This window comes from Scyliorhinus torazame, chromosome 7 (assembly GCF_047496885.1).
Source record: "Scyliorhinus torazame isolate Kashiwa2021f chromosome 7, sScyTor2.1, whole genome shotgun sequence".
Classification (NCBI taxonomy): Eukaryota; Metazoa; Chordata; class Chondrichthyes; order Carcharhiniformes; family Scyliorhinidae; genus Scyliorhinus; species Scyliorhinus torazame.
In genome coordinates, this window is record NC_092713.1 from 163,918,966 (window position 1) to 164,063,144 (window position 144,179).

A 144,179-nucleotide genomic window follows, 5' to 3' on the forward strand; every position below is an offset into this window, starting at 1 on the left:
CCCCTCGGGAGTTTCTACCTCCACCTGCTGTACTGGAGCACGTGTGTGGTGCGCACCAGAGAGTCTCCCAGGAGCCTCTTCACTAAAGTGCCCACCGAGGTGATAGTCTTTGAGATGGTGGAGGGTGTTGGAGACAGCTGTGACGGGAAGTCAGTGTCGTCCCCGGACTCGAGCTCCAGGGTGTCTCGGGCTGTGGTTTGGGGCTCTCGTTGCTGTCCATTGCTCTTCCTCACTGCTATCCGCTTGGGGGTGGGGGACACCAGAAGGGCCCGCCTCGTCGCCAGATAATATTGCAAGACACAAAGCATGATGCATGATTGGATCGCGGGTTTAGGGTGGGGGAGGGGGTGGGGAGAGATGGTGGGGGGTGGTGCAGGTGGTGTGGGGGGGGGTGGGTGGTTGTGGAGTTTGGTGGGTGGTGGTGGGGGGTGGTGGGGGGGTGGTGGGGGGTCGTGCCATGGGAAACCGCAAGTCAGCGGGTCTCATTTGGTCGCCTGATACCGACGTCTGCCACGGTGACTGCCCTCTCTCTCTGCCCATCAACCAGGTCCAGTGCCCGCTGTTCCGCTGCGGTGAGGTGCTGCAGACCTGGCAGTCACCCTCCGGTATCTACCCTCTCCTGGGTGGTTGTGCGTCACCTTCTCCTGGGGTGGAGGATGGGGTGGAGGAGACAGAAAGCGACAGTGTTAGTCAGTCGGATACATGCAGCACAGAGGGTGGGTAGGTGGTGGCCTTGGTGGGCAGGGCACTCGACCATGGCGACTGGTATGGGCACATGCATGTGGTGCAGGGTGGGGTGCGCGCACACTGCTGGTGGATGCCGTCCAGTTGCCCTCCGGGTGGGAGGGTTACGGGTGTGTGGGACGGGGGCTAGTGCCAGGGGCACAGTGCTGCCTCCTCACCCTGGCCGCCCTGAGGAGAACGTGTAGCTTTTTGTAGCACTTCTGGCCGGTCCTGATGCTTGAGCCCACGGCGCTCATGGTCTGTGCCACCTGCGCCTGACCCGGTGTACGGCTGTGGGTGGCACCCTTCTTCCCATCCCGGGGAACAGGGTAGCCCGCCTTTCCTCCATGACGTCCAGCAAGGGCTCCATCTCCGCATCTGTGAACCGGGGTGCCACTCTGCGTGCTGCCATCTTTTTGATGTGATGAGTGTGAGTGGGGAGTGGAGTGCTGACATGTGGGGGCAGCTTGTCAGCTTCTCCAGTTGCAATCCCGACCCCGGCAAATCAGATTCCGTTTTTCATTGGAATCGCTTGTGTTCTGTGAGGTGCCGATGCTAGCCCACTAACGGTTCCAGAATTGCTCCGCGACCAGCGGCAGGTTTGCTGTTGTAGATCATAGATCATAGAATTTACAGTGCAGAAGGAGACCACGGGCAGCCCATGGAAAAATCACCCTGAGCCCACACCGCCACACGATCCCCGTAACCCCGTAACCCCATCTCACCTTTTTGGACACTAAGGGCAATTTAACGTGGCTGATCCACCTAACCTGCACATCGTTGGACTATGGGAGGAAACCGGAGCACCCGGAGGAAACCCACCCACACACGGGGAGAACGTGCAGACTCCGCACAGACCGTGACCCAAGCCGGAATCGAACCTGGGCCCCTGGAGCTGTGAAGCAACTGTGCTAACCACTGTGCTAGCGTGCCGCCCGAAGTCCACCAATTCTGCCGCGGCGTCAACACTTCACTTCTGAGACAGAGAATCCTGCCCAGAGTGTTAAGGGCTCAGGTGGAGTGGATTTCTTAAAATGTAAACAGAAGCAATCTTTAGGTCAATATGCACAGGGTCCAACAAGGGATGGTGCAGCACTCGGTCTAATTGTGGGGAATGAAGCTGGGCAGGTGGTTGAGGTGGTGTTGAGGGAGCATTTTAATGATAGCGGCCACAACATGGTCCAATTTAAGTTTGTTATAGGCAATGAAATAGACAAGTTTCCAAAAAAAGTTTTGGATTGGGGGAGAGCGGGATTTATTAAAATAAGGCAGGATCTGGCCAAGGTAGACTGGGAGGAGTTACTTGTGGGGAAATCTACGGAAGAGCAGTGTTCAAAAAGGTAATGAGGAGGGTGTAGGCCCAACATGATCCCTCTCGATGACAGGAAGGAGTAACAAGCCCAGAGAACCATAGGTGAGCAGAGATATTCAGGATAAGATGAGAAGGAAAAGAGAGGCTTCTAGCAGGTACAGAGGAGCATATCAGCGCAGGCATTAGTGGGGTACAGAAAGTGTAGGGTGCAGAATTAGAAAGCAATTAGGAGTGCAAAGAGGGGACATGAGAAGGCTCTGGCTGGTAAAGATAGGAAAAATCCCAAGATATTCTGTAAGCATATCAATGGGAAAAGGATAACCAGGGAAAGAGTAGGGCGTTAGGGACCAAGGGTCAATCTGTGGGTGGAGCCAGAGGACATTGGTCGGGTATAGAACAAATACTTCACATCCGTCTTCACCCAAGAGAATGCGGATGTAGGTATGGAACTCAGGGAGAGAGACTGTGAGGTTCTTGAGCAAATTGACAGTGGGAGTGATAAGGTAGTGGTGGGCTGAAAAGTGTACAAATCTCCAGCTCCGGATGAATTGTGCCCCAGGATTCTATGGGAGGGGAGGGAGGAGATTGCAGGGGCTCTGACTCAAATTTTTAATTCCTCTCTGGCCACGGGGAGGTGCCAGAGGACTGGAGAACAGCTAATGTGGTCCCACTATTTCAGAGAGGCTGGAGAGATAAGCGAGGGAACTACAGTCCAGTGAGTCTCATGTCAGTGGTCGGAAAACTCCTGCAGAAAATTCTGAAAGAGAGAATCTACCCCCACTTGGAGAGGCAAGGTTTGATCAGGGATAGTCAGCATGGCTTTGTCAGAGGGAGGTCCTGCCTGACAAATTTGATTGAAATGTTTGAGGACATGACCAGGTGTGTAGCTGAGGGCCGTATAGTTGACCTTGTTCACAGGGATTTCAGCAAAGCCTTTGACAAAGTCCCAAATGTGAGACTTATAAAGAAGGCAAATGCGCATGAGTTACAGGTTAATTTGATAAGGTGGATTTAAAATTGGCTCAGTTGTAGGAGATAGAGGTGATGACAGACAGCTGCTTTCGTGCCTGGAAGCCAGTGTCCAGTGGCGTACCACAGGGATCTGTGCTGGGTCCCCTATTCTCCTATTATTCGTCATTGATATGAACGACATACATGACTATATGGGGGAAGGATCAGTAACTTTGCGGATGACACAAAGATCGGGCGGGTGGTGAGCAGTGAGGTTGAGTGTCGTGGGTTACAGGAAGTTATAGATGGGATGATCAAATGAGCCGATAAGTGGCAGAAGGAATTTAACGCTGAAAAGTGTGAGCTGATACACTTTGGAAGGAGTAATTTGACAAGGAAGTATTCAATGAACGACCCGACACTGGGAAGTTCTGAGGAACAAAGGGACCTTGGCGTGTTTGTCCACAGATCTCTGAAGGCAGAAGGGCAGCTTAATAGGGTGGTGAAAAAGACATATGGTACACTTGCCTTTATCAATCGAGGCATAGATTACAAAAGCAGGGAGGTCATGTTGGATTTGTATAGAGCTTTGGTGAGGCCACAGCTGGAGTACTGTGTTCAATTCTGGTCGCCACACTATAGGAAGGATGTGATTGCACCGGAGGGAGGAGGTGCAGAGGAGTTTCACCAGGATGTTCCCTGGGATGAACATTTAAGTTATGAAGAGAGGTTGGATTGACTTTGGTTGTTTCAGAGAAGGCTGAGGGGTGACCTAATCAAGTTCAACAAGATTATGAGGGGCATGGACAGGGTGGATTGAGATCAGCTGACCACCCAGGACAAAGCAACCCGCTTGACTGCTATCCCATTCACAAAACCTCAATCCCTCCACCACCGACAAACAGTGGGAGTCATGTGTGCCATCTACAAGATGCACTGCAGGAACTCACGAAGATTCCGGAGACAACACCTTCCAAACCCATGACCGCTACCATCTAGAAGGTCAAGAGCAGCAGATACATAGGGGACATCACCACCTGGGAGTTACTCTCCAAGTCACTCATCATCCTGACTTGGAAATAGATCACTGTTCCTCCACTGTCACTGGGTCAAAATCCTGGTACTTTCTCCGTAACAGCACGGTAGATGTACCTACACCACATGGACTGCAGCGGTTCAAGAAGACAGCTCTGCACCACCTTCTGAAGGGCAATTAGGGATGGGCTATGAATGCTGGCCTGGTCAGCGAAGCCCACATCCTGCAAATTAATTTAAATAAAGGGGGGGCTGCCTTCTGCACAGGTTGTGTCACCGCTCTCCGAGGATTCCTGCACTGAGCCAGTTCTCCCACTCCCTCCATCAGAGATTTGACCAGAAAACTGGATCAAATAAATGGGTATTTTTCTGTTCGATCTAGGATTGGAAACTCCATCAACTGGAAACCCAAACAGGATTTCTCCAGGAAATATGCTTTGGTATTTTCAATAATATTTAGTAATGAAAAGGCCAAGACAGTCAGGTCTGGCACTGCAGTCACCAGGGAGAGTCAGGAAGGGTCAATGTGATCCATGGCCTACAGCTCGCACTGGAACGACCAACTGTGCAGGGAGCTGTATCAGCCAGATCCGGGGGAGATTGGATAGTTAAGGATAGTTTAAAGGTAGCAAGTAAATCCTGAGGGGATTTGAGCTGAGATTTAGGCAGAAACACTGGGCGGGATTCTCCGAAATGGAGGTGGAGTGTTTGCGCCGTCTTGAACGCCATCGAGGTTCACGACGGCGCGAAACGGCCCCTATCCCGACCGATTCAGGGCCCGATAATGGGCTAGGAGTGGGGCCGCGTCATTTACACACGCCAGGCCTTGTTGCCATGTAAAGGCGGCGCCGCATACATGACGCGGCTGGCGCCGCATAACTGGCATCACCCGCGCATGCACGGGTTGGCCGGCGCCAACCCGTGCATGCGTGGTTGCCGTCCTCTCCGAGTCCGTTCCGCAAGAAGATGTCAGACGGATCTTGCGGGGCTGCGGAAGAAAGGAGGTCCTCCTTCAGAGGCACCCCATTTGAGGCCCCCCCCCGGTGCAGGATCCCTCCTCCCCTCCCCGCAGGCAGCCCCCCCAGCGTTCCCGCGCTGTTCCGGCCGGCAGCGATCAGGTGTTGACGGCGCCAGGGGGAACCCGCCGTTTTGGGCTGGCCGCTCGGCCCATCCGGGCCTCAGAATAGCAGGGGTGCCGGAGAATTGCCATTTTGGGTGTCTCGGGCGATTCTCCGGCCTGCGCCGCGCGGAACTTGACGGGGCCGTTCTAGCCGCTTGGGAGAATCGCGGGAGGGCGTTGGACCGGCGTTGCGGGAAATTTTTTACGACCCAGGCGATTCTCCCAACCGGCGGGGGGGCGGAGAATCGCGCCCAGGGTTTTGTCTGCGGTTTTTCAATGGAGAGTTTTATCAGTGAGCCATTGTTTGGAGTGTTCTGCGATGCCATTACACCAGTTAAAGCTCATGTATTAGGAATTACGAGCATTTCGTAATTGCTCGGCCGGCCCACGCATCCACCTGCAGGGGATGCGGCAAAAAGGGCCATTTTGTGGGTGTATGGCAGGCCCGAGCGGTGGTCGCGGTCTCCAGCGGCGAATCCGGACCGCCACCACAAACCTCTCCACGGGCCCCGTGTGGCCAGCGGTCGCCGCCACCCCCATATCCAAGGGCCACGTGCGGACCCCGGGCGCCAGCATCTTGTTCCACGGACGCCACGCTTGAGGGATGGGCGCCGTCATTTTGTGCACCCCCGGCCATGTGCGACCAATGGGAGACGCCATCTTGGATGAACCCCCAGGACCTCAGCTCAGCCGACCACACACTGCCTGAACAGAATTCCCAACTACTGCGATTGGCCTCGGTGACTCTGGATCAGTCTCGACCTCGAACACTCTCAACCGCTACGACGACCGTTTTCATCAACGGGCACGAGACGTCCTGCTTAATTGACTCTGGGAGCACGGAGAGCTTCATACACCCCGACAAGTAAGGCGCTGTTTCCTCCTCATCCACCCTGTTAATCAAAAAATCACACTGGCCTCCGGTTCCCACTCAGTGGAGATAAAGGGGTTTTGTTTAGCAAACCTCACAGTCCAGGGAAGGGAGTTCAAAAATATCCGTCTCTACGTCCTTCCCCACCTTTGCGCAGCTACACTCCTAGGTTTAGACTTCCAGTGTAACCTTCAAAGTCTGACCTTCCAATTCGGCGGCCCTATACCCCCCCTTACTGTCCGCGGCCTCGCGACCCTTAAGGTCAACCCGCCTTCCCTGTTTGCGAACCTCACCCCGGATTGCAAACCCGTCGCCACCAGGAGCAGACGGTACAGTGCCCAGGACCGGATCTTTATTAGGTCTGAGGTCCAAAGGCTACTGAGGGAAGGGGTCATTGAAGCCAGTAACAGCCCCTGGAGAGCTCATGTAGTGGTGGTAAAGACCGGGGAGAAGCATAGGATGGTCATCGACTACAGTCAGACCATCAACAGGTTTACGCAGCTGGACGCGTACACCTCCCCCGCATATCTGACCTGGTAAACAGGATCGCGCATTACAAGGTCTTCTCCACGGTGGATCTTAAGTCCGATTACCACCAGCTCCCCATCCACACTAGTGACCGCAAATACACTGCCTTCGAGGCAGATGGGCGGCTCTATCACTTCTTAAAGGTTCCCTTCGGTGTCACTAACGGGGTCTCGGTCTTCCAGCGCGAGATGGACCGAATGGTTGACCGGTACGGTTTACGGACAACATTCCCGTATCTTGATAATGTCATCATCTGCGGCCACGACCAGCAGGACCACGACACCAACCTCCGAAAATTCCTCCAGACCGCAAAGACCCTTAACCTTACATATAACAAGGATAAATGCGTGTTTAGCACCGACCGCCTAGCCATCCTCGGCTATGTAGTGCAAAATGGAGTTATAGGCCCCGACCCTGAACGCATGCGCCCCCTTATGTAGTTGCCCCTCCCTCACTGCTCCAAGGCCCTGAAGCGCTGCCTAGGGTTTTTCTCTTACTATGCCCAGTGGGTCCCCAATTATGCGGACAAGGCCTGTCCCCTGATCCAATCCACAGCTTTTCCCCTGTCGATAGAGGCCCGCCAAGCCTTCACCGGAGTCACCACCGAGGCTCCGACGATCACAAAGGACGACCAGGGCCCCCGATCGACTGATTGTTTCATTTTAACTGTGATCTGTAAATATAAAGCACCAAATGTACATAGCTACCAGACTTGTAAATAGTTACTAATCACTGTACGGCGGTATTACGGTACCTCCATAACTAATTATACCATGTTGTTATGTTTTGTAGTTGCTGGCCACCACTCCCGCCGGACTTTTTGTTAACAGGGGGTGAATGTGGTATTATAAGTATTACGGTACCTGAGAGGCTGAAGTACCATTGGTAGAACCTGTATGCTTGCTATTAGCTAGAGTGTGTAATAGCTCTGCCCTGGTAGGTGGGGTGTAAGAGCCCGTGCCACCCCAGCTGCCCTCATTCTGTACCTGAGCTGCTGGGGGAAACATCTAGCTTATTAAAGCCTTCAGTTGGACTACAACCTCATTTTAGTGGTCATTAATCGTGCATCATGTGTCAAAGCTGAAACCCAGAGGAGACACTTCTGTCCACTTCGCCAGTTAGAACAGAGAGGGGGAATGAACAATTGTGATGAGGACGAGCTGAAAAAGCTGATCTTGTTCACTCTGGACGGGAATTTATTCCAGAGTTTAGCAGCAGCTACTAAGCTGCGGGGTGGGAATGGGAGCGGTTTGAAGGATGGGATTTTAATTGTCTTGGGACATGGTCAGGGCAGCTCGTTTTTACAGCGCAAACTGACCCAGCAGCCAATGGGAGAGGCACTGGAACCATTTGCTGAGTCTCTGTTCCTGAGACTAAGTGTTGATGCCAGGGCAGGTTTCGTGGACGTCCACAACAGTAAAACCTGCAGCGAGCGTGGACCGATTCAACGGCCATTAAGGGCCCAGCACCGGCGCCACGTGGAATACAATCGATTCCGATGGGAAACGGTGCGGGATTCGCCAGAGTCGCGAATGACACTCGGGAGGCTGACAAGCTGCAGCCCCATATACACAGTTCACTCCCCACACACACCATCCCAGCCAACAAGATGACAGCAGGGAGAGAGGCACTCCATTTTACAAATGCTGAGCTCGAGGCCCTGCTGACCGCCCTGGAGGAGAGGTGGACGGCCTTGTACCCCGGTCATTCGCCATGCCTGGGCACCGATGGCAGAGGCAGTAAGTGCCACGAGCAACACCATCCACACCGGCCAGCAGTGCCGGAAGAAATTGCACAATCTCCTGTGGGCGGCCAGAGTGGGTAGGCAGCACTGTGCCCCTGGCACTGACCACCATCCCACACACCCGTAACCTTACCCCCCTCCAACCCGGAGGGCGGCCAGACCACCACCCTGCAACACACACCGGCACCAATACTGGCCGCCATAGCTGGGTGCCCGTGCCACTGAGGCCACCAGCTACCCACCCTCTGCACTGCATGCGTCGGACTGCCTGACGCTGTGCATTTTCTGACTCCCCCCCACCCCCCCCCCCCCAACACCCCCACACACAGGAGAAGGCTGACCATAACTGCTGGGTGAAGACAGGAGGGGTGGCGAGAATTCAGCATTTAAGCCCCATTTCCATACAATTAATGAGAGCCACACGCCATCCAATGACCTCCTGTCATTCACCGGTCTCCCCAGCAAGTGCTCACGCTGGCGCCAATTATTACTCCTTCTGAAAAACGTGAACCTGACGGAAGGGCTCCCGTGGGGAGTCGAGGAGGTGAGGGGCCATCTTTGCTCACAGGCAAAGAGGCTGTGGGCGCTGGGCTTGCTGCCTCTGCGCTCGGTGGGGATGGGGGGCCCTCGGATGGGAGTGGCGGGATCCTCCGCAGGAGTGGCTGCCATGGGAGGGTGGGGTGGGAGCACTGGGGGGCAACTAGGGGGGCGATCACTCGCGGCACCAGCATGCCAACTGTTGGATCCCAACCCCATTCCGGTGTCAACCCCTGTCCCTGCCCGTCTGCCTCACCCATCACCCATAACCCCTACCTGCTGCTGAGGACTCTGGCTAAGCGGCTGAAGGCAATCGCTAATAGGAAACTGGCAATCGTGGTTAAGTGAGCACTTGACACATGCCAAGTGGGTTCCAGTGGGTAGGCGGGCCATGTAGCATGTGGGAGTTATTGCCGAGCATTCCGAGCACACCTTGATGCCTGGACACTGTGTGGGAGTGAACACCACACACGCAGAAGCCAACATCTGAACACCCAGGAGATGGGACACAGCTCCCGGGACACCCACTCCCCGGGGTGGGCGGGTGGCCCTGGGAGGGGGGGTTGCCTGGAAAGATAGGCAAAGAGTCCGGGGGCCAGCCCTTATGGCGGACGAAAGTGACAGGGGCTTCGTAATGTTTGTGCAAAGAGTTATTTAATGTGCTGTATAATACGCCATTTCCCACAATGCCATGCACCCAAACCCCCCCGTCCCCAACCCCACCGCTACCTAACCCTTCTCCCCTACCCCACCCCAATGCCCGCAGTGATCCTCGAGGTGGCGGGCCCTCCAAGTTCTACCACTACATCTAGGTGTGTCCCTAGAATGCACATCTGAGGTGGGGGCAGCCAGCTGCTTACCTCATCCCATGGCCTTTGATGCCCCTGGCAAGCGCCCTCTGGTGGCTCTGGGACCAGAGGGCACCGGCTCACTCGTCGGCAGCACATGCACAGCCGTGCCGCCCTGTCCCGTGGTTTTCCTCTGGGGGCTCCATTTCCTCCCACAATTCCCGAAAGACGTGCTGTTAGGTGAATTGGAGATTCTGAATTCTCCCTCTGTGTACCCGAACAGGCATCGGAGTGTGGCGACTAGGGGCTTTTCACAGTAGCTTCATTACATTAATGAAAACCTACTGACAATAAAAACAATTATTATTATTAGGACCTGTCAAACGGGAGTAGTGATTGTCTTACTGACTGACCCATCCCTCCCACTGACCACATGTCCATTCTCCCCCAGATCCAGCAGCCGACAGCGCCGGCTCATCCTGGGCGGCCCCATCTCCTGACTCCGAGGAGAACACCTCGGAGGAGAGCTCCGAGGATCCAACTGTTATAGTTGCACAGCTGTCATCCCTACCCTCTAGGATACCATCTCGGAGAAGACCTCCGAGGATGCCATGATCGAGGTGTCACAGCTGCCATCCCCACCCTCCGTCAGCACCGATACTCGCACCTCGGTGGGACATGTTAGTGGTCAGACTCCTGGGGCACAATCTGGTGAGCACCACACTGCTGCTGATGTACATCAGGTGGAGGCAGGAACCCCCAGGCGAGACAGCAGTCGGAGGGCTGCTGGTCCCAGGATCCAGCTGGGTCCCAGCCAGATGCTGAGCCTGTGGTACAGAGTTAGCCGGAGCTGATGGGGATGATAGGACCAACTTGAACGTTCACAGGGAGATGTCATTATCGCTCCAGCTGATCCATCACTGATTGGTGGAGTCTCAGAGGCTGCGGGCACAGGAGATCGCGCCGCCAATGAGTGGCACCGAGATCAACACGGCTCGGGTGACGACCGCAGTGGAGAACCTGGTGCACGATATTGGCACCATGAGTGATGGTGTCCAAGCTGTTGTGCAGTCAGTGACGGCCGTGGTTGAGGGCCTCGACAGTATGTCTGCCTCACCCAGTACCAGGCTGACCTTGATGAGGTTCTGTGGGACATTTCCCGCTCTCATATGGGAATGGCCGAGGTGCTGCGGAGCTTGTCCCAGTCGCAGGTGGGCATGGCTGAGGCGTTGTAGAGCATGGCCCGGTCACTGGGGAATGTCCCAATCACTGATGAGCGTCGCCGAGGGCGTCGACACGACCATGGGAAACCATCAGGCTGGCAGAGCCAGATGATGCAGGGGTAGCTGGGGCTCGAACCAGCTGCCCCTCCATCCCAAGGTGAACCCCAGGGTCCTGTGGGCGCCGACCGGGAGGAGGGGCACTGAGTGCCATCCCGGACCCGTCCCATGGGGCGGCGACGGTGGCCACCAGCACTCCCAAGTTCCACCCCTCTGATGAGGCCGCGTCTTGGGGTCAGCACATGGGCATGAGGGGAGATTGGAGAGTGATGCACAATCAATGACCACTAAAGCGAGGTTGTAGTCCAACTGAAGGCTTTAATAAGCTAGATGTTTCCCCCAGCAGCTCAGATACAGAATGAAGGCTGCTGGGGCAGCATGGGGCTCTTATACCCCGCCTAGCAAGGCGGAGCTACCATACAGCTTGACCAATAGGAAGCATACAATATCTACCAATGGTGTTCCAGCATTACCAGGTACCGTAATACCTCTACACAGACTACCACATTCACCCCCTGTTAAAAAAGTGTCCGGCAGATGTGGTGGCCTGATACTATAATCATGGCAACGTGGTAGAATTAGTTATGGAGGTACCATAATACCTCCGTACAGCGTTTTGTAACTTTTACAATTCTATTAACTATTTACAATTTATGATTTAAATTTACAATTTAAAATGAAGCAATCAGTCGATCGGGGACCCTGGTTATTCTCTGTGATCATCGGAGCTTCAGTGGTGACTCCGGTGGAAGCTCGGGCGTCTGTGACTCCGGGAGCGTGGCCTCGATCTCTGTGGCAGCTTCGACACCCCTAGACGGCGCTGGTGGGGAAAACGGTTGACCTGGGAAGCGAGCGCCTGCGGGGTGCATCGGTGAGTGGGGGGGCCTAGACGGGGTCGGCGGAAGGACCGATCCTCCTGTAAGGTGCCCTGGTGGAGTGGAGGGTGGGACTGGTGGCTGGGGTGTGCGTGGGGCTCCAGCGGGCGCCAGGTCTCGTTGGAGACCGTATCTTGTCAGCCGTCGGGGAGGCGTACTGGGCTTTCCCCCAGCAGCTCAGGTGCAGAATGAAGGCTGCTGGGGCGGCACGGGGTCTTATGCCCCACCTAGCAGGGCGGAGCTACCATACAGCTTGACCAATAGGAAGCATACCATATCTACCAATGGTGTTCCAGCATTACCAGGTACCGTAATACCTCTACACAGACTACCACAGAGAGAAACTGGAGAAATATGTGAATTCAGGGCTCGGCCAGGGGGATAATTAGAGGAAACTCGCGCAGACGCGGGGAGAACATGCACACACCGCACAGACAACGAACCAAGCCATGAATCGAACCAGTGACCCTGATGCTGTGAAGCAACAGTGCTAACCACTATGCTATCGTGCTGTCCTCCAGGTGGAACCTGGTGGTTCCTCACCTCTGCGGCGTCCGCCAGTATCCGCGTTGGTGACCGCCCTGTACTTGGCCACACTAGTCACCTCTGATGTGTTGGATGTTCTGGATCACAAACAGGTCACCAACACTTGAAGTAGTGCAACTCTATTTTATTATAAGGTTAACTATTTAAACATACTTGAACAGTGGGTAAATACGATACCAGCTTTAACTGTAGACCTTTGCCTAGTCCTAACCAGTTGATGCACTCAGGTGAATGTCTGTGTTGCAGGCTGCAAGCTCTGTGCTCCTTGTTGGCTGCTACTCCCAAGAGCGGGAACTCTGATGTCCCCTGTCTTTATAGTGCGTGTGCTCTCACTGGTGATTGGCTGCAGTGTTGTGTATGTTGATTGGTCCCACTGTGTGTCCATCAGTGTGTGTCTGCACCATGATATACTGGTGTATATTATGACAACCTCCAGAGCCCGCTCCTCGAAGGAGGTGAGGATTCTCACCGCAAGTCTGGGCCCTCTCCTGCTTATTATGGGAGAGCTTTTCCTGAGGGGACACAGAGAGGGTATTGTTAGCCAAACATGTGATCCACTGTTATGGGGGTGGATGTCAAGGAGGGTTGGGGATCGCCTGGGGGATGTTCCCTTGGCAGGAGAGGGAGTGAGGGGTTTGTGTCTACTCACTCTGGCTGGCCGGTGTAGGTCGTTGACCTGCTTCCGACACCGGAGACCAGTCCTTCTGGTCACACTACTGTGACTAGCTGACTACTCCCAGACAGCACTGGCTGTCTTGTGGCTCACCCTCCGGGACCCTCTGGGAACAGGACACCCCTCCTGGCCTCCACCGTGTCCAGGAGCCTCCCCAGGTCAGCGTCTCCAAATCTTGGGGCCGGTCTCCTCGGTGCCATTATTGTGAGCTGCCTGGGATTGGTTGAGCAGGTGCTGCTCGACATTGTTATCGGAGGGCTGGCGAGAGCGGTCCTTGCCAATCAGCTGGCGAGCCGGCATTCGGGGAAGGCAACCCGTGAGGCCTCATTAAGTGGGCCAATTAACGTTGAATATTGTTGCCGGCCTCGCTGGGCCGAGCGGCGGGAACACGTGGCAATTCCCGCTCGCTAAGCACTTGGACATTTTTCCGGACAATTGCGCTCTTGGAGTAGTTCCAGTAGAATTCATTGAATTCATACAGTAGTTATTGTCTGTATAGTTATCTGTTAGTTATCTTTCCATATGTTTGTCACTAAATCATCATTCTAGTTAAACAACTAGATGTTCTGTGTATCTCATGACAACGGCCATATCACAGAAAAGAACAGGTTGTTAGGGGTGTGACCACCCAGAGATCAGTGGGTCTGGGCCAATCGCTCAGACAAAACAAAGATCGGACAAAGAGATGGACAATAAGGAGAGTGTGAAAGGAGGAATTTGAGGTAGAGAGATGGAGAGGTTTAGGGAGAGAATTCCAGTGCTTGGGGCACAGGCAGCTGAAGGCACGGCCACCAATGGGGGAGTGATTATGATCAGGAATGTACAAGAGGCCAGAATTAGAGGAGCGCAGATATCTCGGAGGGTTGTGGGGCTGGAGGAGATTCCCGAGATAGGGAGGGCGAGGACATGGAGGGATTGGAAAACAAGGATGAGAATTTTCAAATCGAGACATTGCTTGACCAGGAGCCAATGTGGGTGAGTGAGCACAGGGGGTGATAGTGGAACGGGACTTGGTGTGAGTTCAGGCTGGGACAGCAGAGTTTTGGATGAGCTCATGTTTCCGGAGGGTAGGATGTGGGAGAGCAGCCAGGAGTGTATTGGAATAGTCACGTCTAGAGGTAACGGAGACATGGATGAAGATTTCTGCAGCTGATAAGCTGAGAGAAGGAGGTTGCTCTCATGGATAAGATGAGCTCAGAGAGGGCATGAGGGGAGATAGGAGAGAAACTAGAGAAAGATGTGAGTTCAGGGCCCGGGCAGGGGGGGAGAATTAGAGGAAGTTTGTCCAGACGGGCTAGTGGAAGGGAGGGACGTGGCAGGGGCAGCTGATTGGATCGTCTCAATCTTAGTGACAAAGACGTCCATGAGCTCCTCCCACTTGTTGTTGGAGGTGAGGGTGGAGGGGACAGGGGAGAGGGGGTTAAGAATATGGTCTGCAATGGAGAAAAGAAGCCGGGGATTATCTTTACATTCCAGGATGATCCTGGAATGGTGAGCAGTTTTAGCAGATGGGAGTAGGAGCCGGGAGTGTTTGAAGTGGTCCAGCCGGATCTGGCAGTGGATGGATAAACCAGTTCTCCCCCATATCCTTTCAAGTCTGCGTCACTTGGATTAAGTGAGTGGAGATGAGGCCGTAGAGGGGAATGGCCAGGGTGAGAGAGAGGAATGGTTTTACTGGGACGAGGATATCAAAGGTGGAGGTGAGGGTGAGGTTGAGTAAATCAGTCGCTGCAGAAATGTTGTGGTGATTGGAGGGCCAGAGACAGAGAGTTGGGATTTTGAAAGTACCGTTTAAGTGAATTGGGGAATAGGTTTTTCCAGGGATGGATAAAGAAGGGGGTAGGGTTGGGGTGTGGAAGGGGGATGTGGGTGGGGAGTGATACAAGGAAGTGATCAGAGATGGTCTTATCTGTGATTGAAACTCTGGGAGTACTGAGACCACGTGAGATGGTAAGGTCACGGGGGAATATGGGTTGGAGAATTGTGATTGTGATGATTTAATCCCAGCAACTTTCAGTCTCTTTTCTGATTTGAATCTTGTAAACTCAGAGATTCCAGATAAAACTGATTATTTAAAAATGATTGATAATTGTCTTTGAATCCAATCTTCTGCTGATGTGCCATTGATTGACAGGCGAACCAGCCAATCATGACAATCACTACATGAAATGCAGCCAATCAGCTGATGGGGAGGAGGGTCATTTCCAAAGCACACACGAGACACATACTGAATATTCTTAATGTTTATTACCTTTTACAGATTTACATTGTCAGAAAAAAGACTTGAATAAACAGCCCAGCCAGAGGAAGCTGGAGAAATTTACAGGGAGAATGAAGGTTCATTAAAACACTTGTGGAGATTTTCTCAATAACACGAGAATCATGTCCCTTTAAACAGCGATTAAACCTTAAACTGTAACTGCAGGGTGAGCAGGAAGGAGGTCTGGTTTCCTGGAGCAGAGACTTCAGAGGGTCACATTATTTTGGTACAGCTGACAGTCTTCAGCATCTTAGAGAGGTTTTACTTGGCATCACGAGTCTGCACTGTCCCATCAAACATTCCCAGGACAGGTACAGCACGGGGTTAGATACCGAGTAAAGATCCCTCTACACTGTCCCATCAAACACTCCCAGGATAGGTACAGCACGAGGTTAGATACGGAGCGAAGATCCCTCTACACATTCCCAAAATCCTGTCTTAACCTCTGACCCTCAGAAGTGTCTCAGACTCAGTCCCGAGAAGGAAGAGAGTTGTAATTCAGTGCTGACAATGACCATTGTCCTCCCAGCTCACCCCTGTTCTATGTAAAGTTGTGTCTCCTCTGTGGACTGTCTCTAACACTCTACGCACATTCTGACCTCCTGATGCTCTTGCTGAGGGCAGAGGAGAGGCTCACGTGGGTGAGGGCACAGGAGAAGCGGGCGTTGGACTCCCAGGCAGAGCCAGAGAGGGTCAGCAGGCTGCTGACACTGTAGGTGTTGTCCGAAGCTCGCAGGTAGTTGCTGGTCTGAACCCCGTCCGCAATGACTGCCCCGTCCTTCTTCCACTCCACCACCACCTCATCAGGATAGAAGTGATTGGCAAGGCACACCAGGGTGGCAGTGCCCTTGGTCTTGACCTCCTCCAGGGAGGGGGGAAGCAGGGTCAGCGTGGGTTGTGAATTCTCACGGCCTGAAAGAGAAGAGAAGGAATTTTAATCGCTGCCTTTTTCAAGGATTTCAACTTCCCGAATATTAACTTGGATCAAATGAGTGTCAATGTGTAGATGATGCAGAATTCTGACAATCCATTCCGGGGACCACGTTTTAAAATAAATTTAGAATACCCAATTTATTTTTTCCAATTAAGGGGCAATTTAGCGTGGCCAATCCACCGATCCTGCACATCTTTCGGTTGTGGGGGCGAAACCCACGCAATCACAGGGAGAGAATGTGCAAGCTCCACACGGACAGTGTCTCAGGACTGGGATTGAACCTGGGACCTCGGCACCGTGAGGCAGCAGTGCTAGCCACTGTGCCACCGTGCTGCCCACTATTTTTTAACCAGTCGGGAACAATCCCTCCTGGGGGCGGCACAGTGGCACACTGGTTAGCACTGTTGTTCCACAGCTCCAAGGTCCCAGGTTCGATTCCCAGCTTCGGTCACTGTCTGTGCGGAGTCTGCACGTTCTCCCCATGTCTGCGAGAATTTCCTCCGGGTGGTCTCGTTTCCTCCCACAAGTCACGAAAGACGTGCTGTTAATTAATTTGGACATTCTTAATATCTGATTCAGCACGCCGGCGGGATGATCTGTTTCGCCAGCTGGTCAATGGGGTTTCCCATTGTGGGGCAGCCCCACACCGTCGGGAACCCCCGGGCTGCCGGCAAAACGGAGCACCCCGCCCGCGGAGAATCCAGACCGTTGGATTTCAAATAATTCAGTGTCAGGAGGTAAAGGTTTGATGTTGAGCTGGTTGAACCATTTTGGAATGGCACTTAAACATTTGTAAAGAAGGTTATGACAAATTCAGCACTGAAATGGTTAATAGTGAGAGTATTTAAAGACACAGTGTCCCTTTAAGAGACTGTTAACCGGTCAGGAAGCTCGAACTATTGATCAGTCTGTCTGGGGGAAACCTTGGGAGAACTTTATCCCAGAACATTGGAGCAGACTTGGAGAAACACACTACACAAAGGATTCTGATTGGCTGTCAGTGTAGAAGGTTCTAGATTTCATTTCAAACCTTGCTGCCCAGCACTGGGCTGAGGTCAAGGGTGAAGCCACAACGTTGCGACTCAGAGGCGAGAGTGCTCCCCACTGAGGCACGGCTGACACCTCATGCTCCAATAGGCTGCCATGTTCATCCTCCTGCCTCACACTTGGAGGAATGAGGCCACTTGGGGAGGGTGGAACTGTTCCCCAGCCAGAGAGAGTGTCTTCAGGAGAGAGATGGAGAGCAGATTATGGGAGGCCTGGAGTCTAGAGGGGGGACATTTAACCAGTCGATGGCAGGAGCTGAGCCCTTTCCCCGTAAGGATTTTTAAAGTGGATGGGTGTGATGAATGGTTACTGTACTCTTAACACCATGTAGGTGATGCCCCTTTAAGACGATGTTTGAAACCCTGGGGGACTCCGCCTCTGGCTCCGCCCACCAGGGAGCCGTATATAAGGTGACGCCCTGTAGGCGGCACTCAGTAAGCACACGTCTCTGTAACTGGCTAGTTCTCTGCTTATTAAAGCCTTCATTTACCATTCCACACTCCTGTGTCATTATTGAGGGTACTACAATGGGGAAAGTGGGAGGTGAACCAGAGAAGCATCTTTGTTGTTGCTGAAACTCCTGCTATCTGCTCAGTCACATCTAATAAACACACAGACAAATCAGACACACATGGGTCTGTGTGGATTTTCTGCTGGTTTCAGTTCAATGAAGAGTGCAGGAGGACACGCCAGGAGCAGCACCAGACAGGCTGAAAAATGAGGTGTCAACCTGGTGACGATACAACACAGGACTGTGTGTCAAACAGCAGAAGCAGCATGTGCCAGACAGAGCTAAACGATCCCACAACCCACGGATCAGATCTAAGCTCCGCAGTCCTGTCGTATCCAGACGTGAATGCTGATGGACAATTAAACAACTCACTGGAGGAGGAGGCTCCACAAATATCTCCATCCTCAATGATGGAGGAACCCAACGAAAAGTGTCGAGTGGATGATCCATCCCGGCCTCCTCCTGAGATCCCAGCATCACAGATGTCAGTCTTCAGCCAGTTTGATTCACTCCGCGTGATATCAAGAAACACTGACGGCCCTGGATACTGCGAAAGCTCTGGGCCCTGACATCATCCCCCCACTCACATCCCCCCCATCCCGTACCAGCTTCCCCGGACAGGTGCTGGAATGTGGCGACTAGGGGCTTTTCACAGTAACTTCATTTGAAGTCTACTTGTGACAATAAGCGATTTTTATTTCATTTTTTAATTTCACTAGCACTGAAGACTTGTGTTCCAGACTTGTGTGGACGCTGAGAGTTTGTCTCCCCTGGTCAGGGAATCAGAAACACAGGGTCGCCGTCTCAGGATAAGGAGCTGATCGTTTAGGACTGAGATGGGGAGAAATCTCTTCACTCAAAGTGTTGTGAATCTTTGGTATTCTCGACCCAGAGGGTCTGGATGCTCCATCGTTGAATATATTCCAGACTGGGATTGACAGATTTTTTAGGTCTTTCGGGAAAATTAAGAGGTACGGGGAGTGGGCGGGAAAATGGAGTTGAAAACCAAGGTCCGGCATGATCGCTGGAGATTGGGGGTAGACGACTAGATTATTGAGGATTGGCTGACTGGCAGAAAGCAGAGGGCCGGGATAAGTGGGTCCTTCTCTGGCTGGTGAACTGTAACTAGCGGAGTGCCGCAGGGGTCAGTCCTCGAACCTCAACTGTTCACAACTTCTATCAATGACCTGCAAGCAGGGACAGAGTGTAACACAGCAAAATATGTGGATGATACTAAAATAGGTGGGAAAGCAGGCAATGAAGAGGAGATAAAGATTTTACAGAGGGATACAGGTAGGCTAGGAGATTGGACCAAAATGTGGCCAATGGAGTTTAATGTAGATTAGGGTGAGGTTATCCATTTTGGCTGAAAAAATAGAAAGACAAATTCTTATCTAAATGGAAAACAGGTTCAAAATGTATCTGGGCAGAGGGATCTGAGTATCTTTGTTCATGAATCACAGGAAGTGGATGGGCAGGTACAGCATGGAATTAAAAAGGCAAATGGGATGTTAGTGTTTATTGCAAAAGGACTGGAGTTTAAAAATAGAGAAGTTTTCTACCAATTGTCTAGGGTGTTGGTGAGACCACATCTGGAGCAGTGTGTCCAGTTTTGATCTCCTTATTGGAGGAAGGATGTGGTGGCATTGGAGCCGTTCAGACGAGGTTCACCAGATTAATTTCGAGGGTGAAAGAGTTAAAGATTAAACAGTTTGGGTTTATACTCGCTGGAGTTTAGAAGGATGAGAGGGGATCTGATCGAGGTATATAAAATACTGAAAGGGATTGATAAAGTAAATGTCGGCCAAATGGTCCCCCTTGTGGAGGAATCTAGAATAAGAGTTCACAGGTTTGGGCACGATACTCCGGAAAGATTTCTAAGTGTGGTAGCGAGCGGGAACTACCGCGAGCTTCCCGGCGCTCGGCCCGGCGAGGCCAGCAACGTTAATTGGTCCACTTAAAGAGGCCCCACGGGCTTCTGCTCTCCAGCTGATTTACCGGCACCGTGCTTGCCAGCCCCCCACTAACAAGGCCGAGCAGCACTTAAACAGCAGCCAACCTCAGCCAGCTCGGAACCCTGGCACCACGACGACTGGCCCTAAGATTCGGGGATGCAGACCTGGGGAGGCTCCTCGGCGTGAAGGCCAGGAGGGATGTCCTGTTACCCCGAGGATCCCGGAGGGTGAGCCACAAGACAGCCAGTGCCGCCTGGGACGAGGTGGCAGCAGCATTGAGCTCGGGGAGTGTGGCCAGGAGAACTGGCCTCCTGTTTCGGAAGAAGGTCAACAAACTACATCGGGCAAAATGGGTGAGTTGACACCAACGCCCATCCCCCCCTCCCCCGAGACCATTCTACCCCCACACAACAATCCACCCCCCCCAACCCTCCATGCGGCCCCCAACCCTCCTTTCACCCCCCCCTCCCTTCAATGCCCCCCACCCACATCCCTTCCTTGGGGTGGCAAGGTAGCACAGTGGTTAGCGCAATTGATTCACAGCTCCAGTGTCCCAGGTTCGATTCCCGGCTTGGGTCACTGTCTGTGGGGAATCTGCACGTTCTCCCCGTGTGTGCGTGGGTTTCCTCCGGGTGCTCCATTTCCTCCCACAGTCCAAAGATGTGCGGGTTAGGTGGAATGGCCATGATAAATTGCCCTCAGTGTCCAAAAAGGTTAGGTGAGGCTATTGGGTTGGGGGGGGGTAGGGTGGAGGTGTGAGCTTAGGTAGGGTGCTCTTTCCAAGGGCCGGTGCAGACTCAATGGGCTGAATGGCCTCCTTCTACACTGTATATTCTATGATTCAATGATTCACACACCCTTCCCAACATTGTGAACCACGCATGTGTAAAACAGCTCCCTCTCTGGGTCTCGGCAGGAGAAGCTCTCCCACAATCTCTGGGAGATGGCCCAGACTGGCAGAGGAGGGCTGGACATAAGAATCCTCACCTCCTTCAAGGAGTGGGCCCTGAAAGTGACTGGTGTGGCTGAGGACAGAGCAGTCACCAATGCGGAGGTTGGCGTATGCCGCAGAGGTGAGAATCCACCGGGCCCCACCCAGAGGACCTGTCACATGTGAGTTGTTAATGTCATACACACTGACCAATTTCCCCCCCCCCCCACTGACCACATGTCCATTCTTCCTCAGGTCCTTCAGCCGATGGTGCCGGCTCATCCCGGCCCATCGACTCTCCTGTCTCCCAGGAGACCACCTCGGAGGGGAGCTCCAAGGAAGACACGATCGAGGCGTAACTGCTGTCATCCCCACCCGCCGTCAGCACAGAAACTCGCACCTCGGTGGGAAACGTTAGTGGTCAGGCTTCTGGGGCACAATCTGGTGAGCATCACACAGCTGCTGATGCACATCAGGTGGAGGCAGGAACCCCCAGGCGAGGCAGCAGTCGGAGGGCTGCTGGATCCCAGGTCCCAGCCTGACGCTAAGCCTCTGGAACAGGTTTTACCCGGAGCCGATATAGACGTTAGGGAGCGGCCGGGATGTTCAGAGGGAGATGTCAGTGTCACTCCAGCAGATCCATAGCCAATTGGAGGAGTCCCAGAGGCTACGGTCACAGGAGATGTCGCCGGCTATGTGTGGCACCGAGGCCAACACTGCTAGCGTGGCGACCGCAGTGGAGAGCCTGGTGCTCGACGTCGGCACCATTAGTGAAGGTGCCCCATGCGTCGCACAGTCGGTGACGGCCATGACTGAGGGTCCTGACAGAATGTCAGACTCTCTGGGGGATGTCACCCAGTACCAGGCTGACCTTGATGAGGTTCTGCGGGGTATGTCCTGCTCTCAGATGGGAATGGCTGAGGCTCTGCTGACCTTATCCCAGTCACAGGTGGGCATTGCCGAGACTCTGCAGACCATGGCCTGGTCACTGAGGGGCATCGCCGAGGCGTTGACACCTTGGTGCAGGTATCAGGGAGTTGCCAGGGCTGGCAGAGACAGGTGATGCAGGGGTAATGGGGGCTCGAACCAGCTGCCCCTCCATCCTGAGGTGAACCCCAGGGTCCTATGGGCACCGAGCGGGAGGAGAGGGCACTGTCCCATGGAATGGGGAAGGTGGCCACCTGCTCCCCTGTGTTCCACCCCACTGATGAAGCCCCATCTCTCAGTCAGCACTTAGGAATAGGGAGGCATGGCTGTGCATGTGCTGAATGACAGGAAGCTGTTGGATATGTGGCGGCTCCTGTTAATTGTTTGGAATTTGGCCTTAAGTGGTGATAATTGGTTTCTTGCCACATAGGTTGAGAGGAGGTAGATTTAAAACTGAGAAGAGGAGGAACTATTTCTCGCAGAGGGTGGTGAATTTGTGGAACTCGCTGCCCCATAGTGGGGTGGGGTCCGATTCATTAAATGGTTTCAAGAAGGAATTATTTCTGATAAAAGCCGGGTTAAAGGGATATGGGGAACAGTAGGGAGGTGGATTTGAGACCAGGAAGAGATCAGCCATGATCTGATTGACTGGCGAAGCAGGCTCGAAGGGTTGAATTACCTACTCCTGCTCCTAATTCCTACGTTCCTCTGATTATATTAAATGGTGCAGGCTCGATGGGCCAAATGGTTTACTCCTGCTCCTATTTCTTGCGTTCATCTGTTCTAGAACACACCCCTAGCCAAGCTGTTCCAGTTTAGCTTCGAAACTGACATTGACTCAATAATGTGGAAAATTACACAGCTATGTCACGTCCACAAGAAGCTGGACAAATCCAATCCGGACATTTACTGCCTCATCAGTCAACTCTCAAACATCAGGTAGCATGGTTAGCACTGCTGCCTCACGGCGCCGGGGTCCCAGGCTCAATCTCGGCCCTGGGTCACTGTCCGTGTGGAGTTTGCACATTCTCCCCGAGTTTGCGTCGGTTTCGCCCCCACAACGCAAACATGTGCAGGGTAGGTGGATTGGCCACGCTAAAATTGTCCCTTAATTGGAAAAAATGAATTGGGTACTCAAAATGTTTTTAAAATTCTCAATCATCAGCAAAGTAACGGGCGCAATTCAGTGGCCGCATTGCGCTTGAGTGAGAGTACAGCACGGTCGGTAGATCCAGGGTGAAGCCAAGTCCTGCGCGGCATTGGATTCGGAACTCTGCCTAAAAGAGTCCCGGGCCACCCGGGCCCTTGGAGACCTCTGGTTGGTCAGGGATCGTGCAGGGTTGTCCCTTGGCCCCTCCCCTGGAATGTGGGAACCTTGACACTGCAACCCTGACACTGCCCCGGTGCCTGGGTGGCACTGCCAAACTGGCAGGAGCACTGCCAGGGTGCCAGGGTGGCAGTGTAAATGTGTCCAGGTGTCAGAGTGGCACTGCCAAGATCAGGGCCCAAGGGGGGCCATGCCCATGAAAGCAGGGTGGAGCGGTGGTGCACAGGGCAGGTAAGCAGGGGCCTCTGGGACATTGTGGGGGTGACGGGTATGTGTCCTGGAGGGAGGGGGTGCTGTAAGGGGGTTGTGGTGGCCTGAAGAGGGGTCCGCCAGGGACCCCATAGCGGGATGTCTTCACTTGAGGGGTTGTGGGTCGTGCCCATTTGTGTGGTGGGTGACATTGCCCATGGGTGGGGGCTGGGGGAGACCCACAAGCCCACTTTGAGATTGGGGCACCCTTTCAAAATGACAGCCCGATCTCTGAGTTCAGCTCCCCATGACGACATAAATTCTGGGTGTGATTCATTTTCCACGTTGCACTCAAACAAGGGCACAACACGGCCGGAGAATCCCGGGGGAGCCCTCTCGCGGAGTTCCCGGCTGCCTCTGTGCCTCACGGGATTCACCCAAGTCACGCAAGATGCCAGATTCGTAACACCGCCCAAAAGGGGAGGGACCAAACAACATTCGCAGATACTAAGTTTGTAAACCTACTTAAGGCCTACCCACCCAGAATACTGCGGTCTCTCTCGATGCTCCAGCCTGCCCAGGAAGCCTGCAGCCAGGTGCCAATCTGTGCTGGTCCACAAGAACATGAACCAGGCAGAACGGCACCCGGGGAGTCATCCGGGCGATCGGAGATTCCTGGGTGTTCATGGTCAGTGCAGGATGGTCCCTTGGCCCTCCCCCCGGAATGTGGGCACCTTGGCACTGCCACCCTAGCACTGCCAAGGTGCCTGGGTGGCATTGCCAAGCTGGCAGGAGCACTATCAGGGTGCCAGTGCAAGGGTGCCAGTGTGGCACTGCCAAGGGTCAGGACCCAAGGGGGCCATACCCATGAAAGGAGAGTGGAGAGGGCGGCATGGTGGCACAGTGGTTAGCACTGCTACCTTTCGGCACTGAGGACCCAGGTTCGATCCTGGCCCCGGGTCACTGTCCGTGTGGAGTTTGCACATTCTCCCCGTGTCTGCATGGGTCTCATGTGCAGGGTAGGTGAATTGGTCACGCTAAACTGCCACTTAATTGAAACAAAAAGAATTGGATACTCTAAATGTATTTTTAAAAAAGAAAGGAGAGGGCGGTTTGAAAGGTAGGGGTGCTCAGGGCAGGTAAGCAAGGGCCTCTGGGAGCTTGGGGCATGGTAGGTGGGGTTCCTGGAAGAGAACTTGTGGCGCTTGAAGAGAGGGGACCCCAAGGAACCCCATAGCGGGGTGTCCTCTCTTGGGGGGTATGGGATAGTGCCCATGAGTGTGGGGTGTGACATTGCCAGTGGGTGGGGGATCTGGGGGACCCGGAAGCTCACTTAGAGATTGGGGCACCCTTTCAAAATGGTGGCCCGATATCTGAGTTCAGCTTCAAAGTGGTAAAAAAAAAGTAAGGGTGCGATCCTCTGGAAAAATTTGTTTGTGGCGGGTTCTTCAGGGAGCTTCCCGCCGGGTCTGCCGGTGAGACCCCACCGCTATTCAATAGCACTTAGTCATTGGGAGCTAATCTCCAGCCGCGTTGTGCTCTCGCTTGACGCAACACAGCCGGAGAATGCCGGGAGAGGCCTGTAGCGAGCTTTCCGACAGGCTCCGTGCCTCCTGGGATTCTCCGACGCCCCGCGAGATGGCAGAGTCGGAACCCCGCCCCAAACGGGCAGGAACGAATGACGCTCATGGAAGTAGGTCGTAAACCTACCTACGACCTACCTGCGCAGGATCCACCAGCTTCCCGTAATTTCCTTGGCTTCCCCCGGGAGGCTGCAGCCGGGCGCCAAACGTAGACCAGGCAGAACGACACCGGGGGGAGGTGGGGGGGGGGGGTCTCCCAGGCCACCAGAGACACCAGGATGGTCAGGGTAAGTGCAAGTTGGCTCCCCGGCCGTCCCTCTGGAATGCAGGCACCTTGGCACTGCCACCCCGGCACTGCCAACGTGCCAGAATAGCACTGCCAAGCCAGCAGGAGCACTGCTTGGGTGCCAGGATGACAGTGCCAGGGTGGCACTGCCAAGGGTCAGGGGACAAGTGGGGCAGACCCATGAAATGAGGGTGGAGGGGGGGGTTTGCAGAGTGGTGGAGTGACAGGCAGGTAAGTAGGGGCATCCGGGAGGTTGGGTGGGTGATGGGTAGGGGTCCTAAAAGGAAGGGGGTGCTGTAAGGAGGCTTGGGGGCCTTGAAGATTGGGGGAACGCAGTCGCGTTCCAAGACGGCGCAAAACGGGCGAGGGCACTACCGATTCTGGCCCACAGGGGGCCAGCACGGCGCTGGAGAGGTTCACGCCTCTCCACTGCTCCCTTCCCGATCATGGGCCAGACCCCATCGGAGGCCCCCCGCAGTGAAGGTGCCTCCCCTCCCCACCCCCCACTGCCCCCCCCCCGACCATACGCGCAGAGTTCCCACCGGCTGCGAGTAGGTGTGACGGCGCCGGCGGGACTCTCCCGTTTCCGCGCGGCCGCTCGGCCCATCAAGGCCGGAGAATCGGCGGCCCGGCCGCGGATAGCGGCCCGCAACCGGCGCCGCGACAAACGCGCCGGGGCGAATGGCGCCGATTCTCCGCTCCTTGGAGAATCGCGTGCAGGCGTCGGGGCGGCGTGGCGTGGTTGCGGCGATTCTCCGGCCCGGTGCGGGGCTCGGAGAATCCCGCCCCTGAATTCCAGAGGTGAGGCCAGAGTGACTGCCCTTGACATCGCGGCAGCATTTGACTGAGTTTAATATCATGGAGCCCAAACAAAACTGGAGTCAGTGGGAATCAGGGGGAAAACTCTCCGCTGGTCGGGTCATACCCAGCACAAAGGAAGATGGCTGTTGTTTGGGGTTTTAACTCTACAATCTATATCAATGAGCTGGATGAAGGAAATGACAGTATTGTAGCTAAATGTGCTGATGATAAAATGATAGGTAGGAAAGCAAGTTGTGAGGAGGATACAGAGTCTGAAAAGGGAAATCTAGAATTAGTGGACACAGTTTAAAAATAAGGGATTTCCATTTAAGGCGGAGATGAGGAGGAATTTCTTCTCTCAGAGGGTCGTTAGTTTTTGGAAATCTCTTTCCCAGAAAGCAGTGCATGCTGGGACATTGAATATATTAAAGGCAGAGTTAGACAGATTTTTGATTGACGAGGGGGTCAAGGGTTCTGGGGACCGGCAGGAAAGTGGAGTTCAGGCCATTTTTACAAGTTAGTTTATGGGATGTGTGGATCTGAAGTGGGAATCTGCCATCCTGACCTTGTCCGGCCGACAAGTGACTCCAGATCTGCAGTAACGTGATGACTCTGAAAAGTCCTCTGGAATGGCCGAGCAAGACACTCAGTTCAAGGGCAATTAGGGATGGGCAATAAATGCTGGTCCCGTCAGAGATCACACATCACAACAAACAATAAAAATATCTCCAGGGATTTTCAGTAATATTGGATCAGGAATAAATATCGGACTGAACTCGACCCAAAGAGAAAGTAACTGAGAGTCTCCCCAAAAGCCTGGAACACTGAAGCCACTGGACTGTGAGCCCTGCTGGACCTGTTTGTCATCAGAACTTTGCTAAGAGATATGCAGGGAGTGGAGAGAGCAGAGTTAAAGCTGGGGGAAGTGGGACCTCGCTGTCTCACTGTGCTGCTGCTGCTGTGATCAGTTATATCAGAGAGTGTGACAGGGAGCCAGAGCTCACATCAAACTCTGCCCGTGTCTGTCACACGGAGACTGACAGGAGTCTAGTGAGTGATTTCACTCCGTGGTCCAGGAATGTGAACACAGTCTGCAAACGTCCAGATCTCCTCGACACGGTGGGTAAAAGCTGCTTACTTATATCTTGCTGCTTAAAGGGGGGAATGGAACTAAAGAAATACAGCTGGGCACCCTGTTCTACACAGTGTTCTTCAATGAACCATTTCATTCACTGCAGCTCCCCACTAACACCTTCAACTACTCAGCATTTGTGTTTGAGAACGTTTCAGTATTGAAAGGGTTAATAACGGAGGATTGGAATTTACTTACTCAGTCTGAGCTTGGTTCCTTTACCGAACGTGAGCCACACTGGCAGCTTCCAGTACAGGGGCTGTACAAAAACCTCTGTCTCTGCTTCACTCACTCACTCTCACCCTCTCTCTGTCTTTCTCTGTCTCTCACTCACTCACTCTCACCCTCTCTCTGTCTCTCACTCACTCACTCTCACCCTCTCTCTGTCTCTCACTCACTCACTCTCACCCTCTCTCTGTCTGTCTCTGTCTCTCACTCACTCACTCTCACCCTCTCTCTGTCTCTCTCTGTCTCTCACTCACTCACTCTCACCCTCTCTCGGTCTCTCACTCACTCACTCTCACCCTCTCTCTGTCTCTCACTCACTCTCACCCTATCTGTGTTTCTCTCTGTCTCTCACTCACTCATGTCTTTCTCTCTCACTCTCACTTTCTGTTTCTCTCAATGTCTCTGTTTTTTTGGGAGAGTTGAGAATTCTAATTTTGGATGATAAATCTTTCAGCTGCTCTTCATACGTGGACATGGAGAGTCAGATGGAAACTTGAGGCCTTCAGTGAGCTGTGGACACCACAGGGACTGGACTGTGTAGTGGACACTGAGAATCATTTGTTCAGTTTCCTTGCTTGTGTTTATTAGATATTGTATAAAACTGGGAAGTGTGAGGAGCAGAGGTGGTGCTGTGTGTATTGAGGTTTTTGTAAGGCTCTGTATCACTGTGTAGGGCCAGCTGTTATACTGCTGACAGTAATAGTCAGCGACATCCTCATTCTGCACATTGCTGATTGTCAGGGTGAATCGTGTTCCAGATCCACTGCCGGTGAATCGGTCGGATATTCCTGTGAATCGAGTTGTTGCATCGTAGATCAGCAGAGCCGGTTTCTGACCTTCTCGCTGTTGATACCAAGCAACATAACTGCTAGCAGATTGACTGGCCGTACAGGTGATGGTTGCGGTCTGGCCCAGGCTCAATGACAACACCGGGGGAGACTGGGTCATGGTGATGTCTCCACTGATACCTGAGGAGTAATAGAGAAACAGAGTGAAGTAAAAACTGTCACAGAAAGAGCCTATACAATGAGATATTGTTGGACGCACTGACTGTTCCTCTGCTTTCCGCATTTTCCCTTCAATCACAAGTCAGTAGAATTGGATTGAAATGGAGAGCAGGAAAATATTCCAGGTGGAAAGAGAGAGATTTGTACCTGCGATGCAGAATGCCAGAGGCCAGATCAGCTGGATGGCTGAAATCATGGTGTCTGCTCCTGTCCCTGTGCCTGGTTACTGATAAACTCTCCCTTCACTGGGCTCTGCTTTATAAAGCTGCAGCCTGTGAGAGTCTCACTGCCCGTTCCTCAGTATGTAAATGGTATGAGGCAGAAACACCACGTCAGCACCTTCACTTCCTCTTCTCTCTCACTCCGTCCCTCCCTCCGTCCCCTTCTCTTACTCAGTATCTGTCCCTTTGTCTTTGCTCTCTCTCCCTCTCTCTCTCTTTCCCCTTCTCTCGCAATCTCTCCCTCTCTCTCTCTCACTCACTGCCTCTCGCTCTCTCCCACTCTCCATTGTTCTGTAATTCTCTAACTGATCTCTATAACAGGTGTTATAACTGGAGATTGGAACATTTTGAGTGCTGGTGCAGAGGTTAAATGCGTCCCCCCTCTCCCTGTCATAGTCTTCCCCTTGTTCCCCCTTTGGGTTATGGGGAGAAGGCAGGAGAATAGGGATGAGAAAATATCAGCCATGATTGAATGGTGGAGCAGGCTCGATGGGCCGAGTGACCTAATTCTGCTCCTAGGTCTTGTGGTCTTATGGTCTTTCCCTCACTCTCCCAGGTCGATCACATGTAAATGCTTCCGTTTTGCTCACTCTCTCTCTTTCGCTCTCTCTCTTTTCCATGCTGTCCCAGGTGGCACGGTAGCACAGTAGTTAGCACAGTTGCTTCACAGCGCCAGAGTCCCAGGATCGATCTCTGCTTGGGTCACTGTCTGTGTGGAGTTTGCCTGTCTCCGTGCCTGCGTGGGTTTCCTCCGGGTGCTCCGGTTTCCTCCCACAGTCCAAAGATGTGCTGATTAAGTGGATTGACCATACTAAACTGCCCTTAGTGTCCAAGAAAAACGTAGATTGGGTTATGGGGTACATTGGAGATATAGGCTTAGGTCGGGTGCTCATTTCAAGGGCCGGTTCAGATTCGCAGGGCCGAATGGCCTCCTTCATCACTGTAAATTCTATTCTTCTATGATCACAGTGAAATGAAGGATAATTCTCCCTCTGCTCAGCTCCACCAATGGATGTTGCCCTTGACCCCAGGAGCACGTCTTCTCCTGGAGTAAAGCCATATTTCCCATATTGTCCCTCCAATAGGGACCAGTAAACATGGGCCTCCTTCCCATTGGACCCTCCAAGAGGGACCAATAACATGGGCCTCCTTCCCACTGGATCCTCCAAGAGGGACCAATAACATGGGCCTCCTTCCCACTGGATACTCCAATCAGGACCAGTAAACATGGTCTCCTTCACACTGGACCCTCCAATAGGGACCAGTAAACATGGGCCGCCTTCCCACTGGACCCTGCAATTGGGACCAATAAACATGGGCCTCCTTCCCACTGACCCTCCAATGTGGACCAGTAAACATGGGCCTCCTTCCCACTGGATCCTCCAATTGGGACCAACAAACATGGGCCTCCTTCCCACTGGACCCTCCAATAGGAACCAGTAAACATGGGCCTCCTTCCCACTGGACCCTCTAATAGGGACCAGTAAACATGGGCCTCCTTCCCACTGGACCCTCCAATAGGAACCAGTAAACATGGGCCTCCTTCCCACTGGACCCTCCAATAGGAACCAGTAAACATGGGCCTCCTTCCCACTGGACCCTCTAATAGGGACCAGTAAACATGGGCCTCCTTCCCACTGGACCCTCCAATAGGAACCAGTAAACATGGGCCTCCTTCCCACAGGACCTTCCGATAGGAACCAGTAAACATGGGCCTCCTTCCCACTGGACCTTCCAATGTGGACCAGTAAACATGGGCCACCTTCCCACTCCACCCTGCAATAGGGACCAGGAAACATGGACCTCCTTCCCACTGGACCCTCCAGTAGGGACCATTAAACATGGGCTTGTTTTCACTGGATCCACCAATTGGGACCAGTAAAGATGGGCCTCCTTCCCACTGGACCCTCCAATCCTCACCAGAAACCCTTACCCCTGTGATTATTGCGATGACCTCTCCCAACTTGAGTCATCCACGTTCCATAATCCCCAACTTGTCCCAAAAGCATTGGGTTCGGACCCTGTCTCACACTATCCCTGACGTCACTGACCAGTTGCCCTGACCTCACTGACCCACAACCCCTGAGGTCACTGACCTCTAGTTCCCTCCATTGCCTCACTCCTCCCTACCTCTGCATCCTGCTGCAGGGTCACATTCCCACCCTCATCATTCTATCTTCTGACTCTGGTGTCTTGTCCCTCGCTGCTTCCTTCATCCCACCATTGATGGCAGAGCCTTCAGACACTGAGGCCCTGCTCTCTGAACTCTCACCGTTACTCCCCCTCCCTCTCCAGGTCACTCCACTCCATCAAATTCCATCCTTTCACCTGAGCCTTTGATCAGTCTTCCTAAAGTCCCCCATCCCCTCCCCCGTTCCTCCTACTGTCGCTCTGTGAAACATCCTGGGATGTTTAGTACATTAAGGTGCTATTTAAATTCAGATTGCTTGGGGATTTCAGGTGGGGGCAGAATTGAGCTAAGTGGTGATGGCTCCTACAGTCAGATATCCTGCTGAGAGGTTCCAGATTTCCACACAGAGAATAGGAAGCATTGAGGTTGCATTTTAAAAAGATGATCTATTCCTGGCATGGGGGCGTCGCTGTTTGGACCAGCATTTATTGCCCATCGCTAATTGCCCTTTAGAAGGAGGTGGTGAGCTGTCTTCTTGAACCGCTGCAGTCCATTTGGTGTAGGTACATCCACCGTGCTGATAGGGAGTGAATTCTACAATGTTTACCCAGTGACAGTGAAGGAGCGGCCGATATATTTCCAAGTCCGGATGGTATGTATCTTGGAGGGGATTTTCCAGGTGGTGGTGTTCCCATGTACCTGCTGCCTTTGCCCTTCTGGATGTTAATGGTCATGACTTTGGGGAGGATGTTGAAGGAACCTTGGCGAGTTGCTGCAGTGCATCAGTGGTGGAGGGAGTGAATACCGAGGGTGGTGGGTGGGGAGCCAATCAAGTGGCTGCTTTGTCCTGGATGGTGTTGAGCTTCTTGAGTGTTGTTGGAGCTGCTCTCATCCAGGGAAGTGGAGAGTATTCCATCACACTCCTGACTTGTGCCTTATAGATGGTGGACAGGCCTTGGGGAGTCAGGAGGGGAGTTACTCACCACAGGATTCCCAGCCTCTGAGCATCTTGTAGCCATAGTATTTATATGGCTGGTCCAGTTCAGTTTCTGGTCAATGGTAACCCCCAGGATGTTGATAGTGGGGGATCCAGTGATGGTAATGCCAGTGATGTCTAGGGGCAATGGTTAGAACAAAGAACAAAAAAATGTACAGCACAGGAACAGGCCCTTCGGCCCTCCAAGCCCGTGCCGACCATGCTGCCCGACTAAACTACAATCTTCTACACTTCCTGGGTCCGTATACTTCTATTCCCATCCTATTCATGTATTTGTCAAGATGCCCCTTAAATGTCACTATCGTCCCTGCTTCCACCACCTCCTCCGGTAGCGAGTTCCAGGCACCCACTACCCTCTGCGTAAAAAACTTGCCTCGTACATCTACTCTAAACCTTGCCCCTCTCACCTTAAACCTATGCCTCCTAGTAATTGACCCCTCTACCCTGGGGAAAAGCCTCTGACTATCCACTCTGTCTATGCCCCTCATAATTTTGTATACCTCTATCAGGTCTCCCCTCAACCTCCTTCGTTCCAGTGAGAACAAACCGAGTTTATTCTACCGCTCCTCATAGCTAATGCCCTCCATACCAGGCAACATTCTGGTAAATCTCTTCTGCACCCTCTCTAAAGCCTTCACATCCTTCTGGTAGTGTGGCGACCAGAATTGAACACTATACTCCAAGTGTGGCCTAACTAAGGTTCTATACAGCTGCAACATGACTTGCCAATTCTTATACTCAATGCCCCGGCCAATGAAGGCAAGCATGCCGTATGCCTTCTTGACTACCTTCTCCATCTGTGTTGCTCCTTTCAGTGACCTGTGGACCTGTACACCTAGATCTCTCTGACTGTCAATACCCTTGAGGGTTCTACCATTCACTGTATCTACATCTGTAGACACATGTCGTCTACTTCGGCTTCAGTAAGGCTTTCAATAAAGTCCCACTATGGAGACTGATAGAGCAGGTAAGAGCACGTGTGAGCCAAGAAAATTTGACAAATTGGATCCAGAATTAGCTGAGAGGCAGGAAGCAGAGGGTGATGGTCGAGGGTTTTATTTCTGACTGGAAGCCTGTGTCCAGTGGGGTCCCGCAGGGATCAGTGTTGGGGTCTACCATTCACTGTATATTCCCTACCTGCATTAGACCTTCCAAAATGCATTACCTCACATTTGTCCTGATTAAACTCCATCTGCCATCTCTCCGCCCAAGACTCCAGACAATCTAAATCCTGCTGTATCCTCCGACAGTCCTCATCGCTATCCGCAATTCCACCAACCTTTGTGTTGTCTGCAAACTTACTAATCAGACCAGTTACATTTTCCTCCAAATCATTTATATATACTACAAAGAGCAAAGATCCCAGCACTGATCCCTGTGGAACACCACTGGTCACAGCCCTCCAATGAGAAAAGCATCCTTCCATTGCTACTCTCTGCCTTCTATGGCCTAGCCAGTTCTGTATCCACCTTGCCAGCTCACCCCTGATCCCGTGTGACTTCACCTTTTGTACTAGTCTACCATGAGGGACCTTGTCAAAGGCCTTACTGAAGTCCATATAGACAACATCCACTGCCCTACCTGCATCAATCATCTTAGTGACTTCCTCGAAAAACTCTATCAAGTTAGTGAGACACGACCTCCCCTTCACAAAACCGTGCTGCCTCTCACTAATACATCCATTTGCTTCCAAATGGGAGTAGATCCTGTCTCGAAAAATTCTCACCAGTAATTTACAGGAGCAGCCCTTTGGATTTCGGCGGCAGCGGTGCGCAGGGGCCTTCTTGGAGGTGAGTACTTACTTTAAAAAGCCTTACCTTTACAGGAGCAGCCCTTTGGATTTCGGCGGCAGCGGTGCGCAGGGGCCTTCTTGGAGGTGAGTAGTGTATTTAAAAGCCTTACCTTTACAGGAGCAGCCCTTTGGATTTCGGCGGCAGCGGTGCGCATGGGCCTTCTTGGAGGTGAGTAGTGTATTTAAAAAGCCTTGCCTGGTCCCGTGTCTGTTCTTCTTTTCTGGTTTATTTGTTTTTATATAAGACGGGAACCGGAAGTTCGACCTCTGGCAAGTGTCCCCCCCCCCCCAACCAATAAATTCTGGTGGAGAGGAAACCCGAGACACTACACGTGTAGTGTCTCCCACCCGCCCTCCTCCTCTAACCTAATAATAAGACCCATTGGTGTAAGGTAAGTGCCATATTATATTATTATATTATTAGCATTGTGCAGGTCAAGGATCGGAGGTGGAGGAGCAGTCTCTGTCAGCGAGAGAACCTGAGAACATCTCAGACACTCAGAAGGTAAGTAAGTGATTTTTACTTTTATACCTTTTTTCAAATTGTGTGTGTCGGGGGGAAACTGAAGTGACATCACAGAAAAGCTGTGGCCTGAGTGGCTGGTTGGGATTCTAACCTAAATTTCAAAAAAAAATTTGAGTATTTGGGAACTAATTAAACATAATAACTTAATTATAATTTAGAGGATATCGAAGCCAGAGATCGGAGAGTATTATAGTTAGCTATCGCATTTCTATTAGAAAACTAGTGCTAGGAAACAGATAGTTGACAGTAACTTTGCAATTTTAAAAAAAAGTATTAAAAAAAAAAGACAAATTTTAATTTTAATTAATTGACGCAATGTCAGTTAGAGGGGTGCTGTGCTCTGACTGTGAGATGTGGCAGGTCCGGGAGGCTTCCAGCGTCCCGGATGGCTTCATCTGCAGAAAGTGCACCCAACTGCAGCTCCTCACAGACCGCATGGTTCGGTTGGAGCAGCAATTGGATGCACTTAGGAGCATGCAGGTGGCGGAAAGCGTCATAGATCGCAGTTATGTAAATGTGGTCACACCCAAGGTGCAGGCAGAGAAATGGGTGACCACCAGAAAGGGCAGGCAGTCAGTGCAGGAATCCCCTGTGGTTGTCCCCCTCTCGAACAGATATACCCCTTTGGATACTGTCGGGGGGGATAGCCTATCAGGGGAAAACAGCAGCAGCCAGAGCAGTGGCACCACGGCTGGCTCTGATGTTCAGAAGGGAGGGTCAAAGCGCAGAAGAGTAATAGTAATAGGGGACTCTATAGTCAGGGGCACAGATAGGCGCTTCTGTGGACGTGAAAGAGACTCCAGGATGGTATGTTGCCTCCCTGGTGCCAGGGTCCAGGATGTCTCCGAACGGGTAGAGGGAATCCTGAAGGGGGAGGGCAAACAGGCAGAGGTCGTTGTACATATTGGTACTAACGACATAGGCAGGAAGGGGCATGAGGTCCTGCAGCAGGAGTTCAGGGAGCTAGGCAGAAAGTTAAAAGACAGGACCTCGAGGGTTGTAATCTCGGGATTACTCCCTGTGCCACGTGCCAGTGAGGCTAGAAATAGGAAGATAGAGCAGACAAACACGTGGCTAAACAGCTGGTGTAGGAGGGAGGGTTTCCGTTATCTGGAGCACTGGGAGCTCTTCCGGGGCAGGTGTGACCTGTATAAGATGGACGGGTTGCATCTAAACCGGAGAGGCATAAATATCCTGGCCGCGAGGTTTGCTAGTGTCACACGGGAGGGTTTAAACTAGTATGGCAGGGGGGTGGGCACGGGAGCAATAGGTCAGAAGGTGAGAGCATTGAGGAAGAACTAGGGAATAGGGACAGTGTGGCTCTGAGGCAGAGCAGACGGGGAGAAGTTGCTGAACACAGCGGGTCTGGTGGCCTGAAGTGCATATGTTTTAATGCAAGGAGCATTACGGGTAAGGCAGATGAACTTAGAGCTTGGATTACTACTTGGGACTATGATGTTGTTGCCATTACAGAGACCTGGTTGAGGGAAGGGCAGGATTGGCAGCTAAACGTTCCAGGATTTAGATGTTTCAGGCGGGATAGAGGGGGATGTAAAAGGGGAGGCGGAGTTGCGCTACTTGTTCGGGAGAATATCACAGCTATACTGCGAGAGGACACCTCAGAGGGCAGTGAGGCTATATGGGTAGAGATCAGGAATAAGAAGGGTGCAGTCACAATGTTGGGGGTATACTACAGGCCTCCCAAGAGCCAGCGGGAGATAGAGGAGCAGATAGGTAGACAGATTTTGGAAAAGAGTAAAAACAACAGGGTTGTGGTGATGGGAGACTTCAACTTCCCCAATATTGACTGGGACTCACTTAGTGCCAGGGGCTTAGACGGGGCGGAGTTTGTAAGGAGCATCCAGGAGGGCTTCTTAAAACAATATGTAAACAGTCCAACTAGGGAAGGGGCGGTACTGGACCTGGTATTGGGGAATGAGCCCGGCCAGGTGGTAGATGTTTCAGTAGGGGAGCATTTCGGTAACAGTGACCACAATTCAGTAAGTTTTAAAGTACTGGTGGACAAGGATAAGATTGGTCCGAGGATGAATGTGCTAAATTGGGGGAAGGCTAATTATAACAATATTAGGCGGGAACTGAAGAACATAGATTGGGGGCGGATGTTTGAGGGCAAATCAACATCTGACATGTGGGAGGCTTTCAAGTGTCAGTTGAAAGGAATACAGGACAGGCATGTTCCTGTGAGGAAGAAAGATAAATACGGCAATTTTCGGGAACCTTGGATGACGAGTGATATTGTAGGCCTCGTCAAAAAGAAAAAGGAGGCATTTGTCAGGGCTAAAAGGCTGGGAACAGACGAAGCCTGTGTGGCATATAAGGAAAGTAGGAAGGAACTTAAGCAAGGAGTCAGGAGGGCTAGAAGGGGTCATGAAAAGTCATTGGCAAATAGGGTTAAGGAACATCCCAAGGCTTTTTACACGTACATAAAAAGCAAGAGGGTAGCCAGGGAAAGGGTTGGCCCACTGAAGGATAGGCAAGGGAATCTATGTGTGGAGCCAGAGGAAATGGGCGAGGTACTAAATGAATACTTTGCATCAGTATTCACCAAAGAGAAGGAATTGGTAGATGTTGAGTCTGGAGAAGGGGATGTAGATAGCCTGGGTCTCATTGTGATCCAAAAAGACGAGGTGTTGGTTGTCTTAAAAAATATTAAGGTAGATAAGTCCCCAGGGCCTGATGGGATCTACCCCAGAATACTGAAGGAGGCTGGAGAGGAAATTGCTGAGGCCTTGACAGAAATCTTTGGATCCTCGCTGTCTTCAGGGGATGTCCCGGAGGACTGGAGAATAGCCAATGTTGTTCCTCTGTTTAAGAAGGGTAGCAAGGATAATCCCGGGAACTACAGGCCGGTGAGCCTTACTTCAGTGGTAGGGAAATTACTGGAGAGAATTCTTCGAGACAGGATCTACTCCCATTTGGAAGCAAATGGACGTATTAGTGAGAGGCAGCACGGTTTTGTGAAGGGGAGGTCGTGTCTCACTAACTTGATAGAGTTTTTCGAGGAGGTCACTAAGATGATTGATGCAGGTAGGGCAGTAGATGTTGTCTATATGGACTTCAGTAAGGCCTTTGACAAGGTCCCTCATGGTAGACTAGTACAAAAGGTGAAGTCACACGGGATCAGGGGTGAACTGGCAAGGTGGATACAGAACTGGCTAGGCCATAGAAGGCAGAGGGTAGCAATGGAGGGATGCTTTTCTAATTGGAGGGCTGTGACCAGTGGTGTTCCACAGGGATCAGTGCTGGGACCTTTGCTCTTTGTAGTATATATAAATGATTTGGAGGAAAATGTAACTGGTCTGATTAGTAAGTTTGCAGACGACACAAAGGTTGGTGGAATTGCGGATAGCGATGAGGACTGTCTGAGGATACAGCAGGATTTAGATTGTCTGGAGACTTGGGCGGAGAGATGGCAGATGGAGTTTAATCCGGACAAATGTGAGATAATGCATTTTGGAAGGTCTAATGCAGGTAGGGAATATACAGTGAATGGTAGAACCCTCAAGAGTATTGAAAGTCAAAGAGATCTAGGAGTACAGGTCCACAGGTCATTGAAAGGGGCAACACAGGTGGAGAAGGTAGTCAAGAAGGCATACAGCATGCTTGCCTTCATTGGCCGGGGCATTGAGTATAAGAATTGGCAAGTCATGTTGCAGCTGTATAGAACCTTAGTTAGGCCACACTTGGAGTATAGTGTTCAATTCTGGTCGCCACACTACCAGAAGGATGTGGAGGCTTTAGAGAGGGTGCAGAAGAGATTTACCAGAATGTTGCCTGGTATGGAGGGCATAAGCTATGAGGAGCGATTGAATAAACTCGGTTTGTTCTCACTGGAACGAAGGAGGTTGAGGGGCGACCTGATAGAGGTATACAAAATTATGAGGGGCATAGACAGAGTGGTTAGTCAGAGGCTTTTCCCCAGGGTAGAGGGGTCAATTACTAGGGGGCATAGGTTTAAGGTGAGAGGGGCAAAGTTTAGAGTAGATGTACGAGGCAAGTTTTTTACGCAGAGGGTAGTGGGTGCCTGGAACTCACTACCGGAGGAGGTAGTGGAAGCAGGGACGATAGGGACATTTAAGGGGCATCTTGACAAATATATGAATAGGATGGGAGTAGAAGGATACGGACCCAGGAAGTGTAGAAGATTGTAGTTTAGTCGGGCAGTATGGTCGGCACGGGCTTGGAGGGCCGAAGGGCCTGTTCCTGTGCTGTACATTTCTTTGTTCTTTGTTCTTTGTAATTTCCCTACCACTGAAGTAAGGCTCACCGGCCTGTAGTTCCCGGGATTATCCTTGCTACCCTTCTTAAACAGTGGAACAACATTGGTTATTCTCCAGTCCTCCAGGAAATCCCCTGAAGACAGCGAGGATGCAAAGATTTCTGTCAAGGCCTCAGCAATTTCCTCTCCAGCCTCCTTCAATATTCTGGGGTAGATCCCATCAGGCCCTGGGGACTTATCTACCTTAATATTTTTTAAGACACCCAACACCTCGTCTTTTTGGATATCAATGTGACCCAGGTTATTTACACCCCCTTCTCCAGACTCAACATCTACCAATTCCTTCTCTTTGGTGAATACTGATGCAAAGTATTCATTTAGTACCTCGCCCATTTCCTCTGGTTCCACACATAGATTCCCTTGCCTATCCTTCAGTGGGCCAACCCTTTCCCTGGCTACCCTCTTGCTTTTTATGTACGTGTAAAAAGCCTTGGGATTTTCCTTAACCCTATTTGCCAATGACTTTTCGTGACCCCTTCTAGCCCTCCTGACTCCTTGCTTAAGTTCCTTCCTACTTTCCTTATATTCCACGCAGGCTTCGTCTGTTCCCAGCCTTTTAGCCCTGACAAATGCCTCCTTTTTCTTTTTGACGAGGCCTACAATATCACTCGTCATCCAAGGTTCCCGAAAATTGCCGTATTTATCCATCTTCCTCACAGAAACATGCCGGTCCTGTATTCCTTTCAACTGCCACTTGAAAGCCTCCCACATGTCAGATGTTGATTTGCCCTCAAACATCCGCCCCCAATCTATGTTCTTCAGTTCCCGCCTAATATTGTTATAATTAGCCTTCCCCCAATTTAGCACATTCATCCTAGGACCACTCTTATCCTTGTCCACCAGTACTTTAAAACTTACTGAATTGTGGTCACTGTTACCGAAATGCTCCCCTACTGAAACATCTACCACCTGGCCGGGCTCATTCCCCAATACCAGGTCCAGTACCGCCCCTTCCCTAGTTGGACTGTCTACATATTGTTTTAAGAAGCCCTCCTGGATGCTCCTTACAAACTCCACCCCGTCTAAGCCCCTGGCACTAAGTGAGTCCCAGTCAATATTGGGGAAGTTGAAGTCTCCCATCACCACAACCCTGTTGTTTTTACTCTTTTCCAAAATCTGTCTACCTATCTGCTCCTCTATCTCCCGCTGGCTCTTGGGAGGCCTGTAGTATACCCCCAACATTGTGACTGCACCCTTCTTATTCCTGATCTCTACCCATATAGCCTCACTGCCCTCTGAGGTGTCCTCCCGCAGTACAGCTGTAATATTCTCCCAAACCAGTAGCGCAACTCCGCCTCCCCTTTTACATCCCCCTCTATCCCGCCTGAAACATCTAAATCCTGGAACGTTTAGCTGCCAATCCTGCCCTTCCCTCAACTAGGTCTCTGTAATGGCAACAACATCATAGTTCCAAGTACTAATCCAAGCTCTAAGTTCATCTGCCTTACCCGTAATACTTCTTGCATTAAAACATATGCACTTCAGGCCACCAGACCCGCTGTGTTCAGCAACTTCTCCCTGTCTGCTCTGCCTCAGAGCCACACTGTCCCTATTCCCTAGTTCTTCCTCAATGCTCTCACCTTCTGACCTATTGCTCCCGTGCCCACCCCCCTGCCATACTAGTTTAAACCCTCCCGTGTGACACTAGCAAACCTCGCGGCCAGGATATTTATGCCTCTCCGGTTTAGATGCAACCCGTCCTTCTTATACAGGTCACACCTGCCCCGGAAGAGCTCCCAGTGCTCCAGATAATGGAAACCCTCCCTCCTACACCAGCTATTTAGCCACCTGTTTAGCTGCTCTATCGTCCTATTTCTAGCCTCACTGGCACGTGGCACAGGGAGTAATCCCGAGATTACAACCCTCGAGGTCCTGTCTTTTAACTTTCTGCCTAGCTCCCTGAACTCCTGCTGCAGGACCTCATGCTCCTTCCTGCCTATGTCGTTAGTACCAATATGTACAACGACCTCTGCCTGTTTGCCCTCCCCCTTCAGGATGCCCTCTACCCGTTCGGAGACATCCTGGACCCTGGCACCAGGGAGGCAACATACCATCCTGGAGTCTCTTTCACGTCCACAGAAGCGCCTATCTGTGCCCCTGACTGTAGAGTCCCCTATTACTATTACTCTTCTGCGCTTTGACCCTCCCTTCTGAACATCAGAGCCAGCCGTGATGCCACTGCTCTGGCTGCTGCTGTTTTCCCCTGGTAGGCTATCCCCCACGATAGTATCCAAAGGGGTATATCTGTTCGAGAGGGGGACAACCACAAGGGATTCCTGCACTGACTACCTGCCCTTTCTGGTGGTCACCCATTTCTCTGCCTGCCCCTTGGGTGTGACCACATTTACATAACTGCGATCTATGACGCTTTCCGCCACCTGCATGCTCCTAAGTGCATCCAATTGCTGCTCCAACCGAACCATGCGGTCTGTGAGGAGCTCCAGTTGGGTGCACTTTCTGCAGATGAAGCCATCCGGGACGCTGGAAGCCTCCTGGACCTGCCACATCTCACAGTCAGAGAACAGCACCCCTCTAACTGACATTGCGTCAATTAATTAAAATTAAAATTAATTTTTTTTTTTTTTTTGAATTTTTTTTTTCAATTTCAAAGTTACTGTTCACTATCTGTTTCCTAGCACTAGATTTCTAATAGAAATGCGGAAGGTAAATATAGTACTCTCCGATCTCTGGCTTAGATATCCCTCTAAATTATAATTAAGTTATTATGTTTAATTAGTTACCAATGCTCAATTTGTTTTAATTTAGTGTAGAATCCCAACCAGCCACTCAGGCCACAGCTTTTCTGTGATGTCACTTCAGTTTCCCCCCGACACACACAATTTGAAAAAGGTATAAAAGTAAAAATGAGTAAAAATCACTTACTTACCTTCTTACCTTCTGAGTGTCTTAGATGTTCTCAGGTTCTCTCCCTGACAGAGACTGCTCCTCCACCTCCGAACCTTGACCTGCACAATGCTAATAATATAATATAATAATAATATAACATGGCACTTACCTCACCCCAATGGGTCTTATTATTAGGTTAGAGGAGGAGGGCGGGTGGGAGACACTACAGGTGTCGTGTCTCGGGTTTCCTCTCCACCAGAATTTATTGGTTGGGGGGGGGGGGGGGGGGGGGGGGGCCTTCCCAGAGGTCCGCGGGTCGAACTTCCGGTTCCCGCCTTCTATATAAAAAAAACAGAAAAGGAGAACAGACACGGGACCAGGTAAGGGTTTTTAAAGTAACTACTCACCTCCCAGAAGGCCCCTGCGCACCGCTCCTGCCGAAATCCAAAGGGCTGCTCCTGCAAAGGTAAGCGTTTTTATAGTGACTACTCACCTCCCAGAAGGCCCCTGCGCACCGCTCCCGCCGAAATCCAAAGGGCTGCTCCTGCAAAGGTAAGGGTTTTTAAAGTGACTACTCACCTCCCAGAAGGCCCCTGCGCACCGCTCCCGCCGAAATCCAAAGGGCTGCTCCTGTAAAGGTAAGCGTTTTTAAAGTGACTACTCACCTCCCAGAAGGCCCCTGCGCACCGCTCCTGCCGAAATCCAAAGGGCTGCTCCTGCAAAGGTAAGCGTTTTTAAAGTGACTACTCACCTCCCAGAAGGCCCCTGCGCACCGCTCCCGACGAAATCCAAAGGGCTGCTCCTGCAAAGGTAAGGGTTTTTAAAGTGACTACTTACCTCCCAGAAGGCCCCTGCGCACCGTCGCGTTTTACGACACGTGAACGGCCCGCTGCCAGGACTAATTCTGGCCCCTACAGGGGGCCAGCACGGCATGCGCAGTGGCCCCCTTCAACACGCCTGCCCCGCTGACGCAACATGGCGCAGGACTACGGAGGCCGGCGCGTAGGAAAGGAGGACCCCAGCCTGAGAGGCCGTCCCACCGATCGGTGGGCTCCGATCGCGGGCCAGGCCGCATCGGAGGCCCCCCCCCGGGGTCGGCGCCCGCCTCCACATGCACAGGCCACCACCCGACCCTTCCACGCTATGGTCCCACCGGCTGAGAGCAGGTTAGAACGGCGTCGGTGGGACTCAGCAATTCTACGATAACAAACATCCAGCTGCTCTGAGCCCTTCTTTCACTTCCTCTGTTGGTTATGTTTCAATCTTCCGATCTGACAGTCTTTGCAGTTATTTTTTACACTGGGGGTTTCTGCTGTGGTCTGAAGCTCTAACAATAACTGTCCAATCAGTGACAAGAACATCAGCTAAGAGCAGTTACGACTGAGGAGCCGGGCTCACTGGGAAACACATTGGGAAGATCAAAGCCATCGTCTTCAGCTCCCGATACAAACTCCATCCCTCTCCCTGAGCAACTGTCTGCTGCCCAACCAGACTCTTTACAACATTGGCCTCATCTCTCTGTTCCTCCACAATTCCCAGCTTCCCACCATTTAGAAATGACTCTGATTTATTTTTCTTTGGTCCAAAGTGGATGATTTCACATCCCCACATTGAACACCATCTGCCATTGTCTTCAGTCCCCATCACAATCTCTGTTCCCCAGACACTGATTCCATCCCTCTCCCTGGGCCTGTCTGACTCTGAACCACGCAGTTCACAGCCATGGTGTCCTATTTGACCCTGAGATGAGCTTCCCACCACATCATCCGCTCCATCACTAAGACGGCCTATTTCCCCCTCGGTAACATCGCCCGAATCCATCCTGCCTCACATCATCTGCTGCTGAGAATCTCCTCCATGTCTTTGTTCCCTCTAAACGTGACTATTCCAATGCTGTCCTGGCCGGCCTCACACCTACCACCCTCCGTAAACATCAGCTGATCCAAAACTTTGCTGCCCGGATCTGAACTCACACCAAATCCCGTTCACCCATCACCCCCTCTGCTCACTGACCCACATTGACTCCCGGTCCAGCAATGCCTCGATTTTAAAATTCCCATCCTTGTTCTCAAACCCCTTCCTGACCTCCAGCCTCCCTATCTCTGTAACCTCCTCCAAGCTGCCTAACTTAGTGTGGTCAGTAATCTTGGTTATATGTCTCTCTAGTCCTTCATCCAAGTCATTGATAAATACAGTGAAAATCTGAGCCTCAAGCTCAGATTCCTGGGGACATCACTATTCACATCTTGCTGATTGGAGTCACACACATTATCCCTACTCCCTGTCTCCTACCACCTAACGAATTCCTCATCCACGGCATAAGCTTTCCTCAAATTCCATATGCTTCCAATTTTATTAAGAGCCTCTTGTTTGGAACCTTCTAGAATGTCTTCTGGAAATCCATAAAAATAACATCCACAGACTGTGGCGGTATCCACCTCTATTAAAGGCTGATCAGAACTGATTATATATTAAATCATATATTCACTTTATATTACAAGCTGATCAGACCTGATGCTATATTAAATCATGTATTTAACCAGATATTAAAAACTGATGACTGATGAGTCCATTATCAATGTAAACCATTACTTATCGCAATAATGTTTTTTAATATGTATTATCTTTGTAAGAGTCCAGGTGCAGTGAACTCATTAAGTCTTGTGGCCTTGTCTGGAAATAAGCTTTGCCAACTAAGGGAGGATATCATTTGTAGAGTGGCCTTGCTACTATGGGGGCTACTGCTTGGCAAGAGACCCTGCCAAGAAGGGAGGCTTGGCTTTTTCTGGAGATAGCTACCGGAGGTATCAACCTCCTATCTTTAGAAACAGGTGCCCTGTTAGGCCTCTCTGAAACTAAGGCCTTGCCAACCAAGAGAGAGACTGTTCTTTGTCTCGAAATAACTGTGGGGAGTTAACTTGTTTTTCAGAAGCAGGGGCGATGCTAAAACCCCACCTCGAACTCCCTAGCTCTCCCTGAGTGTAAAAACAATATAAATATTCAAGCAAATTGCTGTGAAAGTTAGAGTTTTGCTTGGAGAGCTGTTGAGGAGATTACTGGGTTTTTATTGGAGTAAACTGACATATCGCGACTCGTTGAGTTCTACTCCTGATTGAGTATGGAACTCCGAGACAACCAGTCGATGTGAGTCTGAGATGTTAGTAGGTTAAGCAAATATGTAGTTAAAGAAGCTCAGAGGATAACTCATCACATATCCTGGGCGAAATTCTCCGTTATCGGCGAAAAGTCCGCCGATCGGCGCAAAAAAACGGAGCAAATCCGACTTGCGTTCCCGTCGGAAAAAATGGTTCGAAAGTCTGCGGCCCGAATGGGCTAGCAGCAACGTAACGGGATCCGCGCTTGTGCAGTGGTTCACGCCGTGCAGCGTCACACGCGCCCGCACGGCGTGACGGCTCATAAGGCCGCGCTGCTCCCCGACACCCGACCGGAACACCCGACCGGAACACCCGGCTGGATGGCTGGCCGCCGCTCAGCCCCGAGGTTCGAGTCACGGGATGTGGAGGCGCTCCTGGACGCGTTGGAGCAGAGGAGGGACGCCCTGTATCCCGGGCACGGCCGCAGGGTTGCCCCACGCCACAGCCGGCGTCTGTGGAGGGAAGTGGCAGAGGCCGTCACCGCTGCGGCCCTGACATCACGGACAGGCACCCAGTGCCACAGGAAGGAGAACGACCTCGTCAGAGCAGGCAGGGTGAGCCTCCCATATCCCCCATATCCCGCCTCCCCCATATCCCCCCTCCCCCATATCCCCCTCCCCCCATATCCCCCCCATATCCCCCCTCCCCATAACCCCTCCCCCATATCCCCCTCCCCCATATCCCCCCTTCCCCCATATCCCCCCTCCCCATATCCCCCAGATCCCCCCTCCCCATATCCCCCCTCCCCCATATCCCCCTCCCCCCATATCCCCCCTCCCCATATCCCCCCTCCCCATATCCCCCCTCCCCATATCCCCCCTTCCCCCATATCACCCCCCTCCCCCATATCCCCCCTCCCCCATATCCCCCTCCCCCATAGCCTCCTCCCCATATCCCCCCTTCCCCCATATCACCCCCTCCCCCATATCCCCCATAGACCCCCTCCCCCATATCCCCCTCCCCATATCCCCCTCCCCCTATCCCCCCTCCCCCATATCCCCCCTCCCCCATATCCCCCTCCCCATATCCCCCCACCCCCCATATCCCCCCTTCGCCATTATACCCATCCCCCCATATCCCCCCTCCACATATCCCCCCTCCCCCATATCTCCCATATCCCCCCTCCCCCATACCCCCCCTCCCCCATATCCCCCCACCCCAATATCCCCCCTCCCCATAACCCCCCTTCCCCCATATCCCCCTCCCCCATATCCCACATATCCCCCTCCCCATATCTCCCCTCCCCCCATACCGCCCTCCCCCCCATATCCCCCCATATCTCCCCTCCCCCATACCGCCCTCCCCCATATCCCCCTCCCCATATCCCCCTCCCCATATCCCCCTCCCCCATATCCCCCCCTTCTCCATATCCCCCTCCCCCCATATCCCCCTCCCACCATATCCACCCTCCCCATATCCCCCATATCCCCCCCTCCCTCATATCCACCCTCCCCCTATCCCCCCTCCCCGATATCCCCCCTCCCCATATCCCCCCTCCTCCATATCCCCCCCTCCCCCATATCCCCCTCCCCCATATCCCCCCCTCCTCCATATCCCCCATATCCCCCCTCCCCCATATCCCCCATATCCTCAAGTGAATCCCAGCCCTCACCTTAACCTCTGCAATGCACGCGCAACCGATGGCGTGCATTCATATACCTGCCTAACAATGTTGCCTTTTACCCCTGCCCCCCCACCCCCCCCCACAGGATAAGCGCGCACACAACAATAGGGAGCATGTGAGGACTGGAGGAGGCCCCGCTGATGAGAGGCCACTGACCGAACACAAGGAAAGGGCCCCTGGAACTGGCTGGCGGACCTGAGGACCGGGAGGTTGCTGATGCAGAGGTCGGGGGCGTAGTAGCAAGTGAGCCACCGACAGACCGTCCCCATATATCCCCCCTCCCCTATATCCCCCTCCCCCATATCACCTGATTACTGCCTGATGTCTAACCATGCATGCTTCATTGTGTATCGCAGGACCAAACGTCCAGGCACCCATCCCCGCAGATGCAGACCGCCCGCAGGATGCCCCTCGGAGGCCACGGGAGATGGAGAGACACGGACCCTCCAGCATGCGACGCCCGCAGGATGCCCCTCGGAGGCCATGGGAGACGGAGAGACCCGGACTCTCCAGCATGCGACACCCGCAGGATGCCCCTTGCACACCACGGGAGACGGAGAGACCCACACCCTCCAGCATGCGACGCCCGCAGGATGCCCTTCGGAGGCCACGGGAGACGGAGAGACCCGGACCCTCCAGCATGTGACGCCCGCAGGATGCCCCTCGCACACCACGGGAGACGGAGAGACCTGGAGCAACAGGGAGATGACACCCCCGTCACGTGCGGGAGCGACCACCCAGCGACGAGGGGGGCAGCCACAGGCCCCCGTCACATCCGAGCCAGGGCACCACTACCCAGGACACCACTACCCAGGACACCACTACCCGGGACACCACTACCCGGGACACCACTACCCGGGACACCACTACCCCGGGACACCACTACCCAGGACACCACGACCCGGGACACCCCTACCCGGGACAGCACTACCCAGGAAGACGAAATACCGGACAGTGACTCCGAGTGGATGGGTGGAGACGAACCCCCACCCCAAAGTGCCATGGACTCAGAGTTGTGACGAAGAGCACGACACAACGCCACTGCTGTCACCAACACCTCCACCATCGCAGAAACACTCACCTCGGTTGGGCACTTTAGTGGTGAGGCGTCTGGTACACTCACTGGTGCGCACAACACAGCCGTCCCGGTACAGCAGGTGGAGGTAGGAGCAGCAGAGGGGCCGGGCGGTCGGAGGGCAGCCCAGCCCAAGCGAACATCTGCCGCCCAGATGGATCCCTGGGTTCCTGGAGTTACCACACCCACACATAGATCCGATGCAACCACCGACCCGGAGACGAGCGAAGTGGGTGACGGGCGGCTTGCGGCGGCTGCAGTCGCAGGTGGAGGAGTCCACCCGCGTCCAGGAGCTGGGGAGTGGTCCCGGTCATGCGTGCCACCCAGGCCGACACCGCACGGGTGGCGTCCGCGGTGGAGGCAATGGGTGTGACGGTGTCAGACATGGGGAACGGTTTGCGAGGCCTGGGGCGTTCCGTGCAGGCGGCGTCTGTGGCCCAGGACATGGCTGCCCTCTCACAGGAGCCATGAGCCAGTGCCAGCGCCAGATGGCACAGGCGCTCAAACGCCATAGCCCAGTCTTTGCAGGCCATGTCCCAGTCTCAGCAGGCCATGGCCCAGTCTCTGCAGGCCCATCGCTGAGGGCATCGGCGCCAGTGGCCATGTGCGAGCCGGCGTCGCACTGTCACAGACAGGGTTTGCCAACACCCTGGGCTCCATGGCTGCAAACCTGCAGACCCCTGTACGATACCAGCACGGGCCTCCAGAACTGGCAGCGCCAGATGTCGGGGGGGCGTCGGATGGCAAGTCCGTTCACATCCCCCACCCATGTAGAGGCCTGGTGGGCCATCGGGCACCCCGAGGGAGGAGGAGGTGGTGTGGTCCGTCCCGGCTCCCCCTGTAGGGTAGGTCCCGGTACAACCGCGACACCTCGGACTCCCCCCCTTCCGTCCCAGGTGCATCGGGTGGGCAACGGGCAGGACAGGCTGGCAGCTCGCCATCCCAGTCGCCCGGGCCGCAGCCTGGCCCATCTAGGCCAGGACGCCCCCAGGAAACGGCCGCCAAAGGGATCCAGTGTCAGAGGGCAGGAATCACAGGAGTCCACCTCCCAGTTCTGCTGTACCGTCTGGGGGAACCACGTAGACGTAGTCAAAGGGCCCATAAGGCCAAACAATTAGACACTGAGTAAGTTGGCACGGGTGCAGGGCACAGATGAGTTTTAGGGGCTAGGGCACGTGCATGAACTCCGTTCGTTATTAAAGTCAATGTTACACCTACCGAAGCTGCCTTTGTGCTCTGTCCAAAGCGTGCGGGGGTGTCATGTACGTTGAGCGCAAGTGTGTGTGTGAGGGGTGGTCTTATCTCAGCCCAGGTGAGTCTGCCCCCTTCCCCCTGGGCCGCCATCAACATCCCCCGGGCAGAGGACGGGGCAGTGTCACAGCCGCATGCAGGGATGGTCCGGGTGGATGGTGGTACTGTGGCCATGGGGTCAGACATAGTCCAACGATGTGGAGCCAGGAGCTCACCGCAGGGCGGGTTGTCATCATCCTCCATGGCCTGCGATAGACACGCGTCCACCCGCAACTGTGTGAGCCCATCTCGTTGTGCCGCAGGTGATCGGCAATGGGGGGGGGGGGGGGGGGGTTGGTGTGCATGCGGGTGGGGTGGGTGGGGGTTGGGGAGGGGGGTGAGGGTGGCTGGGTGGGTGGATGGGTGGGGGGTGTGGGTGGTCGGCTGTTGCCATGGTGTGCGGTCTGTGGCCATACTACCCGATTCCCACGCCCATCTAGTCAGTGAAGCGGGCGGCTATCAGTCTGTCCCGAGCCCGCTGGGCCAGCCGGTAACGGTGGGACAGCCACCCCCCCTGTGTCTACCCCGTCTGCCTGACCATTACCCCCATCCCCCTCATCTGGGGAGGACTGCGCCTCTTCCTGATGCTCCTCCACTCCGCCCTCCTCTGCCTGCGGCACATCGCCCATCTGCTGGGCTATGTTGTGCAGGACGCAGCACACCACAATGATGCGGCCGACCCTATCTGACCGATACTGGAGGGGCGCCCCCCAGAGAGGTCCAGGCACATGAAACGCATCTTCAGCACGCCAAAGCACCTCTCTATCACTCCCCTTGTCGCTCCATGGGCATCATTGTAGCGGTTCTCTGCCTCATTGCGTGGCCTCCGTATAGGCGTCATCAGCCACGATCGCAATGGGTAGCCCCTGTCGCTCAGCAACCAGCCCTCTCAGCCGGGGATGGCGTCCCTCGTATATGCCGGGGATGGATGACCACGACAACACGTATGAGTCGTGTACACTGCCTGGGTAACGGGCGCATGACGTGCAGGATCGTCATGCGGTGGTCGCAGACCACCTGTATGTTCACCGAATAGGTCCCCTTCCTATTGGTGAACACAGCCCTGTTATCTGCAGGTGGCCGCACGGCGACGTGCATCCCATCGATCGCGCGCCCTGGACCATGGGGAACCCGGCCACAGCAGAGAAGCCCACGGCCCGGGCATCTTGGCTGGCCCGGTCCACGGGGAAGCGGATGTAGCGGTGCGCCATGGCAATATAGGGCATCTGTCACTGCCCGGATGCACCGATGTCTGCGTCCCTACTCGGTGCCTGGAATGACCCCGTTGCATAAAAGTTCAGGGCCACCGTAACCTTGACGGACACGGGGAGAGGGTGCCCCCCGCCAGTGCCACGCGGTGACAGGTGCGCCAGCAGGTGGCAGATGTGTGCCACGGTTTCCCGCCTCATCCGGAGTCTCCTCCTGCATTCCCGGTCCGTGAGGTCCTGGTATGACTGCCGGGGCCGGTACACACGGGGCGCCCTCGGGTGCCTCCGTTGCCGTGGGGTCGCGACGTCCTCCTCCCCCTCCTCGTCCTGTCGGTCAGGTGTCCCTCCAGCCTGGGCGGCTGCCGCCTGTCCCTCTGCGGCAGCCTGTCTCTGGCACGCTCCTCCTCCTCCTCATCCAGGGCAACATAGACATTAGCGGCTGCCGCCACGGCGGCCAACATCGCTGGATGATCGAAAAACATGACGGCCTGGTGGGGGGGAGGGGAACGACGACATGTCATCATTGCCCATATCCCCTCCTCCCCCCAGCCAGGTAGCATGGACCGCATGGGTCCAACTGTTGGAGGCAGTCACCTGGCCAGGTGGACCAACTCACTTGCCCTCGCACCCCCTCCCCGGCACGGACCACCCCCCAACCTCCACCCCGGCACGGACCCCCCCCAACCTCCACCCCGGCACGGACACCCCCCATCCCCCACTCCGGCACCGACCCCCCCCCCACCACCCTCCACCCCGGCACGGACCCCCCCCCAACCTCCACCCCGGCATGGACCCCCCATCCGCCACTCCGGCACGGACCCCCCCAACCTCCACCCCGGCACGGACCCCCCCCAACCTCCACCCCGGCACGGACCCCCCCAACCTCCACCCCGGCACGGACCCCCCCCCAACCTCCACCCCGGCACGGACCCCCCCCCAACCTCCACCCCGGCACGGACCCCCCATCCCCCTCCCCGGCACGGACCCCCCCCAACCTCCACCCCGGCACGGACCCCCCCCAACCTCCACCCGGCACGGACCCCCACCCAACCTCCACCCCGGCACGGACCCCCCCCCAACCTCCACCCCGTCACGGGCTCCCCATCCCCCTCCCCGGCACGGACCCCCCCAACCTCCACCCCGGCACAGACCCCCCCCAACCTCCACCACAGCACGGACCCCAACCTCCACTCCGGCATGGACCCCCCATCCCCCTCCCCGGCACGGACCCCCCCCAACCTCCACCCCGGCACGGACCCCCCCCAACCTCCACCCCGGCATGGACCCCAACCTCCACCCCGGCATGGAACCCCATCCCCCTCCCCGGCACGGACCCCCCCAACCTCCACCCCGGCACGGACCCCCCCCCAACCTCCACCCCGGCACGGACCCCAACCTCCACCCCTGCATGGACCCTCCATCCCCCTCCCCGGCTTGGACCCCCCCCCAACCTCCACCCCGGCACGGACCCCCCTAACATCCACCCCGGCACGGACCCCCCCCAACCTCCACCCCAGCGCGGACCCCAACCTCCACCCCGGCACGGACCCCCCCCAACCTCCACCCCAGCGCGGACCCCAACCTCCACCCCGGCATGGAACCCCCCAACCTCCACCCCGGCACGGACCCCCCCCAACCTCCACCCCGGCACGGACACCCCCCATCCCCCACTCCGGCACGGATCCCCCCCCCACCCTCCACCCCGGAACGGACCCCCCCCCCAACCTCCACCCCGGCACGGACCCCCCCAACCTCCACCCCGGCACGGACCCCCCCAACCTCCACCCTGGCACGGACCCCCCCCCCCAACCTCCACCCCGGCACGGACCCCACATCCCCCTCCCCGGCACGGATCCCCCCCAACCTCCACCCCGGCACGGAATCCCCCCAACTTCCACCCGGCACGGACCCCCCCCAACCTCCACCCCGGCACGGACCCCCCCAACCTCCACCCCGGCACGGACACCCCCCAACCTCCACCCTGGCAAGGACCCCCCCCCCCAACCTCCACCCCGGCACGGACCCCCCCCCAACCTCCACCCCGTTACGGACTCCCCATCCCCCTCCCCGGCACGGACCCCCCCAACCCCCACCCCGGCACAGGCCCCCCCCCAACCTCCACCCCGGCACAGACCACAACCTCCACCCCGGCATGGACCACAACCTCCACCCCGGCATGGACCACCCATCCCCCTCCCCGGCATGGACCCCCCCCCAACCTCCACCCCGGCACGGACCACAACCTCCACCCCGGCATGGACCACCCATCCCCCTCCCCGGCATGGACCCCCCCACCCAACCTCCACCCCGGCACGGACCCCCCCCAACCTCCATCCCGGCATGGACCCCAACCTCCACCCCGGCATGGAACCCCATCCCCCTCCCCGGCACGGACCCCCCCAACCTCCACCCCGGCACGGACCCCCCCCCAACCTCCACCCCGGCACGGACCCCAACCTCCACCCCTGCATGGACCCTCCATCCCCCTCCCCGGCTTGGACCCCCCCCCAACCTCCACCCCGGCACGGACCCCCCTAACATCCACCCCGGCACGGACCCCCCCCAACCTCCACCCCAGCGCGGACCCCAACCTCCACCCCGGCACGGACCCCCCCCAACCTCCACCCCAGCGCGGACCCCAACCTCCACCCCGGCATGGAACCCCCCAACCTCCACCCCGGCACGGACCCCCCCCCAACCTCCACCCCGGCACGGACACCCCCCATCCCCCACTCCGGCACGGATCCCCCCCCCACCCTCCACCCCGGAACGGACCCCCCCCCAACCTCCACCCCGGCACGGACCCCCCCAACCTCCACCCCGGCACGGATCCCCCCAACCTCCACCCTGGCACGGACCCCCCCCCCCACAACCTCCACCCCGGCACGGACCCCACATCCCCCTCCCCGGCACGGATCCCCCCCAACCTCCACCCCGGCACGGAATCCCCCCAACCTCCACCCGGCACGGACCCCCCCCAACCTCCACCCCGGCACGGACCCCCCCAACCTCCACCCCGGCACGGACACCCCCCAACCTCCACCCTGGCAAGGACCCCCCCCCCCAACCTCCACCCCGGCACGGACCCCCCCCCAACCTCCACCCCGTTACGGACTCCCCATCCCCCTCCCCGGCACGGACCCCCCCAACCCCCACCCCGGCACAGGCCCCCCCCCAACCTCCACCCCGGCACAGACCACAACCTCCACCCCGGCATGGACCACAACCTCCACCCCGGCATGGACCACCCATCCCCCTCCCCGGCATGGACCCCCCCCCAACCTCCACCCCGGCACGGACCACAACCTCCACCCCGGCATGGACCACCCATCCCCCTCCCCGGCATGGACCCCCCCCCCCAACCTCCACCCCGGCACGGACCCCCCCCAACCTCCACCCCGGCATGGACCCCAACCTCCACCCCGGCATGGAACCCCATTCCCCTCCCCGGCACGGACCCCCCCAACCTCCACCCCGGCTCGGACCCCCCCCCCAACCTCCACCCCGGCACGGACCCCAACCTCCACCCCTGCATGGACCCACCATCCCCCTGCCCGGCACGGACCCCCCCCCAACCTCCACCCCGGCGCGGACCCCAACCTCCACCCCGGCATGGTCCCCCCATCCCCCTCCCCGGCACGGACCCCCCCCAACCTCCACCCCGGCACGGACCCCCCCAACCTCCACCCCGGCACGGACCCCAACCTCCACCCCTGCATGGACCCACCATCCCCCTCCCCGGCTTGGACCCCCCCCCAACCTCCACCCCGGCACGGACCCCCCTAACCTCCACCCCGGCACGGACCCCCCCCAACCTCCACCCCAGCGCGGACCCCAACCTCCACCCCGGCATGGACCCCCCCCAACCTCCACCCCGGCACGGACCCCCCCAACCTCCACCCCGGCACGGACACCCCCCATCCCCCACTCCGGCACGGATCCCCCCCCCACCCTCCACCACGGCACGGAACCCCCAACCTCCACCCCAGCACGGACCCCCCCCAACCTCCACCCTGGCACGGACCCCACCCCCAACCTCCACCCCGGCACGGACCCCACATCCCCCTCCCCGGCACGGACCCCCCCCAACCTCCACCCCGGCACGGAATCCCCCCAACCTCCACCCGGCACGGACCCCCCCCCAACCTCCACCCCGGCACGGACCCCCCCCCAACCTCCACCCCGTCACGGACTCCCCATCCCTCTCCCCGGCACGGACCCCCCCAACCTCCACCCCGGCACAGACCCCCCCCAACCTCCACCCCAGCACGGACCCCAACCTCCACCCCGGCATGGACCACCCATCCCCCTCCCCGGCATGGACCCCCCCCAACCTCCACCCCGGCACGGACCCCCCCCAACCTCCACCCCGGCACAGACCCCCCCCAACCTCCACCCCAGCACGGACCCCAACCTCCACCCCGGCATGGACCACCCATCCCCCTCCCCGGCATGGACCCCCCCCAACCTCCACCCAGGCACGGACCCCCCCCATCCTCCACCCCGGCACGGAGCCCAACCTCCACCCCGGCATGGACCCCCCATCCCCCTCCCCGGCACGGACCCCCACCCAAACTCCACCCCAGCACGGACCCCCCCCCCAACCCCCACCCCGGCACGGACCCCCCCCCTAACCGACCCCCCCTTCAACCTCCACCCCAGCACGGACCCCAACCTCCACCCGGCATGGAGCCCCCAACCTCCACTGCGGCACGGACCCCCCCCCCCCCCCAACCTCCACCCCGGCACGGACCCCAACCTGCACCCCTGTATGGACCCACCATCCCCCTCCCCGGCTTGGACCCCCCCCAACCTCCACCCCGGCACGGACCCCGCTAACCTCCACCCCGGCACGGACCCCCCCAACCTCCACCCCGGCACGGACCCCAACCTCCACCCCGGCATGGACCCCCCATACCCCTCCCCGGCACGGACCCCCCCAACCTCCACCCCGGCACGGACCCCCCCCAACCTCCACCCCGGCACGGACCCCCCATCCCCCTCCCCGGCACGGACCCCCCCCCAACCTCCACCCCGGCATGGACCCCCCATCCCCCTCCCCGGCACGGACCCCCCCCCAACCTCCACCACGGCACGGACCCCCCATCCCCCTCCCCGGCACGGACCCCCCCAACCTCCACCCCGGTACGGACCACCCCCCAACCTCCACCCCGGCACGGACCCCAACCTCCACCCCTGCATGGACCCACCATCCCCCTCCCCGGCTTGGACCCCCCCCCAACCTCCACCCCGGCACGGACCCCGGTAACCTCCACCCCGGCACGGACCACCCCAACCTCCACCCCGGCGCGGACCCCAACCTCCACCCCGGCATGGACCCCCCATCCCCCTCCCCGGCACGGACCCCCCCCAACCTCCACCCCGGCACGGACCCCCCCCAACCTCCACCCCGGCACGGACCCCCCATTCCCCTGCCCGGCACGGCCCCCCCCCAAGCTCCACCCCGGCATGGACCCCCCATCCCCCACCCCGGCACGGACCCCCCCAACTTCCACCCAGGCACGGACCCCCCCCAACCTCCACCCCGGCACGGACCCCCCCAACCTCCACCCCGGCACGGACCCCCCCCAACCTCCACCCCGGCATGGACCCCCCATCCCCCTCCCCTGCACGGACCCCCCCCAACCTCCACCCCGGCACGGACCCCCCCCCCAACCTCCACCACGGCACGGACCCCCCATCCCCCTCCCCGGCACGGACCCCCCCCAACCTCCACCCCGGCATGGACCCCCCATCCCCCACCCCGGCACGGACCGGCCCAACCTCCACCCAGGCACGGACCCCCCCCAACCTCCACCCCGGCACGGAGCCCAACCTCCACCCCGGCATGGACCCCCCATCCCCCTCCCCGGCACGGACCCCCCCCCCCAAACTCCACCCCAGCACGGACCCCCCCCCCCCAACCTCCACCCTGGCACGGACCCCCCCCTAACCGACCCCCCCCCCCTCAACCTCGACCCCAGCACGGACCCCAACCTCCACCCGGCATGGAGCCCCCAACCTCCACCCCGGCACGGACTTCCCCCCCAACCTCCACCCCGGCACGGACCCCAACCTCCACCCCGGCATGGACCACCCATCCCCCTCCCCGCACGGACCCCCTCCCGGCACTCCACCGGAGCCCAGCCCAGTCTAACCACCGCCTCCCCCCCCCCCCCCTCCGCCGCACACACACACACACAACCCGAGACACACCTCTCCTCACGCATTCAGACTGGGGCCACCCCATCGCCTGGCCAGAGCCAACCCCCCAGGCCGTCACTCACCTCCACGCTGGTCGGCGTGAGCCTGGAGCACAGGGTCACGCCGATGAAAAGTAGGTTTAATTTACGTCGACGTGAACGGTCATCACGTCGACGGGACTTCGGCCCATCCGGAAGGGAGAATATCGGCAGGCCGAAAATCGGCTGCCTTGCGTAGACCCGTGCCATTCTCCGACGGCAGCGGCGACATTAACGCCCCGCCGACTTTTCTCCCTTCGGAGACTTCGGCAACCGGCGGGGGCGGGATTCACGGCGGCCAACGGCCATTCTCCAACCCTCTGGGGGGGTCGGAGAATGACGCCCCCTGTGTCTGTCAAACTGTATCATTTATCAAAACACTTGTATTACCCTTTTTTCTTTAAATAAATTATGTATATATTTTACCATACAGATCTGTGTCTATTTTAATAAATAAGAGTGACATTTAACTAAGACTCATCATATTCTCACCCTTTGAGGCTATCTGGAGAGTCACTTGCCCATGCCCAGCCCAGCTCTCAAGAATTAGAACTATTAATCACGTTAAGGACCGCAAAAAGATTTACGGCCATGCCATGCAAGGGGGTTTCCGAAACATTCTTTTTAATGCCCTTAAAGTAGGGAGCATTAGAGAAACTTTCCAGCTTCCCTTACAATTACAATTCGATTTTGCTCAAGTCAAGTCTGGGAGGTGAGTAGTGAGTTTAAAAGCACTTACCTTTACAGGAGCAGCCCTTTGGATTTCGGCGGCAGCGGTGCGCAGGGGCCTTCTTGGAGGTGAGTAGTGAGTTTAAAAACCACTTACCTTTACAGGAGCAGCCCTTTGGATTTCGGCGGCAGCGGTGCGCAGGGGCCTTCTGGGAGGTGAGTAGTGAGTTTAAAAGCACTTACCTTTACAGGAGCAGCCCTTTGGATTTCGGCGGCAGCGGTGCGCAGGGGCCTTCTGGGAGGTGAGTAGTGAGTTTAAAAGCACTTACCTTTACAGGAGCAGCCCTTTGGATTTCGGCGGCAGCGGTGCGCAGGGGCCTTCTTGGAGGTGAGTAGTGAGTTTATAAACCTTACCTTTACAGGAGCAGCCCTTTGGATTTCGGCGGCAGCGGTGCGCAGGGGCCTTCTGGGAGGTGAGTAGTGAGTTTAAAAGCACTTACCTTTACAGGAGCAGCCCTTTGGATTTCGGCGGGAACCGGAAGTTCGACCTCTGGCAAGTCCCCCCCCCCCCCAACCAATAAATTCTGGTGGAGAGGAAACCCGAGACACTACACGTGTAGTGTCTCCCACCCACCCTCCTCCTCTAACCTAATAATAAGACCCATTGGTGTCAGGTAAGTGCCATATTATATTATATTATTAGCATTGTGCAGGTCAAGGATTGGAGGTGGAGGAGCAGTCTCTGTCAGCGAGAGAACCTGAGAACATCTCAGAAGGTAAGCAAGTGATTTTTACTTTTATACCTGTTTTTCAAATTGTGTGTGTCGGGGGGAAACTGAAGTGACATCACAGAAAAGCTGTGACCTGAGTGGCTGGTTGGGATTCTAACCTAAATTTTTTTGAGTATTTGGGAACTAATTAAACATAATAACTTAATTATAATTTAGAGGATATCTAAGCCAGAGATCGGAGAATATTATAGTTAGCTATCGCATTTCTATTAGAAATCTAGTGCTAGGAAACAGATAGTTGACAGTAACTTTGAAATTTAAAAAAAAGTATTTATAAAAAAAAAAAAAGACAAATTTTAATTTTAATTAATTGACGCAATGTCAGTTAGAGGGGTGCTGTGCTCTGACTGTGAGATGTGGCAGGTCCGGGAGGCTTCCAGCGTCCCGGATGGCTTCATCTGCAGAAAGTGCACCCAACTGCAGCTCCTCACAGACCGCATGGTTCGGTTGGAGCAGCAATTGGATGCACTTAGGAGCATGCAGGTGGCGGAAAGCGTCATAGATCGCAGTTATGTAAGTGTGGTCACACCCAAGGTGCAGGCAGAGAAATGGGTGACCACCAGAAAGGGCAGGCAGTCAGTGCAGGAATCCCCTGTGGTTGTCCCCCTCTCGAACAGATATACCCCTTTGGATACTGTCGGGGGGGATAGCCTATCAGGGGAAAACAGCAGCAGCCAGAGCAGTGGCACCACGGCTGGCTCTGATGTTCAGAAGGGAGGGTCAAAGCGCAGAAGAGTAATAGTTATAGGGGACTCTATAGTCAGGGGCACAGATAGGCGCTTCTGTGGACGTGAAAGAGACTCCAGGATGGTATGTTGCCTCCCTGGTGCCAGGGTCCAGGATGTCTCCGAACGGGTAGAGGGAATCCTGAAGGGGGAGGGCAAACAGGCAGAGGTCGTTGTACATATTGGTACTAACGACATAGGCAGGAAGGGGCATGAGGTCCTGCAGCAGGAGTTCAGGGAGCTAGGCAGAAAGTTAAAAGACAGGACCTCGAGGGTTGTAATCTCGGGATTACTCCCTGTGCCACGTGCCAGTGAGGCTAGAAATAGGAAGATAGAGCAGACAAACACGTGGCTAAACAGCTGGTGTAGGAGGGAGGGTTTCTGTTATCTGGACCACTGGGAGCTCTTCCGGGGCAGGTGTGACCTGTATAAGATGGACGGGTTGCATCTAAACCGGAGAGGCATAAATATCCTGGCCGCGAGGTTTGCTAGTGTCACACGGGAGGGTTTAAACTAGTATGGCAGGGGGGTGGGCACGGGAGCAATAGGTCAGAAGGTGAGAGCATTGAGGGAGAACTAGGGAATAGGGACAGTGTGGCTCTGAGGCAGCGCAGACGGGGAGAAGTTGCTGAACACAGCGGGTCTGGTGGCCTGAAGTGCATATGTTTTAATGCAAGGAGCATTACGGGTAAGGCAGATGAACTTAGAGCTTGGATTACTACTTGGAACTATGATGTTGTTGCCATTACAGAGACCTGGTTGAGGGAAGGGCAGGATTGGCAGCTAAACGTTCCAGGATTTAGATGTTTCAGGCGGGATAGAGGGGGATGTAAAAGGGGAGGCGGAGTTGCGCTACTTGTTCAGGAGAGTATCGCAGCTATACAGCGAGAGGACACCTCAGAGGGCAGTGAGGCTATATGGGTAGAGATCAGGAATAAGAAGGGTGCAGTCACAATGTTGGGGGTATACTACAGGCCTCCCAACAGCCAGCGGGAGATAGAGGAGCAGATAGGTAGACAGATTTTGGAAAAGAGTAAAAACAACAGGGTTGTGGTGATGGGAGACTTCAACTTCCCCAATATTGACTGGGACTCACTTAGTGCCAGGGGCTTAGACGGGGCAGAGTTTGTAAGGAGCATCCAGGAGGGCTTCTTAAAACAATATGTAAACAGTCCAACTAGGGAAGGGGCGGTACTGGACCTGGTATTGGGGAATGAGCCCGGCCAGGTGGTAGATGTTTCAGTAGGGGAGCATTTCGGTAACAGTGACCACAATTCAGTAAGTTTTAAAGTACTGGTGGACAAGGATAAGAGTGGTCCGAGGATGAATGTGCTAAATTGGGGGAAGGCTAATTATAACAATATTAGGCGGGAACTGAAGAACATAGATTGGGGGCGGATGTTTGAGGGCAAATCAACATCTGACATGTGGGAGGCTTTCAAGTGTCAGTTGAAAGGAATACAGGACAGGCATGTTCCTGTGAGGAAGAAAGATAAATACGGCAATTTTCGGGAACCTTGGATGACGAGTGATATTGTAGGCCTCGTCAAAAAGAAAAAGGAGGCATTTGTCAGGGCTAAAAGGCTGGGAACAGACGAAGCCTGTGTGGCATATAAGGAAAGTAGGAAGGAACTTAAGCAAGGAGTCAGGAGGGCTAGAAGGGGTCATGAAAAGTCATTGGCAAATAGGGTTAAGGAAAATCCCAAGGCTTTTTATACTTACATAAAAAGCAAGAGGGTAGCCAGGGAAAGGGTTGGCCCACTGAAGGATAGGCAAGGGAATCTATGTGTGGAGCCAGAGGAAATGGGCGAGGTACTAAATGAATACTTTGCATCAGTATTCACCAAAGAGAAGGAATTGGTAGATGTTGAGTCTGGAGAAGGGGGTGTAGATAGCCTGGGTCACATTGTGATCCAAAAAGACGAGGTGTTGGGTGTCTTAAAAAATATTAAGGTAGATAAGTCCCCAGGGCCGGATGGGATCTACCCCAGAATACTGAAGGAGGCTGGAGAGGAAATTGCTGAGGCCTTGACAGAAATCTTTGGATCCTCGCTGTCTTCAGGGGATGTCCCGGAGGACTGGAGAATAGCCAATGTTGTTCCTCTGTTTAAGAAGGGTGGCAGGGATAATCCCGGGAACTACAGGCCGGTGAGCCTTACTTCAGTGGTAGGGAAATTACTGGAGAGAATTCTTCGAGACAGGATCTACTCCCATTTGGAAGCAAATGGACGTATTAGTGAGAGGCAGCACGGTTTTGTGAAGGGGAGGTCGTGTCTCACTAACTTGATAGAGTTTTTCGAGGAGGTCACTAAGATGATTGATGCAGGTAGGGCAGTAGATGTTGTCTATATGGACTTCAGTAAGGCCTTTGACAAGGTCCCTCATGGTAGACTAGTACAAAAGGTGAAGTCACACGGGATCAGGGGTGAGCTGGCAAGGTGGATACAGAACTGGCTAGGTCATAGAAGGCAGAGAGTAGCAATGGAAGGATGCTTTTCTAATTGGAGGGCTGTGACCAGTGGTGTTCCACAGGGATCAGTGCTGGGACCTTTGCTGTTTGTAGTATATATAAATGATTTGGAGGAAAATGTAACTGGTCTGATTAGTAAGTTTGCAGACGACACAAAGGTTGGTGGAATTGCGGATAGCGATGAGGACTGTCTGAGGATACAGCAGGATTTAGATTGTCTGGAGACTTGGGCGGAGAGATGGCAGATGGAGTTTAACCTGGACAAATGTGAGGTAATGCATTTTGGAAGGGCTAATGCAGGTAGGGAATATACAGTGAATGGTAGAACCCTCAAGAGTATTGAAAGTCAAAGAGATCTAGGAGTACAGGTCCACAGATCACTGAAAGGGGCTACACAGGTGGAGAAGGTAGTCAAGAAGGCATACGGCATGCTTGCCTTCATTGGCCGGGGCATTGAGTATAAGAATTGGCAAGTCATGTTGCAGCTGTATAGAACCTTAGTTAGGCCACACTTGGAGTATAGTGTTCAATTCTGGTCGCCACACTACCAGAAGGATGTGGAGGCTTTAGAGAGGGTGCAGAAGAGATTTACCAGAATGTTGCCTGGTATGGAGGGCATAAGCTATGAGGAGCGATTGAATAAACTCGGTTTGTTCTCACTGGAACGAAGGAGGTTGAGGGGCGACCTGATAGAGGTATACAAAATTATGAGGGGCATAGACAGAGTGGATAGTCAGAGGCTTTTCCCCAGGGTAGAGGGGTCAATTACTAAGGGGCATAGGTTTAAGGTGAGAGGGGCAAAGTTTAGAGTAGATGTACGAGGCAAGTTTTTTACGCAGAGGGTAGTGGGTGCCTGGAACTCACTACCGGAGGAGGTAGTGGAGGCAGGGACGATAGGGACATTTAAGGGGCATCTTGACAAATATATGAATAGGATGGGAATAGAAGGATATGGACCCAGGAAGTGTAGAAGATTGTAGTTTAGTCGGGCAGTATGGTCGGCACGGGCTTGGAGGGCCGAAGGGCCTGTTCCTGTGCTGTACATTTCTTTGTTCTTTGTTCTTTGTTCTTTGTTAGTAGGCTGCTATTAAAATCAGTCACTGACTCAGCTCACCGTCTGCGTTTGCAGGACGCAGCACACAGTCAACAAAATCAAACTGCTAAATACCATGCAGTTATTCAGGCTTGCAGAGACTTTGAGGAACTTTGCCAGCTGTCGGCTACTGAACTAGGAAGACATAGGGACGTCCCCTCCACCTCTGGGACACAACCCAGGGGGGGGAACAGGAGCGCCAGTTGCCCCTCGTACCCCAGGCAGGAGACAAACTTATGCCGGAAGGTCCCCAGGAACTCCTGCACGAGCTCCAGCCTGAGGTTCCATATAGCAGCCTTTTAGACAAACCCCCAGGCAGGCACCACCGGGACCCTCTAGTGACCCACAACAGGCAGTACCCCGTCGCCTATTTGCGGACAGAGGTCCGCGACACCCCCAGTACTCTCCCCAACAAGGACGGTATGCGTTCCGAGATAGAGCTAATATCCGCCCCCCTGGAAGATACCAGGACGATAGAAATCCACAAAAGCAACAGCAGCAATACCAGGATCAGCCTCGAACTAATGGCAGTACTGGACAAAACAGAAGCCAAGGTAGAAATTCTAAAGGTGGCCGCATTCCGGCCAACATCCGAGTGTATACCGCCTCTAAGAATCACTATTGACTAACAGGCAGGTCCGCTCCCAAATTCTCCCAAATTGCTCCCGCTCAATTCCCATACATAAATGCCACCCTGTATCTTAATCCAAAATTACTAACCGCTACAATAGGGGTAATTTTACTCCTAGATACTGGGGCGGAAATGCCCCTCATGGATAAAGGAATTGCCCGCTACCATTCCTTAAACAGACCCATAATAGGGAACAGGAGTGTAAAAGGCATAACTTCAGAAGTAAAACAAATACCATTGGTACAGATCACCCTTCTAGCTAATGATCAAGTAATTAGATGTCAAGCCAGACTCTGGCCAAATTTAGACAAAGATCAAGATTGTGACATTATCCTATCCCAGGACATAATTCAAAAGTATGACTTACTTCAATTAGCCCCTCAGGATAATAGGAAAAAACAGTTTGAGGAAATCCTTAAGGATAGCACAGGCAAGTAGGCAAAAGCACAAATTAAAAACTTAGTTCTCAGACACTGGGACTTATTCCAAAAACATCAGAATCACTGCGGACTGCTAAAAATCAATCCAGTCACAACCGGAGTCAACGACTTCCCGGTTCAGAAACAATGGTTCATCCGAGATCCGGAGTGCAGAGCCGTGCTCCAAAAAACAATTGACTCCCTATGCCAATAAGGCGTTATGATTAAAAGATCATCTCCTTATAATTCCCCTATGTTTGGAATTCCCAAAGCTAAAGGCGGAATCAGACTTTTAGTTGACTACCGAGAACTAAAGATTCCAAACGCAGCCCAATCCGCTAGCATACAAGTTACACAACAAATTAGCAGAAAAAAGTACAAATCCACTTTAGACTTATCCAATGGCTTCTGGTCACACCCAATCCTCCCCGAGGAGTATGATTACACAGCATTCACTGGTCCTAATGGCCACCAGTACCTCTGGACCCGACTACCGCAGGGCTTCCGCAATTCGCCTCAGCTCTTCGCGGCAGGCGTCATTTCAGCATTAGTGCCCATAAGTACGATATTGACGTCTATGTAGACGAGGTGTACGTGACAACTGACACCCGTGAACAACACTTAGAAGTCCTGGACAAAATCTTTACCCTTTTAAAAATCCATGGATACATAGTCGGCCTTAAGAAATGCCAATTGCTTAAAAAATCAGTTGAATACCTCGGTATCAATGTCACAGACACTGGCCGAGGCCTTACTGACTCCTTTTCTGAGAAACTCTCGGATATTAAAAATCCTACTTCCCTTAAACAGCTACAATCTATACTGGGACTGCTTAATTTTGCACGGACAGATGTACCAGCACTCGCTCCACTTTCAGCTCCCTTGTATGAGTACTGTACCCCGACAAATAAACCTTTCTGCTTCCCGGAGCATGCAATGGAAGATCTTACACAGCTAATTCTTGCAGTACAAAATGCCACTGACCTGAGCTCAAGAGACCCATCCAGGGATATCTGTCTTATCCGTTGGATCGCTTCCCGAGCAGTCGGTGCAGCCTGCTTCGATGAGGGGGCCACGACGCCATTCCAATACCTCTCCCTTAACTACTCCCCCTGTAAACAGAGATTGACCGCTTTAGAACGCTGCATGATCCTCATACTACATGCCGTAAGATCCTTGCGGAAGGTTCAGGCCAATGCACGCATTATAATCAAAACGGGTTTTCCCCAACTAAGATCACAGGAAGGAATGCCAGGAAATGAACGCAAGGCAACCCAGGCCAGATACACTAAGTGGCACCATCTTTTATATGATACCTTCCTGAGCTTTGAATATAATGAAAAATACTCGCAGGATATACTCCATTTTCCCAGTTTTGAAAAACTGGACAAAGAAGAGGACCCGGATATTCCGAGTCTCAAACTTACTGTAACTCCCCGAGAGGACTTTGACCTTGTCATTTACTGCGATGGATCGGCAATGCCCATCCCTGATAGACAAGGCAGCATGCGCACAATAGCTGGTAGTGGGATAATTCCCGGTTCTTATTTAAATGTAACCTTTAACGCCACCAAATCTATTTCAAGGACCCTGGGTCCCCATAATGCCCAATATGCAGAAGCACAGGCATTATTATTAGCCTTACAAGAAATACCTTCTAATGATACTAAAACATTAATCTGCACTGATAGCGCCTATTGCCAGAAGGCTGCTAATACTTTCTTACCAGTATGGAGAAAGAATACCTTTAAGACAGATAAAGGAAAACCAATAGCTCATATATCTTTATGGCAAAACATTGCCAGCAATTAGACAACCAGCGTCATGTTACCATTATGCATGTCCCAGGCCATACAAAAGGAGGCCCCCACAGCATCGGTAACCAAATGACAGACAACGCTGCAAAACAAGCAGTGACCCGAGAAGAAGTAGGGACAGAACATGTAAAGGTCCTGGTAATTACAAGACAAATGTACAGTGACAATCAGGATGATGAGTTACGCCTACTTATTTCCGGGAAAACCCCGCGCGGGTACCTATCCAACTATAACTATCATTGCGACGACATGGGAAGAGTCTTGGTTACTATTCCAGGAAAGGAGGCTAAGGTTATCCCACGGACAAAGAAACGCCTAAGTTTAATACACGAGGCCCACGTTAGCCATGGTTCCGGTCATCCTGGAACCAAGGCAACAATGGCTAAACTACTGCTCACCTATTGGTGGCCTTGTATATTAACTGATTGCAAAAAATTAGTGGCAAATTGTCCTCAGTGCCTCCAGACCTCGAAAGGAGGAGGAGTCACCAGATCTAAATTCATCTCAAGAGCAAAACCAGACGCCCCCCACCGTGTGTGGCAGGCTGATTATGTGGGACCCTTTACGCCCTCTACTGGGCACCCTCCTGATACAGGACAAACCAGTACATCTTAGTAGTTGTTGACACCTGTACCTCCTACACGTGGTTGGTGCCCACAACCCGCTGTACGGAAAGCGCATCTGCCAATGCATTCGAAAACATCATTTTTCCCAGCGCTGGTTCCCCCTCCGTCTCCGCACAGATCGTGGATCTGCCTTTGTTGGAAAGGCGTTCCAGAAAATGTGTATCAACAGAGGTATTAGATGGGAACACAGCACTCCTTTGCACCCGCAATCAAGTGGGTCGGTGGAGCGGCACAACCAAGATGTACAGCTTTGCATGACCAAACTGCTAATGACACGAGGACGCAGTTGAGACAAATTGGTGGCGGAGGTACAGCTGGCATCAACAACCTACCCCTGAGTCACGTAGGACCTGGAAAACACATCACACCTTACTTTTTACTGTTTAAGGTACAAATGAATACCGCCCAGCAGGCATCTGAAGGAGTAATTCCTCAGTACAACCCAGAATTAGCCCAAGAAATGATTGGCTTATTGTCTCAAATGCAGCCTCCTAAACTGCCAGGACCCAATGAGTGGTCACCACAAGAAGGTGACTGGGTACAAGAAAAGAAAAGTCCTAAGAATACCTCACTAAAACCTAAATGGAAACCCTCCGTTTGTGTCAAACAGATCCAAGGTCAGACGCTTCTAGTTGACCACGGGACGAACGTTACCAAACTAATATCCATTGATAACTGTCGACCAGTCCCCCAAAGCCTTTCAACCACAGGTAACAGCAAAATGACAAGTTGGTAAGCGGAATATGAGGTTAGATCCCATAACGAGCCAGAATTAGATGAACCTCCAGAGGAAATACCTCTGACTCAAATTATTACTACACCTGGGAGGACCTGTCTCAAAGGTCACCCTCAACTTTTAAAGTTTAAGGCCAAAGTACAAAAGATCATACGTTCCCAAAAGAGATGGTCCAAAAAGCAGAAATGCCAGTGCTGCTGCCTTACCGCACTCAGCATTACTTTTCACTGATCCTTTTTAGCCTCACACTTGGTACTAATACCGTCTCCCTCACTGCAACGCAAACCTTTGACCTAAAATCTAATATTGGCCAAGACCTTAACTATACAGAACTGAATTATAATGACAATAATAACAGGCAAAACCCACACCTTCTATCATTGGAAGAACCGAACTCCACGGTCTCCGTACCTTCAGAGACACCGGTTCAACGATCATGGGTCAAAGATGGTATTATTGCCGATACTGCCCTCCATCCCACAGTAAGGGCGGCAGGAACTATCATGGTTCCACACACCTTCGTCCGAGATACAAATGTCTTCTCAGCCCAACTCCTGCTAAAAGAATATAGACATAAACCTGACCTCCAAAAAACAATGGCACCCGCTGTCAGACAGCTGAAATTGATCTCTCCCCAGCTGAAGCTTGCTCAATTCACTGAGCCAGAAGAAGACATCCTTCAGTATGCACACTGTTATATCGTCACGCAGCCCGAAGCCCGGCCACCGGTCACTCTAAAAGCGGACCAATGTACTCCGCTACTACCCTTAGATGAATATGCATTTTCGGACAATGGACGACGATCAGTCATAAATTTCTTCTCTCTCCACACAGAGAAGGTGCGGTGCCAAATGGCATATTTACGCAATTTCGGAATCGAGTCCTACTGTTCCTTTCCAGGCTCTAACAGGGCCCACATTCAGAATTTCATCAATCACTCGACCCCTGACTACCATATGCCTCAACTCATGGCTGCGAACATATTATTTGTTCCACTTCTTTCTACGGGCCCTGGTACAAAGAATCCAGAGACCCCGTTAATGATTCTATTAATTTCCTCAAGTCACTATCACGAAATTCGTCCAACAACAACCTGCCCGATACGTGCCTACATATCCTCCAAGGCACCAACCACTCGGGTTCATATCAAGATTTCTTTCAACCTATCACTGTTCGTGACATTTGCAGGCACCCCCGATGGATTGCCCTCCTCAATCAATCCTTATCAACCATACAATTGGCATGAGATTGAACGATCACTAAAGATTATATGCAACTACTTAGAATTATTAACGCTATCCAGACGGGCCATGTCCCCTGGAAAGAGTTAGAACAATAAATCGATGAATATATGTCTTCAGACAAATATCTGGCTGGTTTACAAAGAGGAGGAACAACTGTAAAACTTTATAATGTCATTACTTCTAATCCTGAAGATCCTGCTGGGGATATATTAGGTGGCATGGTAACTAGATATTACCAAAGACGTCGGTATAAGATTCAGCTTGTATTCTCAATACCTGTGTTTCATGAAAATGGAGTGTCATTATTTACCTACTTTTTGGCCATCATCGGCATTCCCCGCTGTAGGGCCAAACACTGCACCCTGATACAGATAAAACCCGACTATAATGTTGGTATAAGTGAGCTGCCCCTTGAAAACCAGACGGCCTTATTACACGCCTCAACTAACATTACCTGGCCCACGGCTAAATTACGCCCTCAGGGATCCTTCTACATCGCTGATGACTGGACACCAGTTAACCTCTGCGATACCAGTGCACATGGTTGCCCTGTAATAGCCACGCCCATCACACAGGCATTCCGCTCCTACTTCTCCATGGCCAACGGCTCAACCATTATAGCCACAGCAAACTTTTGCGAGGATTGCTCACTTCCAGTCGGCACCTGGCTGATTACCCCGATGGTTAACCATACCAGGTGTTGTGGCTATTTATTACCACCAGTCACACAACAGAAGCAGTTTACCTTCTGCTCCCCAGCAGGTAGATCCATTCCAAAGGCTTCTTATCTCACAAATACTGGATGCCGCAATGATCATCATACAGGAGCTATTAGTCCTTCCATATACTGATTGGGACATCGAGAAACAGATAAAATATCTCCAGGCCCACTTGGAGGCAATAGACAATTCCTATATGGGAGCCATGAGAGAATTCTTTACTGTATTCGGTGAGACCATGAAAAACGCCTTCCCGAGACTAGCAGATGCATTCTCCTCTATTATTGACTTCGCCGTCAACACGGCCTCCAGAATGCTTGTCTGGTTTGGTGATATGTTAGGACTGGGAAAATACCTAAAATATGGTTCAATTGGGGTTGGAGGCATAGTACTAATACATTTCCTTCGCCCCAATCGATAATTGACAGTTATGGATCAATACCAAAAAAGAGATGAGGACATAATTCAAGAATTCACTTTCCAATCTTTCTTCTCTTCCCCGTCATTACCGGAATTATATGAAGAAGCTCTTGTCAAGCTTTCACTAAGTACTAACGCCGGCACAGGAGACCGCGCGATGTGGTTTCTGCTTCTGCGTTATTGACAGATAATCGTGCCTCTTCGCTGAGGGAAGAGCCTGGAGTTGGGCTTGGTCTGCATGTAATTCCGGGATTAGAAGACATTGATGTTGTTGTTCTCTCTCTGACAAAAAAAAGAAAGATATAAGACGAAAGAACAGTTTTTACGACCCTTCCACTTCTCCTTTTTCTTTTTGTTCCCTGGACACTAGTATTTCCACCGGTCTGCTCAGCAGCCCAGGTGGTCAAGGGGAGGACATTGCCAGCAACTTGCAGATTTGACCTGCGGATTATGTCCCCCTAGTCTGCCTCACCTTCCTGTAACACTTTCCCAATATATAATATTGACCGAACTTAACACTTTCCCAATCTTGTATTCTCCATTGCCTAATAAACAAAGAACTTAGATATTATTGAAGGAGGATATATTGTGGCATTTGCCTTTATCATTCTTCCCCTGATTATATTGCACCTTAACAATACTAGATTGGCCCAGATCACGTTGGAGCTCCAACTGCCAAAGCCAAAACTTGAACCAAAGTACAAGACCAACCGAAAACAAATCTACAAACCATCATGTCTGACAATCCAACCTTCTGCTCCCCCTACTGCACCGTCCCCCAACAATGGGGCTCAGCAAATCAATACTACTCAATCCAAACCGATCAACAAAGACAGGAGACCCTCTATACTCTGTGAAAGCTGCAACAATTATTGCTTGAGCATCGCACCCCCTTATGCGGAGAATTGATATACCAATTCCTATACCCACGCTGGACCGAAGACTGGACCTCTTGCCTCACCTTGATGACCATGCCAATGGACAATCATCTAAATTTCAACTTCTATACACACCACCTGGAAAACCTGGATAACGACCCTGGACAAAGAGACACATTAACCTTTTGTAGATCTAACAATGGCACCTTTCTTGCAACAAAGTGCGGTTCCGTGTTGGAGTAACTAAAGGAGAAACTTCTCATTCCTATACTTTCCCTTTCATCCCAGGGCGACTAGAAGAAACCCTTTTGCAAGGACTTATGAGTAAGGCCTTCCTGAAAGCCCAAACTAGCCATTGTAATCTAACCACAGAAATGCCTATCTTTGCCCACAATCATCCCGTGAAGCAAAGGCACCTTACACAATTCCAGTGTGGAACCTGTTCCAATCAGAATATTTACTGGAAGTACTCTCCCATTTGTCTGCACTGTTTGATCCAAGCATGGGAATTTAATATGGAAATAGAAATCTGTTTTAACTATGACCCAAGGTCCTCCGACCCAATAATCTCAGATCCCCAAACACCTGACAACTATGAAGCCGACTCTAGGCTGGCAGAAAAGATAATCCTGAAATTAACTTCTTATAAAATAGCACCTCAAATAGGGTGTACCCCTGAACAAGTCCTCAAAATACTGACCATGGAAAAAGAAACAGGTCAGCAAACTCCATTCAATCCAATATGTACACTCTGGGCAGGAGGATATGCCAACTGCCTCCAAACCAGGCATAACTACCCAAATACCATGACACTAGCAGAGCTCCTACAGGCAGACACCTTCCGTATGACCTACCCAGATGATGGTAGATGGATGGTCTGCCTAGAAAGGATAGTGTCCCTCAGAGGACAGAAAGATGTCCATAAAGTAACAAGACAAGCTGATACCCAAAACTCCCAAGAGATATTTTCAGTTCTCTCAGAATGGGAAAATGTCCTCTACGCCAAGGACGCCCGAGAAGACAACAGATTAATTGATCAATTTAAGAAAGGATTCAAGAAATTCTCCCTCTGTCATGGATGGGTACAAAACCAGACCCCATGCCCCCCCGGCCGATGAGCACACGGAAGCCAAATTTTCCAACCAACCACTGAAAATGGTCTGTGACGAAGTAAGTCACAAAATTGGATTTGGTCCATGGCAATTGGATGCCCCAAAAATACGGCAGATGGAAATAGCCAAATTAACCATGTATGGTCATTCTCCACTCCATGTGAGTACCAAACCTTCCTGAACGACCCCAGGTCATCAAACCAGACTTTTGCTGATTGGGTAAAAAACAAAGAAAACCTGCTGCCAGGAACTGGCCGAATGGATTTAGAGCGCTGCAGAAAGCCGCACTAAGATAAGCAAGCAGTGATGTCCCCCAGATATAGGATAGATGGGGCTTACCCCACCTAGGCACTAACTCTAACTGACTAGACCTGCCTTATCTTTCCAGATTGACCAACCCGGCTATGTCTCCATTACTTGGAGGATACTCAGCCGATGGAGAAAGACAATGCTCACTACTCTTGTATAATCTGCAATTTTAATTCTAATTAGCATTAGAAAACCTAAGGAATAGCTTGCCTTACAACAGGAAACTGTAACATTGTTATTGAATGCATTAACCTTAGATTACTGTACCTCCGAATCAGAAACCGATTTCCTGGACAAAATACCCACAGTCCATATTTTGCTAAAAGAAAACTGCCCGTAACACTAATCCCAGAATCACACTCAACATGAGGACAAATTACAAAGTAAAACTCCTCTTGGGATTCTGTTGTTATCTCCTCTTATTATGGACCCTCAAAAGATGGACTGAACCGCCTATTCGGAAATCAGAAGCATATATCATGGGAAAAACACCCATGAAGGACTGGTGGCAGAATCAACCCTTTTCCAAACAGTTAGAAGGAAAAGGGGAATGCAACAAAGATGGACATTCATTCAATATGAACCATGACCATAAAAAGCAAAACTCAAGGACATTCATCAAGAAAACTATCCGAAGAAAATATTAGCCACCAGACTTACTTCGTTCAAGAGGAGGATGTGGCGGCATCCACCTCTATTAAAGGCTGATCAGAACTGATTTTATATTAAATCATATATTCATTTTATATTAAAAGCTGATCGGAGCTGATGCTATATTAAATCATGTATTTAACCCTATATTAAAAACTGATGACTGATGAGTCCATTATCAATGTAAACCATTACTTATCACAATAATGTTTTTTAATATGTATTATCTTTGTAAGAGTCCAGGTGCAGTGAACTCATTCAGTCTTGTGGCCTTGTCTGGAAATAAGCTTTGCCAACTAAGGGAGGATATCATTTGTAGAGTGGCCTTGCTACTATGGGGGCTACTGCTTGGCAAGAGACCCTGCCAAGAAGCGAGGTTTGTGTTTTTCTGGAGATAGCTACCGGAGGTATCAACCTCCTATCTTTAGAAACAGGTGCCCTGTTAGGCCTCTCTGAAACTAAGGCCTTGCCAACCAAGAGAGAGACTGTTCTTTGTTTTGAAATAACTGTGGGGAGTTAACTTGTTTTTCAGAAGCAGGGGCGATGCTAAAACCCCACCTCGAACTCCCTAGCTCTCCCTGAGTGTAAAAACAATATAAATATTCAAGCAAATTGCTGTGAAAGTTAGAGTTTTGCTTGGAGAGCTGTTGAGGAGATTACTGGGTGTTTATTGGAGTAAACTGACATATCGCGACTCGTTGAGTTCTACTCCTGATTGAGTATGGAGCTCCGAGACAACCAGTCGATGTGAGTCTGAGATGTTAATAGTTTAAGCAAATATGTAGCTAAAGAAGCTCAGAGGCTAACTCATCACGTATGCTGTATCTGTCAAACTGTATCATTTATCAAAACACTTGTATTACCCTTTTTTCTTTAAATAAATTGTGTGTATATTTTACCATACAGATCCGTGTCTGTTTTAATAAATAAGAGTGACATTTAACTAAGACTCATCATATTCTCACCCTTTGAGGCTATCTGGAGGGTCACTTGCCCATGCCTCGCTCTCAAGAATTAGAACTATTTAGTCACGTTACGGATAAGATAGTCATCTAAGGCACAGTCTCTCCTGTACACTGAAGGTAGTGAACTCAAGGCACATTGTGTATACTATAATTAGATCTCCCATATAGCGAGTCTTACTTTAGATATTCACAAGACCTTGTCTAGTAGCTTACAACCTCAACTAATCAGGCAGATCTTAGATAAATACTCCTCAACTGTCATAAGACATTCCCTTATCTGCCACATTAGTGACCTAGTTAAACAGATTAGTTAAACATGTCTGACCCTTTTTAAATCCATGCTGACTCTCTCGGATCAGTTCATATTTCTCACTTATTTTGTGTTTAATCACAGATTCCAGTCACTTCCCCACAACAGACATTAAACTGAGATGTTAGTTGTGAATGACTCGTGTATATGGTTAGCACAGACACGAGGGGCTGAATGGCCTCCTCCTATACTGTAGTCTTATCTGGCTCCTTGACTGAAACATATGGATAGGAACAGGAGGTGGGCTGGAGCTTAAACAATGAGTTGAATGTCGGCGGAGTGTCATTAGTGGGTAATGTAGAATGGACATTGTGTACATGAGCTTCTCGAAAAGATGTCTTTCTCTGTTTCCCTTTCCAGCCCCAGGGCTCTCATTAAGGAGCTGAAAGAATATTTAGTGAAGAAGTTTCCGGACTGTGCGGGCTGTGTGAGGGTTTTGGGCCGTGACTGATGATTGCAGCTCCTTGTTCTGTCTGTTCCTCCCTCCCCACTGATCAAGCCGTTAACCTCCTGTCACAGTGAGTGAAATGAGAATGGATTTCATAGCGTCAGTCACAGAAAACAACAGCGTCACTGTCTGAGACATTGGGACACACATCACTGTCTCACCTCAAAGTACAAAGTCTTACAACACCAGGTTAAAGTCCAACAGGTTTGTTTCGATGTCACTAGCTTTCAGAGCGCTGCTCCTTCCTCAGGTGAATGAAGAGGTATGTTCCAGAAACACATATATAGACAAATTCAAAGATGCCAAACAATGCTTAGAATGCGACCATTAGCAGGTGATTAAATCTTTACAGATCCAGAGATGGGGTAACCCCAGGTTAAAGAGGTGTGAATTGTGTCAAGCCAGGACAGTTGGTAGGATTTCGCAGGCCAGATGGTGGGGGATGAATGTAATGCGACATGAATCCCAGGTCCCGGTTGAGGCCGCACTCATGTGTGCGGAACTTGGCTATAGGTTTCTGCTCGGCGATTCTGCGTTGTCGCGCGTCCTGAAGGCCGCCTTGGAGAACGCTTACCCGGAGATCAGTGGCTGAATGCCCTTGACTGCTGAAGTGTTCCCCGACTGGAAGGGAACATTCCTGCCTGGTGATTGTTGCGCGATGTCCGTTCATTCGTTGTCGCAGCGTCTGCATGGTCTCGCCAATGTACCACGCTTTGGGACATCCTTTCCTGGACAACCTCAAAGAACGGAGCACTAATCCCCTCCCACCATGCAGAGAAACCATACAGCATGGAAAAGGTACTGACAAACACCACCTTGTATTAAACACTCACCCAGAGAACAGCTTCAGAGTAAAAGTCAGGATCGAGAGGGGGAGGGAGAGAGGGAGAAGGGGAGAGAGAGATTGAGAGGGAGAGAGATTGCGAGGGGGAGAGAGAGAGAGAGATTGGGAATGGGAGAGAGAGTGAGAGAGGAGAGGGAGGGATAGAGAGATAGAGAGAGGAGGGAGAGAGAGAGAGAGAGAGTGAGAGATGGGGGAGGAGTGAGAGAGAGTGAGGGAGAGAAAGAGAGAGAGGGATTGAGCTAGGGAGAGAGTGAGAGAGGGAGAGGGAGAATTAGAGAGAGATAGGAAGAGAGAAACAGAGAGAGAGAGTGAGAGAGAAAATATATAGAGAGAGAGATAAACAGAGCCAAAGGAGAGAGTGGGAGGGCGGCAGAGAGATGGAGTGAGAGAGAAAGAGGAGTGGGTGTTGGAGAGATAGAGTGAAATAAAGAGAGAGATTGAGATAAAAGAGAGAGGGCGGTCAAGAGAGAGGGAGAGGGGGAGGTAGAATGGCAGACAGAGGTAAACTGGTAAAACCTGCCCGGATCCTATTGGTTGGGGACAATTGGTTACCCCATGGTCCTTGAGGAATATGAGATCCCCCAATGAGGGGCAATCATTAGCAGAAAACCTGGCCAGTGTGGTACCGGTTAGAGAGGGAACCAGGAGTGAACTGCTGGCACTGTGTACGTATTGTTGGAAATAATGTTACTTTCTGGTTGGCTTAATAAACTCGTGCTGGGTTCTTCATTGCCCTCCCAAAATAGTGAGAGGAGGGAGGGAGAGAGAGAGAGTAGATTGAAAGGGAGGGAGACGACTTCCGGTTGCGGCTATGCCTAGGTAGGTCGCATGTTCGGCAGCTCCCGCCAAGAATGGACTTTTGGCCCCTTTTGAGGAGCCTCAGCGGGACTTGCATGACGGTTCCCAGTGTGGGAAGGTGATAGTAATGTTCCCCCAGCGCTGTATGGAGTGGACCAGGAGTGGAGTGATCAAAAAAGTGGTTTTGGAGCAACGAAGAGAGCGGGGGAGGAAAAGCAAGATGGCGGCAGGTGGAGATCAAGCAGCGTGGGCGCAGTGGTCGCGGGAGCAGCAAGAGTTCCTTTAAAAACTGCTTTGCGGAGCTGAGAGCAGAAATGCTGGCGCCAATGAAGGCGTCGATCGAAAAGCTGGTGGAGACCCAGAAGGCCCAAGGGGCGGCGATTCGAGAGGTGCAGCAGAAGGCCTCAGAGAATGAGGACGAGATTTTGGGCCTGGCGGTGAAGGTGGAGGCGCTCAAGGCGCTACACAAGAAGTGGCAGGAGAAGTTTGAGGACCTGGAGAACAGGTCGAGGAGGAAGAATCTTCGGATTCTGGGTCTCCCTGAAGGAGTGGAGGGGCCCGATGCTGGGGCATATGTAGCTACAATGCTCAACACGCTGATGGGCGCGGGAGCTTTCCCGAGGCCCTTGGAGCTGGATGGGGCTCATCGAGTCCTGGCAAGGAGGCCTAAAGCCAACGAGCCGCCAGGGGCTGTAGTGGTGAGGTTCCACCGCTTTATGGACAGAGAGTGTGTCCTGAGATGGGCAAAGGAAGAACGGAGCAGCAGGTGGGAGAATACGGAGATCCGTGTCTACCAGGACTGGAGTGCGAAGGTGGCCAAGAAGAGGGCTGGTTTTAATCGGGCCAAGGCGGTTCTCCATCGGAAGGGGGTGAAGTTTGGAATGCTGCAGCCAGTGCAATTGTGGGTCACGTTTCAGGACCGTCACCACTACTTTGAGACCCCAGATGAGGCGTGGACCTTTATTCAGACTGAAAAGCTGGACTCGAACTGAGGGTTTGTTGTGGGGGGGTGTTTACTGTATTTTGGCGGTTTTCTTCTGATTTCAGGTTGGGAAGAGGGGAAATGGGAAGGAGTGAGTGGATACGGTGTGGGGGCTGTGTGAGAGTGTGGGCGCCGGTACTGTAGGGGCAGGTCCCCGTTGATGAAGGGGGGGATGGAAGCCTGGGGAAGGGGAGCTGGGGTGAGGTCGCAGAAAAAGGAGCTGCGCCATAGGAGGCGGGGCTGGCTCGGATGGAAAGCGTGGGCTTTTTCCCGCGCTAAGGAAGGGAGGGGCGGGGCCTTGGGGGAAGGGTGGTGCTGGAGGAGAGCGCACATTAATCGACAGGGGGAGGTGGGGGGACTCCCACATTGGGGGGTCATTGGAATGGCGGGAGTGGCCGGCGTCAGCAGGAGTCAGCTGACTTACGGGAGTGTGATGGGGGGAGCAAAATGGCTGGACGGTGATCAGGCTGGGGGTGGGGTGGGGTAGAAACTGGGTTGTTGCTGTACTGGCCAAAGGGGAGCTGGAGGTAGCAGAGGGAGTCGGGGCGGGGGTCCGCCGCCTGGGGGACTGGAGGGTGCGGGAGGCGCGGGCACATGGCTGGCCTAAAAAAGGGGATGGCTAGTCGGCAGGGGGAGGAGGGGGCGAGTAGTCCACTGATCCGGCTGATAACATGGAATGTGAGGGGCCTCAATGGGCCGGTCAAGAGGGCCCGGGTGTTCGCGCACTTAAAGGGACTGAAGGCAGACGTGGTCATGTTCTAGGAGACACACTTGAAGGTGGCAGATCAGGTCAGGCTGAGAAAGGGATGGGTAATGTCGTGTTGAGTGTTCCGATGCACAAATGATCCAACATGGCTGTCGATGGTACAACTCTGTTTTATTGTCATAACAACTGTTACAAATAACTGCTGGCTTGGGTACGTGCTTCACCAGCTAACCTGTGGACCCAGCCCTGTCACTATCTTAGTGAGGCACTCAGCACATGGTCTATGTCTGAGTGGCACGCTGTGAGCTCTGTGCTCTGAGCTATCTCCTGGTAGAATGAGCGGGAACTGTGGTGTTCCCTGTTTTATAGTGCGTGTGCTCTCACTGGTGATTGGCTGCGATGTTATGTGTGTGCTGGTTGGTCCAACTACCTGTCCATCAGTGTGTGTGTGATTGCACCATGATATGCTGATGTAGATATCATGACAGGTAGGGCAGGTCTTTCACTTGGAGCTGGATGCGAAGAATAGAGGGGTTGCGATACTGGTGGGGAAGCGGGTGTTGTTTGAGGTGATGAATATTGTGACGGATAATGGAGGTCGATACATGATGGTGAGTGGTAGGTTGCAGGGGACGCGGGTGGTACTGGTGAACGTATATGCCCCGAATTGGGATGATGCCGGATTTATGAAATGTATGTTGGGTCGGATCCTGGATCTGGAGGCAGGGAGCTTGATAATGGGGGGGGGGGGAGGATCTTCAACACAGTGCTGGACCCAGCACTGGACTGTTCCAGGTCCAGGACGGGTAAGAGGCCGGCTGCTGCCAAGATGCTCAGGGGGTTTATGGACCAGATGGGGGGGAGTGGATCCGTGGAGGTTTGCCAGGCCGGTGGCCAGAGAATTTTCTTTTTTCTCCCACATCCATAAAGCCTATTCCCGAATAGATTTCTTTATAACGAGTAGAGCACTAATCCCGAAAGTAGAGGGAACGGAATATTCGGCTGTAGCCATCTCGGATCACGTCCCGCATTGTGTGGAGCTGGCGTTTGGGGAGGAGAGGGCCCATTGTGGCGCCTCGATGTGGGACTGTTTGCAGATGAGGTGTGCGGGCAGATCCGGGGATGTATTCAAAGATACATGCAGGCCAACGACAATGGGGAGGTGCAGGTGGGGGTAGTCTGGGAGGCTCAGAAGACGGTGGTTAGGGGCGAGCTAATTTCCATTCGGGCCCATAGGGAGAAGAGAGAGAGGAGGGAGAGGGAGAGATTGGTGGGGGAGATATTAAGGGTGGACAGGAGCTATGCAGAAGCCCCCGAGGAGGGGCTGCTGAGGGAACAACAAAACCTCCAAATGAAATTTGATCTATTGACCAGGGGAAAAGCAGAGGCGCAGTGGAGGAAAATGCAGGGGGCGGTATATGAGTATGGGGAGAAGGCGAGCCGGATGCTGGCACATCAGTTTCATAAGAGGGAGGCAGCGAGGGAGATTGGTGTAATTAGAGATAGAGGGGGGAATACGGTGCGGAGTGCAGTGAGAATAAACGAGGTATTTAGGGACTTCTATGGGGATCTGTACAGGTCTGAGCCCCTGGAGGGGAGGGATGGGATGCGGCGATTCTTGGGTCAACTGAGGTTCCCGAGGGTGGGGGAGGATCAGGTGGTTGGTTTTGGGGCGCCGATTGGACTGGAGGAGCTGGTGAAAGGATTGGGGGAGCATGCAGGCGGGGAAGGCCCCAGGACCGGACGGGTTCCCGGTTGAATTTTACAGAAAGTATGTGGACCTGCTGGGCCCGTTGCTGGTGAGAACTTTCAATGAGGCGAGGAAGGAGGGCACCCTGCCCTAAATGTCCCGGGCGCTGATCTCGTTGATTTTGAAGCGGGATAAGGATCCATTGCAATGTGGATCGTATAGGCCGATTTTGCTCCTCAATGTAGACGCCAAGTTGTTGGCGAAGGTGCTGGCTACGAGGATTGAGGGCTGTGTCCCGGGGTGATCCATGAGGACCAGACGGGGTTTGTGAAGGGCAGGCAGTTAGACACAAATGCGCGGAGGCTCTTAAATGTGATCATGATGCCCTCGGTGGAGGGGGAAATGGAGGTAGTGACGGCTATGGACGCGGAGAAGGCCTTTGATCGGGTGGAGTGGGAGTATCTCTGGGAAGAGCTTGGGAGGTTTGGGTTCGGGGAAGGGTTAATAAGATGGGTCAGGCTGTTATATCGGGCCCCAGTGGCGAGTGTGGCTACAAACCGGCGGAGGTCGGAATACTTTAGGTTGTACCACGGGACGAGGCAGGGGTGTCCCCCTTGTTGTTTGCACTGGCAATTGAGCCACTGGCCATGGCACTGAGGGAGTCTAGGAACTGGAGGGGATTATTCCGGGGGGGGGTTGGAGGGGGCACGGGGAGGGGGGGGGTGGGGTGAGGAGGGGGTGGGGGGAGGAACACCGGGTGTCATAATGTGCTGATGACCTGGTATATGTTGCAGACCCCAGTGGAGGGGATGGCGGAGGTTATGCGGATCCTTAGGGAGTTTGGGGACTTGTCGGGCTAGAAGCTCAACGTGGGGAAGAGTGAGCGCTTTGTGGTGCATGCGGGGGACCAGGGAAGGGGGATAGATGAGCTACCGCTAAAGAAGGCGGAGAGGAGCTTCCGATACCTGGGGATCCAGGTAGCTAGGAGCTGAGGGGCCCTGCACAAGCTCAATTTGACACGGTTGGTGGAACAGATGGAGGAGGACTTCAAGAGATGGGATATGCTGCCACTCTCCCTGGCAGGTAGGGTGCAGTCGGTCAAGATGACGGTCCTCTCGAGGTTCCTGTTTGTGTTCCAGTGCCTGTCCATCCTAATCCCCAAGGCTTTTAAAAAATGGGTAAGCAGGAGTATTATGGGATTCGTATGGGCGAATAAGACCCCGAGGATGAAGAGGGTGTTTTGGGAGCGTCGCAGGGACAGAGGGGGGGGGGGGGGGGGAGGGGGTGCTGGCGCTGCCGAATCTATGTGGCTATTATTGGGCAGCTAATGTGGCGATGATCCGTAAGTGGGTAATGGAGGGAGAGGGGGTGGCGTGGAAGAGGCTAGCGGTGGCGTCTTGTATGGGTACGAGTCTGGGGCGCTGGTGACGGCCTGTTGCTGCTTCCGCCGACAAGGTACACCACGAGTCCGGTGGTGACGGCGACTCTGAAGATCTGGGGGCAGTGGAGGTGACATAGGGGCGAGGTGGGGGCCTCGGTCTGGTCCCCGATACGAGAGAACCACAGGTTTGTTCCGGGTAGGATGGATGGGGGGTTTCTGAGCTGGCATCGGGCTGGGGTTAAAAGAATGGGGGAACTATTCATCGATGGGACTTTTGCGAGCTTAGGGGCGCTAGAGGAGAAATTTGGGTTACCTCCCGGGAAACGCTTTTAGGTACATGCAAGTGAGGGCGTTTGTGAGACGGCATGTGAGGGAATTTCCGCTGCTCCCAGCATGAAGGATTCAGGACAGGGTGATTTCGGGTGTATGGGTCGGAGAAGGCAAGGTCTCGGCGATCTATCAGGAACTGCAGTAGAAGGAGGAGGCCTCTGTGGAGGAGTTAAAGGGTAAGTGGGAGGAGGAGCTGGGGGAGGAGCTGGATGAAGTTCTGTGGGCTGATGCCCTGAGTAGGGTTAATTCTTCCTCCTCTTGCGCCAGGCTCAGCCTAATGCAGTTCAAAGTTGTCCATAGGGCGCATATGACAGGGGCGAGGATGAGTAGGTTTTTTGGGGTGGAGGACAGGTGTGGGAGGTGCTCGGGGAGCCCAGCAAATCAAGCCCACATGTTCTGCACATGCCATGCAGGGTTCTGGAGGGGCTTTGCGAGGACTATGTCCAAAGTGGTGAACCCCCGGGTCAAGCCGAGCTGGGGGATAGCATTATTTGGGGTAGCGGACGAGCCGGGAGTGCAGGAGCCGAAAGAGGCCGGTGTTCTGGCCTTTGCGTCCCTGGTATCCCCGGCGGAAGATCCTACTAATGTGGAGGGATGCAAAACCCCCAAGCATGGAAGCTTGGATCAACGATATGGCAGGGTTCATCAAGCTGGAAAGGATAAAGTTTGCCTTGCGAGGGTCTGTGCAGGGGTTCTCCAGGCGGTGGCAACCGTTCCTAGACTTTCTCGCGGAACGTTAGGTGGAGGTCAACAGCAGCGGCAACCCGGGGGGGGGGAGGGGGGTGTGTGAATCGGGGCGGGGGGGGAGCGGGCGTTTGGGTTTTCTGTTTTGTTTAGGTTAGAGTGGGGCGTTTTCCTTACTGGCGTGTTTATTTGTTGAATGGGGATTATTGTATTTTTTGGGAAATCTCATGTTTAATTTTTGCTTGTTTTGTGCTTTATTCTTTTTTTTCTGCTTGGAGTGTTCTGTTGAAAATCGTTGAAAATTTGAATAAATATTTTTTTTAAAAGAAAGAGAGGGAGACACAGAGGGAGAGGTAGAGTGGGAGATATGGAGAGAGGGAACAAGAGGGAGACAATCCAGTTTGTGTATACAGATACATCACACTTCACAATCCAGTCTGTGTACACAGGTACATCACACTTCACAATCCAGTCTGTGTACACAGGTACATCACACTTCACAATCCAGTCTGTGTACACAGGTACATCACACTTCACAATCCAGTCTGTGTACACAGGTACATCACACTTCACAATCCAGTCTGTGTACACAGGTACATCACACTTCACAATCCAGTCTGTGTACACAGGTACATCACACTTCACAATCCAGTCTGTGTACACAGGTACATCACACTTCACAATCCAGTCTGTGTACACAGGTACATCACACTTCACAATCCAGTCTGTGTACACAGGTACATCACACTTCACAATCCAGTCTGTGTACACAGGTACATCACACTTCACAATCCAGTCTGTGTACACAGGTACATCACACTTCACAATCCACTCTGTGTACACAGGTGCATCACACGTCACAATCCAGTCTGTGTACACAGGCACATCACACTTCACAATCCATTCTGTGTACACAGGTACATCACACTTCACAATCCATTCTGTGTACACAGGTGCATCACAATTCACAATCCAGTCTGTGTACACAGGTACACCACACTTCACAATCCATTCTGTGTACACAGGTACATCACACTTCACAATCCAGTCTTTGTACACAGGTACATTACAATTCATAATCCAGTCTGTGTACACAGATACATCACACTTCACAATCCATTCTGTGTACACAGGTGCATCACACTTCACAATCTAGTCTGTGTACACAGGTACATCAAACTCACAATCCAGTCTGTGTACACAGGTACATCACACTTCACAATCCAGTCTGTGTACACAGGTACAACACACTTCACAATCCAGCCTGTGTACACAGGTACATCACACTTCACAATCCAGTCTGTGTACACAGGTACATCACACTTCACAATCCAGTCTGTGTACACAGGTACACCACACTTCACAGTCCAGTCTGTGTACACAGGTACATCACACTTCACAATCCACTCTGTGTACACAGGTACATCACACTTCACAGTCCAGTCTGTGTACACAGGTACATCACACTTCACAATCCAGTCTGTGCACACAGGTACATCACACTTCACAATCCAGTCTGTGTACACAGGTACTTCACACTTCACAATCCAGTCTGTGTACACAGGTACATCACACTTCACAATCCAGTCTGTGTACACAGATACATCACACTTCACAATCCAGTCTGTGTACACAGGTGCATCAAACTCACAATCCAGTCTGTGTACACAGGTACATCACACTTCACAATCCAGTCTGTGTACACAGGTACATCACATTTCACAATCCAGTCTGTGTACACAGGTACACCACACTTCACAGTCCAGTCTGTGTACACAGGTACATCACACTTCACAATCCAGTCTGTGCACACAGGTACACCACACTTCACAGTCCAGTCTGTGTACACAGGTACATCACACTTCACAATCCAGTCTGTGTACACAGATACATCACACTTCACAATCCAGTCTGTGTACACAGGTGCATCAAACTCACAATCCAGTCTGTGTCCACAGGTATATCAGACTCACAATCCAGTCTGTGTACACAGGTACATCACACTTCACAATCCAGTCTGTGTCCACAGGTACATCAGACTCACAATCCAGTCTGTGTACACAGGTACATCACACTTCACAATCACAATGGAAGCATTGCGCAGGTCAAGGACACACAGCCTGAGTGAGAGAGATACAGACCGAGTGAGAATTTGGTAATTTGGTGCAGTGAGGTAACCAGGAAAGGTAAGTGGTTCATCTAATTTTGCTGTTTTTCAGTGAAAAGTGCAGTGTAGATTAGTGTCTGATTGGCTGAAGCTGCCCCCACCCTAATTGCTGAGAGGCAGTTATCTGGCAGTCACCTGAGGCCTGTTAAGGGGCACAAAGGTACACATTGCATTCTTCTCTTTGAAGTTTTAGTGTGAGTCATCCTAAAGTCTGTATAAAAGACAGACAGAAAGCGCACATTAGTAAGCGTTGCGCAGGTCAAGGAGACACAGCCTGAGTGAGTGAGACACAGACAGAGTGAGAATTTGGTAATTTGGTGCAGTGAGGTAATTCGGTGAAGAGTGAGAGAAGGTGCTTTTTCCCTCCTGTTTTGTTCTCTCTCTTTCTTCGGGCCTAATTTCGGGAGCCGTTCGGAGGAGGAGGAGCAGTCTCTGTGAGTATAAAAACCTAACGGAAACTTCCTGTTTTCCAGTTTTTCCCCCAAAAGTGACGTCAGAGGGAAGCTGTGATCTGATTGGTTGATAGCAAATCTGCCCCAAATTTTAAAAAAAACACAGCTAAACTCATAAACTTAAATTAAACTAATTCATTAATTAGTGATGGCTGGTCAGGTTATGTGCTTGAGCTGCTTGATGTGGGAGCTGGCAGATCCCATTGCGAGTTGCAGCGACCACATCTGCAGTAAGTGTTGGCTGCTCGAAGAGCTCCGGCTCAGAGTTGATGAGCTGGAGTCTGAGCTTCAAACACTGAGGCACATCCGGGAGGGGGAGACTTACCTGGACACTGTGTTTCAGGAGACAGTCACACCTGTCAGAGTAAGTAGTTTAAATCCTGCCAGTGGCCAGGGACAGCAGGGTGTGACTGCAAGTCGGGCAGGTAAAGGGAACCAGCAGTCAGGAACTCAGGAGCCTCAGCCCTTGACTCTGTCCAACAGGTATGAGGCACTTGCTCCCTGTGTGGATGGCGAACAGGGCTGCAGGAAGGATGAGTCAGCTGACCAAGGCGCCATGGTACAGCAGGCCATTCAAGGGGAGGGAGTAAATAGGCAAGTTGTAGTTGTAGGGGATTCTATTATCAGGGGGATAGATAGTATCCTTTGTGAGCAGGATAAAGAGTCCCGCATGGTATGTTGCCTGCCCGGTGCTAGGGTGCGGGACATCTCTGACCAGCTTGAAAGGATACTGGAGAGGGAGGGGGAGGCTCCAGTTGTTGTGGTCCATGTCGGTACCAACAACATAGGCAAGTCTAGGAAAGAGAACCTGTTTAGAGATTATAAAGAGCTAGGATTCAAATTAAAAAACAGGTCCTCAAGGGTCATAATCTCCGGATTACTGCCCGAGCCATGTGCAAATTGGCATAGGGAGGCAAGAATAAGGGAAGTTAACACGTGGCTGAAAGAGTGGTGTGGGAAAGAGGGGTTCCTTTTCATGGGACACTGGCATCAGTTTTGGGACAGGGGGGACCTATACCGTTGGGATGGTCTCCACCTGAACCGAGCTGGGACCAGTGTTGTGGCGAAAAGAATAAATAGGGTGGTCAATAGGACTTTAAACTAAAGATTGGGGGGGGGAAGGGAAAGTCAGGGAACCAAGAGGTGAAGTAATCAGTGGGAAGCGTAGCTAATTAGGAATACAAAAAAGCACGAAAAGACAAAACTCAGGAGAGGTTACGATAGTCCCCATCCCACAAAATATGACACAGTGTATGGAAAGGCTCAGTAAACCAAGGTCCACCACACTAAGAAAACAAAAAGGGACGGTCAATAGAGAATTAAAGGTGCTATATTTAAATGCGCGCAGTGTACGGAACAAGGTAGATGAGCTTGTGGCCCAGATTGTGACTGGCAGGTATGATGTGTTAGGCATCACAGAGACATGGTTGCAGGGGGTTCAGGACTGGCATTTAAACATCCAGGGATTCACAACCTATCGAAAAGACAGGGAGGTGGGCAGAGGAGGCGGGGTTGCCTTGTTAATTAGGAATGAAATTAAATCAATAGCACTAAATGACATAGGGTCAGATGATGTGGAGTCTGTGTGGGTAGAGTTGAGGAACCACAAAGGCAAAAAAAACATAATGGGAGTTATGTACAGGCCTCCTAACAGTGGTCAGGACCGGGGGCACAAAATGCACCACGAAATAGAAAGTGCATGTCAGAAAGGCAAGGTCACAGTGATCATGGGGGACTTCAATATGCAAGTGGACTGGGTAAATAATGCTGCCAGTGGACCCAAGGAAAGGGAATTCATTGAATGTTTACAGGAGGGCTTTTTGGAACAGCTTGTGATGGAGCCCACGAGGGAACAGGCCATTCTGGACTTAGTGTTATGTAATGAGCCAGACTTGATTAAAGATCTTAAAGTGAGGGAGCACTTAGGAGACAGTGATCATAATATGGTAGAATTCAATCTCCAATTTGAAAGAAAGAAGGTAGAATCAGATGTAAAGGTGTTACAGTTAAATAAAGGTAACTACAGGGGCATGAGGGAGGAACTGCCGAAAATCGACTGGGAGCAGAGCCTAGTGGGAAAGACAGTAGAACAGCAATGGCAGGTGTTTCTGGGAGTAATTGAGGACACAGTGCAGAGGTTCATCCCAAAGAAAAGAAAGGTTATCAGAGGGGGGATTAGGCAGCCATGGCTGACAAAGGAAGTTAGGGAATGCATCAAAGCAAAAGAGAAAGCCTATAATGTGGCAAAGAGTAGTGGGAAGTCAGAAGATTGGGAAGGCTACAAAAACAAACAGAGGATAACAAAGAGAGAAATAAGGAAAGAGAGGATCAAATATGAAGGTAGGCTAGCCAGTAACATTAGGAATGATAGTAAAAGTTTCTTTAAATACATTAAAAACAAACGGGAGGCAAAAGTTGACATTGGGCCGCTCCAAAATGACGCTGGTAATTTTGTGATGGGAGACAAGGAAATAGCTGAGGAACTAAATAAGTACTTTGTGTCAGTCTTCACAGTAGAAGACATGAGTAATATCCCACCAATTCCGGAGAGTCAGGGGGCAGAGTTGAATATGGTAGCCATCACAAAGGAGAAAGTGCTAGAGAAACTAAGGTCTAAAAATTGATAAATCTCCGGGCACAGATAGACTACATCCTAGAGTTCTAAAGGAGATAGCTGAAGAAATAGTGGAGGCGTTAGTTATGATCTTTCAAAAGTCACTGGAGTCCGGGAAAGTCCCAGAGGATTGGAAAATCGCTGTTGTAACCCCCCTGTTCAAGAAGGGAACAAGGAAAAAGATGGAAAATTATAGGCCAATTAGCCTGACCTCGGTTGTTGGCAAGATTCTAGAATCCATTGTTCAGGATGAGATTTCTAAATTCTTGGAAGTGCAGGGTCAGATTAGGACAAGTCAGCATGGATTTAGTAAGGGGAGGTCATGCCTGACAAACCTGTTAGAGTTCTTTGAAGAGATAACAAATAGGTTAGACAAGGAGAGCCAATGGATGTTATCTATCTTGACTTCCAAAAGGCCTTTGATAAGGTGCCTCACGGGAGACTGCTGAGTAAAATAAGGGCCCATGGTATTCGAGGCAAGGTACTAACATGGATTGACGATTGGCTGTCAGGCAGAAGGCAGAGAGTTGGGATAAAAGGTTCTTTTTCGGAATGGCAACCGGTGACGAGTGGTGTCCCACAGGGTTCAGTGTTGGGACCACAGCTGTTCTCTTTATATATTAACGATCCAGATGACGGGACTGGGGGCATTCTGGCTAAGTTTGCCGATGATACAAAGATAGGTGGAGGGGCAGGTAGTATGGAGGAGGTGGGGAGGCTACAGAAAGATTTAGACAGTTTAGGCGAGTGGTCCAAGAAATGGCTGATGAAATTCAACGTGGGCAAGTGCGAGGTCTTGCACTTTGGAAAAAAGAATAGAGGCATGGACTATTTTCTAAACGGTGACAAAATTCATAATGCTGAAGTGCAAAGGGACTTGGGAGTCCTAGTCCAGGATTCTCTAAAGGTAAACTTGCAGGTTGAGTCCGTAATTAAGAAAGCAAATGCAATGTTGTCATTCATCTCAAGAGGCTTGGAATATAAAAGCAGGGATGTACTTCTGAAGCTTTATAAAGCATTAGTTAGGCCCCATTTAGAATACTGTGAGCAATTTTGGGCCCCACACCTCAGGAAGGACATACTGGCACTGGAGCGGGTCCAGCGGAGATTCACACGGATGATCCCAGGAATGGTAGGCCTAACATACGATGAACGTCTGAGGATCCTGGGATTATATTCATTGGAGTTTAGGAGGTTGAGGGGAGACCTAATAGAAACTTACAAGATAATGAATGGCTTAGATAGGGTGGATGTAGGGAAGTTGTTTCCATTAGCAGGGGAGACTAGGACCCGGGGGCACAACCTTAGAATAAAAGGGAGTCACTTTAGAACAGAGATGAGGAGAAATTTCTTCAGCCAGAGAGTGGTGGGTCTGTGGAATTCATTGCCACAGAGGGCGGTGGAGGCCGGGACGTTGAGTGTCTTTAAGACAGAAGTTGATAAATTCTTAATTTCTCGAGGAATTAAGGGCTATGGAGAGAGAGCGGGTAAATGGAGTTGAAATCAGCCATGATTGAATGGCGGAGTGGACTCGATGGGCCGAATGGCCTTACTTCCGCTCCTATGTCTTATGGTTTTATGGTCTTAATCCAGTCTGTGTACACAGGTACATCACACTTCACAATCCAGTCTGTGTATACAGGCTGCTTCTTCCCTTCCTCCTCCTCCTGGAGTCATTGCTGAATCGGAGATTGGAAGGGTTGAACTCGCATTACTGTCCGATTAAGGAGAATTCCACATCCCTCCACAAATTGGGAATCCACTCCGGTCGACACCGGAGATTCCTCCAGAGTGGACAAGGCAGCAGAACCCTAATCGTCTGCTCAATAATGTTTCTCTGGGCAGCTTGGCTCCCATTGGACACGGGCTGGTAACATGTGTGTGGGTAATAGAGGGGAGTCATCAGGCAGACGGAGAGTGGATCATCCTCATCACCCAGCAGCCACCCTCTGCTTTATAAGAAGCCTTACAACGCCAGGTTAAAGCCCAACAGATTTGGTTCGAATCACTAGCATTCGGAGCTAATGGTTGAAGAGCTGGGTTCCAGAAACACATATATAGACAAAGTCAAAGATGCAAGACAATACTTTGAATGCGAGTCTTTGCAGGTAATAAAGTCTTTACAGGTCCAGACTGAGCGACTGGAGAGAGGGATAATCCCAGGTTAAAGAGATGTGCATTATCTCAAGCCAGGACAGTTGGTAGGATTTCGCAAGCCCAGGCCAAATGGTGGGCGGTGAATGTAATGCGACATGAATCCAAGTTCCCAGTTGAGGCCGCACTCATGTGTGCGGAACTTGGCTGTAGGTTTCTGCTCATCGATTCTGCGTTGTCGCGCGTCCTCAAGGCCGCCTTGGAGAATGCTTACCAGAAGATCAGTGGCTGAATGCCCTTGACTGCTGAAGTGTTCCCCGACTGGAAGGGAACATTCCTACCTGGCGATTATCACGCGATGTCCGTTCATCCGTTGTCGCAGCGTCTGCACGTGTTACACGTGAGAACACCACCTATCAGGTAAGTGGTACATACTCGTGCGACTCTGCCAACGTTGTCTACCGAATATGCTGCAGGAAAGGATGTCCCGAAGCGTGGTACATTGGCGAGACCATGCAGACGCTGCGACAACGGATATATAGTGTCAGATGTACTGAGGGGCCCGATGCAGTAAAACGGTATTGAACATTTCCTAGTGTCAGGTGTAGTGAGTGATCCGATGCAGTAAAACGGTATTGACAGTTTCCTAGTGTCAGGTGTAGTGAGAGACTCGGAGCAGTAAAACGGTATTAACCGTTTCCTAGTGTCAAGTGCAGTGAGTGACCCCGTGCAGTAAAACGATATTGACCATTTCCTCGTGTCAGGTGTAGTGAGAGGCCAGGAGCAGTAAAATGGTATTAACCGTTTCCTAGTGTCAAGTGTAGTGAGAGACCCGGTGCAGTAAAACGGTATTGACCGTTTCCTAGTGTCAAGTGTAGTGAGAGACCCGGTGCAGTAAAACGGTATTGACCGTTTCCTAGTGTCAGGTGTAGTGCGAGACTCGGTGCAGTAAAACGGTATTGACCATATCCTGGTGTCAGGTGCAGTGAGAGACACGGTGCAGTAAAACGGTATTGACCGTTTCCTAGTGTCAGGTGTAGTGAGAGACCCGGTGCAGTAAAACGGTATTGACCATTTCCTGGTGTCAGGTGTAGTGAGAGACCCGGTGCAGTAAAGCGGTATTGACCATTTCCTAGTGTCAGCTGTAGTGAGTGACCCCGTGCAGTAAAACCGTATTGACCATTTCCTAGTGTCAGGTGTAGTGAGAGACCCGGAGCAGTAAAACGGTATTAACCGTTTCCTAGTGTCAGGTGTAGTGAGTGACTCGGTGCAGTAAAACGGTATTGACCGTTTCCTAGTGTCAGGTGTAGTGAGTGACTCAGTGCAGTTAAACTGTATTGACCGTTTCCTAGTGTCAGGTGTAGTGAGAGACCCGGAGCAGTAAAACGGTATTAACCATTTCCTAGTGTCAGGTGTAGTGAGAGACCCGGTGCAGTAAAACGGAATTGACCGTTTCCTAGTGTCAGGTGTAGTGAGAGACCCGGTGCAGTAAAATGGTATTGACCGTTTCCTCGTGTCAGGTGTAGTAAGTAACACGGAGCAGTAAAACGATATTGACCATTTCCTAGACTCAGATGTAGTGAGAGACCCGCTGTAATAAAACAATATTGACCATTTCCTTGTGTCAGGAGTAGTGAGAGGCCCGGTGCAGTAAAACGGTTTTGACCGTTTCATAGTGTCATATGTAGTGAGAGACCTGGAGCAGTAAAACGGTTTTGTCTGTTTCCTCGTGTCAGGTGTAGTAAGAGACCTGGTGCCGTAAAACAGTTTTGACCATTTCCTGGTGTCAGGTGTAGTGAGAGACCCGCTGCAGTAAAACGGTATTGACCGTTTCCTAGTGTCAGGTGTAGTGAGTGACCCGGTGCAGTAAAACGGTATTGACCATTTCCTGGTCTCAGTTGTAGTGAGAGACCCGGTGCAGTAAAACGGTATTGACCGTTTCCTAGTGCCGGGTGTAGTGAGAGACCCGGTGCAGTAAAACGATATTGGCCGTTTCCTAGTGTCAGGTGTAGTGAGAGACCCGGTGCAGTAAAACGGTATTGACCGTTTCCTCGTGTCAGGTGTAGTGTGAGACCCGGTGCAGTAAAACGGTATTGACCGGTTCCTAGTGTCAGGTGTAGTGAGAGAACCGGTGCAGTAAAACGGTATTGACCGTTTCCTCGTGTCAGGTGTAGTGTGAGACCCGGTGCAGTTAAACGGTATTGACCGTTTCCTAGTGTCAGGTGCAGTGAGAGGTCCAGTGCAGTAAAACGGTATTGACCGTTTCCTAGTGTCAGGTGTGAGAGCCCCAGAGCAGTTAAACTGTATTGACCGTTTCCTAGTGTAACATGTTGTGAGTGACCCGGTGCAGTAAAACTGTATTGGCCGTTTCCTCGTGTCAGGTGGAGTGAGAGACCCACTGCAGTAAAATGGTATTGACCATTTCCTGTTGTCAGGTGTAGTGCGAGACTCGGTGCAGTAAAACGGTATTGACCGTTTCCTAGTGTCAGGTGTACTGAGAGACCCGGTGCAGTAAAACGGTATTGACCGTTTCCTAGTGTCAGGTGCAGTGAGAGACCCGCTGCAGGAAAACGGTATGGACCGTTTCCTACTGTCAGGTGTAGTGAGAGGCCCGTTGCATTAAAACGGCATTGACCGTTTCCTAGTGTCAGGTGTAGTGAGAGACCCGGTGCATTAAAACGGCATTGACCGTTTCCTAGTGTCAGGTGTAGTGAGAGGCCAGTTGCAGTAAAACGGTGTTGACCGTTTCCTAGTGTCAGGTGTAGTGAGAGGCCCGTTGCAGTAAAACGGTGTTGACCTTTTCCTAGTGTCAGGTGTCATGAGAGTCCCGGTGAGTAAAACAGAATTGACCGTTTCCTTGAGTCAGGAGTAGTGAGAGAACCGGTGCAGTAAAATGTGTTTGACCGTTTCATAGTGTCATGTGTAGTGAGAGACCTGGTGCAGTAAAACAATATTGACAGTTTCCTCGTGACAGCTGTGGAGAATGACCCGGTGCAGTAAAACGGCATTGCCCATTTCCTAGTGTCAGGTGTAGTGAGAGACCCGGTGTAGTAAAACGGTATTGACCGTTTCTCGTGTCAGGTGTAGTGAGTGACCCGGTGCAGTAAAACGGTGTTGACCATTTCCTAGTGTCAGGTGTAGTGAGAGACCCGGTGCAGTAAAACGGGATTGACCATTTCCTAGTGTCAGGTGTAGTGAGAGACCCGGTGTAGTAAACCGGTATTGCCCATTTCCTAGTGTCAGGTGTAGTGAGAGACCCGGTGTAGTAAAACGGTATTGACCATTTCCTCGTGTCAGGTGTAGTGAGTGACCCGGTGCAGTAAAACGGTGTTGACCGTTTCCTAGTGTCAGGTGTAGTGAGAGACCGGTGCAGTAAAACGGTATTGACCATTTCCTAGTGTCAGGTGTAGTGAGAGACCCGATGCAGTAACACGGTATTGACCGTTTCCGAGTGTCAGGTGTAGTGAGAGACCCGGTGTAGTAAACCGGTATTGCCCATTTCCTAGTGTCAGGTGTAGTGAGAGACCCGGTGTAGTAAAACGGTATTGACCATTTCCTCGTGTCAGGTGTAGTGAGTGACCCGGTGCAGTAAAACGGTGTTGACCGTTTCCTAGTGTCAGGTGTAGTGAGAGACCGGTGCAGTAAAACGGTATTGACCATTTCCTAGTGTCAGGTGTAGTGAGAGACCCGATGCAGTAACACGGTATTGACCGTTTCCGAGTGTCAGGTGTAGTGAGAGACCCGGTGCAGTAAAACAGTATTGACCGTTTCCTAGTGTCAGGTATAGTGAGAGACCCGGTGCTGTAAAACGATTTTGACCATTTCCTAGTGTCATGTGTAGTGAGAGGTCCGGTGCAGTTAAACGGTTTTGACCGTTTTCTAGTGTCAGGTGTAGTGAGAGACCCGGTGCAGTAAAACGGTATTGACCGTTTCCTCGTGTCAGGTGTAGTGAGAGACCCAGTGCAGTAAAACGGTATTGACCGTTTCCTAGTGTCAGGTGTAGTGAGAGACCCGCTGTAGTAAAACGATATTGACCGTTTCCTCGTGTCAGGTGTGAGTGCCCCAGAGCAGTTTAACTGTATTGACCGTTTCCTAGTGTAACATGTAGTGAGTGACCCGGTGCAGTAAAACGGTATTGACCGTTTCCTCGTGTCAGGTGTAGTGTGAGACCCGGTGCAGTAAAACGGTATTGACCGGTTCCTAGTGTCAGGTGTAGTGAGAGAACCGGTGCAGTAAAACGGTATTGACCGTTTCCTGGTGTCATGTTGAATGAGGGAACCGGTGCTGTAAAACGGTATTGACCGTTTCCTCGTGTCAGGTGTAGTGTGAGACCCGGTGCAGTAAAACTGTATTGACCGTTTCCTAGTGTCAGGTGTAGTGAGGGGTCCAGTGCAGTAAAACGGTATTGACCGTTTCCTAGTGTCAGGTGTGAGAGCCCCAGAGCAGTTAAACTGTATTGAACGTTTCCTAGTGTAACATGTTGTGAGTGACCCGGTGCAGTAAAACTGTATTGCCCGTTTCCTCGTGTCAGGTGGAGTGAGAGACCCGCTGCAGTAAAATGGTATTGACCATTTCCTGTTGTCAGGTGTAGTGCGAGACTCGGTGCAGTAAAACGGTATTGACCGTTTCCTAGTGTCAGGTGTAGTGAGAGACCCGCTGCAGTAAAACGGTATTGACCGTTTCCTAGTGTCGGGTGTAGTGAGAGACCCGGGGCTGTAAAACGGTTTTGACCGTTTCTTAGTGTCAGGTATAGTGAGAGACCCGGTGCTGTAAAACGATTTTGACCATTTCCTAGTGTCATGTGTAGTGAGAGTCCCGGTGCAGTAAAACGGTTTTGACCGTTTCCTAGTGTCAGGAGTAGTGAGAGACCCGGTGCAGTAGAACGGTATTGACCGTTTTCTAGTGTCAGGTGTAGTGAGAGACCCGGTGCAGTAAAACGGTATTGACCGTTTCCTCGTGTCAGGTGTAGTGAGAGACCCAGTGCAGTAAAACGGTATTGACCGTTTCCTAGTGTCAGGTGTAGTGAGAGACCCGCTGTAGTAAAACGATATTGACCGTTTCCTCGTGTTAGGTGTGAGTGCCCCAGAGCAGTTTAACTGTATTTACCGTTTCCTAGTGTAACATGTAGTTAGTGACCCGGTGCAGCAAAACGGTATTGACCGCTTCCTCGTGTCAGATGTGGCGAGTGACCCGGTGCAGTAAAACGGTACAGACCGTTTCCTAGTGTCAGGTGTAGTGAGTGACCCGCTGCAGTAAAATGGTATTGACCATTTCCTGGTGTCAGGTATAGTGAGAGACATGGTGCAGTAAAAGGGTCTTGAACGTTTCCTCGTGTCAGGTGTAGTGAGAGACCCGGTGCAGTAATACGGTATTGACCGTTTCTAGTGTCAGGTGTAGTGAGAGACCCGGTGCAGTAAAACTGTATTGACCGTTTTCTAGTGTCAGGTGGAGTGAGAGACCCGGTGCAGTAAAACTGTATTGACCGTTTTCTAGTGTCAGGTGCAGTGAGTGACTCCGTGCAGTAAATCAGTATTGACCGTTTCCTAGTGTCATTTGTACTGAGTGCCCTGGTGCAATAAAACACTGTCCGTTCCTCATGTCAGGTGTTGTGAGAGACAGGTGCAGTTAAACTGTATTGACTATTTCCTAGTGTCAGGTGGAGTGAGAGACCTGGTGCAGTAAAACGGTATTGACTGTTTCCTACTGTCAGGTGTAGTGAGAGACCCGGTGCAGTAAAACAGTATTGACCGTTTCCTACTGTCAGGTGTAGTGAGAGACCCGGTACAGTAAAACGGTATTCACCGTTTCCTAGTGTCAGGTGTAGTGAGAGGCCCGTTGCATTAAAACGGCATTGACCATTTCCTAGTGTCAGGTGTAGTGAGTGACCCGGTGCAGTAAAACGGTATTGACCGTTTCCTAGTGTCAGGTGTAGTGAGAGACCCGGTGCTGTAAAACGGTATTGACCGTTTCCTAGTGTCAGGTGTAGTGAGTGACCCGGTGCAGTAAAACGGTATTGACCGTTTCATAGTGTCATGTGTAGTGAGAGACCTGGAGCAGTAAAACGGCATTGACCGTTTCCCAGTGTCAGGTGTAGTGAGTGACCCGGTGCAGTAAAACGGTATTGACCATTTCCTGGTCTCAGTTGTAGTGAGAGACCCGGTGCAGTAAAACGGTATTGACCGTTTCCTAGTGCCGGGTGTAGTGAGAGACCCGGTGCAGTAAAACGATATTGGCCGTTTCCTAGTGTCAGGTGTAGTGAGAGACCCGGTGCAGTAAAACGGTATTGACCGTTTCCTCGTGTCAGGTGTAGTGTGAGACCCGGTGCAGTAAAACGGTATTGACCGGTTCCTAGTGTCAGGTGTAGTGAGAGAACCGGTGCAGTTAAACGGTATTGGCCGTTTCCTGGTGTCATGTTGAATGAGGGACCCGGTGCAGTAAAACGGTATTGACCGTTTCCTAGTGTCAGGTGCAGTGAGAGGTCCAGTGCAGTAAAACGGTATTGACCGTTTCCTAGTGTCAGGTGTGAGAGCCCCAGAGCAGTTAAACTGTATTGACCGTTTCCTAGTGTAACATGTTGTGAGTGACCCGGTGCAGTAAAACTGTATTGGCCGTTTCCTCGTGTCAGGTGGAGTGAGAGACCCACTGCAGTAAAATGGTATTGACCATTTCCTGTTGTCAGGTGTAGTGCGAGACTCGGTGCAGTAAAACGGTATTGACCGTTTCCTAGTGTCAGGTGTAGTGAGAGACCCGGTGCAGTAAAACGGTATTGACCGTTTCCTAGTGTCAGGTGCAGTGAGAGACCCGCTGCAGTAAAACGGTATGGACCGTTTCCTACTGTCAGGTGTAGTGAGAGGCCCGTTGCATTAAAACGGCATTGACCGTTTCCTAGTGTCAGGTGTAGTGAGAGACCCGGTGCATTAAAACGGCATTGACCGTTTCCTAGTGTCAGGTGTAGTGAGAGGCCAGTTGCAGTAAAACGGTGTTGACCGTTTCCTAGTGTCAGGTGTAGTGAGAGGCCCGTTGCAGTAAAACGGTGTTGACCGTTTCCTAGTGTCAGGTGTCATGAGAGTCCCGTTGAGTAAAACAGAATTGACCGTTTCCTTTAGTCAGGAGTAGTGAGAGAACCGGTGCAGTAAAATGTGTTTGACCGTTTCATAGTGTCATGTGTAGTGAGAGACCTGGTGCAGTAAAACAATATTGACAGTTTCCTCGTGACAGCTGTGGAGAATGACCCGGTGCAGTAAAACGGCATTGCCCATTTCCTAGTGTCAGGTGTAGTGAGAGACCCGGTGTAGTAAAACGGTATTGACCGTTTCTCGTGTCAGGTGTAGTGAGTGACCCGGTGCAGTAAAACGGTGTTGACCATTTCCTAGTGTCAGGTGTAGTGAGAGACCCGGTGCAGTAAAACGGGATTGACCATTTCCTAGTGTCAGGTGTAGTGAGAGACCCGGTGTAGTAAACCGGTATTGCCCATTTCCTAGTGTCAGGTGTAGTGAGAGACCCGGTGTAGTAAAACGGTATTGACCATTTCCTCGTGTCAGGTGTAGTGAGTGACCCGGTGCAGTAAAACGGTGTTGACCGTTTCCTAGTGTCAGGTGTAGTGAGAGACCGGTGCAGTAAAACGGTATTGACCATTTCCTAGTGTCAGGTGTAGTGAGAGACCCGATGCAGTAACACGGTATTGACCGTTTCCGAGTGTCAGGTGTAGTGAGAGACCCGGTGTAGTAAACCGGTATTGCCCATTTCCTAGTGTCAGGTGTAGTGAGAGACCCGGTGTAGTAAAACGGTATTGAGCATTTCCTCGTGTCAGGTGTAGTGAGTGACCCGGTGCAGTAAAACGGTGTTGACCGTTTCCTAGTGTCAGGTGTAGTGAGAGACCGGTGCAGTAAAACGGTATTGACCATTTCCTAGTGTCAGGTGTAGTGAGAGACCCGATGCAGTAACACGGTATTGACCGTTTCCGAGTGTCAGGTGTAGTGAGAGACCCGGTGCAGTAAAACAGTATTGACCGTTTCCTAGTGTCAGGTATAGTGAGAGACCCGGTGCTGTAAAACGATTTTGACCATTTCCTAGTGTCATGTGTAGTGAGAGGTCCGGTGCAGTTAAACGGTTTTGACCGTTTTCTAGTGTCAGGTGTAGTGAGAGACCCGGTGCAGTAAAACGGTATTGACCGTTTCCTAGTGTCAGGTGTAGTGAGAGACCCGGTGCAGTAAAACGGTATTGACCGTTTCCTAGTGTCAGGTGTAGTGAGAGACCCGGTGCAGTAAAACGGTATTGACCGTTTCATAGTGTCATGTGTAGTGAGAGACCTGGAGCAGTAAAACGGCTTTGTCTGTTTCCTCGTGTCAGGTGTAGTAAGAGACCTGGTGCAGTAAACCGGTATTGACCGTTTCCTAGTGTCAGGTGTAGTGAGAGACCCGGTGCAGTAAAACGGTATTGACCGTTTCCTCGTGTCAGGTGTAGTGTGAGACCCGGTGCAGTAAAACGGTATTGACCGGTTCCTAGTGTCAGGTGTAGTGAGAGAACCGGTGCAGTTAAACGGTATTGGCCGTTTCCTGGTGTCATGTTGAATGAGGGACCCGGTGCAGTAAAACGGTATTGACCGTTTCCTAGTGTCAGGTGCAGTGAGAGGTCCAGTGCAGTAAAACGGTATTGACCGTTTCCTAGTGTCAGGTGTGAGAGCCCCAGAGCAGTTAAACTGTATTGACCGTTTCCTAGTGTAACATGTTGTGAGTGACCCGGTGCAGTAAAACTGTATTGGCCGTTTCCTCGTGTCAGGTGGAGTGAGAGACCCACTGCAGTAAAATGGTATTGACCATTTCCTGTTGTCAGGTGTAGTGCGAGACTCGGTGCAGTAAAACGGTATTGACCGTTTCCTAGTGTCAGGTGTAGTGAGAGACCCGGTGCAGTAAAACGGTATTGACCGTTTCCTAGTGTCAGGTGCAGTGAGAGACCCGCTGCAGTAAAACGGTATGGACCGTTTCCTACTGTCAGGTGTAGTGAGAGGCCCGTTGCATTAAAACGGCATTGACCGTTTCCTAGTGTCAGGTGTAGTGAGAGACCCGGTGCATTAAAACGGCATTGACCGTTTCCTAGTGTCAGGTGTAGTGAGAGGCCAGTTGCAGTAAAACGGTGTTGACCGTTTCCTAGTGTCAGGTGTAGTGAGAGGCCCGTTGCAGTAAAACGGTGTTGACCGTTTCCTAGTGTCAGGTGTCATGAGAGTCCCGGTGAGTAAAACGGTATTGACCGTTTCATAGTGTCATGTGTAGTGAGAGACCTGGTGCAGTAAAACAATATTGACAGTTTCCTCGTGACAGCTGTGGAGAATGACCCGGTGCAGTAAAACGGCATTGCCCATTTCCTAGTGTCAGGTGTAGTGAGAGACCCGGTGTAGTAAAACGGTATTGACCGTTTCTCGTGTCAGGTGTAGTGAGTGACCCGGTGCAGTAAAACGGTGTTGACCATTTCCTAGTGTCAGGTGTAGTGAGAGACCCGGTGCAGTAAAACGGGATTGACCATTTCCTAGTGTCAGGTGTAGTGAGAGACCCGGTGTAGTAAACCGGTATTGCCCATTTCCTAGTGTCAGGTGTAGTGAGAGACCCGGTGTAGTAAAACGGTATTGACCATTTCCTTGTGTCAGGTGTAGTGAGTGACCCGGTGCAGTAAAACGGTGTTGACCGTTTCCTAGTGTCAGGTGTAGTGAGAGACCGGTGCAGTAAAACGGTATTGACCATTTCCTAGTGTCAGGTGTAGTGAGAGACCCGATGCAGTAACACGGTATTGACCGTTTCCGAGTGTCAGGTGTAGTGAGAGACCCGGTGTAGTAAACCGGTATTGCCCATTTCCTAGTGTCAGGTGTAGTGAGAGACCCGGTGTAGTAAAACGGTATTGACCATTTCCTCGTGTCAGGTGTAGTGAGTGACCCGGTGCAGTAAAACGGTGTTGACCGTTTCCTAGTGTCAGGTGTAGTGAGAGACCGGTGCAGTAAAACGGTATTGACCATTTCCTAGTGTCAGATGTAGTGAGAGACCCGATGCACTAACACGGTATTGACCGTTTCCGAGTGTCAGGTGTAGTGAGAGACCCGGTGCAGTAAAACACTATTGACCGTTTCCTAGTGTCAGGTATAGTGAGAGACCCGGTGCTGTAAAACGATTTTGACCATTTCCTAGTGTCATGTGTAGTGAGAGGTCCGGTGCAGTTAAACGGTTTTGACCGTTTTCTAGTGTCAGGTGTAGTGAGAGACCCGGTGCAGTAAAACGGTATTGACCGTATCCTCGTGTCAGGTGTAGTGAGAGACCCAGTGCAGTAAAACGGTATTGACCGTTTCCTAGTGTCAGGTGTAGTGAGAGACCCGCTGTAGTAAAACGATATTGACCGTTTCCTCGTGTCAGGTGTGAGTGCCCCAGAGCAGTTTAACTGTATTGACCGTTTCCTAGTGTAACATGTAGTGAGTGACCCGGTGCAGTAAAACGGTATTGACTGTTTCCTCGTGTCAGGTGTAGTGTGAGACCCGGTGCAGTAAAACGGTATTGACCGGTTCCTAGTGTCAGGTGTAGTGAGAGAACCGGTGCAGTAAAACGGTATTGACCGTTTCCTGGTGTCATGTTGAATGAGGGAACCGGTGCTGTAAAACGGTATTGACCGTTTCCTCGTGTCAGGTGTAGTGTGAGACCCAGTGCAGTAACACGGTATTGACCGTTTCCTAGTGTCAGGTGTAGTGAGGGGTCCAGTGCAGTAAAACGGTATTGACCGTTTCCTAGTGTCAGGTGTGAGAGCCCCAGAGCAGTTAAACTGTATTGAACGTTTCCTAGTGTAACATGTTGTGAGTGACCCGGTGCAGTAAAACTGTATTGCCCGTTTCCTCGTGTCAGGTGGAGTGAGAGACCCGGTGTAGTAAAACGGTATTGACCATTTCCTCGTGTCAGGTGTAGTGAGTGACCCGGTGCAGTAAAACGGTGTTGACCGTTTCCTAGTGTCAGGTGTAGTGAGAGACCGGTGCAGAAAAACGGTATTGACCATTTCCTAGTGTCAGGTGTAGTGAGAGACCCGATGCAGTAACACGGTATTGACCGTTTCCGAGTGTCAGGTGTAGTGAGAGACCCGGTGTAGTAAACCGGTATTGCCCATTTCCTAGTGTCAGGTGTAGTGAGAGACCCGGTGTAGTAAAACGGTATTGACCATTTCCTCGTGTCAGGTGTAGTGAGTGACCCGGTGCAGTAAAACGGTGTTGACCGTTTCCTAGTGTCAGGTGTAGTGAGAGACCGGTGCAGTAAAACGGTATTGACCATTTCCTAGTGTCAGGTGTAGTGAGAGACCCGATGCAGTAACACGGTATTGACCGTTTCCGAGTGTCAGGTGTAGTGAGAGACCCGGTGCAGTAAAACAGTATTGACCGTTTCCTAGTGTCAGGTATAGTGAGAGACCCGGTGCTGTAAAACGATTTTGACCATTTCCTAGTGTCATGTGTAGTGAGAGGTCCGGTGCAGTTAAACGGTTTTGACCGTTTTCTAGTGTCAGGTGTAGTGAGAGACCCGGTGCAGTAAAACGGTATTGACCGTTTCCTAGTGTCAGGTGTAGTGAGAGACCCGGTGCAGTAAAACGGTATTGACCGTTTCCTAGTGTCAGGTGTAGTGAGAGACCCGGTGCAGTAAAACGGTATTGACCGTTTCATAGTGTCATGTGTAGTGAGAGACCTGGAGCAGTAAAACGGCTTTGTCTGTTTCCTCGTGTCAGGTGTAGTAAGAGACCTGGTGCAGTAAACCGGTATTGACCGTTTCCTAGTGTCAGGTGTAGTGAGTGACCCGGTGCAGTAAAACGGTATTGACCATTTCCTGGTCTCAGTTGTAGTGAGAGACCCGGTGCAGTAAAACGGTATTGACCGTTTCCTAGTGCCGGGTGTAGTGAGAGACCCGGTGCAGTAAAACGATATTGGCCGTTTCCTAGTGTCAGGTGTAGTGAGAGACCCGGTGCAGTAAAACGGTATTGACCGTTTCCTCGTGTCAGGTGTAGTGTGAGACCCGGTGCAGTAAAACGGTATTGACCGGTTCCTAGTGTCAGGTGTAGTGAGAGAACCGGTGCAGTTAAACGGTATTGGCCGTTTCCTGGTGTCATGTTGAATGAGGGACCCGGTGCAGTAAAACGGTATTGACCGTTTCCTAGTGTCAGGTGCAGTGAGAGGTCCAGTGCAGTAAAACGGTATTGACCGTTTCCTAGTGTCAGGTGTGAGAGCCCCAGAGCAGTTAAACTGTATTGACCGTTTCCTAGTGTAACATGTTGTGAGTGACCCGGTGCAGTAAAACGGTATTGACCGTTTCCTGGTGTCATGTTGAATGAGGGAACCGGTGCTGTAAAACGGTATTGACCGTTTCCTCGTGTCAGGTGTAGTGTGAGACCCAGTGCAGTAACACGGTATTGACCGTTTCCTAGTGTCAGGTGTAGTGAGGGGTCCAGTGCAGTAAAACGGTATTGACCGTTTCCTAGTGTCAGGTGTGAGAGCCCCAGAGCAGTTAAACTGTATTGAACGTTTCCTAGTGTAACATGTTGTGAGTGACCCGGTGCAGTAAAACTGTATTGCCCGTTTCCTCGTGTCAGGTGGAGTGAGAGACCCGGTGTAGTAAAACGGTATTGACCATTTCCTCGTGTCAGGTGTAGTGAGTGACCCGGTGCAGTAAAACGGTGTTGACCGTTTCCTAGTGTCAGGTGTAGTGAGAGACCGGTGCAGTAAAACGGTATTGACCATTTCCTAGTGTCAGGTGTAGTGAGAGACCCGATGCAGTAACACGGTATTGACCGTTTCCGAGTGTCAGGTGTAGTGAGAGACCCGGTGTAGTAAACCGGTATTGCCCATTTCCTAGTGTCAGGTGTAGTGAGAGACCCGGTGTAGTAAAACGGTATTGACCATTTCCTCGTGTCAGGTGTAGTGAGTGACCCGGTGCAGTAAAACGGTGTTGACCGTTTCCTAGTGTCAGGTGTAGTGAGAGACCGGTGCAGTAAAACGGTATTGACCATTTCCTAGTGTCAGGTGTAGTGAGAGACCCGATGCAGTAACACGGTATTGACCGTTTCCGAGTGTCAGGTGTAGTGAGAGACCCGGTGCAGTAAAACAGTATTGACCGTTTCCTAGTGTCAGGTATAGTGAGAGACCCGGTGCTGTAAAACGATTTTGACCATTTCCTAGTGTCATGTGTAGTGAGAGGTCCGGTGCAGTTAAACGGTTTTGACCGTTTTCTAGTGTCAGGTGTAGTGAGAGACCCGGTGCAGTAAAACGGTATTGACCGTTTCCTAGTGTCAGGTGTAGTGAGAGACCCGGTGCAGTAAAACGGTATTGACCGTTTCCTAGTGTCAGGTGTAGTGAGAGACCCGGTGCAGTAAAACGGTATTGACCGTTTCATAGTGTCATGTGTAGTGAGAGACCTGGAGCAGTAAAACGGCTTTGTCTGTTTCCTCGTGTCAGGTGTAGTAAGAGACCTGGTGCAGTAAACCGGTATTGACCGTTTCCTAGTGTCAGGTGTAGTGAGTGACCCGGTGCAGTAAAACGGTATTGACCATTTCCTGGTCTCAGTTGTAGTGAGAGACCCGGTGCAGTAAAACGGTATTGACCGTTTCCTAGTGCCGGGTGTAGTGAGAGACCCGGTGCAGTAAAACGATATTGGCCGTTTCCTAGTGTCAGGTGTAGTGAGAGACCCGGTGCAGTAAAACGGTATTGACCGTTTCCTCGTGTCAGGTGTAGTGTGAGACCCGGTGCAGTAAAACGGTATTGACCGGTTCCTAGTGTCAGGTGTAGTGAGAGAACCGGTGCAGTTAAACGGTATTGGCCGTTTCCTGGTGTCATGTTGAATGAATGACCCGGTGCAGTAAAACGGTATTGACCGTTTCCTAGTGTCAGGTGCAGTGAGAGGTCCAGTGCAGTAAAACGGTATTGACCGTTTCCTAGTGTCAGGTGTGAGAGCCCCAGAGCAGTTAAACTGTATTGACCGTTTCCTAGTGTAACATGTTGTGAGTGACCCGGTGCAGTAAAACTGTATTGGCCGTTTCCTCGTGTCAGGTGGAGTGAGAGACCCACTGCAGTAAAATGGTATTGACCATTTCCTGTTGTCAGGTGTAGTGCGAGACTCGGTGCAGTAAAACGGTATTGACCGTTTCCTAGTGTCAGGTGTAGTGAGAGACCCGGTGCAGTAAAACGGTATTGACCGTTTCCTAGTGTCAGGTGCAGTGAGAGACCCGCTGCAGTAAAACGGTATGGACCGTTTCCTACTGTCAGGTGTAGTGAGAGGCCCGTTGCATTAAAACGGCATTGACCGTTTCCTAGTGTCAGGTGTAGTGAGAGACCCGGTGCATTAAAACGGCATTGACCGTTTCCTAGTGTCAGGTGTAGTGAGAGGCCAGTTGCAGTAAAACGGTGTTGACCGTTTCCTAGTGTCAGGTGTAGTGAGAGGCCCGTTGCAGTAAAACGGTGTTGACCGTTTCCTAGTGTCAGGTGTCATGAGAGTCCCGGTGAGTAAAACAGAATTGACCGTTTCCTTGAGTCAGGAGTAGTGAGAGAACCGGTGCAGTAAAATGTGTTTGACCGTTTCATAGTGTCATGTGTAGTGAGAGACCTGGTGCAGTAAAACGATATTGACCGTTTCCTAGTGTCAGGTGTAGTGAGAGACCTGGTGCAGTAAAACGGTATTGACCGTTTCATAGTGTCATGTGTAGTGAGAGACCTGGTGCAGTAAAACAATATTGACAGTTTCCTCGTGACAGCTGTGGAGAATGACCCGGTGCAGTAAAACGGCATTGCCCATTTCCTAGTGTCAGGTGTAGTGAGAGACCCGGTGTAGTAAAACGGTATTGACCGTTTCTCGTGTCAGGTGTAGTGAGTGACCCGGTGCAGTAAAACGGTGTTGACCATTTCCTAGTGTCAGGTGTAGTGAGAGACCCGGTGCAGTAAAACGGGATTGACCATTTCCTAGTGTCAGGTGTAGTGAGAGACCCGGTGTAGTAAACCGGTATTGCCCATTTCCTAGTGTCAGGTGTAGTGAGAGACCCGGTGTAGTAAAACGGTATTGACCATTTCCTCGTGTCAGGTGTAGTGAGTGACCCGGTGCAGTAAAACGGTGTTGACCGTTTCCTAGTGTCAGGTGTAGTGAGAGACCGGTGCAGTAAAACGGTATTGACCATTTCCTAGTGTCAGGTGTAGTGAGAGACCCGATGCAGTAACACGGTATTGACCGTTTCCGAGTGTCAGGTGTAGTGAGAGACCCGGTGTAGTAAACCGGTATTGCCCATTTCCTAGTGTCAGGTGTAGTGAGAGACCCGGTGTAGTAAAACGGTATTGACCATTTCCTCGTGTCAGGTGTAGTGAGTGACCCGGTGCAGTAAAACAGTGTTGACCGTTTCCTAGTGTCAGGTGTAGTGATAGACCGGTGCAGTAAAACGGTATTGACCATTTCCTAGTGTCAGGTGTAGTGAGAGACCCGATGCACTAACACGGTATTGACCGTTTCCGAGTGTCAGGTGTAGTGAGAGACCCGGTGCAGTAAAACAGTATTGACCGTTTCCTAGTGTCAGGTATAGTGAGAGACCCGGTGCTGTAAAACGATTTTGACCATTTCCTAGTGTCATGTGCAGTGAGAGGTCCGGTGCAGTTAAACGGTTTTGACCGTTTTCTAGTGTCAGGTGTAGTGAGAGACCCGGTGCAGTAAAACGGTATTGACCGTTTCCTCGTGTCAGGTGTAGTGAGAGACCCAGTGCAGTAAAACGGTATTGACCGTTTCCTAGTGTCAGGTGTAGTGAGAGACCCGCTGTAGTAAAACGATATTGACCGTTTCCTCGTGTCAGGTGTGAGTGCCCCAGAGCAGTTTAACTGTATTGACCGTTTCCTAGTGTAACATGTAGTGAGTGACCCGGTGCAGTAAAACGGTATTGACTGTTTCCTCGTGTCAGGTGTAGTGTGAGACCCGGTGCATTAAAACGATATTGACCGGTTCCTAGTGTCAGGTGTAGTGAGAGAACCGGTGCAGTAAAACGGTATTGACCGTTTCCTGGTGTCATGTTGAATGAGGGAACCGGTGCTGTAAAACGGTATTGACCGTTTCCTCGTGTCAGGTGTAGTGTGAGACCCAGTGCAGTAACACGGTATTGACCGTTTCCTAGTGTCAGGTGTAGTGAGGGGTCCAGTGCAGTAAAACGGTATTGACCGTTTCCTAGTGTCAGGTGTGAGAGCCCCAGAGCAGTTAAACTGTATTGAACGTTTCCTAGTGTAACATGTTGTGAGTGACCCGGTGCAGTAAAACTGTATTGCCCGTTTCCTCGTGTCAGGTGGAGTGAGAGACCCGGTGTAGTAAAACGGTATTGACCATTTCCTCGTGTCAGGTGTAGTGAGTGACCCGGTGCAGTAAAACGGTGTTGACCGTTTCCTAGTGTCAGGTGGAGTGAGAGACCCGCTGCAGTAAAATGGTATTGACCATTTCCTGTTGTCAGGTGTAGTGCGAGACTCGGTGCAGTAAAACGGTATTGACCGTTTCCTAGTGTCAGGTGTAGTGAGAGACCCGCTGCAGTAAAACTGTATGGACCGTTTCCTACTGTCAGGTGTAGTGAGAGGCCCGTTGCATTAAAACGGCATTGACCGTTTCCTAGTGTCAGGTGTAGTGAGAGGCCCGTTGCAGTAAAACGGTGTTGACCGTTTCCTAGTGTCAGGTGTAGTGAGAGGCCCGTTGCAGTAAAACGGTGTTGACCGTTTCCTAGTGTCAGGTGTCATGAGAGTCCCGGTGAGTAAAACAGAATTGACCGTTTCCTTGAGTCAGGAGTAGTGAGAGAACCGGTGCAGTAAAATGTGTTTGACCGTTTCATAGTGTCATGTGTAGTGAGAGACCTGGTGCAGTAAAACAATATTGACAGTTTCCTCGTGACAGCTGTGGAGAATGACCCGGTGCAGTAAAACGGCATTGCCCATTTCCTAGTGTCAGGTGTAGTGAGAGACCCGGTGTAGTAAAACGGTATTGACCGTTTCTCGTGTCAGGTGTAGTGAGTGACCCGGTGCAGTAAAACGGTGTTGACCATTTCCTAGTGTCAGGTGTAGTGAGAGACCCGGTGCAGTAAAACGGGATTGACCATTTCCTAGTGTCAGGTGTAGTGAGAGACCCGGTGTAGTAAACCGGTATTGCCCATTTCCTAGTGTCAGGTGTAGTGAGAGACCCGTTGTAGTAAAACGGTATTGACCATTTCCTCGTGTCAGGTGTAGTGAGTGACCCGGTGCAGTAAAACGGTGTTGACCGTTTCCTAGTGTCAGGTGTAGTGAGAGACCGGTGCAGTAAAACGGTATTGACCATTTCCTAGTGTCAGGTGTAGTGAGAGACCCGATGCACTAACACGGTATTGACCGTTTCCGAGTGTCAGGTGTAGTGAGAGACCCGGTGCAGTAAAACAGTATTGACCGTTTCCTAGTGTCAGGTATAGTGAGAGACCCGGTGCTGTAAAACGATTTTGACCGTTTTCTAGTGTCAGGTGTAGTGAGAGACCCGGTGCAGTAAAACGGTATTGACCGTTTCCTCGTGTCAGGTGTAGTGAGAGACCCAGTGCAGTAAAACGGTATTGACCGTTTCCTAGTGTCAGGTGTAGTGAGAGACCCGCTGTAGTAAAACGATATTGACCGTTTCCTCGTGTCAGGTGTGAGTGCCCCAGAGCAGTTTAACTGTATTGACCGTTTCCTAGTGTAACATGTAGTGAGTGACCCGGTGCAGTAAAACGGTATTGACTGTTTCCTCGTGTCAGGTGTAGTGTGAGACCCGGTGCAGTAAAACGGTATTGACCGGTTCCTAGTGTCAGGTGTAGTGAGAGAACCGGTGCAGTAAAACGGTATTGACCGTTTCCTGGTGTCATGTTGAATGAGGGAACCGGTGCTGTAAAACGGTATTGACCGTTTCCTCGTGTCAGGTGTAGTGTGAGACCCAGTGCAGTAACACGGTATTGACCGTTTCCTAGTGTCAGGTGGAGTGAGGGGTCCAGTGCAGTAAAACGGTATTGACCGTTTCCTAGTGTCAGGTGTGAGAGCCCCAGAGCAGTTAAACTGTATTGAACGTTTCCTAGTGTAACATGTTGTGAGTGACCCGGTGCAGTAAAACTGTATTGCCCGTTTCCTCGTGTCAGGTGGAGTGAGAGACCCGGTGTAGTAAAACGGTATTGACCATTTCCTCGTGTCAGGTGTAGTGAGTGACCCGGTGCAGTAAAACGGTGTTGACCGTTTCCTAGTGTCAGGTGGAGTGAGAGACCCGCTGCAGTAAAATGGTATTGACCATTTCCTGTTGTCAGGTGTAGTGCGAGACTCGGTGCAGTAAAACGGTATTGACCGTTTCCTAGTGTCAGGTGTAGTGAGAGACCCGCTGCAGTAAAACTGTATGGACCGTTTCCTACTGTCAGGTGTAGTGAGAGGCCCGTTGCATTAAAACGGCATTGACCGTTTCCTAGTGTCAGGTGTAGTGAGAGGCCCGTTGCAGTAAAACGGTGTTGACCGTTTCCTAGTGTCAGGAGTAGTGAGAGAACCGGTGCAGTAAAATGTGTTTGACCGTTTCATAGTGTCATGTGTAGTGAGAGACCTGGTGCAGTAAAACAATATTGACAGTTTCCTCGTGACAGCTGTGGAGAATGACCCGGTGCAGTAAAACGGCATTGCCCATTTCCTAGTGTCAGGTGTAGTGAGAGACCCGGTGTAGTAAAACGGTATTGACCGTTTCTCGTGTCAGGTGTAGTGAGTGACCCGGTGCAGTAAAACGGTGTTGACCATTTCCTAGTGTCAGGTGTAGTGAGAGACCCGGTGCAGTAAAACGGGATTGACCATTTCCTAGTGTCAGGTGTAGTGAGAGACCCGGTGTAGTAAACCGGTATTGCCCATTTCCTAGTGTCAGGTGTAGTGAGAGACCCGTTGTAGTAAAACGGTATTGACCATTTCCTCGTGTCAGGTGTAGTGAGTGACCCGGTGCAGTAAAACGGTGTTGACCGTTTCCTAGTGTCAGGTGTAGTGAGAGACCGGTGCAGTAAAACGGTATTGACCATTTCCTAGTGTCAGGTGTAGTGAGAGACCCGATGCAGTAACACGGTATTGACCGTTTCCGAGTGTCAGGTGTAGTGAGAGACCCGGTGCAGTTAAACAGTATTGACCGTTTCCTAGTGTCAGGTATAGTGAGAGACCCGGTGCTGTAAAACGATTTTGACCATTTCCTAGTGTAATGTGTAGTGAGAGGTCCGGTGCAGTAAAACGGTTTTGACCGTTTTCTAGTGTCAGGTGTAGTGAGAGACCCGGTGCAGTAAAATGGTATTGACCGTTTCCTCGTGTCAGGTGTAGTGAGAGACCCAGTGCAGTAAAACGGTATTGACCGTTTCCTAGTGTCAGGTGTAGTGAGAGACCCGCTGTAGTAAAACGATATTGACCGTTTCCTCGTGTCAGGTGTGAGTGCCCCAGAGCAGTTTAACTGTATTGACCGTTTCCTAGTGTAACATGTAGTGAGTGACCCGGTGCAGTAAAACGGTATTGACCGTTTCCTCGTGTCAGGTGTAGTGTGAGACCCGGTGCATTAAACCGGTATTGACCGGTTCCTAGTGTCAGGTGTAGTGTGAGAACCGGTGCAGTAAAACGGTATTGACCGTTTCCTGGTGTCATGTTGAATGAGGGAACCGGTGCAGTAAAACGGTATTGACCGTTTCCTAGTGTCAGGTGTAGTGAGAGGTCCAGTGCAGTAAAACGGTATTGACCGTTTCCTAGTGTCAGGTGTGAGAGCCCCAGAGCAGTTAAACTGTATTGACCGTTTCCTAGTGTAACATGTTATGAGTGACCCGGTGCAGTAAAACTGTATTGGCCGTTTCCTCGTGTCAGGTGTAGTGAGAGACCCGCTGCAGTAAAATGGTATTGACCATTTCCTGTTGTCAGGTGTAGTGCCAGACTCGGTGCAGTAAAACTGTATTGACCGTTTCCTAGTGTCAGGTGTAGTGAGAGACCCGGTGCAGTAAAACGGTATGGACCGTTTCCTACTGTCAGGTGTAGTGAGAGGCCCATTGCATTAAAACGGCATTGACCGTTTCCTAGTGTCAGGTGTAGTGAGAGACCCGGTGCATTAAAACGGCATTGACCGTTTCCTAGTGTCAGGTGTAGTGAGAGGCCCGTTGCAGTAAAACGGTGTTGACCGTTTCCTAGTGTCAGGTGTAGTGAGAGGCCCGTTGCAGTAAAACGGTGTTGACCGTTTCCTCGTGTCAGGTGTCATGAGAGTCCCGGTGAGTAAAACAGTATTGACCGTTTCCTTGAGTCAGGAGTAGTGAGAGAACCGGTGCAGTAAAATGGGTTTGACCGTTTCATAGTGTCATGTGTAGTGAGAGACCAGGTGCAGTAAAACGATATTGACCGTTTCCTCGTGTCAGGTGTGGAGAATGACCCGGTGCAGTAAAACGGCATTGCCCATTTCCTAGTGTCAGGTGTAGTGAGAGACCCGGTGTAGTAAAACGGTATTGACCGTTTCTCGTGTCAGGTGTAGTGAGTGACCCTGTGCAGTAAAACGGTGTTGACCATTTCCTAGTGTCAGGTGTAGTGAGAGACCCGGTGCAGTAAAACGGGATTGACCATTTCCTAGTGTCAGGTGCAGTGAGAGACCCGGTGTAGTAAAACGGTATTGCCCATTTCCTAGTGTCAGGTGTAGTGAGAGACCCGGTGTAGTAAAACGGTATTGACCATTACCTCGTGTCAGGTGTAGTGAGTGACCCGGTGCAGTAAAACGGTGTTGACCGTTTCCTAGTGTCAGGTGTAGTGAGAGACCTGGTGCAGTAAAACAGTATTGACCGTTTCCTAGTGTCGGGTGTAGTGAGAGACCCGGGGCTGTAAAACGGTTTTGACCGTTTCTTAGTGTCAGGTATAGTGAGAGACCCGGTGCTGTAAAACGATTTTGACCATTTCCTAGTGTCATGTGTAGTGAGAGTCCCGGTGCAGTAAAACGGTTTTGACCGTTTCCTAGTGTCAGGAGTAGTGAGAGACCCGGTGCAGTAGAACGGTATTGACCGTTTTCTAGTGTCAGGTGTAGTGAGAGACCCGGTGCAGTAAAACGGTATTGACCGTTTCCTCGTGTCAAGTGTAGTGAGAGACCCAGTGCAGTAAAACGGTATTGACCGTTTCCTAGTGTCAGGTGTAGTGAGAGACCCGCTGTAGTAAAACGATATTGACCGTTTCCTCGTGTTAGGTGTGAGTGCCCCAGAGCAGTTTAACTGTATTTACCGTTTCCTAGTGTAACATGTAGTTAGTGACCCGGTGCAGCAAAACGGTATTGACCGCTTCCTCGTGTCAGATGTGGCGAGTGACCCGGTGCAGTAAAACGGTACAGACCGTTTCCTAGTGTCAGGTGTAGTGAGTGACCCGCTGCAGTAAAATGGTATTGACCATTTCCTGGTGTCAGGTATAGTGAGAGACATGGTGCAGTAAAAGGGTCTTGAACGTTTCCTCGTGTCAGGTGTAGTGAGAGACCCGGTGCAGTAATACGGTATTGACCGTTTCTAGTGTCAGGTGTAGTGAGAGACCCGGTGCAGTAAAACTGTATTGACCGTTTTCTAGTGTCAGGTGGAGTGAGAGACCCGGTGCAGTAAAACTGTATTGACCGTTTTCTAGTGTCAGGTGCAGTGAGTGACTCCGTGCAGTAAATCAGTATTGACCGTTTCCTAGTGTCATTTGTACTGAGTGCCCTGGTGCAATAAAACACTGTCCGTTCCTCATGTCAGGTGTTGTGAGAGACAGGTGCAGTTAAACTGTATTGACTATTTCCTAGTGTCAGGTGGAGTGAGAGACCTGGTGCAGTAAAACGGTATTGACTGTTTCCTACTGTCAGGTGTAGTGAGAGACCCGGTGCAGTAAAACAGTATTGACCGTTTCCTACTGTCAGGTGTAGTGAGAGACCCGGTACAGTAAAACGGTATTCACCGTTTCCTAGTGTCAGGTGTAGTGAGAGGCCCGTTGCATTAAAACGGCATTGACCATTTCCTAGTGTCAGGTGTAGTGAGTGACCCGGTGCAGTAAAACGGTATTGACCGTTTCCTAGTGTCAGGTGTAGTGAGAGACCCGGTGCTGTAAAACGGTATTGACCGTTTCCTAGTGTCAGGTGTAGTGAGTGACCCGGTGCAGTAAAACGGTGTTGACCATTTCCTAGTGTCAGGTGTAGTGAGAGACCCGGTGCAGTAAAACGGTATTGCCCATTTCCTAGTGTCAGGTGTAGTGAGAGACCCGGTGCAGTAAAACGGTGTTGACCATTTCCTAGTGTCAGGTGTAGTGAGAGACCCGGTGTAGTAAAACGGTATTGCCCATTTCCTAGTGTCAGGTGTAGTGAGAGACCCGGTGTAGTAAAACGGTATTGACCATTTCCTCGTGTCAGGTGTAGTGAGTGACCCGGTGCAGTAAAATGGTGTTGACCATTTCCTAGTGTCATGTGTAGTGAGAGGTCCGGTGCAGTAAAACGGTTTTGACCGTTTCCTAGTGTCAGGAGTAGTGAGAGACCCGGTGCTGCAAAATAGTATTGACCATTTCCTGGTGTCAGGTTTAATGAGAGACCTGGTGCAGTAAAACGGTATTGACCATTTCCTAGTGTCAGGTGTAGTGAGAGACCCAGTGCAGTAAAACGGTATTGACCGTTTCCTAGTGTCAGGTGTAGTGAGAGACCCGGTGCAGTAGAACGGTATTGACCGTTTCCTCGTGTCAGGTGTAGTGAGAGACCCGGTGCAGTAAAACGGAATTGACCGTTTCCTAGTGTCAGGTGTAGTGAGTGACTCCGTGCAGTAAATCAGTATTGACCGTTTCCTAGTGTCATTTGTACTGAGTGACCTGGTGCAATAAAACACTGACCGTTCCTCATATCAGGTGTTGTGAGAGACAGGTGCAGTTAAACTGTATTGACTGTTTCCTAGTGTCAGGTGTAGTGAGAGACCCGGTGCATTAAAACGGTATTGAGTGTTTCCTACTGTCAGGTGTAGTGAGAGACCCGGTGCAGTAAAACGGTATTGACCGTTTCCTAGTGTCAGGTGTAGTGAGAGACTCGGTGCAGTAAAACGGTATTGACCGTTTCCTAGTGTCAGGTGTAGTGAGAGACCCGGTGCAGCAAAACGGTATTGACCGTTTCCTAGTGTCAGGTGTAGTGAGAGACCCGGTGCAGTAAAACGGTATTGACCGTTTCCTAGTGTCAGGTGTAGTGAGAGACCCGGTGCAGTAAAACGGTATTGAAGGTTTCCTAGTGTCAGGTGTAGTGAGAGACCCGGTGCAGTAAAACGGTATTGACCGTTTCCTAGTGTCAGGTGTAGTGAGAGACCCGGTGCAGTAAAACGGTATTGAACGTTTCCTAGTGACAGGTGTAGTGAGAGACTCGGTGCAGTAAAACGGTATTGACCGTTTCCTAGTGTCAGGTGTAGTGAGAGACCCGGTGCAGTAAAACGGTATTGACCGTTTCCTAGTGTCAGGTGTAGTGAGAGACCCGGTGCAGTAAAACGGTATTGACCGTTTCCTAGTGTCAGGTGTAGTGAGAGACTCGGTGCAGTAAAACGGTATTGACCGTTTCCTAGTGTCAGGTGTAGTGAGAGACCCGGTACAGTAAAACGGTATTGACCGTTTCCTAGTGTCAGGTGTAGTGAGAGACTCGGTGCAGTAAAACGGTATTGACCGTTTCCTAGTGTCAGGTGTAGTGAGAGACCCGGTACAGTAAAACGGTTTGACCGTTTCCTAGTGTCAGGTGTAGTGAGAGACTCGGTGCAGTAAAACGGTATTGACCGTTTCCTAGTGTCAGGTGTAGTGAGAGACCCGGTGCAGTAAAACGGTATTGACCGTTTCCTAGTGTCAGGTGTAGTGAGAGACTCTTTGCAGTAAAACGGTATGGACCGTTTCCTACTGTCAGGTGTAGTGAGAGGCCCGTTGCATTAAAACGGCATTGACCGTTTCCTAGTGTCAGGTGTAGTGAGTGACCCGGTGCAGTAAAACGGTATTGACCGTTTCCTAGTGTCAGGTGTAGTGAGAGACACGGTGCAGTTAAACTGTATTGACCGTTTCCTAGTGTCAGGTGTAGTGAGAGGCCCGTTGCAGTAAAACTGTGTTGAACCTTTCCTAGTGTCAGGTGTAGTGAGAGGCCCGTTGCAGTAAAACGGTGTTGACCGTTTCCTAGTGTCAGGTGTAGTGAGAGACCAGGTGCAGTCAAACGGTATTGACCGTTTCCTAGTGTCAGGTGTAGTGAGTGACCCAGTTCAGTAAAACGGTGTTGACCGTTTCCTAGTGTCAGGTGTAGTGAGAGACCCGGTGCAGTAAAACGGTGTTGACCGTTTCCTAGTGTCCGGTGCAGTGAGAGACCCGGTGCAGTAAAACGGTATTGACCATTTCCTAGTGTCAGGTGTAGTGAGAGGCCCGTTGCAGTAAAACGGTATTGACCGTTTCCTTGAGTCAGGAGTAGTGAGAGTCCCAGTGCAGTAAAATGGGTTTGACCGTTTCATAGTGTCAGGTGTAGTGAGAGACCTGGTGCAGTAAAACGATATTGACCGTTTCCTAGTGTGAGGTGTAGTGAGAGACCCGGTGCAGTAAAACGGTATTGACCGTTCCTAGTGTCAGGTGTGGAGAATGACCCGGTGCAGTAAAACGGTATTGCCCATTTCCTAGTGTCAGGTGCAGTGAGAGACACGGTGTAGTAAAACGGTATTGACCGTTTCTCGTGTCAGGTGTAGTGAGTGACCCGGTGCAGTAAAACGGTGTTGACCATTTCCTAGTGTCAGGTGTAGTGAGAGACCCGGTGCAGTAAAACGGGATTGACCATTTCCTAGTGTTATTTGTAGTGAGAGACCCGGTGCAGTAAAACGGTATTGCCCATTTCCTAGTGTTAGGTGTAGTGAGAGACCCGGTGTAGTAAATCGGTATTGACCATTTCCTCGTGTCAGGTGTAGTGAGGACCCGGTGCAGTAAAACGGTGTTGACCGTTTGCTAGTGTCAGGTGTAGTGAGAGACCCGGTGCAGTAAAACGGTATTGACCATTTCCTCGTGTCAGGTGTAGTGAGTGACCCGGTGCAGTAAAACGGTGTTGACCGTTTGCTAGTGTCAGCTGTAGTGAGAGACCCGGTGCAGTAAAACGATATTGACCGTTTCTTAGTGTCAGGTATAGTGAGAGACCTGGTGCTGTAAAACGATTTTGACCATTTCCTAGTGTCATGTGTAGTGAGAGGTCCGGTGCAGTAAAACGGTTTTGACCGTTTCCTTGTGTCAGGAGTAGTGAGAGACCCGGTGCTGCAAAATAGTATTGACCGTTTCCTGGTGTCAGGTGTAGTGAGAGGCCTGTTGCAGTAAAACGGTTTTGACCGTTTCCTAGTGTCAGGTATAGTGAGAGACCCGGTGCAGTAAAACGGTATTGACCGTTTCCTAGTGTCATGTGTAGTGAGAGGTCCGGTGCAGTAAAACGATTTTGACCGTTTCCTGGTGTCAGGTGTAGTGAGAGACCCGGTGCAGTAAAACGGTATTGACCGTTTCCTCGTGTCAGGTGTAGTGAGAGACCCGGTGCAGTAAAACGGTATTGACCGTTTCCTAGTGTCAGGTGTAGTGAGAGACCCGGTGCAGTAAAACGGTATTGACCGTTTCCTAGTGTCAGGTGTAGTGAGAGACTCGGTGCAGTAAAACGGTATTGACCGTTTCCTAGTGTCAGGTGTAGTGAGAGACCCGGTGCAGTAAAACAGTATTGACCGTTTCCTGGTGTCAGGTGTAGTGAGAGACCCGGTGCAGTAAAACGGTATTGACCGTTTCCTCGTGCCAGGTGTAGTGAGAGACCCAGTGCAGTAAAACGGTATTGACCGTTTCCTACTGTCAGGTGTAGTGAGAGACCCGCTGTAGTTAAACGATATTGACCGTTTCCTCGTTTCAGGTGTGAGTGCCCCAGAGCAGTTTAACTGTATTGACCGTTTCCTAGTGTAACATGTAGTGAGTGACCCGGTGCAGTAAAACGGTATTGACCGTTTCCTAGTGTCAGGTGTAGTGAGAGACCCGGTGCAGTAAAACGGTATTGACCGTTTCCTAGTGTCAGGTGTAGTGAGAGACACGGTGCAGTTAAACTGTATTGACCGTTTCCTAGTGTCAGGTGTAGTGAGAGGCCCGTTGCAGTAAAACTGTGTTGAACCTTTCCTAGTGTCAGGTGTAGTGAGAGGCCCGTTGCAGTAAAACGGTGTTGACCGTTTCCTAGTGTCAGGTGTAGTGAGAGACCAGGTGCAGTCAAACGGTATTGACCGTTTCCTAGTGTCAGGTGTAGTGAGTGACCCAGTGCAGTAAAACGGTGTTGACCGTTTCCTAGTGTCAGGTGTAGTGAGAGACCCGGTGCAGTAAAACGGTGTTGACCGTTTCCTAGTGTCCGGTGCAGTGAGAGACCCGGTGCAGTAAAACGGTATTGACCATTTCCTAGTGTCAGGTGTAGTGAGAGGCCCGTTGCAGTAAAACGGTATTGACCGTTTCCTTGAGTCAGGAGTAGTGAGAGTCCCAGTGCAGTAAAATGGGTTTGACCGTTTCATAGTGTCAGGTGTAGTGAGAGACCTGGTGCAGTAAAACGATATTGACCGTTTCCTAGTGTGAGGTGTAGTGAGAGACCCGGTGCAGTAAAACGGTATTGACCATTTCCTCGTGTCAGGTGTAGTGAGTGACCCGGTGCAGTAAAACGGTGTTGACCGTTTGCTAGTGTCAGCTGTAGTGAGAGACCCGGTGCAGTAAAACGATATTGACCGTTTCCTACTGTCAGGTGTAGTGAGAGACACGGTGCAGTTAAACTGCATTGACCGTTTCCTAGTGTCAGGTGTAGTGAGAGGCCCGTTGCAGTAAAACGGTGTTGAACCTTTCCTAGTGTCAGGTGTAGTGAGAGGCCCGTTGCAGTAAAACGGTGTTGACCGTTTCCTAGTGTCAGGTGTAGTGAGAGACCCGGTGCAGTAAAACGGTATTGACCGTTTCCTAGTGTCAGGTGTAGTGAGTGACCCAGTGCAGTAAAACGGTGTTGACCGTTTCCTAGTGTCAGGAGTAGTGAGAGACCCGGTGCTGCAAAATAGTATTGACCGTTTCCTGGTGTCAGGTGTAGTGAGAGGCCTGTTGCAGTAAAACGGTTTTGACCGTTTCCTAGTGTCAGGTATAGTGAGAGACCCGGTGCAGTAAAACGGTATTGACCGTTTCCTAGTGTCATGTGTAGTGAGAGGTCCGGTGCAGTAAAACGATTTTGACCGTTTCCTGGTGTCAGGTGTAGTGAGAGACCCGGTGCAGTAAAACGGTATTGACCGTTTCCTCGTGTCAGGTGTAGTGAGAGACCCGGTGCAGTAAAACGGTATTGACCGTTTCCTAGTGTCAGGTGTAGTGAGAGACCCGGTGCAGTAAAACGGTATTGACCGTTTCCTAGTGTCAGGTGTAGTGAGAGACTCGGTGCAGTAAAACGGTATTGACCGTTTCCTACTGTCAGGTGTAGTGAGAGACCCGCTGTAGTTAAACGATATTGACCGTTTCCTCGTTTCAGGTGTGAGTGCCCCAGAGCAGTTTAACTGTATTGACCGTTTCCTAGTGTAACATGTAGTGAGTGACCCGGTGCAGTAAAACGGTATTGACCGTTTCCTCGTGTCAGATGTGGCGAGTGACCCGGTGCAGTAAAACGGTATTGACCATTTCCTAGTGTCAGGTGTAGTGAGTGACCCGCTGCAGTAAAACGGTATTGACCATTTCCTGGTGTCAGGTGTAGTGAGAGACATGGTGCAGTAAAAGTGTCTTGAACGTTTCCTCGTGTCAGGTGTAGTGAGAGACCCGGTGCAGTAAAACGGTATTGACCGTTTCCTAGTGTCAGGTGTAGTGAGAGACCCGGTACAGTAAAACGGTATTGACCGTTTCCTAGTGTCAGGTGTAGTGAGAGACTCGGTGCAGTAAAACGGTATTGACCGTTTCCTAGTGTCAGGTGTAGTGAAAGACCCGGTGCAGTAAAACGGTATTGACCGTTTCCTAGTGTATGGTGTAGTGAGAGACTCGGTGCAGTAAAACGGTATCGACCGTTTTCTACTGTCAGGTGTAGTGAGAGGCCCGTTGCATTAAAACGGTATTGACCGTTTCCTAGTGTCAGGTGTAGTGAGAGACCCGGTGCAGTAAAACGGTATTGACCGTTTCCTAGTGTCAGGTGTAGTGAGAGACTCGGTGCAGTAAAACGGTATTGACCGTTTCCTAGTGTCAGGTGTAGTGAGAGACCCGGTACAGTAAAACGGTATTGACCGTTTCCTAGTGTCCGGTGTAGTGAGAGACTCGGTGCAGTAAAACGGTATTGACCGTTTCCTAGTGTCAGGTGTAGTGAGAGACCCGGTACAGTAAAACGGTATTGACCGTTTCCTAGTGTCAGGTGTAGTGAGAGACTCGGTGCAGTAAAACGGTATTGACCGTTTCCTAGTGTCAGGTGTAGTGAGAGACCCGGTGCAGTAAAACGGTATTGACCGTTTCCTAGTGTCAGGTGTAGTGAGAGACTCTTTGCAGTAAAACGGTATGGACCGTTTCCTACTGTCAGGTGTAGTGAGAGGCCCGTTGCATTAAAACGGCATTGACCGTTTCCTAGTGTCAGGTGTAGTGAGTGACCCGGTGCAGTAAAACGGTATTGACCGTTTCCTAGTGTCATGTGTAGTGAGAGGTCCGGTGCAGTAAAACGATTTTGACCGTTTCCTGGTGTCAGGTGTAGTGAGAGACCCGGTGCAGTAAAACGGTATTGACCGTTTCCTCGTGTCAGGTGTAGTGAGAGACCCGGTGCAGTAAAACGGTATTGACCGTTTCCTAGTGTCAGGTGTAGTGAGAGACCCGGTGCAGTAAAACGGTATTGACCGTTTCCTAGTGTCAGGTGTAGTGAGAGACTCGGTGCAGTAAAACGGTATTGACCGTTTCCTACTGTCAGGTGTAGTGAGAGACCCGCTGTAGTTAAACGATATTGACCGTTTCCTCGTTTCAGGTGTGAGTGCCCCAGAGCAGTTTAACTGTATTGACCGTTTCCTAGTGTAACATGTAGTGAGTGACCCGGTGCAGTAAAACGGTATTGACCGTTTCCTCGTGTCAGATGTGGCGAGTGACCCGGTGCAGTAAAACGGTATTGACCATTTCCTAGTGTCAGGTGTAGTGAGTGACCCGCTGCAGTAAAACGGTATTGACCATTTCCTGGTGTCAGGTGTAGTGAGAGACATGGTGCAGTAAAAGTGTCTTGAACGTTTCCTCGTGTCAGGTGTAGTGAGAGACCCGGTGCAGTAAAACGGTATTGACCGTTTCCTAGTGTCAGGTGTAGTGAGAGACCCGGTACAGTAAAACGGTATTGACCGTTTCCTAGTGTCAGGTGTAGTGAGAGACTCGGTGCAGTAAAACGGTATTGACCGTTTCCTAGTGTCAGGTGTAGTGAAAGACCCGGTGCAGTAAAACGGTATTGACCGTTTCCTAGTGTATGGTGTAGTGAGAGACTCGGTGCAGTAAAACGGTATCGACCGTTTTCTACTGTCAGGTGTAGTGAGAGGCCCGTTGCATTAAAACGGTATTGACCGTTTCCTAGTGTCAGGTGTAGTGAGAGACCCGGTGCAGTAAAACGGTATTGACCGTTTCCTAGTGTCAGGTGTAGTGAGAGACTCGGTGCAGTAAAACGGTATTGACCGTTTCCTAGTGTCAGGTGTAGTGAGAGACCCGGTACAGTAAAACGGTATTGACCGTTTCCTAGTGTCCGGTGTAGTGAGAGACTCGGTGCAGTAAAACGGTATTGACCGTTTCCTAGTGTCAGGTGTAGTGAGAGACCCGGTACAGTAAAACGGTATTGACCGTTTCCTAGTGTCAGGTGTAGTGAGAGACTCGGTGCAGTAAAACGGTATTGACCGTTTCCTAGTGTCAGGTGTAGTGAGAGACCCGGTGCAGTAAAACGGTATTGACCGTTTCCTAGTGTCAGGTGTAGTGAGAGACTCTTTGCAGTAAAACGGTATGGACCGTTTCCTACTGTCAGGTGTAGTGAGAGGCCCGTTGCATTAAAACGGCATTGACCGTTTCCTAGTGTCAGGTGTAGTGAGAGACCCGGTACAGTAAAACGGTATTGACCGTTTCCTAGTGTCAGGTGTAGTGAGAGACACGGTGCAGTTAAACTGTATTGACCGTTTCCTAGTGTCAGGTGTAGAGAGAGACCCGGTGCTGTAAAACAGTATTGACCGTTTCCTAGTGTCAGGTGTAGTGAGAGACACGGTGCAGTTAAACTGTATTGACCGTTTCCTAGTGTCAGGTGTAGTGAGAGGCCCGTTGCAGTAAAACTGTGTTGAACCTTTCCTAGTGTCAGGTGTAGTGAAAGGCCCGTTGCAGTAAAACGGTGTTGACCGTTTCCTAGTGTCAGGTGTAGTGAGAGACCAGGTGCAGTCAAACGGTATTGACCGTTTCCTAGTGTCAGGTGTAGTGAGTGACCCAGTGCAGTAAAACGGTGTTGACCGTTTCCTAGTGTCAGGTGTAGTGAGAGACCCGGTGCAGTAAAACGGTGTTGACCGTTTCCTAGTGTCCGGTGCAGTGAGAGACCCGGTGCAGTAAAACGGTATTGACCATTTCCTAGTGTCAGGTGTAGTGAGAGGCCCGTTGCAGTAAAACGGTATTGACCGTTTCCTTGAGTCAGGAGTAGTGAGAGTCCCAGTGCAGTAAAATGGGTTTGACCGTTTCATAGTGTCAGGTGTAGTGAGAGACCTTGTGCAGTAAAACGATATTGACCGTTTCCTAGTGTGAGGTGTAGTGAGAGACCCGGTGCAGTAAAACGGTATTGACCATTTCCTCGTGTCAGGTGTAGTGAGTGACCCGGTGCAGTAAAACGGTGTTGACCGTTTGCTAGTGTCAGCTGTAGTGAGAGACCCGGTGCAGTAAAACGATATTGACCGTTTCCTACTGTCAGGTGTAGTGAGAGACACGGTGCAGTTAAACTGCATTGACCGTTTCCTAGTGTCAGGTGTAGTGAGAGGCCCGTTGCAGTAAAACGGTGTTGAACCTTTCCTAGTGTCAGGTGTAGTGAGAGGCCCGTTGCAGTAAAACGGTGTTGACCGTTTCCTAGTGTCAGGTGTAGTGAGAGACCCGGTGCAGTAAAACGGTATTGACCGTTTCCTAGTGTCAGGTGTAGTGAGTGACCCAGTGCAGTAAAACGGTGTTGACCGTTTCCTAGTGTCAGGTGTAGTGAGAGACCCGGTGCAGTAAAACGGTGTTGACCGTTTCCTAGTGTCCGGTGCAGTGAGAGACCCGGTGCAGTAAAACGGTATTGACCGTTTCCTAGTGTCAGGTGTAGTGAGAGGCCCGTTGCAGTAAAACGGTATTGACAGTTTCCTTGAGTCAGGAGTAGTGAGAGTCCCAGTGCAGTAAAATGGGTTTGCCCGTTTCATAGTGTCAGGTGTAGTGAGAGACCTGGTGCAGTAAAACGATATTGACCGTTTCCTAGTGTGAGGTGTAGTGAGAGACCCTGTGCAGTAAAACGGTATTGACCGTTCCTAGTGTCAGGTGTGGAGAATGACCCGGTGCAGTAAAACGGTATTGCCCATTTCCTAGGGTCAGGTGTAGTGAGAGACCCGGTGTAGTAAAACGGTATTGACCGTTTCTCGTGTCAGGTGTAGTGAGTGACCCGGTGCAGTAAAACGGTGTTGACCATTTCCTAGTGTCAGGTGTAGTGAGAGACCCGGTGCAGTAAAACGGGATTGACCATTTCCTAGTGTTAGTTGTAGTGAGAGACCCGGTGTAGTAAAACGGTATTGCCCATTTCCTAGTGTCAGGTGTAGTGAGAGACCCGGTGTAGTAAAACGGTATTGACCATTTCCTCGTGTCAGGTGTAGTGAGTGACCCGGTGCAGTAAAACGGTGTTGACCGTTTGCTAGTGTCAGGTGTAGTGAGAGACCCGGTGCAGTAAAACGGTATTGACCATTTCCTCGTGTCAGGTGTAGTGAGTGACCCGGTGCAGTAAAACGATATTGACCGTTTCTTAGTGTCAGGTAGAGTGAGAAACCCGGTGCTGTAAAACGGTATTGACCGTTTCCTAGTGTCAGGTATAGTGAGAGACCCGGTGCTGTAAAACGATTTTGACCATTTCCTAGTGACATGTGTAGTGAGAGGTCCGGTGCAGTAAAACGGTTTTGACCGTTTCCTTGTGTCAGGAGTAGTGAGAGACCCGGTGCTGCAAAATAGTATTGACCGTTTCCTGGTGTCAGGTGTAGTGAGAGACCCAGTGCAGTAAAACGGTATTGACCGTTTCCTACTGTCAGGTGTAGTGAGAGACCCGGTGTAGTAAAACGATATTGACCGTTTCCTCGTTTCAGGTGTGAGTGCCCCAGAGCAGTTTAACTGTATTGACCGTTTCCTAGTGTAACATGTAGTGAGAGACCCGGTGCAGTAAAACGGTATTGACCGTTTCCCAGTGTCAGGTGTGGCGAGTGACCCGGTGCAGTAAAACGGTATTGACCATTTCCTGGTGTCAGGTGTAGTGAGAGACCCGGTGCAGTAAAACTGTATTGACCGTTTCTAGTGTCAGGTGCAGTGAGTGACTCCGTGCAGTAAAACGGTATTGACCGTTTCCTAGTGTCATTTGTACTGAGTGACCTGGTGCAATAAAACACTGTCCGTTCCTCATGTCAGGTGTAGTGAGTGACCCGGTGCAGTTAAACTGTATTGACCATTTCCTAGTGTCAGGTGCAGTGAGAGACACGGTGCAGTTAAACTGTATTGACCGTTTCCTAGTGTCAGGTGTAGTGAGGGACACGGTGCAGTTAAACTGTATTGACCGTTTCCTAGTGCCAGGTGTAGAGAGAGACCCGGTGCAGTAAAACGGTATTGACCGTTTCCCAGTGTCAGGTGTAGTGAGAGTCCCAGTGCTGTAAAACGGTATTGACCGTTTCCTAGTGTCAGGTGTAGTGAGAGACACGGTGCAGTTAAACTGTATTGACCGTTTCCTAGGTTCAGGTGTAGTGACAGACCCGGTGCAGTAAAACGGTATTGACCGTTTCCTAGTGCCAGGTGTAGAGAGAGACCCGGTGCAGTAAAACGGTATTGACCGTTTCCTAGTGTCAGGTGTAGTGAGTGACCCGGTGCAGTAAAACGGTATTGACCGTTTCCTAGTGTCAGGTGTAGTGAGAGACCCGGTGCTGCAAAACGGGATTGACCATTTCCTAGTGTTAGTTGTAGTGAGAGACCCGGTGTAGTAAAACGGTATTGACCATTTCCGCGTGTCAGGTGTAGTGAGTGACCCGGTGCAGTAAAACGGTGTTGACCGTTTGCTAGTGTCAGGTGTAGTGAGAGACCCGGTGCAGTAAAACGGTATTGACCATTTCCTCGTGTCAGGTGTAGTGAGTGACCCGGTGCACTAAAACTGTGTTGACTGTTTCTTAGTGTCAGGTAGAGTGAGAAACCCGGTGCTGTAAAACAGTATTGACCATTTCCTAGTGTCAGGTATAGTGAGAGACCCGGTGCTGTAAAACGATTTTGACCATTTCCTAGTGTCATGTGTAGTGAGAGGTCCGGTGCAGTAAAACTGTTTTGACCGTTTCCTTGTGTCAGGAGTAGTGAGAGACCCGGTGCAGTAAAACGGTATTGACCGTTTCCTCGTGCCAGGTGTAGTGAGAGACCCAGTGCAGTAAAACGGTATTGACCATTTCCTACTGTCAGGTGTAGTGAGAGACCCGGTGTAGTAAAACGGTATTGACCGTTTCCTCGTTTCAGGTGTGAGTGCCCCAGAGCAGTTTAACTGTATTGACCGTTTCCTAGTGTAACATGTAGTGAGTGACCCGGTGCAGTAAAACGGTATTGACCGTTTCCTCGTGTCAGATGTGGCGAGTGACCCGGTGCAGTAAAACGGTGTTGACCGTTTCCTAGTGTCAGGTGTAGTGAGAGACCCGGTGCAGTAAAACGGTATTGACCATTTCCTAGTGTCAGGTGTAGTGAGTGACCCGCTGCAGTAAAATGGTATTGACCATTTCCTGGTATCAGGTGTAGTGAGAGACCCGGTGCAGTAAAACGGTATTGACCATTTCCTAGTGTCAGGTGTAGTGAGAGACCCGGTGCAGTAAAACGGTATTGACCATTTCCTAGTGTCAGGTGTAGTGAGTGACCCGCTGCAGTAAAATGGTATTGACCATTTCCTGGTGTCAGGTGTAGTGAGAGACATGGTGCAGTAAAAGTGTCTTGAACGTTACCTAGTGTCAGGTGTAGTGAGAGACCCGGTGCAGTAAAACTGTATTGACCGTTTCTAGTGTCAGGTGCAGTGAGAGACCCGGTGCAGTAAAACTGTATTGACCGTTTCTAGTGTCAGGTGCAGTGAGTGACTCCGTGCAGTAAATCAGTATTGACCGTTTCCTAGTGTCATTTGTACTGAGTGACCTGGTGCAATAAAACACTGTCCGTTCCTCATGTCAGGTGTAGTGAGTGACCCGGTGCAGTTAAACTGTATTGACCATTTCCTAGTGTCAGGTGCAGTGAGAGACACGGTGCAGTTAAACTGTATTGACCGTTTCCTAGTGTCAGGTGTAGTGAGGGACACGGTGCAGTTAAACTGTATTGGCCGTTTCCTAGTGCCAGGTGTAGAGAGAGACCCGGTGCTGTAAAACGGTATTGACCGTTTCCTAGTGTCAGGTGTAGTGAGAGACACGGTGCAGTTAAACTGTATTGACCGTTTCCTAGTGTCAGGTGTAGTGAGAGACCCGGTGCAGTAAAACGGTATTGACCGTTTCCTAGTGCCAGGTGTAGAGAGAGACCCGGTGCAGTAAAACGGTATTGACCGTTTCCTAGTGTCAGGTGTAGTGAGTGACCCGGTGCAGTAAAACGGTATTGACCGTTTCCTAGTGTCAGGTGTAGTGAGTGACCCGGTGCAGTAAAACGGTATTGACCGTTTCCTAGTGCCAGGTGTAGAGAGAGACCCGGTGCAGTAAAACGGTATTGACCGTTTCCTAGTGTCAGGTGTAGTGAGTGACCCGGTGCAGTAAAACGGTATTGACCGTTTCCTAGTGTCAGGTGTATTGAGAGACCCGGTGCTGCAAAATGGTATTGACCGTTTCCTGGTGTCAGATTTAATGAGAGACTTGGTGCAGTAAAGCGGTATTGACCGTTTCCTAGTGTCAGGTGTAATGAGAGACCCGGTGCAGTAAAACGGTATTGACCATTTCCTTGTGTCAGGAGTAATGAGAGTCCCAGTGCAGTAAAAGGGTTTTGACCGTTTCATAGTGTCATGTGTAGTGAGAGACCTGGTGCAGTAAAACGGCTTTGACTGTTTCCTCGTGTCAGGAGTAGCGAGAGTCCTAGTGCAGTAAAATGGTTTTGACCGTTTCATAGTGTCATGTGTAGTGAGAGACCTGGTGCCGTAAAACAGTATAGACCATTTCTTAGTGTCTGGTGTAGTGAGTGACCCCGCGCTATAAAACGGTTTTGACCATTTCCTCGTGTCAGGTGTAGTGAGTGACTCGGTGCTGGAAAACGGTATTGACCATTTCCTAGTGTCAGATGTAGTGAGAGAACCGCTGTAGTAAAACGATATTTACTGTTTCCTCGTGTAAGGTGTGAGAACCCCAGAGCCGTTAAACTGTATTGACCGTTTCCTAGTGTAACATGGAGTGAATGACCCGGTGCAGTAAAATGGTATTGGCCGTTTCCTCGTGTCAGGTGTAGTAAGTAACACGGAGCAGTAAAACGGTATTGGCCTTTTCCTAGTGTCAGATGTGGTGTGAGACCCGCTGTAATAAAACGATATTGGCCGTTTCCTCGTGTCAGGTGTGAGAGCCCCAGAGCAGTTAAACTGTATTGACCGTTTCCTAGTGGAACGCGTAGTGTGTGACCCCGTGCAGTAAAATGGTATTGACCGTTTCCTCGTGTCAAGTGTGGTAAGTAACACGGAGCAGTAAAACGGTATTGACCGTTTCCTAGTGAAAGGTGTAGTGATTGACCCGGTGCAGGAAAACGACATTGACCATTTCCTAGTGTCATGTCTAGCGAGAGACCCGGCGCTGTAAAACCAGATTCACCTTTTCTTAGTGTCAGGTGTAGAGAGCGACCCGGTGCAGTAAAAGGGGATTGAAAGTTTCCTAGTGTCAGGTGTAGAGAATTATCTGGTACAGTAAAACATTATTGACCGTTTCCTAGTGTCAGGTTTAATGAGAGACCTGGTGCTGTAAAACAATATTGACTGTTTCCTAGTGTCACATGCAGTGAGAGACACGGTGCAGTAAAACGGTATTGACCGTTTCCGAGGTTCAGGTGTAGTGAGTGACCCGGTGCACTAAAACGGTGTTGACCGTTTGCTAGTGTCAGGTGTAGTGAGAGACCCGGTGCAGTAAAACGATATTGACCGTTTCCTGGTGTCAGGTGTAGTGAGAGGCCTGTTGCAGTAAAACGGTTTTGACCGTTTCCTAGTGTCAGGTATAGTGAGAGACCCGGTGCTGTAAAACGATTTTGACCATTTCCTAGTGTCATGTGTAGTGAGAGGTCCGGTGCAGTAAAACGGTTTTGACCGTTTCCTTGTGTCAGGAGTAGTGAGAGACCCGGTGCTGCAAAATAGTATTGACCGTTTCCTGGTGTCAGGTGTAGTGAGAGACCCGGTGCAGTAAAACGGTATTGACCGTTTCCTTGTGTCAGGAGTAGTGAGAGACCCGGTGCTGCAAAATAGTATTGACCGTTTCCTAGTGCCAGGTGTAGTGAGAGACCCAGTGCAGTAAAATGGTATTGACCGTTTCCTACTGTCAGGTGTAGTGAGAGACCCGGTGTAGTAAAACGGTATTGACCGTTTCCTCGTTTCAGGTGTGAGTGCCCCAGAGCAGTTTAACTGTATTGACCGTTTCCTAGTGTAACATGTAGCGAGTGACCCGGTGCAGTAAAACGGTATTGACCGTTTCCTCGTGTCAGATGTGGCGAGTGACCCGGTGCAGTAAAACGGTATTGACCGTTTCTTAGTGTCAGGTGTAGTGAGTGACCCGGTGCAGTAAAACGGTATTGACCGTTTCCCAGTGTCAGGTGTAGAGAATTATCTGGTGCAGTAAAATGGTATTGACCGTTTCCTCGTGTCAGGTGTAGAGAATTACCCGGTACAGGAAAACGGTATTGACCGTTTCCCCGTGTCAGGTGTAGAGAATTATCTGGTGCAGTAAAATGGTATTGACCGTTTCCTCGTGTCAGCTGTAGTGAGAGACCCGGTGCAGTAAAACGGTATTGACCGTTTCCTAGTGTCATGTGTAGAGAATTATCCGGTGCAGTAAAACGGTATTGACCGTTTCCTAGTGTCAGTTGTAGTGAGTGACCCGGTGCAGTAAAACGGTATTGACCGTTTCCTAGTGTCAGGTGTAGTGAGAGACACGGTACAGTAAAACGGTATTGACCGTTTCCTAGTGTCAGGTGTAGAGAATTATCCGGTGCAGGAAAACGGTATTGACCGTTTCCTAGTGTCAGGTGTAGTGAGAGACCCGATGCAGTAAAACGGCATTGACCGTTTCCTAGTGTCAGGTGTAGTGAGAGACCCGGTGCAGTAAAACGGTATTGACCGTTTCCTAGTGTCAGGTGTAGTGAGAGACCTGGTGCAGTAAAACGGTATTGGCCGTTTCATAGTGTTAGGTTTAATGAGAGACCCGGTGCAGTAAAACGGTATTGACCATTTCCTAGTGTCAGGTGTAGTGAGTGACACAGTGCAGTAAAACGGTATTGACCATTTCCTAGTGTCAGGTGTAGTGAGAGACCCGGTGCAGTAAAATGGTGTTGACCGTTTCCTGGTGTCAGGTTTAATGAGAGACCCGGTGCAGTAAAACGGTATTGACCATTTCCTAGTGTCAGGTGTAGTGAGAGACCCGCTGCAGTAAAACGATATTGTCCATTTCCTAGTGTCATGTGTAGTGATAGATACGGTGCTTTAAAACGGTATTGACCATTTCCTAGTGTCAGGTATAATGAGAGACCCGGTGCAGTAAAACGGTATTGACCATTTCCTAGTGTCAGGTATAATGAGAGACCTGGTGCAGTAAAACGGTATGAATTGAAATGAAATGAAAATCGCTTATTGTCACAAGTAGGCTTCAAATAAAGTTACTGTGAAAAGCCCCTAGTCGCCACATTCCGGCGCCTGTTTGGGGAGGCTGGTACGGGTATTGAACCGCGCTGCTAGCCTGACTTGGTCTGCTTTCAAAGCCAGCTATTTAGCCCTGTGCTAAACAGCCCATTTCCTTGTGTCAGGAGTAGTGAGAGACCTGGTGCAGTAAAACGGTGAGTGACCCGGCGCTGTAAAACGGTATTGACCATTTCCTCGTGTCAGGTGCAGTGAGTGACTCGGTGCTGGAAAACGGTATTGACCATTTCCTAGTGTCAGACGTAGTGGGAGACCCGCTGTAGTAAAACGATATTGACCGTTTCCTCGTGTCAGGTGTAGTGAGTGACCCCGAGCAGTAAAACGGTATTGACCGTTTCCGAGAGTCAGGTGTTGTGAGTGACCCCGTGCTGTAAAACGGTATTGACCGTTTCCGAGCGTCAGGTGTTGTGAGAGACCCAGTGTAGTATAACGGTATTGACCGTTTCCAAGGTGCAGGTGTAATGAGAGACCCTGTACAGTAAAACTGTATTGACCGTTTCCTAGTGTCGGGTGTAGTGAGAGACCCGGGGCAGTAAAACGGTTTTGACCGTTTCCTAGTGTCAGGTGTAGTGAGTGACACGGTGCTGTAAAACGGTATTGACCGTTTCCTACTGTCGGGTGTAGTGAGATACCCGGGGCAGTAAAACGGTTTTGACCGTTTCCTCGTGTCAGGTGTAGTGAGAGTCCCGGTGAAGTAAAATGGTATTGACCATTTCCAAGCGTCAGGTGTAGTGAGTGACCTGCTGCAGTAAAACGGTGAGCGACCCGGCGCTATAAAACGGTATTGACCATTTCCTCGTGACAGACGTAGTGGGAGACCCGCTGTAGTAAAACGATATTGACCATTTCCTCGTGTCAGGTGTAGTGAGTGACCCCGAGCAGTAAAACGGTATTGACCGTTTCCAAGGTGTAGGTGTAATGAGTGACCCTGTACAGTAAAACAGTATTGACCGTTTCCTAGTGTCGGGTGTAGTGAGAGACACGGGGCAGTAAAACGGTTTTGACCGTTTCCAAGTGTCAGGTGTAGTGAGAGACTCGGTGCAGTAAAACGGTATTGACCGTTTCCTAGTGTCGGGTGTAGTGAGATACCCGGGGCAGTAAAACGGTTTTGACCGTTTCCTCGTGTCAGGTGTCGTGAGTGACACGGTGCTGTAAAACGATATTGACCGTTTCCTAGTGTCAGGTGTAATGAGAGACCCGGTGCAGTAAAACGGTATTGACCGTTTCCTGGTGTCTGGAATATTTAGAGAGCTGTTGCAGTAAAACGGTATTGAACATTTCCTAATGTCAGGTGTAGTGAGAGACCCGGTGCAGTAAAACGGTATTGATCATTTCCTGGTGTCAGGATTATTTAGAGAGCTGGTGCAGTAAAACGGTTTTGAACATTTCCTAGTGTCAGGGTAAGTGAAAGGCCCAGTGTAGTAGAACGGTATTGACCGTTTCCAAGGTGCAAGTGTAGTGAGACAACCTGTACAGTAAAACAGTATTGACCGTTTCCTAGTGTCGGGTGTAGTGAGAGACCAGGTGCAGTAATACGTTTTGACTGTTTCCTCGTGTCAGGTGTAGTGAGAGACCCGGTGCAGTAAAACAGTATTGACCGTTTCCTAGTGTCAGGTGTAGTAAGTAACACGGAGCAGTAAAACGGTATTGACCGTTTCCTAGTGTCAGGTGTAGTGAGAGACCCGGTGCAGTAAAATGGTATTGACCGTTTCCTCGTGTCAGGTGTAGTAAGTAACACGGAGCAGTAAAACGATATTGACCATTTCCTAGACTCAGATGTAGTGAAAGACCCGCTGTAATAAAACAATATTGACCATTTCCTTGTGTCAGGAGAAGTGAGAAGCCCGGTGCAGGAAAACGGTTTTGACCGTTTCATAGTGTCATGTGTAGTGAGAGACCTGGAGCAGTAAAACGGCTTCGACTGTTTCCTCGTGTCAGGTGTAGTAAGAGACCTGGTGCTGTAAAACAGTATTGACCATTTCTTAGTGTCAGGTGTAGTGAGAGACCCGCTGCAGTAAAATGGTATTGACCATTTCCTGGTGTCAGGTGTAGTGCGAGACTCGGTGCAGTAAAACGGTATTGATCATTTCCTGGTGTCAGGTGTAGTGCGAGACACGGTGCAGTAAAACGGTATTGACCATTTCCTAGTGTCAGGTGTAGTGAGAGACCCGGTGCAGTAAAACGGTATTGACCATTTCCTGGTGTCAGGTGTAGTGCAAGACTCGGTGCAGTAAAACGGTATTGATGATTTCCTGGTGTCAGGTGTAGTGCGAGACACGGTGCAGTAAAACGGTATTGACCATTTCCTGGTGTCAGGTGTAGTGAGAGACCCGGTGCAGTAAAACGGTATTGACCATTTCCTAGTGTCAGGTGTAGTGAGAGACCCGCTGCAGTAAAACGATATTGTCCATTTCCTAGTGTCATGTGTAGTGATAGATACGGTGCTTTAAAACGGTATTGACCATTTCCTAGTGTCAGGAATAATGAGAGACCTGGTGCAGTAAAACGGTATGAATTGAAATGAAATGAAAATCGCTTATTGTCACAAGTAGGCTTCAAATAAAGTTACTGTGAAAAGCCCCTAGTCGCCACATTCCGGCGCCTGTTTGGGGAGGCTGGTACGGGTATTGAACCGCGCTGCTAGCCTGACTTGGTCTGCTTTCAAAGCCAGCTATTTAGCCCTGTGCTAAACAGCCCATTTCCTTGTGTCAGGAGTAGTGAGAGACCTGGTGCAGTAAAACGGTGAGTGACCCGGCGCTGTAAAACGGTATTGACCATTTCCTCGTGTCAGGTGTAGTGAGTGACTCGGTGCTGGAAAACGGTATTGACCATTTCCTAGTGTCAGACGTAGTGGGAGACCCGCTGTAGTAAAACGATATTGACCGTTTCCTCGTGTCAGGTGTAGTGAGTGACCCCGAGCAGTAAAACGGTATTGACCGTTTCCGAGAGTCAGGTTTTGTGAGTGACCCCGTGCTGTAAAACGGTATTGACCGTTTCCGAGCGTCAGGTGTTCTGAGAGACCCAGTGTAGTATAACGGTATTGACCGTTTCCAAGGTGCAGGTGTAATGAGAGACCCTGTACAGTAAAACAGTATTGACCGTTTCCTAGTGTCGGGTGTAGTGAGAGACCCGGGGCAGTAAAACGGTTTTGACCGTTTCCTAGTGTCAGGTGTAGTGAGTGACACGGTGCTGTAAAACGGTATTGACCGTTTCCTACTGTCGGGTGTAGTGAGATACCCGGGGCAGTAAAACGGTTTTGACCGTTTCCTAGTGTCAGGTGTAGTGAGAGTCCCGGTGAAGTAAAATGGTATTGACCATTTCCAAGCGTCAGGTGTAGTGAGTGACCTGCTGCAGTAAAACGGTGAGTGACCCGGCGCTATAAAACGGTATTGACCATTTCCTCGTGACAGACGTAGTGGGAGACCCGCTGTAGTAAAACGATATTGACCATTTCCTCGTGTCAGGTGTAGTGAGTGACCCCGAGCAGTAAAACGGTATTGACCGTTTCCAAGGTGTAGGTGTAATGAGTGACCCTGTACAGTAAAACAGTATTGACCGTTTCCTAGTGTCGGGTGTAGTGAGAGACCCGGGGCAGTAAAACGGTTTTGACCGTTTCCAAGTGTCAGGTGTAGTGAGAGACTCGGTGCAGTAAAACGGTATTGACCGTTTCCTAGTGTCGGGTGTAGTGAGATACCCGGGGCAGTAAAACGGTTTTGACCGTTTCCTCGTGTCAGGTGTCGTGAGTGACACGGTGCTGTAAAACGATATTGACCGTTTCCTAGTGTCAGGTGTAATGAGAGACCCGGTGCAGTAAAACGGTATTGACCGTTTCCTGGTGTCTGGAATATTTAGAGAGCTGTTGCAGTAAAACGGTATTGAACATTTCCTAATGTCAGGTGTAGTGAGAGACCCGGTGCAGTAAAACGATATTGACCGTTTCCTCGTGTCAGGTGTCATGAGAGACCCGGTGCAGTAAAACGGTATTGATCGTTTCCTGGTGTCTGGAATATTTAGAGAGCTGTTGCAGTAAAACGGTATTGAACATTTCCTAGTGTCAGGTGTAGTGAGAGACCCGGTGCAGTAAAACGGTATTGATCATTTCCTGGTGTCAGGAATATTTAGAGAGCTGGTGCAGTAAAACGGTTTTGAACATTTCCTAGTGTCAGGGTAAGTGAAAGGCCCAGTGTAGTAGAACGGTATTGACCGTTTCCAAGGTGCAAGTGTAGTGAGACACCCTGTACAGTAAAACAGTATTGACCGTTTCCTAGTGTCGGGTGTAGTGAGAGACCAGGTGCAGTAATACGTTTTGACTGTTTCCTCGTGTCAGGTGTAGTGAGAGACCCGGTGCAGTAAAATAGTATTGACCGTTTCCTAGTGTCAGGTGTAGTAAGTAACACGGAGCAGTAAAACGGTATTGACCGTTTCCTAGTGTCAGGTGTAGTGAGAGACCCGGTGCAGTAAAATGGTATTGACCGTTTCCTCGTGTCAGGTGTAGTAAGTAACACGGAGCAGTAAAACGATATTGACCATTTCCTAGACTCAGATGTAGTGAGAGACCCGCTGTAATAAAACAATATTGACCATTTCCTTGTGTCAGGAGAAGTGAGAAGCCCGGTGCAGGAAAACGGTTTTGACCGTTTCATAGTGTCATGTGTAGTGAGAGACCTGGAGCAGTAAAACGGCTTTGACTGTTTCCTCGTGTCAGGTGTAGTAAGAGACCTGGTGCCGTAAAACAGTATTGACCATTTCTTAGTGTCAGGTGTAGTGAGAGACCCGCTGCAGTAAAATGGTATTGACCATTTCCTGGTGTCAGGTGTAGTGCGAGACTCGGTGCAGTAAAACGGTATTGATCATTTCCTGGTGTCAGGTGTAGTGCGAGACACGGTGCAGTAAAACGGTATTGATCATTTCCTCGTGTCAGGTGCAGTGAGAGACCCGGTGCAGTAAAACGGTATTGACCATTTCCTGGTGTCAGGTGTAGTGCGAGACCCGGTGCAGTAAAACGGTATTGACCATTTCCTAGTGTCAGGTGTAGTGAGAGACCCGGTGCAGTAAAACGGTATTGACCATTTCCTGGTGTCAGGTGTAGTGCGAGACTCGGTGCAGTAAAACGGTATTGATGATTTCCTGGTGTCAGGTGTAGTGCGAGACACGGTGCAGTAAAACGGTATTGACCATTTCCTGGTGTCAGGTGTAGTGAGAGACCCGGTGCAGTAAAACAGTATTGACCGTTTCCCAGTGTCAGGTGTAGTGAGAGACCCGGTGCAGTAAAACGGTATTGACCATTTCCTAGTGTCAGGTGTAGTGAGAGACACGGTACAGTAAAACGGTATTGACCGTTTCCTAGTGTCATGTGTAGAGAATTATCCGGTGCAGGAAAACGGTATTGACCGTTTCCTCTTGTCAGGTGTAGTGAGAGACACGGTACAGTAAAACGGTATTGGCCGTTTCATAGTGTTGGTTTAATGAGAGACCCGGTGCAGTAAAACGGTATTGACCATTTCCTAGTGTCAGGTGTAGTGAGAGACCCGGTGCAGTAAAACGGTATTGACCGTTTCCTAGTGTCAGGTGTAGTGAGAGACCCGGTGCAGTAAAACGGTATAGACCGTTTCCTGGTGTCAGGTTTAATGAGAGACCCGGTGCAGTAAAACGGTATTGACCATTTCCTAGTGTCAGGTGTAGTGAGAGACCCATGCTGTAAAACGATATTGTCCATTTCCTAGTGTCATGTGTAGTGATAGATACGGTGCTTTAAAATGGTATTGACCATTTCCTAGTGTCAGGTATAATGAGAGACCCGGTGCAGTAAAACGGTATGAATTGAAATGAAATGAAAATCGCTTATTGTCACAAGTCGGCTTCAAATAAAGTTACTGTGAAAAGCCCCTAGTCGCCACATTCCGGTGCCTGTTTGGGGAGGCTGGTACGGGAATTGAACCACGCTGCTAGCCTGACTTGGTCTGCTTTCAAAGCCAGCTATTTAGCCCTGTGCTAAACAGCCCATTTCCTTGTGTCAGGAGTAGTGAGAGACCTGGTGCAGTAAAACGGTGAGTGACCCGGCGCTATAAAACGGTATTGACCATTTCCTCGTGTCAGGTGTAGTGAGTGACTCGGTGCTGGAAAACGGTATTGACCATTTCCTAGTGTCAGACGTAGTGGGAGACCCGCTGTAGTAAAACGATATTGACCGTTTCCTCGTGTCAGGTGTAGTGAGTGAACCCGAGCAGTAAAACGGTATTGACCGTTTCCGAGAGTAAGGTGTTGTGAGTGACCCCGTGCTGTAAAACGGTATTGACCGTTTCCGAGAGTCAGGTGTTGTGAGAGACCCAGTGTAGTATAACGGTATTGACCGTTTCCAAGGTGCAGGTGTAATGAGAGACCCTGCACAGTAAAACAGTATTGACCGTTTCCTAGTGTCGGGTGTAGTGAGAGACCCGGGGCAGTAAAACGGTTTTGACCGTTTCCTAGTGTCAGGTGTAGTGAGTGACACGGTGCTGTAAAACGGTATTGACCGTTTCCTACTGTCGGGTGTAGTGAGATACCCGGGGCAGTAAAACGGATTTGACCGTTTCCTAGTGTCAGGTGTAGTGAGAGTCCCGGTGAAGTAAAATGGTATTGACCATTTCCAAGCGTCAGGTGTAGTGAGTGACCTGCTGCAGTAAAACGGTGAGTGACCCGGCGCTATAAAACGGTATTGGCCATTTCCTCGTGACAGGCGTAGTGGGAGACCCGCTGTAGTAAAACGATATTGAACATTTCCTCGTGTCAGGTGTAGTGAGTGACCCCGAGCAGTAAAACGGTATTGACCGTTTCCAAGGTGTAGGTGTAATGAGTGACCCTGTATAGTAAAACAGTATTGACCGTTTGCTAGTGTCGGGTGTAGTGAGAGACCCGGGGCAGTAAAACGGTATTGACCGTTTCCTAGTGTCAGGTGCAGTGAGAGACCCGGGGCAGTAAAACGGTTTTGACCGTTTCCAAGTGTCAGGTGTAGTGAGTGACACGGTGCTGTAAAACGGTATTGACCGTTTCCTAGTGTCGGGTGTAGTGAGATACCCGGGGCAGTAAAACGGTTTTGACCGTTTCCTAGTGTCAGGTGTAGTGAGTGACACGGGGCAGTAAAACGGTATTGACCGTTTCCTCGTGTCAGGTTTAATGAGAGACCCGGTGCAGTAAAACGGTATTGACCGTTTCCTAGTGTCAGGTGTAGTGAGAGACCCGGTGCAGTAAAACGGTTTTGACCGTTTCCTAGTGTCAGGTGTAGTGAGAGACCCGGTGCAGTAAAACAATATTGACCGTTTCCCAGTGTCAGGTGTAATGAGAGACCCGGTGCAGTAAAACGGTATTGATCGTTTCCTGGTGTCTGGAATATTTAGAGAGCTGTTGCAGTAAAACGGTATTGAACATTTCCTAGTGTCAGGTGTAGTGAGGGACCCGGTGCAGTAAAACGGTATTGATCATTTCCTGGTGTCAGGATTATTTAGAGAGCTGGTGCAGTAAAACGGTTTTGAACATTTCCTAGTGTCAGGGTAAGTGAAAGGCCCAGTGTAGTAGAACGGTATTGACCGTTTCCAAGGTGCAAGTGTAGTGAGACACCCTGTACAGTAAAACAGTATTTACCGTTTCCTAGTGTCGGGTGTAGTGAGAGACCAGGTGCAGTAAAATGGTATTGACCGTTTCCTCGTGTCAGGTGTAGTAAGTAACACGGAGCAGTAAAACGATATTTACCATTTCCTAGACTCAGATGTAGTGAGAGACCCGCTGTAATAAAACAATATTGACCATTTCCTTGTGTCAGGAGTAGTGAGAAGCCCGGTGCAGGAAAACGGTTTTGACCGTTTCATAGTGTCATGTGTAGTGAGAGACCTGGAGCAGTAAAACGGCTTTGACTGTTTCCTCGTGTCAGGTGTAGTAAGAGACCTGGTGCCGTAAAACAGTATTGACCATTTCCTAGTGTCAGGTGTAGTGAGAGACCCGCTGCAGTAAAATGGTATTGACCATTTCCTGGTCTCAGGTGTAGTGCGAGACACGGTGCAGTAAAACGGTATTGACCATTTCCTGGTGTCAGGTGTAGTGAGAGACCCGGTGCAGGAAAACGGTATTGACCATTTCCTAGTGTCAGGTGTAGTGAGAGACACGGTGCAGTAAAACGGTATAGACCGTTTCCTAGTGTCAGGTGTAGTGAGAGACCCGGTGCAGTAAAACGGTATTGACCGTTTCCTAGTGTCAGGTGTAGTGAGAGACCCGGTGCAGTAAAACAGTATTGACCGTTTCCTCGTGTCAGCTGTAGTGAGAGACCCGGTGCAGTAAAACGGTATTGACCGTTTCCTAGTGTCATGTGTAGAGAATTATCCGGTGCAGGAAAACGGTATTGACCGTTTCCTCGTGTCAGGTGTAGTGAGAGACACGGTACAGTAAAACGGTATTGGCCGTTTCATAGTGTTAGGTTTAATGAGAGACCCGGTGCAGTAAAACGGTATTGACCATTTCCTAGTGTCAGGTGTAGTGAGAGACCCGGTGCAGTAAAACGGTATTGACCGTTTCCTGGTGTCAGGTGTAGTGAGAGACCCGGTGCAGTAAAACGGTGTTGACCGTTTCCTGGTGTCAGGTTTAATGAGAGACCCGGTGCAATAAAACGGTATTGACCATTTCCTAGTGTCAGGTGTAGTGAGAGACCCGGTGCTGTAAAACGATATTGTCCATTTCCTAGTGTCATGTGTAGTGATAGATACGGTGCTTTAAAACTGTATTGACCATTTCCTAGTGTCAGGTATAATGAGAGACCCGGTGCAGTAAAACGGTATGAATTGAAATGAAATGGAAATCGCTTATTGTCACAAGTCGGCTTCAAATAAAGTTACTGTGAAAAGCCACAGTAGTCGCCACATTCCGGTGCCTGTTTGGGGAGGCTGGTACGGGAATTGAACCGCGCTGCTAGCCTGACTTGGTCTACTTTCAAAGCCAGCTATTTAGCCCTGTGCTAAACAGCCCATTTCCTTGTGTCAGGAGCAGTGAGAGACCTGGTGCAGTAAAACGGTGAGTGACCCGGCGCTATAAAACGGTATTGACCATTTCCTCGTGTCAGGTGTAGTGAGTGACTCCGTGCTGGAAAACGGTATTGACCATTTCCGAGAGTCAGGTGTTGTGAGAGACCCAGTGTAGTATAACGGTATTGACCGTTTCCAAGCTGCAGGCGAAATGAGAGACCCTGTACAGTAAAACAGTATTGACCGTTTCCTAGTGTCGGGTGTAGTGAGAGACCCGGTGCTGTAAAACGGTATTGACCATTTCCTAGTGCCAGGTGTAGAGAGAGACCCGGTGCAGTAAAACGGTATTGACCGTTTCCTAGTGTCGGGTGTAGTGAGAGACCCGGTGCAGTAAAACGGTATTGACCGTTTCCTAGTGTCAGGTGTAATGAGAGACCCGGTGCTGTAAAACGGTATTGATCGTTTCCTGGTGTCAGGAATATTTAGAGAGCTGGTGCAGTAAAACGGTTTTGAACATTTCCTAGTGTCAGGGTAAGTGAAAGGCCCGGTGTAGTAGAACGGTATTGACCGTTTCCAAGGTGCAAGTGTAGTGAGACACCCTGTACAGTAAAACAGTATTGACCGTTTCCTAGTGTCAGGTGTAGTGAGAGACCCGGTGCAGTAAAACGGTATTGACCGTTTCCTCGTGTCAGGTGTCGTGAGAGACCCGGTGCAGTAAAACGGTATTGACCGTTTCCTAGTGTCAGGTGTCGTGAGAGACACCGTGAAGTCAAATATTATTGACCATTTCCGAGTGTCAGGTGTAGTGAGAGACCCGATGCTGTAAAACGGTATTGACCGTTTCTAGGGTCAGGTATAGCGAATGACCCGGTGCAGTAAAACGGTATTGACCGTTTCCTAGTGTCAGGTGTAGAGAGTGACTCTTTGCTGTAAAACGGTATTGACCGTTTCTTCGTTTCAAGTGTAGTGAGAGACCCGGTGCAGTAAAACGGTATTGTCCATTTCCTCGTGTCAGGTATAGTGACAGACCCGGTGCAGTAAAACAATATTGACCATTTCCTAGTGTCAGGTGTAGTGAGAAACCCGGTGCTGTAAAACAATATTGACCATTTCCTAGTGCTCGGTTTAGTTAGAGACCCCATGCAGTAAAATGGTATTGACCGTTTCCTAGTGTCAGGTGTAGTGAGAGACCCGGTGCAGTAAAACGGTATTGGCCGTTTCCTAGTGTCAGGTGTAGTGAGTGATCCGGTGCAGTAAAACGGTATTGACCGTTTCCTAGTGTCATGTGTAGTGAGAGGCCCGATGCAGTAAAACGGTATTGACCGTTTCCTAGTGTCAGGTGTCGTGAGAGACCCGGTGCAGTAAAACAGTATTGACCGTTTCCTAGTGTCAGGTGTCGTGAGAGACCCCGTGAAGTCAAATGTTATTGACCATTTCCGAGTGTCAGGTGTAGTGAGAGACCCGGTGCAGTAAAACGGTATTGGCCGTTTCCTAGTGTCAGGTGTAGTGAGAGACACGGTGCAGTAAAACAGTATTGACCATTTCCGAGTGTCAGGTGTAGTGAGAGACCCGGTGCAGTAAAACGGTATTGGCCGTTTCCTAGTGTCAGGTGTAGTGAGAGACCCGGTGCAGTAAAACGGTATTGACCGTTTCCTAGTGTCATGTGTAGTGAGTGACCTGGTGCAGTAAAACAGTTTTTAAAAAATATATATATATTTTATTAAAGTTTTTCGATCAAACAAAAACAAAAACAAAATTTTCCCATTTTACAGCTTTGTAATAATATATACATTGATCGTTTTTAATTAAATAATATGCTAACTAACGGCATCTACCAACAACAAAATAAGAAACAACAGAAATAGTAACTAGTAACTAAAATAGTAACTTCATAAAATCTAATATAAATAACTAATATATAAACTCACACATAAAAGCCCTGAGGACCCAAATGAGTCCTCCCCCCTGGGTTGCTGCTGCTACCTTTCCTATTTTCCCTTATCGCTCTGCGAGATAGTCGAGGAACGGTTGCCACCGCCTGGTGAACCCTTGAGCCAAACCTCTTAGTGCGTACTTTATCCGCTCCAATTTTATGAACCCTACCATGTCGTTTATCCAGGCCTCCATGCCCGGGGGTTTGGCTTCCTTCCGCATAAGCAATATCCTTCGCCGGGCTACTAGGGACGCAAAGGCCAAAACATTGGCCTCTCTCGCCTCCTGCACTCCCGGCTCATCTGCAACCCCGAATATAGCCAACCCCCAGCCTGGTTCGACCCGGACCCCCACCACCTTTGAAATCACTTTTGCCACACCCACCCAGAACCCATGCAACACCGGACATGACCAAAACATGTGGGCGTGGTTCGCCGGGCTTCCCGCGCATCTCCCGCACCTATCCTCCACTCCAAAAAATCTACTCAGCCTTGCTCCAGTCATATGCGCTCTATGTAGAACCTTGAATTGTATCAGGCTGAGCCTGGCACACGAGGACGAAGAGTTTACCCTACTTAGGGCATCTGCCCACAGCCCCTCCTCAATCTCTTCCCCCAGCTCCTCCTCCCATTTTCCCTTCAGCTCCTCTAACATCGCCTCCCCCTCGTCTCTCATTTCCCTATATATATCTGACACCCTACCATCACCCACCCATGCCCCCGAAATCACTCTGTCCTGGATCTCTTGCGCCGGGAGCTGCGGAAATTCCCTCACCTGTTGCCTCACAAATGCCCTCACTTGCATATAGCGAAATGCATTCCCAGGTGACAACCCATATTTTTCTGTCAGTACTCCCAGAATCGCGAACGCCCCGTCAAAGACCAAGTCCTTCAATTTCGCAATTCCTGCTCGCTGCCAAGATTTAAATCCCCCATCTATCTTTCCCGGGACGAACCTATGGTTGTTCCTTATCAGGGACCACACTGAGGCACCCGTCACTCCCTTATGTCGTCTCCACTGCCCCCAAATTTTCAGAGTTGCCACCACCACTGGGTTTGTGGTGTATTTTTTCGGGGAGAACGGTAAAGGCGCCGTCGCCAGTGCTTTTAGGCTAGTTCCCCTACAGGACGCCATCTCCAGTCTTTTCCACGCCGCTCCTTCCCCTTCCCTCATCCACTTACATATCATTGACACGTTGGCGGCCCAATAATAATCACTTAGACTCGGCAGTGCCAGTCCCCATCTGTTCCTACTGCGCTGCAGGAACCCCCTCTTTACTCTTGGGGTCTTTCCAGCCCACACAAAGCTCATAATACTCTTGTCCACCTTCTTAAAAAAGGCCTTTGTAATCAGTACAGGGAGGCACTGGAACACAAAAAGAAACCTCGGAAGGACCACCATTTTAACCGCCTGCACCCTGCCCGCCAATGACAGGGGCACCATGTCCCACCTCCTAAAGTCCTCTTCCATCTGCTCTACCAGTCGTGCCAAGTTAAGCTTATGCAATGTTCCCCAGTTCCTGGCCACCTGGATCCCTAAATACCGGAAATCCCTTGTTACACTCCTCAACGGTAAATCATCTATTCCCCTGCCCTGTTCCCCAGGGTGCATCACAAACAGTTCACTCTTCCCCATATTCAATTTATATCCTGAAAATTCTCCAAACTCCCTGAGTATCTGCATTATCTCAGGCATCCCCTCCACTGGGTCCGCGACATACAACAACAAATCATCCACGTATAATGACACCCGATGCTCTTCTCCTCCTCTAAGTACCCCCCTCCACTTCCTAGAGCCCCTCAGCACTATGGCCAGTGGCTCAATTGCCAACGCAAACAGTAACGGGGACAGGGGACATCCCTGTCTTGTACCCCTATATAGTCGGAAGTGGTCAGACCGTTGCCTATTTGTAATCACACTTGCCACCGGGGCCCTGTATAGGAGCTGAACTCATCTAATGAACCCCTCTCCAAATCCAAATCTCCTCAGTACTTCCCACAGGTAGTCCCACTCCACTCTATCAAATGCTTTCTCTGCATCCATCGCCACCACTATCTCTGCCTCCCCCTCCGGTGGGGGCATCATCATCACCCCCAACAGCCGCCGTATATTAGCATTCAATTGTCTCCCTTTAACAAACCCCGTTTGATCATCATGAACCACCCCCAGGACACAGTCCTCTATCCTCGTCGCCATCACCTTGGCCAAAAGCTTGGCATCTACGTTCAAGAGGGAAATAGGCCTGTATGACCCGCACTGCAGCGGGTCTTTGTCTCTTTTCAAGATCAGCGATATCGTCGCCTCCGACATCGTCGGGGGTAGTGTCCCCCTTTCCCTAGCCTCATTAAAGGTTCTCGTCAGAAGTGGGGCCAGCAGGTCCACGTATTTCCTATAGAACTCCACCGGGAACCCATCCGGTCCCGGGGCCTTCCCTGCCTGCATGTTCCCAATTCCTTTTACCACCTCCTCCACCTCAATCTGTGCTCCCAGTCCTGTCATCTGTTCCTCAACCTTCGGGAACTCCAGCTGGTCTAGGAAACACATCATTCCCTCTTTCCCTTCCGGGGGTTGAGCCTTATATAGCCTCTCGTAAAATATCTTAAACACCCCGTTCACCCTCTCCGCTCCCCGTTCCATCTTTCCCTCCTCGCCTCTAACCCCTCTGATCTCTCTCGCCGCCCCCCTCTTCCTAAGTTGTTGGGCCAGCAGCCGGCTCGCCTTCTCTCCATATTCATACTGCACTCCCTGTGCCTTCCTCCATTGTGCCTCCGCCTTACCTGTGGTCAACAAGTCAAAGTCCGTGTGCAATCTTCGTCTTTCCCTGTATAGCCCTTCATCTGGAGCCTCCGCATACTGCCTATCCACCCTCAAAATCTCCCTCAACAATCTCTCCCTTTCTTTACCCTCTTGTTTCCCCTTATGGGCCCTTATGGAGATCAGTTCCCCCCTAACCACCGCCTTCAGCGCCTCCCAGACCACTCCCACCTGGACCTCTCCGTCATCATTCATCTCTAGGCACCTTTCAATACATCCCCTCACCCTTACACATACCCCCTCGTCCGCCAACAATCCCATATCTAATCTCCAGAGTGGGTGCTGTTCCTTTTCTTCTCCTACTTCCAGATCTACCCAGTGTGGGGCATGATCTGAAATGGCTATAGCCGAATACTCCGTTCCTGCCACCTTCGGGATCAGCGCCCTTCCCAGGACAAAGTCGTCTATCCGGGAGTACACTTTGTGGACATGGGAAAAGAAGGAAAACTCTTTACTCCTTGGCCTAGTAAATCTCCAGGGATCCACTCCTCCCATCTGCTCCATAAAGTCCTTAAGCACCTTGGCTGCTGCCGGCCTCCTCCCGGTCCTAGGTCTGGACCGGTCCAGCCCTGGGTCCAGCACCGTGTTGAAGTCCCCCCCCATTACCAACTTTCCCATCTCCAGGTCCGGGATGCGCCCCAACATACGCTTCATAAAGTTCGCGTCATCCCAGTTCGGGGCATATACATTCACCAGCACCACCGCCTCACCTTGCAATCTGCCACTCACCATCACATATCTACCCCCACTGTCCGCCACTATGGTCTTCGCCTCAAACAATACCCGTTTCCCCACCAGTATTGCCACCCCTCTATTTTTCGCATCCAAGCCCGAGTGGAATACCTGTCCCACCCATCCTTTTCTTAATCTGACCTGATCCGCCAGTTTCAGGTGCGTCTCCTGAAGCATGACCACGTCTGCCTTTAGCTTCTTTAGGTGCGCAAGTACCCTTGCCCTCTTAATCGGCCCATTCAACCCTCTCACGTTCCACGTGATCAACCGGGTTGGGGAGCTCTTTACCCCCCCCCCCTCCCCCCTTCGTCGGCTAGCCATCCCCTTTTTTAGACCAGCTCCTCACCCGGTTCCCACGCACCCGCTTGTCCCCCCGACGGCGCCCTCCCGTCCCGACCATCCCATCCCGTAACAGCTCCCCCTTCCCCTAAGCAGCAGCAACACAGTTAACCCCCCCCCCCGAAAATTTTCCCCCATCTGATTCACAGACCCTTGCCACCACCTCACTACTTCATTACAAACACTCTTTCTCCAATCTAGTCCAACTTCTCCTCTTCAATAAATGCCCACGCCTCTTCTGCCGTCTCGAAGTAGTGGTGTTTACCCTGGTGCGTAACCCACAGTCTTGCCGGCTGCAACATTCCGAACTTCACTTTCCTCTTGTGGAGCACCGCCTTGGCCCGATTGAAACTCGCCCTCCTTCTCGCCACCTCCGCACTCCAGTCCTGATACACGCGGATCACCACGTTCTCCCACCTGCTGCTCCGTGTCTTTTTCGCCCATCTCAGGACCATCTCCCTGTCCTTGTATTGGTGGAACCTCACCACTATTGCTCGAGGTATTTCTCCTGCCTTTGGTCTTCTCACGAGGACTCGATACGCACCCTCCACTTCCAGGGGGCCCGTCGGGGCCTCAGCTCCCATTAAGGTATGGAACATAGTGCTCACATACGCCCCAACGTCCGCTCCCTCTGCCCCTTCGGGAAGACCCAAGATTCTTAAGTTCTTCCTCCTCGAGCTATTTTCCAGGGCTTCCAGTCTCTCCATACACCTCTTATGCAATGCCTCGTGCATCTCTGTCTTCACCACCAAGCCCTGTATCTCGTCCTCATTTTCAGCAGCCTTTGCCTTCACTCCACGGAGCTCCATCTCTTGGGTCTTCTGCGCCTCCTTTAACCCCTCAATCGCCTGCAGCATCGGCGCCAGCACCTCCTTCTTAAGCTCCTCCACAGATCGCCGGAGGCACTCCTGCTGTTCCAGGCCCCATACCAACTGGCCGCCCTCCGCCGCCATCTTGCTTCTCACCTCCCTTCTTTGCCGCTGCTCCAGAGGATCCTCCGTAATCAGGCCACTATTATCTCTTCTGTCCATTCACATCCGGGGGGACTCCCTTCTATGTCGCCTCACAGTGGGTTTAGCCTTCGATAATTGCCGTTGGGGCTCTCAATAAGAGCCCAAAAGTCCGTTAAAACGGAAGGTGCCGAAACGTGCGACTTAGCTGGTCATCGCCGCACCCGGAAGTGCAGTAAAACATTTTTGACAGTTTCCTAGTGTCAGGTGTAGAGAATGTGCCACTACTGTAAAATCAGATTGACCTTTTCCTAGTTTCAGGTGTGGTGCGTGACCTGGGTCAGTAACACGGTATTGACCGTTTTCCAATGTCAGGTGTAGAGAGTGACTCAGTGCTGTAAAACGGTATTGACCGTTTCCAAGTGTCAGGTGTAGTGAGTGATCCGGTGCAGTAAAACGGTATTGACCATTTCCTACTGTCAGGTGTAGTGAGAGACCCGGTGCAGTAAAACGGTATTGACCATTTCCTAGTGTCAGGTGTAGTGAGTGACCCAGAGCAGTAAAACGGTATTGACTGTTTCCTAGTGTCAGGTGTAGTGAGAGACCCGATGCAGTAAAACGGTATTGACCGTTTCCTAGTGTCAGGTGTAGTGAGGGATCCGGTGCAGTAAAACAGTATTGACCGTTTCCTAGTGTCAGGTGTAGTGAGGGACCCGGTGCAGTAAAACGGTATTGACCATTTCCTAGTGTCGGGTGTAGTGAGAGACCCGGTGCAGTAAAACGGTATTGACCGTTTCCTAGTGTCAGGTGTAGTGAGAGACCCGGTGCAGTAAAACGATATTGACCGCTTCCTAGTGTCAGGTGTAGTGAGTGACCCGGAGAAGTAAAACGATGTTGACCGTTTCAGAGTGTCAGGTGTAGTGCGTGCATCAGTGCTGTAAAGCGGTATTGACCATTTCCTAGTGTCAGGTGTAGTGAGAGACCCGGTGCAGTAAAACGGTATTGACCATTTCCTAGTGTCAGGTGTAGTGAGAGACTCGGTGCAGTAAAATTGTTTTGACCGTTTTTTAGTGTCACGTGTAGAGAATGACCCGCTGCAGTAAAATGGATTGGCCATTTCCTAATGTCAGGAGGAGAGAGTGACCCGGAGCAGTAAAACCGCATTCACCTTTTCCTAGTTTCAGGTGTAGTGAGAGGCCCGCTGCAGTAAAACGGTATTGACCGTTTCCTGGTGTCAGGTGTAGTGAGAGACCCGGTGCAGTAAAACGGTATTGACCGTTTCCTGGTGTCAGGTGTAGTGAGAGGCCCGCTGCAGTAAAACGGTATTGACCGTTTCCTCGTGTCAGGTGTAGTGAGATACCCGGTGCAGTAAAACGGTGTCTGTTCCTCATGGATTGGATTGGATTTGTTTATTGTCACGTGTACCGAGGTACAGTGAAAAGTATTTTTCTGCGAGTAGCTCAACAGATCATTAAGTACATTGGGAAGAAAAGGGAAGAAAAGAAAATACATAATAGGGCAACACAACATATACAATGTTGTAGTGAGTGACCTGGTGCAGTAAAATGGTGTCCGTTCCTCATGTCAGGTGTAGTGAGAGACACGCTGCAATAAAACGATATTGACCGTTTCCTAGTGTCAGGTGTTGTGATACACCCGGTGCAGTAAAACTGTTTTGACCGTTTCTAGTGTCAGGTGTAGTGAGTGACCCATAAGCACTGGCATCGGATGAAGCAGGGAGGGTGTAGTGTTCATGAGGTCAGTCCATAAGTGGATCATTTAGGAACAGTGGGGAAGAAGCTGTTTTTGAGTTTGTTCGTGCGTGTTCTCAGACTTCTCCGGGACTCTCACTAAACCTGACACCAGGAAACAGTCAATACTGTTTTACACACACTGGGTCATTCGCTACATCTGACACGAGGAAACGGTCAATATCGGTTTACTGCTCGGGGTCACTCACTACACCTGACACTAGGAAACGGTCAATACCGTTTTACTGCACCGGGTCTCTCATTACACCTGACACTAGGAAACGGTCAATACCGTTTTACTGCACCGGGTCACTCACTACACCTGACACTAGGAAACGGTCAATACCGTTTTACTGCACCGGGTCACTCACTACACCTGACACTAGGAAACGGTCAGTACCGTTTTACTGCACCGGGTCTCTCACTACACCTGACACTAGGAAACGGTCAATACCGTTTTACTGCACCGAGTCACTCACTACACCTGACACTAGGAAACGGTCAATACTGTTTTACTGCACCGGGTCTCTCACTATACCTGACGCTAGGAAACGGTCAATACCGTTTTACTGCACCGGGTCACTCACTACACCTGACACGAGGAAACGGTCAATACCGTTTTACTGCACCGGGTCACTCACTACACCTGACACTAGGAAACGGCCAATGCCGTTATACTGCACCGGGTCTCTCACTACACCTGACACTAGGAAACGGTCAATAACGTTTTACTGCAGCGTGTCTCTCACTACACCTGACACTAGGAAACGGACAATACCATTTTACTGCACCGATTCACTCACTACACCTGACACGAGGAAACGGTCAATACCGTTTTACTGCTCCGGGTCACTCACTACACCTGACACTAGGAAACGGTCAATACCGTTTTACTGCACCGGGTCTCTCACTACACCTGACACTAGGAAACGGTCAATACTGTTTTACTGCACCGGGTCTCTCACTACACCTGACACTAGGAAACGACCAATACTGTTTTACTGCACCGGGTCTCTCACTACACCTGACACTAGGAAATGGTCAATACTGTTTTACTGCACCGGGTCTCTCACTGCACCTGACACTAGGAAATGGTCAATACCGTTTTACAGCACCGGGTCTCTCACTACACCTGACACGAGGAAACGGTCAATACCGTTTTACTGCACCGAGTCACTCACTACACCTGACACGAGGAAACGGTCAATACTGTTTTACTGCACCGGGTCTCTCACTACACCTGACACTAGGAAACGACCAATACCGTTTTACTGCACCGGGTCACTCACTACACCTGACACTAGGAAACGGTCAATACTGTTTTACT

The 144,179-nt window shown here is 51.2% G+C and overlaps 1 long non-coding RNA gene and 1 gene segment (V, D, J or C); one reads left to right on the top strand and one right to left on the bottom strand.

Moving 5' to 3' along the window:
- Positions 1 to 15,211: 15,211 nt before the first annotated feature.
- Positions 15,212 to 28,387, bottom strand: LOC140426667 (Ig kappa chain V region Mem5-like). The segment is given in 4 exon segments: positions 15,212 to 16,155; positions 27,065 to 27,098; positions 27,767 to 28,062; positions 28,249 to 28,387. Coding segments are annotated over 4 exon segments (708 nt in total).
- Positions 26,630 to 71,722, top strand: LOC140426668 (uncharacterized). Its single transcript, XR_011948258.1, has 2 exons — positions 26,630 to 26,853; positions 68,514 to 71,722. It is a non-coding gene; the product is annotated as an uncharacterized lncRNA (long non-coding RNA).
- The last annotated feature ends 72,457 nt before the right edge of the window (positions 71,723 to 144,179 follow it).